This window comes from Apteryx mantelli, chromosome 7 (assembly GCF_036417845.1).
Source record: "Apteryx mantelli isolate bAptMan1 chromosome 7, bAptMan1.hap1, whole genome shotgun sequence".
Taxonomy (NCBI): Eukaryota; Metazoa; Chordata; class Aves; order Apterygiformes; family Apterygidae; genus Apteryx; species Apteryx mantelli.
Genome location: NC_089984.1, coordinates 39783135 through 39905030, shown reverse-complemented (window position 1 = coordinate 39905030; position 121896 = coordinate 39783135). Strand labels below are relative to the sequence as shown.

Genomic DNA, 121896 nt, shown 5'->3' with positions numbered 1-121896 from the left:
CAGATCACCTGACAAGAAGATGACAAAGGAAAAGAAGGCAGCTCCTGCCTCTATTCCCATCTTTACTCCCTTTGCCTTTGTTTAGTCTTTTGCTCACAACATAGTCAGAAAAAAGTCAGGAAAAGCAGCTTGCCTGTTCTCACTATAGGTAAGATGGATCTTTTAGCCCACTTGGCTGAATGTGGCGGTTGAAGTAAGACAGTCAAACAATAGGGTTTACTTTGCTTCAATGAGGGCAATCCTTAACTATTTTATGTACAACTAGAAAAGCTGTGATCCTTTTAGGAAAAAACATGCCACTTCAGTATAGGGCTGTCTTAACCATAAATCCCCAAAGCAAGTGTCACTGGAACAGGAAACCCACAATAAATCATAGAAATAATATGAAAGTAGAGCATGTTTTCAATGACATGGTAGTTTTGAAAAATTCTCCTTTGGAATGGCTCATTTCAGACATGAAAGAAATTATTTCTTTTAATAACAGGTTTGTAATTACAGGCCTATAAAAATGTAATGAAAACATATCCAAATCAGCACAAGATGTGAAAAAATGATTGCTGTAGTAGGATAAAACCTATCACAGAACCACATAGGCTTAAATTAACTGTTCTCATGTTGTTGGCAATCGTGTAAAAGATGGCAATTGGAAGAGACAGCTATAAATAAAAGTGAAATCCTACAGATTGTCTGGGTATACAAAAATTATTAGCAAATTAAAGTACAATGTCCAAGTAACTGCCACATTGTTATGCAAAACACTGTGGTCAGAGCTCTACAAAGCACTAATTAGCTATTTTTGCAAAAATCTGTCATTGTTCTGCATTTGCTTTTAATTCCTTTTTTTTCCTCCATTAGAAATGTATTGGATGGACCACCGAGGCAGCAGTTGTCTGGCTAGTCTCTGCACTCTGATGCATCACTGATGTATGTATATTCTTCCTGCTCCTTCTTGAAAAAATGTTTTTGTACCTTCCTAGAATATATTGCTGTTTGATTCTAGGGGAAAAGTTGCAGGTTTTGAGTATTTTGGTCTCTGCCAGCATGACTCCTGCATGTTGTCTTAGCAACTTTGTGTCAGTCTTCCAATTAATAAAACCTTCCAAATAATTTAAAAAAGAACTCCTGGTGCCAATGAGGGTTTGATCCTGCCAATGACTTTTTACCGTTCCTGAGCTCCTGACATCCCACAAGACTGGGCCCCAGCTTTTTTTCAGAGTTCTATTAATAATTGTTCTTTCATCTTCTTTGGAAAATACCTTCTTAGATTGGCATAATATATACTGTGATTTGATGGGCTGTAACTTAATCCACTGTGCTGAAGTGTATCTAGAGCCAGATTTTTGATTCCCACAGAATTAACTGTAAATATGGAATGAAATGCTTCTGTAAGAAACAAGTATATAAACTTACACTTCTACATTGCTAAAAACAGCTTTTTAAAGTTAGCTGCACTCATTTAAAAAAATCCTCTCATCTGTGTTTGCTTGCAGAGCTGGCAGCTGAATGGCAAATATCTCAAACTTTTTTATTTCTGATGTTTTCAATTAGTCTAGGCCCCGTTTCAGATTACCAGGATTATCGTTATGTGAGCAACAGCTATCATTGGGATGGCTCTTGGTTGCAGTTTTCTTAGGTAATGAGTTTCTTGCTTTATCCCCTTGTAGCATTTATTTTGGAGTATACAAGGGAAATGCAAAAAGTGTATAACATTAAAACCATATGCAACATTCTGGGCAGTGACTAAACTGTCTCATTTCAAAATCTTTGTTCCCATTAAGATTTAGGAATAGCTGCAAGCAGATTGGGGCTCTCCAAACCAGGAGACTCATCTTTCAGAACTGGACAAGTGATTAAATATTTTGCTAAATCTAATGGTGGTAGATCTGCAATTTATTGGCTCTACATGAACCAGCATGCTGGGCAGCTCCCAAGCTACCTGACATGCAGAGTCAACACCACTGGTAATTTACTTGTTAGCACTGTAAAAATATATATATATATTTCTCTGTATTTGATGATGATGGAAATTGCCTGTTCTTGCTGAAATAGAGAATCCACTTAAGCTGCTGTGTATCACGGGTTATACAAAGTATGCAGCCCTAAGAATTAGAATTCTGAGGAAGATCTTGTGTTAAATGCCAGAAAATTTGTGTGCATTTCTGCAATCTGAGAGGAGAAGGAGGAGGAGAGAACAGTGAAGTCTCTACACAGTGAATCTTTGAGAATAAATCTGAAACTATTTTATGTTTATTTATTTTAAGATTTCCCTATGTGAGTCTTTTCATTTCAATGTGAATAAGCTTTTGCATGTTTGCATATAAGAGGACTGCATAGACGTCAGACAAAGTAATAGTCTTGGTGAGAAAAAACAATTTGAAAAGCTTATAATCAACTGAGCACGGACCATTTTCTTAGGGTACTGTTTACATTGGTGATGAATTGGCATATATAGACAGTAATAGGAAAGTAAAGATCTGATCATCTGGACAAGCATAACTTTAGAAATAAAAGTGCAGGGAAAAGTCTGGCAGTATTGCAAAACACAGAGCTCACAATATGTACAGTCAGGTGATGTTAAAAAAATATAACTCATACATACTCGCATTTGTTAAGCCTATCTTAAAATCCTGACGTCTGGACTCAGTGGCGGGAGAAAGTGCACATATGCTAAGTGCATATATGTTAGTTTCTTAATAATATTCCCCCATATTTCCCCTTTTTCTGAAGCTGTGTATTATGAGTCAGGTCACAGAAGACAGTGGCATTATTTTGGAAGTTGAGGTCTAGGACATAAGAAGTGATATCACATATGTGTTATAAATTAATTCTAAGATAAATAATGTAATTCTTAAATAGAGCTAGTGGCAAAGGAGGGAGAATCTGCTGGTTGCATGATGCTGCTTCTGGTTTCCAGCTGTTAAACTGTATTTGAAAATCAGCTTAATATACACTCTGCTCATGTTTTCTTAACAAAATAATTGCCAGTGGGATGCCATATGACTGTGACATTTAGTTAGGCACATATACCTTTGTAGATCTAATGCAGCAGAAAATATGTGCCTAACTAAATGTTGGATAATCTGTGCTGGCACAATAGCTCTGGGTCACCCTCCAGTCATGAGACAACGCACTGAGGTTTGTACTGGCTGACACTTCTACCTCTGATACTCTGTTCTCTTGCAAAAATGTGCAGTTTTTATACCTTTACAGTTTCTCCAGGTGACCCAAGAGGAGCTGATGCTTGGTTATTCTGTTTGAAACTGCCAGTCCATTCTCTGCAATGAGAACGTGGAATAGGAATTAGGAGTCCTGACAGTATCCACCTTCTGTCTCACAAGTACTTGCCTAACCAAAGAACAGGGTATAAGCTATGATAGATTGGTCTACATGGAGAACAGCAGTAGGCTTTTCTTCCCATTCCTACCACTCCCAAGCAACATGTATAGCTTCAGTGAAAGAGTTTTTTATGATAAAACGGAATACTGAATTCAATTAAACTCCACTGATCCTGAGGGGGGTAGTCTTATTTTACATAACACAAGTTGCTGTAGGAATCTTACAGTAATTGTTGAAATCCTTTACAGTACACAATATTCTTGTTAAAAGTGATTTTATGTACTGCCCAGTATTTGTTTTACCATTATGCTTTTTAGTGTTTAATTTTTGGTCAATGTGGGTTGCCACTTTAAGAACACTTTTTGCCACTTTATTGTACAGTACGCATGAGACAAAGAGCAGTCTGTGGGAGATTTTGCTCTTGTGCTCAATGAGTAAAAGGCGTGGCTTGTCTAAGCACCAAGAAAGGTCAAATATGACTTAATAAGCACAGACCTCAAGAAAGGAAGCATCATTTTCAGAAACTGGATATAACAGGATTTTCTCAGTGAGCTAATGAACCTTTCACCTGTAGATCACTACTTTGCCTCCCACCCAGCTCAGCATTTTGCATTTTGCACTATATGACAAAGGCTTTGGAATAGAGAATATTTCTTACTATGTGTCTGTGTATTGCATTGCACAATGAGCCCCAGTCTTGTCTGGATGCTCTCTTGAGACTTTTTGTGTTAAACCAAAAGTGTATTACTCATAAACAATTTGCAACACAAATTCAACAGCACTCTATTAGTCACAGGGAGTATAAGAATCAAAACCTGTACAATAGCCCAAGCCATAATTCAGTCTTTTTTGTACTGAAAAGTAAAATATTTTAATCATATATTTTTGGAGGATGGTTCATGCATATTTTTGAACTTTGCAGTCTTCAGCAGAAGTACTGCTCTGGGGAAGACAAGGTGGATCCATGCCATTGTATATTGAAATAGAATCTGATCTATGAATATGTCTTAGAATGCATGCTAAAAATACTCAAGTTCTCAATAGAACCCAGTACACCTCTGGATTAATGCCCAACTAAGTTATGAATGCATAAGAAAATGCTGAGTTGACTAACATGCGCTATCAAGATAAGAAGATTGTAATCTGGGACTTTAGCAGGATGAAAATCATTGCTTTTATATGTGTTCTTAAAAAAAAAAGGATTCATCAATATAATTAAGAATACATTTTTGTTTTTGTTTTTAATGAGCTGCCCTCTTAATAAAATGACTTTTATTTTCTTTTAAAATTATAGAATACTCAATCCCAATGCCTCTTATGAAATATAAGGTGTATTTCATCCTGTTTCAGGAACATGAAAAATTCCCAAATTTGAAAATCTCTTATAATGCTAGTGTTCTTTTTAGCCACAATGCCTTCTTTTTCTAACTGGTCTTAAGAACATTGGTACTGAAAGGAGAGTCAGTCAGAAGATGTAGTCTTACAATGAGAATCCTGTGTAATAGAGTTTGTTTCAGAACCAATACAAAAAAGGACTTAAATTTGAATAACAAAAAAGCCGCTTCTTTTTGTCTCTCCAGGTGCTTGACCAGACGATTTCTAGCATACTGAAGCCCTCAAGAAGTCACTGTAAAACATATCATAAACAAAAGCTACACTAATGGAGAAAAAGACAGGTTTTAAACAGGATTCTCCCCTGTACTCCTTCTACAAGGATAGTTAATAACTTTCAAAACCCAATGACATAATTATGACAGCAGGTGTAGGAACAAAACTGAAATGTAAAATTATGTGTATGTGAACTACTATCACAGGTAGTACATACCAGACCTGTAACATGCATTTATCCAGGGTGTATGCCAAATATCCCCTGCCCAAACAGGCTAAAGCTGTTCTTCTGAACTCTGTCTCCTGTTTCACAGTTTACTGAGACTGTAAAAATTTTTAGGCAAGCCTGTCCCTATGCTTGAACAATACCTAGTACAGTGAAGCAGAGACCATATGCATTACTGTAACATTATGAACTCAATTAAGGGGAGTTACATGCTGCAATTAGGAAAGCAGCGATTAAGCCTGTAGCACATATGGCTGTTTTTAATTTCTTCCAGATTATAGCAACTTGACATTATCACATATTTTTTTAATTCTCTTTGCACTGTAGATTCATCAGAATCTTGTGCAAACTCTATACTCACAATTGAAAAAGATTGCTAACAACATTTATCTAATTGGAGTAATTGCATGAGCAAGTCTGGTTCAAGGAACTCTGAAATAGGATCTTCATGACATCAGAAGTAATCATTCAGCACACTTCCTGAACAACTGATATTTATACAGCAGTTCTACTAGCTATGACAAAGAAAGGGCAATTAGGGATGTTATTTGGCCCACTGTTTCAAGTTAGAAGCCAGATTCACTGTTACACTTGACTGCTGTCATAGAGCACCCCCAAAACTCAACTCTAATGATACTGGGCAAAGAGTAGAAAGAGAAACTATATATTACTATATATAGTTTCTATATACTATATATATACAAACTATATATATTGGAGAAACTATATATTAAAAATACTTTTTAGTCTGTATCATAAAAACCTCACCATTAAATGACAATTTTAATATAGCTGAATTTTCCAGACTTGTAATGTCTGGCTATGCATAACTTATAAATGAAGACCTGTAAGTTAACAACATATATTCCCACCACTTAACTCTGCTTTAACATCGTTGTCTTTTGTATAAACAATGCCACCACATTAACTAATTTAGGAGTCTGTTCCACTTCCAAGCACACATTTGTTACTTTATTTGTCAGAGCACAATCCCTATTTAATGATTAATCTGCACATATTATATGGAAACATATGTATTAAATATGCTCAGTCAAGTATATACTTCATCTGTCTAACTTTCACCTCATCTGTTCCTCAGATGTTACAGAGAAGCTTAAAAGTAGCCAAAAGATTTGTTACCATCATGTTTATCATTAAATAAATTTCCGTTCCTTAAAAAAGGTGAAGGTTCTAAGTAATTTGTTTTACTTACAATACAGATAAAAACAGACAACTTGGCTAATCCAAGATGCAAGAAGTTGCTAATATTTAATGCTAAATATTTCTGCAGAAGTGGTTTTATTTACAGAGCCTTTTACCTTTTTAGCAATTATAAAATATCTTTCAATGAAAACAGAGTTCTCATTTTCCAAACTGTAATGTGCTGTGTACCTGTACGTGCACTGCCCTCTCCTGGATAAAGTACTGGATCTTTGTTGTTCCTTTTTGTGATGGTGGAGTTCTGTCAGTGTTACCACAGTCCTAAGTAACGTGTTCTCCTGGCTATTAGCAGGCACCTCCTTTCCTAGGGGCTGTACCTTTAAAATAAAACGGGCCTGCTGCTCGGGAGCTGTAGCGTGCAATAAAGGAGGCCTCCCTAGCTAGGCTAGCTCTGCTCGGGTTTTCTTGGATGGGAGGTTTATGTAAATTCTGTGTAAAACTCTAAAGATTCAGTGGCTGCACAGATAAGCAGTACCAGAGCACAGCAGTTTGTAAGATCTCTTCACCCCCTCTGCGTGTGTGACAAAATATCTCCTTTGGAAGGGCTCTGTGTCTTTCTTTAAACAGATCCGCTGTTTATATTGAGAAAAACAAAAGTTGAAGTATCCCTTCTATGGAGACATCTACGAAGCTCCTGTTTTAGGGAAAATGGTACTGCCTCATACATGACAGCCTGCACTGCCAGACATTCAGAAAATGTTTCACACGTAAGGGCATTTCCAGCAGGCTCACATTTCCATCTGCAGTTTGGATTCATGTGAGCTGACTCTGCAACAGATAACTGACCTCTGAAGAATATATTCAAAATAATGAAGGTAGGTACAATTTCTTTAGGAACAAATGAAGGAAAGCTACCTTGGAAGTTCAGCTACAGGTAGGAGCTTAGGACAGGCAAAGGATGTAATGGGCCAGGCTGCTGTATCGCTGCCTGGCATCCCTCCCAGACTGCTGTTGTTTTACGGGGCCCGGTGACGCGGGGAGCCAGCGCCGGCCTCGGGGCGGCCGCTCCCCACAGCCGCCTCACGCATCCGCGCGCCCAGCCGCCGCGGCCGCGCCGGGAAATGGCGCCGCCGCGGCCGCGCGCGCCCCCGGGACGCCAGCCGGGTGGGCACCCCGCTAGCGGCGGGCTCGCGTGCCGCACACCGCAGGCGGCTCTCGGGCTCCTCTCTGCGGGCCCGGCCTGCCTCCGGGCTCTGCACTGCCCTGCGGCGACGGCGATACGGGGAGACGCCCCAGCCGAGCTCCCTGCCACCCCCACCATCACCCGCAGCGGAGCCGGCAGCATCCCCCCCCCGCCCCCGCCGCTAGGCGGATCGCGGCAGCCTTGGCCCGGCACCGCCCCCCCCAAGCGGCTCCGCGCTTTGGCCCTCTCGGGCCGCCGTGGGGCTGTGTAACGGCGTCTCGCAGCGCCGTTGGCGTCTTCTGCGGCGGCAGGGCCGGGCGCTCGCGGGCGGCGGCCGGGGACGGGCGAGCCGCGTCCCTTCCCTGCGGCGGCTCGTGAGGCCCGGGGCGCCGCGCAGCCATGTCTGAGGCGGGCGGGAGCGGTGACTTCTCCTCCCCGCGGAGCTCGGGCTCGGACTGCAGCCGCTTCTCGCTGCCGTCCACCTCTCGCAACGGCGCGGTGTCCGAGCACAAGCAGCACCGGCTCTCGGGCGGCCTCGGCCGCCCGCGCCCGCCGGCCTCCGAGGAGGAGGAGGAGGAGGAAGAGGAGCCGGAGATGGTGTGGGGGAGGCCCAGGCGGCCGGAGAGCGCCGAGGCCACCGGCGGCGGCGACGAACGCAGCAGGAGGATGATCCGCAACCAGTATCGGGAGCTCATCTACAGCGTGCAGCGTAAGCCTGGGGTGCGGGGCCCGGGGGGCTCCCGCCGCCGGCCCAGCCCGTGCCGCGGCCCCGGGCGGACGCGGGTTTCCTCCGACGGGGATGTCTCTGTCTCCTGGAAGAAATGAGGCCTGCAGGCGGGTGCTAGGGCTGGCGTTTCGGTGCCGCTCTGGGAGCTTGTCTTGGTCTTTTGAAGTACCTTTTCTGGGAGCTTGAAGTGCTTCGAACTGCTGAAATCTTGGCCTCGTAGTTAGCTGAGAATTTGTCTCCCTGAAAGCGTGGGGATGCAGAAGGACAGAGAGCTTACAGAGGGGTTTACCCGCACGTAACGTGCGTTCGAGTGCATTGATGCAGAGAGTGAACGTTTCTTAAGCTGGAGAAATAGTCAGCTGTTATTTGTGTTTGTTGTGCTTGAGAATGAGTCCTAATTTGCAACCGCAAATACCAGGATCTGCCGATGCCAGCAAGTTATCCGTGGGCTTTTTGGAAACTGTCATGAAGTTTTTAATAGCTTTCTATACAGAGATCTATTTTTTTTTCTTTTTTACTTCTTCCATCCATATTTAGAGTGTGCTGTTTTTCTCATTGCTATATTTTTGAGGCATGACAATGCTTGTTTGAGTAAGCACTACTAACTTCAGCTGCTCCTGCTGTTGGTTGTCTTCTGCATACTTGCTGAATTTACTGGGTTTTTTTTGTTTTCATTTTATTTTGTTTTTAAGAGATTGCAACACAGTTTATGGATGATCCAGTTCCTGTTTATGTAATCTGATGCTTTCCAAGAAATGCAACAGTGTTATGCCTGTGCATTGAGTATGCTGTACATTCTTAAAACACTTAGGGGTGGTGAGTAGCTGTCTAGAATTGGACATCTGAAAGTCTTTAAATGATACATACACAGGTGCATATAAGTAACTGTTTGACATGATGATTATCAGAAATCATCAAGCATTTTTTTTTCCTGAAAATCCATAGTAGTTTAAATAAGTGAGACAAGCAACATGCAGTAAACTACAGGATCTGGTAACTGCTTTGACACATATAAAATAACTGGAGCTATGAGGAATCTGACACTACTAAGCTTGGAGCTTTTTAGTAAAATATATTTTGGAGTGATGACATTGGATGTGCATAATTCACACAACTACAGTAAGTGATATGGTTCTACATTAATTTCAACCATATGAATCTCGTTCCATTGAAGTAAATGCAAAGTTATTACTGAGCATATGAGTGAGCATTGATAAGAATCAGGCCTATGCATTCTCACAATGAAAGTATTGTAGAGTCTTGTACATTTTGAGTATGCTGGGGTATGAACCAGCCACTTTAGTTTAAGTTTCAAGTATGTATTTCTTGGTGCCTTTATATTTATATAATTTGGAGTTTCATTTGTAGTTTTCCTTTCTCTCTTTCTCTCTCTGTCCCCCCCCAATCCAGAAAATCGTGAGGATATGCTGAATTCAAAAAGCAATAAACTGACAGAAGCTTTGGAAGAAGCCAATAAACTGTTTAGTGGAGGTAAAAACAAATTCTGTAGTCCTTGTTAGAGATGATTGCTTGACAGTTGGCCAAGTGTGAAGAGATGATGCTTTAACTTAAAAAACAAACAAAAAATGGTATGAGATTCAGTTTAGATCCAAGTACTTTATCAAAAATATGAAAGTATAACTTGAAATAAATAACTTCAGCTGAAGAGGATTTGCTTGAATAAGGTGTTATCAGAATATAAATATCATTAGTGTCTGTTTATACTTAGAAATGTTTTTTGCTTTATCTTTATAGTACAATATACATAAATAGTGCACAAATTAGAGGCATTTCTCTTTACTTAGAGGAGAAAAGCATGTTAATGAAAAATGCATTTTCTTCTTCAAAATGATGTGTTAGACCTTCAAGCTTGCCTTTGGCTGTGTCATACTCTCCCTTTCTTCTTTTTGTGGAAATAGCAAGTATTATGTTATTTGGTATGTTAGAGGTCACTGCAGTAACCTTTACAAAGCTCTAAACCTAGGATATTCTGTATGCTAAACTTTACTATTACATTTTTGACAATTAGGCATTATTAACATACAATCTTTTTTTTTCTTCTGTAACAGTTTCATGTGCACGAGAGGCTGCACTGGATGCCCAGTTTCTTGTCTTAGCATCAAATCTAGGAAAGGAGAAAGCCAATGAGTTGCACTCTGAGATGACAGCATTTGATTCACCAGCATTTGCAGAAGACTTAGTAAGTTCCAAACTCAGAATTTGCCAAGAACTTTGCTAGAAGTTTGCCCTTTTTGTTGTAGAATCATAAAAGTAAAGCCTTAGATAGGCAGAACCTGACTGTTCTGATAGAACTTAACACACTTCCTATGACTTTCTTTGATTAACTTTCTAGTTAGTATTGTTAGTTTTTTTAAACTATGTATTTAGCATTTTCAATTTACAGAGGGGGAAAAAGTAACTTACAAATGTAGTCCCCACATATGGAATAATTGTACTTTTGCTGCTCTATCACAGTTTAATTAGTTCGTGCTCTTAAAGCAGAGGGGGTTTTGTGCCTTTTTGGTTTTCGGTGTTTTTTTGTTGTAGTTTTGTAGTTTCATGGTAGCAGAGTAATTTCTTTATCCTGTTCACTGCTTTGTGTGTTTTTGGATGGGTTTTTCAAGGTCCTAGGTGACTGATGTGAAATGGGACTTTGGATTACTTGGATGCTTTTAGACATCTCATGCTTCTCTCTTATACTGTGGCTGGTTGGAAGAAACAGTTCACAATAGCATTGGAGCAGACTTTTTTTTTCGAGACAATTTTTGTAATATGTTACGATAGATGTATAAAGAGTCCGAGTCTTTGGTCAAGACTCTACAACATAAGAAAATCAAGTTTCATTCCTTTATTAAAGTTCTCCTGAAGAAGGATGGATTGGTGAGCACGGGGTTGGGCCAAAGAAGTTGTTTTATTGTATCTGAAAAGCTAGGCTTCCTGGAACTGTGTGGTGTTCAGAAATTGTGAGATACTTTCGCTTTATAGTGCAATTTAAGTAATGATTTGCTACTTCATAGGTCACTGAAATTCTGTTGGAGTACAGACAGTTCTACTTGCGCGTAGCTCTCTTTTTCTTTGCTGATCCTGCTTAGTGATTATTGCAAACATGCAAAAAGCTCCATGCAAGTAGAAAGCTCTCGCATTGATTCCTTACTGAAGACAGTGAGTCTCTGATCAGTGCAGCCAATGAAATGGTGGGACCTGTAATCATTATTGGATTAACATTTGAGCTTAAGCTTATGATTAGTGTTATTGCACTGGGGTGATGGCAGTTACCAAATTTTATTCTTGAATTCACTGACAGGAGACTCCATAAGAAGCCCTATCCTTTAATTTTCTTCCACTTTTTCATAATTCAGAGGATGGAAAATCAGGTGACCTTTACAGTTATCTAGGAGTGATGATGATATTCTAAATAATTAAGAACAAAGAAGGCTGCTTATATTCTGTAGTGTTTATGTTATCATCTATGATGTAAGAAAGAGGTTTGTTGAGGAAAGAAATACCTTCTTATTGGACCTAATGAAATCTTTGGGAAGATAAGACTGACTCATATCTGAAAGCATGCTTAAGATCTCTTGAAATGAGATTTAACCCTAGTCTCCATTTTCTTGCAGTCCATGCATTCTCTGACACTGAAGTTTCTATGTTCACTGATGACTTGCTTTTTTGATAAGAGCTACAAGCCATTCACTTATAAGAATTACTCATTGCTAAATACTAATACTGGATTTTGTCATCTAATTTAATTTGGATAAAACTGTATCCTAATAGGGAGTTTTAATATTGCACACAGCATGGCTGTTGTCTGTATACTGTGTAAGTCTATATGTGTGTGTTTTCCTGTTTTCACTGCAGCTTTGGGAAAATTGAGGTTCTTTTGTTACGCAATGATATTAAATATTAATCTAGCAGAACAAACACCATAACACAGTATTTCACCATTAATGCATCTACTGATCTTTCTCCAAGTGAATTTCCTTTGCAATTTTTTTTCTTTTGTAGCTAACATTCATGGGTCTAAATCGCATAGAAGTAGAAGAAAATAGTGATAATGAGGGCATTTCTGGTGGATATCTACCTAGTAATGCCTGGCATAAACTGGGAGCAGAAACAGAGAAGTATTTCAGAAGAGCACCTTCTTTTCACTACATGTAAGTTTATTTAAGGAAAGTTGTATATACTGTAGCTAATGGCCTTAATTGACATTAATTCTAAAAAAGAATTTTGTACTGATCTTTAGTGCCCTGGGCTTGAGTGAAGAGTTTAGTTTCAGGTTGCAGGGTGCCCACAAGGACTTCTACATAGCATCTGTTCTGAAAGGGAACTCCTTGTCTCCTAAATATCTCCTAATATTTTTCTCTTTGAGTCCGACTTGTCTTGGATACAAAATAATACCTTTTGTATATTCTAGGGATAGCAAGATATTCTTGATTTACCTCTTTCAGGCCTAAACCAGTAGACTTTAATCATCCTCTTTCCTTTCAGAGCTGACTCGTCACTTTCCTTTCTCTCCCCATAGAAGCTGCAGCTAATAGCATTAATAGAGGTTCATTCATTTCTTAACTAGGGTTTTATTAGACCCTGAAAGATGAAACTCATGTATCTTTTACCTGATGATTGTATCATGAGGCTTCTTCAAAATAGAAGCCAACAGTCCTTTTCATGCATCTATGTTAATGGACTGTCTCTTAGTAGCTTTCTTTTCAGCTCTGTCTTTGGAAGAAATCACCTGATTACTGGCAAGTGTCCTTGTGTGGAATCAGTGTCTTCTCTCTTTTTATGAGTAGGCAATACATTTAGTACGGACCTTTTTAGCTGCTATAAAATGACCCTTAGTCACCTGGCTTATAGACAGTACTCCAGTTTAAATCTCAGCCCGCAATATTAGTATTTAGTACCATCGAATTATGGTGATAGAGCTGATAAAACATTTCAAATCCATACTTGCACTTTCAAGGTGAAAGCTCTAAATGATAATATTGTCCTAAGAAAATCATAAAAACTGCAAAAAAGACTATTTTGGGTTTGTTTGTTTGTTTTTCTCCTCTGTGTAGTTAAGTTTTGAGATCTTAAGTAATGGTGGGATTCTTGTGATGAAAGATGTGAATATTAGCAAATATTAGAAAAGTGTTTGTTTTAAATAAAAGTAGAGTCCTTCTTGTAGGAAAAGAACTACTTAATTCTGACTCCATCTACTATTATCTGAGGTCCAAATTCTTTTTCCATGGTCAGCCCCTTGATTTTTGAAATGGAGCAGTGGGAAATTGCCCAACATAGGGAAGAGTATATGCTACTAAATTTCTGGATACTTGCTGAACTGACTTGAATTGACTCTCAGTTCACACTCTCTTCTTTAGGCATTTAACTTGGAGATTTAAGGCAGCCAAAGTTAGAGCCTAAATTGCTGATACAGTCAACGGGGAGAGGAGGGCGCTCACAAAAGTGCCTAAAGCTAGCGGATATATTACATTCTCATTATTTAATGAGAAACTTTGGATCTCTTTTCAATGTACTGAATGTTCTATTGATTGACTGTGTAGTATCAGGTTTTTTTTTAAGACACTTCTTACTGCAAACCTGAACTTACGGACACTGAACAGTGGATGAAAATGAGATGAATGTTATATGGAGGCAGTTTGCATACAGAGAAGTCTGCAATAAAAACAAATAGAGATTTTAGAGGATATGAACTTTGTTTCAGTTTAAAAGTTACTCTAGTTTTAAGAAAAGTAGACTTACTAAATTTTCAGTAAAGAAGAAAAGTTGGAATAATTAAATTAGTTTAAAACATCTTATTGATAGCTTTATTGTGAAGCAATCAACATGTATTGGGAATAACTACTGGGGATGGTTGTTTGTAGTAGCCTCTGAATGTGATAAGAGGCTTTGTTTAGATTTCAGTCATTATTTTGCACTTTTATCAGGAAATCAACTGCTCTGTATTGATTTCTTAACAAACTCTGAAAAAAATTTTCTCTATATATATTCTTTTTATTTGGTTTAGGTTGGGATCTTTCAAGTCTGATCCTCCGGTACCAAGGCAACGGATTGAGAGGCAGAAAAAGACTACAGGAAGAGAAGAAAAAAGGGCAATGCCTGCTCAGGTTTGTGAAGTACTGATTTTTTTAATGATTTATTATAGAATAGTTATTGCAAGTGATTTTTAAATCATTCTGTTGTTTATGCCGTTTCCAGGTTTGTAGTTCTGCACTGTGTAGTACTAAAGGATTCAGATTTAAATCTTAGGCCTCTTGCTTTGTTTTGTGCAGACTGTGGTATTTCACTAATTGAATGGGATGAAATAGGATTGACAGACTGATTTTTACTAGCTTCTAATATTTCTGCTGACAGTGGTTCACTACCAGGACTTGCCTTTCAAACAGAGGTGTATAAATATAAAAAGTACGTCCACAATGGATGACTGGCAGACCTTCCAAAATAATAAAAAGACCTGGGGAGCTTGTATGTCATTACTATTTATTGAGAGATCATACCCATAGAACTGTAACAAAATATAGTGGAGAATCTTGCTTTTAAGCATATTATCAATTTTAGGAAAGGAAAATGATATGAAGGAATTTTTCATTCTGTCATGAAGAATGAAAAATTGCCAGCTTACTGAAGTCTTGCAACACTGTGATAATATTTTTATAGAATTTCTTTTGTTTGTCAGCAAAGATGTTGATACTCTTGAAAGAGGAAAGAATTTAGATTGATAAGTGATGAAGAAGAAAATGATAAATAGTATTCTCTTTGCCTACCTATGCTTCAGTAGTTGGCCAAGTTCTAGTATGAAATGTCTGGAACAGTAATTATCATCACAAGAGAGCAGGACAAGTTCACAATAGCTTCTTTGCTCACTGTTCTGAAAGGAAAAACAGAAAAGAAATTTAAGTTAATGTGTTCTCAAGTTTTTTTTATATAACTGTCTGTGGCATTCATATAGGAATTTGGTTCATTAGCAGTAACAAACTAATGAGGTCACTTTAGTATTTTCCTTACTTTCTGTTTCCCTATTCCTTCTGTCTTCCTGTGTCAAAATGGCAAATGTTTGAGAAAACTTAGATTCAGAGGGACTTTTTTGAGAGTTTGAAAAAGTAAACCACGTTGTTACTGGGTACATATGGCTGATAATGACAGTTCAGAGAGAGGCAAAACATTGTGATGGCTTTTAAATATTGCTTGTTTCATAATAATCCAAATAGTGACAGAAATTGTGACATAGTGAATCGTGAATAGTGACAGAAATAGGGGCAGTTAGGTTTGTACTGGGAAGGAGAGGAGCTGGAGGGCTGGGAGAGTTGCTACCAAAAGTACGTAATCGCTTTTCATGCTCATGTAGGTAAACACTCAACAGTGTATGTTTTAATGTGTGTTAGATATATGGTTGTGTGTAAAGGTTTCTGTTGCTACCATTATTGCAAGGTGGTCAACAGAAAAGTGTTGGTTAACAGAAACAACAAATACTTTATTGAAAAGCATACCCCAGTGAATTTGGTACTCTGCAGATTATAGTACTTGAAAGATAATTTGATGTACCCTTCTTTACAGATAATGAACAAATCTAAAATTGGAGTAATATACCCTTTGAGATTTCAGGCTTGACCCCATGACTTTTCTTACAGGGGTAAACTTGGGTACCTTTTCTGAATACATGTTCAAGATCTTAATAAACAAGCTACTTCAATTTCTTCAATAAATTCACAGATTAAGTACCACCAAGGTTGTCCCAGTTCGTCAGAGTTAGGGGAAAGTAAAAGAGTACACCTGTAAATAGGCTTAAAACATATAAACAGTGACTCTTTCAGTTTGGCATTGTGCAATGGCAATTTATTCCTAAAGCATTTTGCGAGTTGTCTTATTTTCGCATAAGTGTCTGTAACTGTGCTCATGTGGCATGGGAAGAAAACCATATCATTTACATAATATGTTTGTGGAGGGCCTTTTAGTACTTACCACTGTGAGGTTTTTTATAATTCAGATCTTATATTTCTGCTAACATATCAGCTTTCTGGAAAAATACTTTTCAAAACTTAGAACACGTTTATCTTACAACAGTAGGTATGTGCATTGGAAATACAATTCTTGATATAGCAACTTTTTTCCAGTTAAAAAAGATGGAGGAGTCTCATCAGGAAGCTACAGAAAAAGAAGTAGAGAGGATCTTGGGATTACTGCAGACTCATTTTAAAAATGATCGTAAGTATGACTTCAGTTTAGCTTTTAAGGCATTAATTTGAGAAAATGAATACTCTTAGTTTTCTACAGTTAGAGAGGCTTTGGAGTTTGTAAGTAGAAATTCTTGTGCTGAAGGTTGTATGTTGACTAGATGTGTTTTAATGAACACTAAATACCCACTGGGGTTTGATAACCATCCAAAGTCAAAGCTTTCCCTCTTAGTAGAATGTATTTTTGGAGAAGGAAATTGAACAGTGACTTAGTTTCATACTTTACATAAAATTTTATATATGTATATGTGTGTGTGTGTGTGTATATATATCTGTATATATATATAAAAAATAAATTGTCAACTCCTTTATTTCCTTTCCCACGTATAGAGTAGCAGGGGAGGCAAAATGTGGAAGAAAATAAGTTAATCTAGGAACTTTACACTGCATATAATTGGGAATTCAGCATTACAACTAAATTGACATAAACATTTAGTTAGCTTTTAAAATGAGTACTGAATTTCTTAAGTCTGTATTTACATATCTGTTAGCTTCATGTATACCACCTGTTTTTAACAACTAACACATTTTTGCATCTCTAGCTGATATACCTATTTCCTTCTTTGATCTTGTGATTGATCCAAACTCTTTTGCACGCACTGTGGAAAACATTTTTCACGTGTCCTTCATTATAAGGGTAAGACATGATATGTTCTTGAAATCTTATTTTAGATACTGAAATTATAGAGAAATATAGAAGCAACAGTGAAACTTTCACTGTCGATACATTTACTTTTCAAAAAGTACTCTGGCTCACCTATGTTAATATCTTTATAGAAGTGTATGTCACCTTTACATACTTACGTTATTCAATTAAAAATGTCTCAGTTTGATCTTCAGGAGTAAGCAATGTCTAAGAGCTTATTACTAGGCTGCATAATAATGTTTAAGCAGTGAAAAGTCAGGGGGTATAGCTATATGTCTAAAAAAGCCCTTAAGCCTCCCTGATGTTGACTATTGAAATAGTATGGGGGAATAATACTATTGAGAAGGTTTTCTATTCCTTTTAGTGCTAGGTCTCATGAAACGGTAGAGTTCTGGATAAGGTCACAGAAAGGTCTGTTCAAGACCACTTTTAGAAGGTTTAACTATTCATGAATGAAGTTTTGGAGATTTAAAGTCAGTTTAAAGGTTTGGTCAGTTTAAAAAGAAACTACTGTCATATTTTATAATATTGTAAAGTCTTGTTTTTATACTTGTTTGTTCCAGTGTTGTAACTTTTTTTCAGTGATCCACTTTCAATCTTACTCTCACATCTTCATGGGTTTATAAATTCATTTCAAGTGTGTCTCTTCAAGTAAAAGTTATAGTGTTCTATTCTCTGCATAAGGTAGCACAGAAGGTTCTTTTGTAATGTTTTATATTCTTTTGGAGTCTGTAGATTGTGCTTCAAGCTATCTTAATTTGACATGACTAATTAATAAAATGTGTTTGCTGAACTTCGGAAAAGAGAAAAATCTACAAATATATCTTGACTAAATGTTGTAGCTTATTATATACTTTGGTTAGCCTTTCATAATCATATCACAATATATTTAATGAATGATTATGACTTCTAAAATCAATTTTTATAGTTTAATGTTAATGAACTGCCCTGTAGAAACTGAGTCCTCCTTTATGAATAACTACTATATAGTAATTGTCATACACTGATAAGAATCTTTATTCATATTTGGTATGTACATGCTCATGATTACATAATACAGTATTGGTGGATAACTGTGACAGCTCAGTGCCTTATCTCATTTGGATAGTTCTAATGTCTGAAATTTTACATCTTATTGTCTTTTAGGATGGTTTTGCACGATTAAAACTGGATGAGGATAAATTGCCAATAATAGGTAAAATACATTTAACTTCAAAAGCCTGAACGCTTTTGTTATAACATTAGAAAGTAGCTACATCTTGTGTATCACAAAACATTAAGTACATAGTTAGCTGCAAGAGTAGAGATTTGGGGATAAGCATGGAGTGCAACTGATGGCATGGAAACTTAGGAATTGAAAAAGTTCTGACCATTTAAATATTGAAATACAGAAAAAGTTGTCTATTATAATGATTTATACAACTTCTCTTCATAGAATTAAAAGGTTATTCCTTTTCATTGTAAGTGGTATTTTGGCTAATGAGTATATGAACATTGTTATGTTTTGCTGAGAAAGTATATTTCATATGCAAGAAATCTCATCTTTTACCTAGTTGAGCTGTGAAGTGCTGCAACTTTAAAACAGTTGAAAGGAAATGCCATCCTACGTACTGAGTCTTCAGCTTTCATTCCCAGAGGATATCAATGAGCTTAAGACTTTGGGTTTTCATGAAGCATTAAACACTTACCTCCTTCTGAGACTTTAAAAAATGTTAGTTTCTAGGGTTCTGTGAGGTAAGACTAAAGAAATTTCTCATGAAGCATAGGGTACCAACTATTGATTGAGACAAGTTTAGTGTTTTACTGATGTTTTACTGAGTCAATTTTTGTGACAGTTATGTTCCTGAAGGAAAATGACTTTAAGAACTTTGCAACTATAAAGATTATGAAAATATAATATTTTGAACAGAGCCTGCAAAAGATGATGAGGGAAAAGAGGATGACTGTAGTGCTCAAACACGGAACCAAGCTGTCATATCTCTGAGCCATCAAGAATGGAAGGTATAATCAATAGCACTTAGTGGTGTTTTTTTTTTTTTTATTTTAAGTGTAAGAAGTCTTGTGAGAGCTGTGCTGTTACGTACTCAGGGTAGGACTTGCTGTATATGTTAATATCGCTGCACTTAATTTTATGGATTTCAGAACAATCATAAGTCTAATGTTTTAACTGAAAGAAAACTAAAGAGAAGTGGGATGGAAACTTGATCTTTGATCCTTGAAGCCTAGTCGATTTAGGTGCTTCTAACTTAAAACTGTGCAATAATTTGCCTTTACTGTTTTATGAGAACCAAGTAAGTATGGAGTCTTTTTTTCTTGCTCTTATATAACATCTGCTTTCAGATGGGATATTCTGAAGTCTAAACAGAAGGTGATACACAAGAGCAGTAGTTTTGCATGTATTGATGAGGTTAGCTACCACCTGAAGCTTTGATGAACTGCTCTGCTTTATTCTCTCCATTCAGAACTGCTCTTTCTAAATGCTGTCAAATACGTATATCCGCTTAGCCCTAAGCGGCAAGAGTACAACTTTGGACTTGGATTAGAATTCAAGCTGTCAATAATGCTCCATACATTTCCTCAGTGTATGCTATTTTGAATAAATCCTCAGCAAAAAGTGTTTCTTAGCACAAGCAACTTGTCTCCTTTGTCCCTCACTCAAAATGTGTAGAATAGACTTAGTCATTTGCAATAGTGCTTTAGAAAGAGAAACCTCTTAGTTTCCCTTGCAGTAACTGCAATTATATTGAAATAGTTCAGCTCATGTAACTTAAGATGCTTTTAAAATTTTGTTATCTCTAAACAGGAAATTGTAGAAACATTTGAAATAACAGAACCCATGATCAGTCCTCCTTGTAACAACAATGAAGATGAAATGGAGATAGCTTAATTCTTCAAGCAAGTTCTTTTCATAAATCAAACTGAATAAATAAGGATACAATGTGCGAGTTCCTTATGGATATAGAAAACCTGCAGAGAAGCTACCTGTGATTACACATGTAGAAACACTTTAAGGAAGATAATTGTATAACATCTGAGAATTTCTTCATTCATGATCTCTTCACAGATCAAAACTTTTCCTTGTTTAATCTTCTTTGCAGTAATGAACTGAAAAGACTTTACTCTTACATTTGATGGCCAGTTAAGTGGTATACTTTAGTTCATTTTTGAGACTTTATACTTCAAATGCAATGTTGTGAAGAATCATAGCTTAGTTTTTTGTACTTTTTTTAAAACTTACTGACAGCTGATGTTAACAGACTAGTCTGAAGAAGGGCTTAGGGGAACAGGAAGGGAAGACAGGTTCCTCCCAGAATCTTTTAAATAATAGAACTGAATTATTTTATTATCATAAATGTTTGGTAAGTTCTAGAAGTTAATTGCATATTGTCTTAATGTCTTCTCTTTTTTTTCCCCTTAGGTGCCTTAAAGAAAAATATTTTAAAATGTTTCCTTCAAATAAGGTTTTATGTGTATATATTGTACAATTAAATTTATTTTTATTAGAACCATTTGACACTTTATATTAGCTGTCTTGTCTGTATGTCAGAGGTAGAAGTTATCATATACTTCCATTTTATTATGGCTTTATTTACTACTTTATAGAAAGTTTACTGATGGTTTTAAAGGCTTGCATAAGAAAGGAAATGCTATTCCTGTTGTTTCATCCTTGTCTTTCACCAGCAGCTGCCTGGAAATGGAGTTTATGTGGTTAACCATCTCTGCTTATTATCTATCTTGTTTTTTGTTATCTTAATAATCTTGGGCATTACAGGAAAAAATGATATCGTTCTCCTGTTCTTACTCTTCTTGAAATCAAGGTTTGACATTTGGGAATTTGATTTCAGATCTGCAGATAGGGGTGAAAAAAGAAGAGGAATTGCTAAGTTTATCATGTGTTGCTCGCTTTGTAAGGTAGGCAGGAGAGCTATATTAGGACAAGGCATTTTCCTCAACAGAAATAAAACTTAGCTCCATCCTCAGAAAATGCTGTTCTGAAGAACACTGTTTCTGGTGGTTTTTAAGATTCTTTCTCCCTTTTCCTTTTGCTTTAGACAAGTGTTTCTGCTAAAAAAGCTGAGGTCATACTTACTAAGTGGATATTGAGGCTCTATTATTAGTTTTCTCAAACACTATATTGCATTCAGCCAGGTGTTTACAAAAAAAATGAATAATTTAAATATTCTCTTTTGCATTTCAGAGAAATAGTATTCTGCTTGAAATTCCCCTTCACCAGTAGGTGTCTGAAGAATGCAGTATGGATTCATCTGCTGTCCTGTTACTAGCAGAATGTCTCTAGGTGATGATAAAATGTGATCAGGTTATGAGGATATTTGAAAACAGACATAGCTTGATCATCTTTGGTCATCTGCAATAAAGCTGAGAGCTGTATTTCTTCAGCCTTCCAGGCCAGCTCCTGGTTTATTCTGAAGTTGACAGGGTATTTACTGCTGAAGACTAGGATGAAAAAGCATCAAACTGCTCTGTGAAATCTGGCTCAGGAGTACCTTTGAACTGATCAAGCTAGCATCAGATCAGGCATATTTGTGTTGTCTGGCAATGCTGTTAATGTCTTGTCTGCTTGTTTGATGCTAATTGCATCGTATTGGCAAGCGTTGTGAGTCTCCTTTATGCATGGCAGATCAAGGGTAGAGCTATGTGTTTTTCTCCGGAAGACAGGGTGAACTCACCCACAGGATTGGCCTCTTGAGAATGTTCAGGAAAGGTAAAACAAATCAGTGAAGCCAGTGTACATATTCTACTTCACTCTGGAAATTTAATTAGCACTTATTGCCTGTGCTATGGCATTTGCATGCTATGTTTGGTGTAATTACGCACAACTAGTTAACAGTGGCTTGAAGTAGGAAAGGCAGTATTCTTAATTTCAACGGTAACTTCACTTGGTTAAATTATTGCGCCGTTCAGTAGTTCTGTAGTTTGTCAACAGAGCCTTGCCGCGCTGCAGTGGAGAAGGCTTAACGGGGAGAATTTAGGCTTGATAGTTCTTACGCAAATCCAGGGAGCTGGGGAAGGCGCCAGGCGGCTTGCTGCGAGCACGTAGCAGGAAGGCGATCTCCGAGCAGCCGCGTCCTGGCCGCACCCGCGCCGCTGCCGCTGCCCCCGCCCGGTGGCCCCGCGGCCGACGGCGGCGCTGCGGGGCAGGCGGCGCCGCGCCGCCGGGCGCGCAGGGCCAGCGGAGCACGATGCGGTGCGCCGTCGTGGAGTACAAGGGCTGGAAGGAGGGGTACCGCTGCGGCTACTGCGCCTCGGCGCAGGGGAAGGTCTCGGCGGGTGAGTGCGGGGAGGCGGCGGCGCAGGGCTGCCGCCGGGCCCGGCCGCCCCGCGCCGGGAGCCGCGCTCCGAGCGCGCCCTCACTAAAGATGGGAGCCGGCGCTTCACTCGCCCGTAGCGAATATGGTGGGGCCCGTGGGGCGGCTGCTTCCTGTGGGGCGCCGCCTGCGGCCTGCCCGTAGCAAAGATGGCGGCGGCTTCCGGGCGTTCCGGGGTGTTCGGTGGGGCGACGGGCAGGGCGCTGTCCTGAGCGGAGCGACGTGGCGCGGCCGGGCCGCCGCGGACGATGGCGGCGGCCGAGAGCTCTCTTAGTATCGTCGAGTACTTCCGGGGAGAGGATGGCTACCGCTGCGGCTACTGCAAGAACGAGACCGGCAACCTCTCCCATGGTGCGGGCTGAGCAGAGCGGCGCGGCGGGGGGGGCCGGGCAGGGCCGCGCCGCGTCGCAGGGGCGCCGCGAGTGGGGCCGATGCCGGCAGGGCCGCGAGGTGCGTCTAAGAGCAGCGCTTTGGGAGCTGCCGCCCTGCAGCCGCGTCCCGTCCTCTGCCCTGTGCCCTGCTGCCGGGCCTGGGCGCCGTAAGAGCCGCCAGCGAGCCCGGGGGCCGGCGCAGTTTCATTTCTCAGGTGCGGCGCGGCGGCTGACCTACCTGCTTCTCCTCGCTCGGCGGCAGCTCGGGCGCCCCTCAGCACGCTGCATGGAGTGTGCGGTTAGGTCTCCCGCAGCCGCCGGCGGCGTTCAAGCTGGGCGGCAGCGGTTTAACAGCGCAGGTGTGACTGTGGAAGCACGTTTGACTGTGGCCATATGGTATTCATATGGTAAAAGGGTATTGTAGTGGTATTGCTTTTTTTGAAAACTTTAAGCTATTGTAGGAAAAAGATTTGAATTTGTCTGTTTTCGGGTATACTAGTAGTTGCTATAACTGATTAATTTTATTTTGCAGAGTTGTAAGATAAAGACTGCATTATTAGAATGATATAAAAGTTTTAATTATCTGTTTAAAGATGAAGTTAGCACAACAGAGGAAAAATGCAAAGGATAGGAATAATCAATGAACCGTAATATCTAAAACTTAAAATGTTACTGTTGGAAAGAGGGAGGTGAAAGGCCTGTGTTTTTTGAGGGCTCACTCTTTTCAGCTGTGCCCTTTGGAGGAAGTGTGTTTTCCACTAATAATACTTAACTTATAATTAAATATTTATTAAATATTTAATAATATATGATTACTAATAAAACAAAATCTACTGAAAAGATATTTGCATGACGTCAGGTTATCTAGTGAAGGTGTTTACCCTTTATTCCTTTAGTTATCAACCTCTTTTATCGGGTGGGAGATCCACCCTTGAAACGCCATGCTTGCTGTAGGTAGTGAGATAAGCACGGAAGACTTTTTTTTCCCCCAGGATAGAAATACATACGTGTAAAGTGTATAACTTAAAACTTTTACATGATGATAAGAGTGCTCTAATTTAGGATGTTTTTATTGTATTCCTTGCTCTGTTTAATCCCTACGCGTGTGACATGATGCTCTTTCCTCCTTTGGTGGTAGATAGGCACATGTAAAAGTTACAAGCCTGCTGTATTTTTTGAGTAACGGACCTGAGCTTTCTTACTTCAGCTAGGTTATATTTTAAGAAGGCTGAGAGCTGACAATTGTGAAGTGGTTTCATTTTTTTTCCTCAGAGGCAGCCTAGAGGGACTGAGAGCCTACCTGCACGAAAGGGTTCAGCAGGCTTAAAGCTGTGGCTAGGCAAGCTCTCCTTCAGCCAGCTCTGCAGGACGGGGCACAGTCAGAGGTTACAGTTCCCGCGCATCTGCCCTGTCTGTAGCTGCGCGTGGAATTGCTCCCGAAGTGGTCCCTGGAAGTGATCACAGTTAGCTTCAGCATCTTTCATAAGAGTTTTTCTGACCCAGATCAGTTTGACAGAGGAACAGTTGTATGTGTCATTTTGTTGGTGTATCTTGGGGAAAGGTGACAGGTGGGATGGTAATCTTTTAGCATCAATAGTCAGAATGATGTGTTTGATTGTAGCCCAAGATTTATGTAGCTGCTTTTTTTTTTTTCCACGTTGAACTGTTGTTTTTACATTCATTTGAGATTTATGAATATGCCAAATCCTTGAAGGATATTTATTCAAAAGTCACGATTAGCTTGTTAGTTTTTTAATAGTATTTCTATGGAACTTGTCATATTTTAATGTTTTAAAGGGTCTAACTGTGGTCAGTTAAGTGTATGACTATTTATTGCAGGTATGTGGGCACATTCGATGACGGTTCAAGATTACCAGGATCTCATAGATAGAGGATGGCGAAGGTAAACTTAAAACAAAAATTAATCTACAGAGGCATGTTGTCAGTTTAGTTCAGTTAGAATCCGGATATAAATTATAGGCTTGTAAAATGATTAAGTAGCTTACATAAAAGATGGCAGTAGGGAGCATTTTCTAGAAATGTCACACTAAGTGTAATGAAAAATAAGTGAAAAAAATTGAACAAATATTTATCTATACTCTGAGACTTTTTGTTACACTGTAGAATGGGGGCGGGGAGGATTCTCCTTGTTCTGCCTAATATAAAAATGATGATCATAATCAAGATTATGTGGGAATTAAAACTTTCATCAATATGGGGTAAATATATTTGCATAGCATACTGTATTTAAATTGACAATATTCCTTCAAAATATTCTCTAATTTATTAAAGCAAATATTGAATATAATGCACCATTTCTTTTCAGTGGTGTTTGGAGCTCTACATTACTTCTGTTCTTGGAGTTATGCTTTAAAAATGCATGCTAAAGTCAGTCTGCCAACTTTGTATCTCATGTCTTAAAACGGACAAAAGGATAGATTTCGTGCACTAGCTGTTCAGTGTTTTTAAGTTCAACCATTGTTGAGCTAACTTCATATGGATAGAGTGATGTAAATATGGATATGGATGCCTAGGTATTTTGAAAGTCTTGAATGTTCTAGAACACTTTGAGGCACTATGTGCGCCTCAAATACAAGTTATTTTCAGAAGCAGTAAATACAAGAACTGAACAACTCAAAAAATCTCTTTTATAGTGTCCTGTTCCCTTCTACACAGTCTAGCAACTCCTGCACACGGAAACAAATGTCTAGTCTAACAAGGACAATTTGGTGACTTTAGAAATGTTTTTAAACGCATCTGTTCTTTTAGACATGCTGCATTAAACAAATTGCAGCAAGGCAAGATGATCTTTAAAGGTCCCTTCCAAACCTCAACTGTGCTGTGACTCTGTGAAGGCAGGCAAACAGAGCTATCAATTTAAAGCAGTGCTGGGGTGACAGGTATCTCTTGGCCATCTTCTGCAGCCCTGAGGGTTGTTCACCAGATGCAAATTTGAAAAAGACCTTTACCTCGTCCTTCTTTTTAATGCTGGGATTCCTGGAAATATTACTGCTGAATATGTTTGGGAACTTTTATTTCAGACTCTGTCCAGTGTGGATCTGATAAATTTTGAAACTCATATTTTTGGGTCAAAATCTTTTTTTTTGTCTCCATCTGCTCTCCTGCTCTGAGTCTTTTGACTGCAGGAGCTGCCACTTTTCTTACTAAGCCTCTGTTTTTGGCAGGTGATGGTGGGTATTTTGTCCTGGGTATTAGAGCTTATCCCTGCAGCTGTTCCCAGCTCTGCCAAGGAGCAGACAAAAGTGTGTGACAGGGATTCTTGTCAGATGCCTTGCAGTTAGATTCTGAACAAGAATCTGGACTTCTAGGCAGGAATTTTGCTGGAGAATCCAGAATATCTTTTGGATACAAAAAAAAATGCCAGACATAACATGCTTTCTTAGTTGTGTTTTCTGATTAAATTCTGTTAAGTAATATTTGGTTATTTTAAGTTTGGAAGGATAGTATTTTAGTATAGTAGCAAAAAACTGAAGAACTTGCTTCTTGACTTTTGTTATTCTTCATGTAAGATACTGATATTTTAAAGAAAAGTGTTTTTTTTTTCATTTATTTTGTAGTCCGTGTTTCTTTAACTTTTAATTATTATTTTTAGAAGTGGAAAATACGTCTACAAACCCATCATGAATAAAACGTGTTGTCCTCAATATACGATAAGGTAAGAGACCCTGAATGTTATTGCTGTAATTGATTTGACTGCTTCAAATGTGTGCAACCATGAATTTTCTTTGTTTCTTTAAGTACATAAGCCTTGAAAGATTAATTTACTTTTAATGATACTTTAAATACTAAATATATACTACTAGGTTCGTGCACAGGCACATCAGAGGGTCCGTAATGTTTTCCTGTAAGCAGCCTACTATGTGTGTGCCCTTGCCTTTTGCTTCTGGATTGCAATCCAAGGCAGGAGCCCTGTGATTGCTTTCTTGTTCACTGATTGCAGGCAAGGCAGTGTGTCACTGTTCCCCAAACACTGCTTTTAGTAGCCTGAATAAGAGAGGCTATTAGCTGAATTGGTATGAATAATTTTTCTAGATACACTTCTATGGCATTAGTAGTTGTCTATCAATGCTGTATCTATTAGATGTGAAAAATTCTAGTATATCAGGCTTCTAGGAAAGCTGTTTGTTTGTTTTCTACAGCAATTAAGGCCATCCTGATGTATTTTAGCGATTTTAGAATGTTTTGTGTGTATGTCACTATAAAAATAAATATTATGCAGTACAAGGCAGCAGAATTTTACTAACTCAAGAGCATTGATAAAATATGTCACTGCTTAATATAAGGAAATGTATTTTCTGGTTATTTCTCATGTATTTGCATTTTTCTTATTTTACATGTACAACGCAATTTTTGAAGTGGTTCCATACATTTTTCTGAAATAATCCTTCTCAAAAGAAATAGATGTATAAAATATTTCTTTTTTATTTTTAAGGTGCCAGGCTTTGCATTTTCAGACCTCCAAATCTCACAAGAAAGTTCTGAAAAAAATGTTGAAATTTATTTCTAAAGGAGATGTTTCAAAAGTGATGGGTGGAGGTAAGAAATTCTTGGTGTTTGAAAATCAAGACTAATGTTTGAAATGAGGATCAAGTTCCTGTGTTGACTGAGTGGTTAATACACTTTTACATTTGTATACAGACCCCTTTGAGTTGGCTAGGTTGTATCTTTACAGTCTGTTTTGAATCAAGGGTAGGCACCATGTAGCCCAGAGAACAAACTGTGGTAGCTGACCTCCTCCTGTTTTCTACCTCTATTGAGGAGTTAGTTGCCTTGCTCTTTGCACAGACCAGCTTATGTTCTTTTACATCTGTGGCCATACTCATATTTTCTAGCTGGATGCCTCAGAGAAACAGTCTGTCATTTTGCCTCTGGTATGTAAGAGTGATAATCTGGACAGGACTGAGCAGGAGAGTGGGTGACAAAGAAAAGGAGGAGCAAGCAGGGAGAGGAGGGTTTTTTTTTCCAGGTGACTGGACAGTTGCATTCCTCCACTAAAACCAAGACTGGATAGTCTGGGTTCTCTGGGTTGCAGTGGTACTTGTGTTCCTTCTGCAACATTATACTTTGACTTTTTATTTATTTATTTATTTATATTTTTTATTTATGGCACAAGATTAGTGGAGACCATCCTGGTTTAGTGGAGTGAATAAAACTCTTCTTATTTATGGATTGGTATTAGTAATTCAGTGACATAAAGGAAGCTTTCAGTTTTTAGACTGGGAGGATATTGCAAACAATCACTATTGAAAAACAGTTGTAAAATTAGAAAGAATTCAATATTAACATTCGTTGTGCAAAGCGTGAGCTGTCATTATGCAGAGAGAAATTCACTCATACAGTTTTTGCCCTTATTACTTACAGAAGAGCCTATGGATTCCCATATAGAGGATGTAGTCGCATGCAATTATGAATACAGAAATGAATCTCATGTCAGTCAGGCTGAATTGAAGCTCTTGAGTGTGGATCACACAGAGAGAGCAGAGACTGAAGACAAGGACAAAGAACAAATGAAAGAAGAGGTGAATGTGAAGAAGGTGGAATCAAGTTCTCTTCAGATCCACATGGCTAAAGGCACACCAGTCCCTGGAGAACCATCACATTCGACTAAAATTGTTCATGCATTGCCCAAGCCAGGTATTCAAATTTCCTACAGTAATTGGAATATTTTATCATTGTTTCATATATTAAGTCCTTCCTTTATCTTGTCTGGTAAATCAAGAATTATTCCTTTTTATTCCGCATATTCTTGACAATTTATGGAATGACAGTGTATAAATTGAGAAGTACTGCATGTTACTTGGCTTGTTAGTTCTTCCCAAAAGTGTCATTATATTCATTTTATTCAATTAATAGTTTAGTTATTGAGAACATATGTTTACAGTTCGTAGTCTTCTGTAACTCTGTAAAATATTTAGGTTTTAGTCACAGAGGTCAAGGCTGTCAAACCTCATCAGACCATTTTCAGTTTTGGGTACCTCCATGTATAGAATAGGGTGTATTTTCAGTTCTTCCCTTTATTCTGGGTGGATGTGCTGACTTGGGCTTTACGTACTTTGAGATGTGTTTGTGCCAGACAGTAAGTTGGGTTGTTAGGTCAGCATACATTGACTGACCAGTTGTTTCCCGCTTCTGGAGCAGTGAAGGAGATGTGCCTCTTGGGGACTGCATGCAGCTATGGCCAGTGCTGGCTATTGAGTTAGGTTAATGCTTAACCTTGTCTCTTGTGTAGCATTAGGAAACCAAATTAAGGTCTAAAAAGAAGGTCTTAAGTATTGTTTTCATATTATTTTATTTCTACAGGTTGTCTTATTCTACAAATTGCTGTTTATCTTATTTATATACCTCTGTAAATTATTTATGTAAGGCTATATTTTATTATGCTGTCATATACTTATGCCACAGACCTATCTGGCATTGGAAATTTGCTCAGTATATTACTGTGCTTTCAATTTTTATACTTAGAGGAAATTGTATAGCTTTCTGTTGATATAAAAAAAAAATTAGATACTTCTGCTCTTCTATTAAGAATGACTTTTCCTAATTGAGCTTTTTCATCTGTTTAGGAGATTGTTTGCAGTATCACTAAAACATGTGAAATTTTGAAAAACTATGATAATTTCTAATGTGTTTTTACCTGGGAATTTAATACCGCATTTCTGTAAGGAAAAAAAAATAAGGCGATCTAACTCATTTTACTTTCTGATGCATTTGTACGAAGATACGACTCTTTAATGTGCCAAAAAGTGAAAATAAGGGTTTACAATTTCAAGAGTTTTGTTTGAAATTAAATGGAATACTGGAGGTATTTTTAGCATTTTAATAGTGTGGTAAATTACTATTTTTTTTACTACAGAAATTATCTTTCAGTCAGACTTTTGCATCATATTTGCAAAGGTTTCCAAAGTGCTTCTCTCTCTGGGCTGAGTTTGCACATGAAATCCTTACCCTAAAAAAGGATTGTCTCATCATCAGTCATCTGATTATAACCTTTTTTTCGTGTGTGATAGCTGATATGATACCCTTTATTGTGGCACGAGAGCCTGGAATCTACATCTGATGGCAGTTGTGTTAAGCTTTTCACATAGCTTGTTGTGACATGGAGGACCGTGTGTCACAGCTGTTGGGTAGTCCTCTTTGTGGTGTGACCATATCTGTTGCACATGCAGAAGAGTCCTTGGGAGTCCGTGGGGAAAAAAGAGGTGCTGGCAACTGCTGCTGCCAGGATGCTCGTGCAGAATGCTGCCGGTTGCCTCTTTCCTTATGGCCGCGTAGTTCTTCTCTTGCGTATTAACTGGGTTCTTGTGGGACAGGAGCACTTTCTGGAAGGAAGAAGGTAAAGGTCTAGATAGGCATTGCCAGAATAATGCATTTGACCAGCAGCCTATACTGGAAAAGGAAGTGGATAAATTACTCTGACAGGCTTATGGCCCAAGGGCTGCAGAGTAGGCCACCTTCTTTTACGGATAGTGTTTTCAGTTATGCATAGCATCCACAATGGGCTTTTCAGAAAAAATAGAGGGTATTTCCTGAACTGCAGTTAGCCAATATGTGGTAAATAATGTTAGCTAAAATCCTTGTGAAGATTGAGTACTTCAGAGTTTCTGCATATGTTGGCAGGTAATACTAATTCCTAATTTCACTCAGCTATTACATGTTAAAAATGCCTTTGTCTTCACAAGGATTTTGTCTCCTCTCTCCTATAGTTTGGCTAATTCTAAGTAAAAGAATGTTTGTTTTTTTTCATTAGGAACACTGATCCTATTTGAATCAGAATTTCACCAATTTAACAAGCAATTATGCACCTAAACAAAAAGGAAAGGTTTCAGAAATGGTCAGTCAGAAAACCAGCGGTAGTGCTGGTTGGAAGCAGTACTGTGTTCCTGGAAAATTTGTTCAAAATTGTTAAAGACTGTATTTTAAATCTTTATTTTTAAAATGCAGTTGATTTATGCTAGAACTTTTATGTACCTGTTGTAGAAATTTTCAAAATCCTCTTCTTTTTAAAATAATTAATAGCAAAACTTTGGGTTATGTAGACTTCCTTTTGGAAACAAAGTGAAAATTGACAGCAAGTGGCAGTCTTGAGTAAAGAGTATTAGTGTAAACCTGCCATTGTTTTGAAAAATGCAAGGTTTGGTCTTCAATTATGTTAAGAATAACATTGTGTAAAAAATTAAACACTGGGAAAGCAGGTAAAGGAAGTTTGAAACATTGTTTGCATTTATTTTTTTTTAAAAAAAGGGGGAAAGAGGGGAACTATTCATTATTGTGCTTTTTGTTTTCTGCAGATTTTAAAGGAAATATGAAAGTGAATAATAAATGCATTAGAAATCTTATTTAGTTTATCCTTTTTTTTTTTTTTTTTTAAGAGTAGGTGGTGTCACAGGTCAAACTTAGTTCAAAATTTTCCAGATAGAAAGATGTTTAGTTTTCATCTTGGAGAATGTAGACATATTCCATAATAAGATTGTTTAATTGCATTTTTATTCCTACATAAACAAAACAGGTCATTGTCCTATAGGAATAATGGGCTGTTTCTGCACAGCTTCAGATAGAGAAGAAAGTTTGCTTATGTCTGTATGCACACTCATTGTTTTAAGCTTTCCTTGCTAACTTCTATAGCTTATAGAAGACACAAGACATGAAACAGATCCTGAGCCAGATGAAGTACTCAACCATTCTTCAAATGCATCATGAGTGTTTTAAATAAACTCTTCACTGACTTGTTTGCCCATGGACCGGTCACATAAAGTCTGTAATATCCTCATAATACTTCTCCTGGTGAATACTTTTAGCTGTGTGGATGAAACAAATACTCAAAAACCTTAGCTGAGGGGCAAGGATATTCGATCGTAAAATCTGCTCGTGCAGTTGTAGGAAGTGTGAAGAATGTAGGAGTGGTATTAGCTCCTTTTCCAAGTCCCTGAGATGCTCTCAGCATTTCAGCTGTCATGGAGCCTGCTTGGAGCAACCAGACTGGGCCTTTGCCGGGTGAAGACCTCGCTGCTGACTTGCCTCAGGAGTGCGCTTGTCTGTTTCTGGAGAGTTTTCCGTGGCTCACATACTGAAAGTCCTTGACTGAGCAACAGCAAACACTGGTAAAAATATATGCCACAGTTTGGGGAAAGTGCTTATGCATACACTTATTTTCTTTGTTATATTTCAGATCTGTGGCTCTTATTTTTCTCTTATCATGGTATCTCCGTCTCCAAAAGGAGATCTTGATGTTTCTGTGCAGTTGTGGCAGCACCACTGTGGAAAGCTTACTTATGCTCTGAGTTCTGTGCAGTTGATACCACACTTTGGATAATGGTACCTACATGTTCTGAGACCAGAATCCCTTTGCTGAGGCTCCTTTTGGGCTTCCCAAATCACTGATTCTTGATTCACTGACCTGTGGGCATGACACAGCTGAGTTTAGCATACTTTTTCCTAAGAAGTAATTGCAGGATGCTAAGAATTAATTTTCAGTGGTTTATATCAGATCTTGTAAGGTTGCAAGTAAAACCTGCTTCCCTTCCTCCAATTGCCACTACTGTAATTTTATTCTTGTAAAAATACCTGGGTTTTATATTTTTCTGTAGCTAGAGCCTGTGGTTGGGACTTGATTAAAAGAATTCTGTTCATGTTCATTTTGGGAAAACTGATGACTACTCTACAGCCATCATCTTAAAGTGATAGCAACAATAAAAAGTGATAAATTAGTATTTTGCCCTTTAAATAAGATACTTTTTTTCAGTTTATTGTACTGTATTGATCATAGTATGAAAGCTCTTAAAACAGAACATGACCAAAAAAAAAAAAAACCCACCAGACAAAGGCCAAACTAAAAAAAACCCACCACTTGCCAATATGGCCTGGGAGTTTTTCCTGACAAGTGTCCAGGGTGAGTTAAGCCATCACATTCTGCCTGGCGTGTGCATTAAAAAGAATAGTTTCTAGCCTTACTGATGTTTGAAAATTGATTTCAATATAAACTAAAGTATTTTGACGGTGTCTACAATGCATCTATTTTACACAAAGATGCAGGCAGCAGCTCTGAAGGCTTCATTCTTTGCAAGCAAAGTGAATCCAAAACCAACAATGAGCATTTAAAATATTGACACTCTCACCATTTCCAGTTTGCAGAAGTATACCAGTGTTCCCTTTGTCAGTGGAGAAGGTTTGAAATGGGCAGAGGATGAGATAGATGCCACTTTGGGCTAATAAGTTACTAGTGAGAGGAGGGAGGAGGAAAGAAAGCTCTGATTACATTTTCACAGAAGTTCTGTGAAAAATAATTATCATGTAATTTTCAGGCCTCAAAGAGAGTAAAGTGAGATAAGCCATAGTTAAGTCTGGGTTTGGATTATCCTTTATTTCTTATAAATTTAATAGAGCTGAAATGTGTCTTCTTCCTAGTGCTTAAAATGAAAGCACTTCACCTTCCCGGGTACGTACTTTCCCATTTAAAAAGGTTAATCTTTCAAAAGTTGCCAGTGGGAGTCTCTTGCAAATACACAGATTTCAGGAGAACACTAACGGCGTAGACTTCTTCAGCAGTTTGTCGTAATATTTGTTACAATGTCTTTGTTCTGTACAAGATGTGTGACTCCATATTTCCGTATGTGGAAGTAGTCTTTTTCCACTGTCTTCCTGTCCTTTCTAAATCCTTAATATTATGGTGCTCTTCTGGCCTGCAACTCATCTACCACTGCCTCTGTGGGGGAAGGGTGGGTGGAAAAAGCAGAATTCGAGTTACTTTGTATTACATTAGCTGGTTTGTGCTGAGGGCATCTCTCCCTGTGTTGAATGTAGCTTTCCAGAGTATCTGCGAGACTTTGCCTGGTACTCCTTGGAAATTGGTTATTTCTTCCGCCACTGTTTCCAGCGGTGCAGCAGAGAGGTTCATACAGCTTTTACTCGACTTCTAGAGTGACGTATGATGTTCAGCTACTTGTGTGTGCTACTTAGAATAGTTAATAATGGTGTGCAAAGCTGAAGGAAAGATGAAAGGTGGACCTGAGAGCATTAGCAAAATGTTTCATGTCGTTTGTGATTTTTTTTTTTTTAACAAGTTTGATACTGATTGTAAATCCATAAATTCATTTATTAAAATCACCATGTGTAGGGAAATTGCTGCTTGTAAAAAGGTGATTTACTTGGATGGTTATCCTTTTGGTGCACTTAGAGGACGGTGTGGGGACCAGCCATCTTTTTCCTACTGAAGAAAATTTTGTATTAATTTTTATAGTACACATAGTCCCATATCTTGGTTTGGGTGTTTTTTTGTTTTGTTTTTGTTAATTTTATATTACTGTCCTATGTGTAAAATTAACCTGACTCCTTTGTTAAGGAATTTGGACCACTCTGCATTTATATTTGTACATGCTGTTTGGATTTCTATTCCTGTAAAACTAAGTTCCTGTGATGCTAATTGCTCTTTTCCGTGTTGGTCCTCTTGTTTTCTAGGTATGACTTTTGTTTTAAATAAACAACATTTCACAAATAGAACTTTATGAACAGTTTATCTGTTACAGATACTGGAATATAGATTGGTAAAATTAAAGCTATTAGTGAAAACAGATGAACTGAATGTTCTTTTAGGCAAAGAGATAAGATTGTGGCCTTTTACTCTTCTCTTACATGACATCAGTGGTGTTGGCAGTATCTCCGTACACTGCGCAAGGCTTCCAGGAGACACAAAATAAATCCTTTCTGCTTTGAGTCCTCTACAGGAGTATAGTATATTGTGTAGCTGTCTGGGTTTCTAATGCAGTGTAATAAATCTCAGTTGGCTGTGACTTTTTTTGTTCTTTCAGTATTTCACAGTGATTCTGCAGCTATTTGGATAGAGAGCATCTTCACACTGTACAGTAAACAGGAGCTTTTCTGTGCTTGCACGAGAAGGATGTGGTATAATGATGTAAGAACAAAGTCGAAGGAAGATTTTTTTTTTTTTAAATTTATTTATTTTGTAATAAATTCTTGGCTCTGATATGGGATCATGGTCGATGTGTTTCCATATTAATTCAGAAACTGACACTTCCAGATTAATTAAAATGAAGGTGCTGTTTCTAGTTTGCTGCGTTAGACAGCTGTAGAGGAAAAATCATTGCAACAGCTTAGCTTGGCATTGGGCCGCTAAGCAGTTGTAAATGTGAAAGATCATACTATTTTCAGACTGTGCTCTTCAATTAATGATAATTTAATTCAGTCATCGTGTAAGAACTACTTGTTTGTTGCAAAATGTGGTGTTCATTTCTTTGTTTGTATCCTTTTAGGCAAAGGGGCTGATCTGAACAAGCCACCCTGTCGAAAAGCAAAGGACATACGTAAAGAAAGAAAATTGCAAAAACTCCTTCAGAACCAGATGTGCACATGTGAAGGCTCTCCACTTCAAGCAGGGGATCAAGTTTTACTCTTGCAAAACTCTAAATCAAAACCAAATCAGCCTAAAACCGTTGAAGACTTCATTTTTGCCTCTTTACCTGATGATGCAGCACACAAATTAGAGGTAATGACACTTACATTGTTGTTGAAGGTAAAATAAGGAAAAGTCTACTTAAGGCATTTTTTCTAAACGCTCCAAAGGCTTAGATATTTAGTACCTGTGGCTTTATTGAAAGGTTATAGTTTAAATCTTAAAATCAAAGGTAAAAATGTGTGGTACAACTGAATTCTGTGTGACCGCGTGAGGGCACTCTTGCACTTACAGTCAGTCTTAGCAGAGACCGGTACAGTTAACGAAATACTTGTAAATTGATTTCATACACTGTGACTTGAAAACTAAAAACTTTGAATTAATTGAGTGTTTAATGATGAGAGAGAGTCAATATTTAGTTTTGACGTGTATAAATGCTTAAATTATCTATGTTAATGAATTTTGACAGGAAAGCAGTAACTGTTCATAAAACTAAGCCAATAAGAAGATAGCTCTTCTTTATAAATGTCATTGGTATGTGTTGATGACTGTGAAAGCCATTAAAATTAAGGCATAAGATTTTGCTTACTTAAATACAGTGGTTGCCAATTAAGTCTATTAGTAATATAAAGATAGTAATCTAGAAAACTTTTGGACTTCCTAGCACTTATTAATCATGACACCAATTTTTTCTGGAAATTGAAAAACTTATCAGAATGTAAATATTTTCCTATACCTATTGATCAATGATAGTGTGGGAAATTACATTTTAAATACTCTTTTGGTAATTATTTAAAAATATAGTGGTGGTGACTTAAAAGATTTACCCTAAATAATTGACAATAAGCTATGGAATTGATTTATTTCACTAATTCTTTCAAATTTTCTGATAAGTTTTATAACAGAAGAATAATGACTTTGTTTGAACATTTTAATTAAGAAGATGCAAGGAGAATTAAAAAGAGGATGGTTCCAGCAATCTTTTCACAGATTATCTTTGCCTCTTACTGTGGATGTCAGCAAGTTTGTTTTTTATAGGTCAGAGACGATATTTGTGAAAATGGAACCATATTAAAGATTTGCATGGTTTTGAAATGAACACATCCTTAAATATTCTTGAAGAGGAATGCACTGTTGCTCATGTGATAGCATTCCTTTGGTCAGAGAGCAATCATTTTTACTAAGAACCATGGTGTGGTGTGTGTGTGTGGCGGGGGGGGTTGTTGGTCTTTTTTGGTGTGTGTGTGTTTTTGGTTGTTTTTTTTTGGTAAGGGTGATTGTGGGGATAACAAATAATTTACTCTTACAATTCAGTGGTAACTGAATATGGGAGTGTTGTTTCCTCTTCTCCTTTTGGTTTGAAAAATATCTAGTAGTCCCCTTGGGATTATTGCAATACAAAAATGGTCTTTAGCCAAAGAGTGTAGAGGTGAGTCTTCCAAATGCATGAATCTTTCTAGTATTTTTCAGTATGCTACAATAAGAACAGATTTTAAAAAGTATAGAAAAATTTTTTTAAATGTTGTTCTGCGTATCATTTATTGCTGTTATTTATTGACAACTATTTGTGTATTTCTTCTATAGGTATTTTAGTTATCATAATTCATAATTTCAGAGTCTCATATATCATTCAATATAAAATCCTTCAGTAGTCGAAATCGAGCTGAAGAGTTGGAAATCTACTGTCTAATGTATTAATTCAATTTTTAGGGCTCTCCTCTTTTGCTGGAAGTCAGAATTTCTCTCTGTTGTGATGTTTGTATATATTGTTATCGCACCACTGTAATAATAAATGTCTTTAACTTCTGAAGGTGAGGCTGGTGAGATCATCTCCACCAAGTTCACAGTTCGAAGCCACATTTCAGGAGTCTTACCAGGTCTATAAACGTTACCAGATGGTTATTCACAAGGACCCACCTGATAAACCAACTATAAATCAGGTCAGAAGGCCAAATGAATTTTATGCAAACTTCAGCTGCCCCTCCATTTCATGTGTCTTGCATAGGGTCGAGGAGAAATATCCTTTTATACTCTGAACCATGTAAAATATCATATCAGATAAGACCAACATCCTGAAAGTGCAAACTCTTTTGTATCATTTTGTGGGTGCCACAAATATTTGATCTTAATTGCAGACTGAAAAGTTAAGAAAGCTGTATGGTGATGCTATTGGGTAAGAGATGGAGGGGATGAGACTTTTGGAGATAAATATTTTGTGGGCCTTACAAATACAGATCTCCAAAGAATTCAAACTAGATGGATTTATAATCAGTCTCATTGGCCTTGGTTTGAATGCTTGCCTAAGGAGGACAAGCGTGATCAGGGCCGTCATGCGAGTGCAGAAATTCACACATGCAAATTGTTGGCTTAAGGTTCACAGAAGTTATATAAAGCTCTTCACTTTCAATTTAAACCCTTAAAAAAGGAATCAGTGTACTCTGTCTAAATTGCACATCGTTGCTGCTACTACTTAATGTAGTGACCAGGCACTGTGTAGTAGTTATCCGTTGGGCACATTACCCCTCTGAGACTAAAGACAAGAAATTGAAGTTTGGAGTAAAAGCATAGGTAGAAGGAATATGTAATTGCTAAACTGGAGGCGATTAGTAATGTGCCATTAAAATTAATATATTTGCACAGTCCTTGAAATTGTACAATAAAAATAAAATTTGTGATTGATTTATTAGATACTTCCTCAAAAAATAGATTGAATAAACTAGTATTTTGGAGTGTTCTAGCATTATAAATTTTTTTCTTTAATGAAATTATCAACAGTCAGTTTAAGCTTATTAAGTTGCAGTATTAATAGACATCCCGTGTATGGGATTTGTTACTCTGTATAAAGTAGAACACTGACTTCAGAGGCTTTGAAATGGATAGGAGGAGATCTTACACTAGCCTTACCTTCAGAAGCATATAATCTGTTTATATGCACTCAAAATAGTATGCTTGTATTTTCCTTGCTCTGAAGGTGAGGTTAGTACCTGTTTCCTTTGAGGACCCACAGTTCAAATCATCCTTCAGCCAATCAGCCGCTTTATTTGCCAAGTATCAGATGGCTATACACAAGGATGCACCTTCTGACTGTGACGAAAATGAGGTACAGTTCACTGCATGCACCTTTATCAATTATTTTTATAATGTTCAGGTAAACGATAGGAGGTGGTGTCTCTTAGAATGGTTCTAAATAATACAATATTGTAGTTTCCATTTGGGAGGGAAAGCATCATGTTTTTTAGTAAGCCCAGGGAAGACTGAGCTGAAGAGAGAGCTATCATAGCCAAAAAAAAAAAAAAAAAAAGTTAGTAATGAATTAGGGGTTTGGTACTGAAATATCCACTGGAAATAAGCTAATGGTGTGGAAATGCTTTTTTTGTTTTTTTTGATGCCAAAAAATTTTTCCATTCTAAAGGTATTTGGTACCTGTTTCCCCATTTCTCCTTGTTTTGACATTGTCTTGCTTGATTTAACAGGTTAAGGTTTTAAAATTTTCAGTTTTATTCATATTTCATTGCTAAAGATCTCTTAAATCTACACTTCACAGTAGAAATAGTGTAGAAATATTACCACAGCCTGACTCAACAAGAATGCACTGTGTATGAGTAAATCTGCTTTTAAAAATAGAAAAAAGTGTTTCCATGATGCTAATCCTAATCTAATAAGTAGAAAAAGAAAGTGAAGTGGGCTTTTAAACAAACAGCACACATCTGGTTTGCTGGCAGGTGGCACAGCATTCGCATTAGCAGAATTCACGAAACTGGTATCTTAGATCTGTCATTTCTGTCTGCTGCAAATGCAAGATGCCAATATTGATCAATTGTCTAGTCATAAACTCTTCTGTTCTGGAGAGTGAGACTCACTGAAGTGACACCCAGCAAACTGAGGCTGCTTTCCATGTAGAATAATAAAACCACATAATCATTTTCTGGCTTTAGTTCAAAAGAAAGGGTAGCTTTTTTGAAACGTCTGTGAAATGCTACTGTGGAAAGCCATAAAATTTCTTCACTTTGTTTTGTAAAATAAAAGGACTCATAACAACAATAAGAAGTAGTCACTGCCCTTTTTAAAATTTCTGACATAACTGAGGTTAATTTGGAAACACATAAAGACAGTTTGAGCTATTTACTAGATTCGTAACAGGCATTAGCCGGTCTGACTAGTGACTTGACTTGTCTGATACAATGGATGTATTAATGTAGCCTTAATGTTTATATATGATTGATACTCCTCCAAGTTTTTGAGCTCCAAAAAACTTGATGTGAAGAGAGGGTGACAATACATTTAAAAAAAATCCCCAAAACAAAAACAACCCCCCCACTTTTTTGTCTAAATTTTTTAACTGAGGGAATATAGAGGATGAAAGCATATGGGGTTGAGTTAAGGACAGTTCACATTTCCACTATTGTAAGGTGTGAAGTCTGTCACATGTTATGTATTTTTAAATAGGAAGGAGATGAATTTCTGTTCATACTGTTACTAGTTTAAGGATTTGATTTCTTAGGACCTTTTTATACTCGTCTTTTTCCTTGTTACTTACTACAGGTGTTTCCCTGCTGTACCTTTGTCTTTTCTCTCTGATATGAGGTTTATGCAGGCTCAGTATAATCTTAGGGGAGGAGAGGAGAAGACTTACTACTGTCTCTGAAACTTCTTGTGGGAAGTGTGAAAACTCAGACTGATGCTGATGGGGTTTAAGTTAGTTTAAGACAGTTCTGGAACACTAGTAAATCATGTTAAGTACAGTTCAAGTGAATACTTGGTTAAGATGATCTCTCTAGTCACAATTATTGGGCTCTGAAGCTCAGTCAAACGCGTTCTCTGCAGGAAATAAACTGCAGAATTATATTACACAAAATGTATTTTTGTGCAAGTTAGAAGCCTTAACATTTTGTACTGAAACAATCTGGGAGAAGAATTGTCTGAGTCACTTACAACAACAGAAGATACCAAGTAGGGTAAAAGTGGTCCAAGTTATTGAATGGGAGGATAGAAATTGCTATCTGAAAGACCTCAAATTTTTTCTTTCTTTTACAGACTTTTTGATACATCATTCAGACATTATGGAGCCAAGCAGTCTTTTAAGTAAAATTAGAATGAAATTCTGTCCTATACATAGGGCTTTTTATCAGGGTAATAACAAGTGTGCTTTGGACTTTAAATTGGCAAACATCCAGGAAGCTTTGGATATAAAAAAAACTTCCTGTGCAAGCTATTGTACCATATCTGTGCATGGTGGATGAACCTTCTTTTCAGGGAGAGTTCTGTATGCTTTTGTATTTGGAAAGTGTCCCATTTGTGAAAAACATTTAACTTTACATTTAGCTGAACACTTCACATTCAGAAACCTGCCTTTATGTAAATTCAGAATCCAACAAAAAATATTGTGGGACATATTAATAAGTCTTTTGGAATATATTCTTAGATTGTTGGCATTGCAATATACTGTCTTCCCATATCAGCTGCTAGGCTGTTTTAATATTAACCTTATTACATTAAAAGGCAATTTTAGGAATAGATTTATAATTTTGGTGATTATTTAAAAATAACACTAATGAGGAAAGTTATAAAACAGTTCACAATATTAACAAAAGGTATGTGGACCATGAAGCTGACTATTGCTCAGTGAATGTGAAAGAAGGCCCTCCTTTTGCATCTATACAATGAATGTATAACTTGTCGGGAAGATTTTGTGTGAGAAGGGGGAATAGATAAGTTCCAGGACAGGAAATTCACAGAATACTTAACAGGTCAAAATAATCTTTGGTGTTACGTACTGTCTGGTTAGTGCCATTCTGAGACCAGTGATAACTGATGTTTGTGCCCTTTTGGAATTTTGCCTCTTTGCTTCTTTACTTTGTCCTTTTCTCCTCCTTCTGAGCCTCTGATGAAAACTGCAGTAACACTAATAAGCTCATGGGTTCCTTGTTACACCTTTTTTACTCTTCTACCTCAGTAGTTCCTAAACTGATTTTAGGCTTTTTGGTCTGAAATACTTTATCATAATGGTCAGCGTGAGATATATCCAAAATACCTTGATGGCTTCTGGAATCCATGCCCTTCAATCATGGGATTGTGCTTTCTTCGATTTTCATCTTGGCAAGCTTGATTTCTTTTAATCTTCATTAGAACTATAGTTTGATCAGTTCCAAACTAGAGTTTGGTTCAAGTACTGTTTTTTCGCTGTTATAGCAGCAACATGCCCATACTGGCATGTTCTTTGTTTGTGTTTGGGTCTCTCTTGTAGTGGTGGACAGTATTCTTCCAATGTAGCTTGTATGCTGTCATGAAGATGCCATAAGTCTTCCTTTTTTTTTCTTTCATTATTGCCTTTCATAATCAGATTTTCGTTGTCTTTTATATCCTCCTTTTCACCTGGGCTCATCCTTAAAACTTTAGTTACAACTGCTATTGTTGTGGTCAAGAAGGATATTCAGTCATAACAGCACCTAGAGCCTATACAAATTTCCTTAAATTGATATGTATTTGCTTGTTTTAGGGCACTGCACCCATGCCTATAAAATAGCCTCAGAGTTTCTTTCAGTATTGATCTTCTGGGCTTGAGATTTTACTTTTGATGCTACTAGCAATGGACTTCATTATCTAAAAGCAAATAGTCCATTAGAAGACTATATAAGATTTTAAGAGTAAAGATGCTCATTAGGCATTTAGTTAGAAGTGATGGCTTTATGTACTAAAAGATTAGTACACGTGGGATTAGAATGATAGTGGTACACATCTGAAGGTTTTTCTGGGTATGTGGGGGAAATGATCTCTGGGTCTTATCTTCTGTCCCAGCTCTTCAGAGCAGCCTGTATCACTAAACCATTGCTGAATTGGGTAGGATTATTTGGTCAAAGCAAATAATTGGTCCTTTCCATTTTCTTTTACAACATATGTAGTGTCTCCATCATTTCCCACATACCTGCATTACTTTTGCTAATTCTAAGGAATTTGTTGTACATCTGGTTCTATATAGTTGATATTTCATGAATGAATTGAGGGCACTGTGGAGCTAAAGCAGGCATTATGGCCAACTGAACTGAATGGCACAGTTGTTAAACCACAGAACCTTTCTGATTTTGTACTTGATAAAAGCTGTAGGATTTTTTTTGTTTGTAATCTTAGAAATATACTGTGAATGTCATTACTGTATGTTTTAAAATATACTTGTACAATGGTAGAGACTTTTTTCTTCAAAATCTAAATATTTGGGAAGCGACAACACTCTCTCATGAGTTTGTTTTCTTGAAGTTCCACTGTCAACAAACCCTCTTCATCCTTCATTTTAATTTAATTTGTGGTCTCTTTTCAAAACCACAGCTTGGTGTGCTTTTACATTCCTTGAGCCTGCATGTGTGTGAGAGAGAATAAGTGATGGTATTCTGCTTAGGAAGGTAGAGTAGTTTGTTAACTGCTAAAAGAAATATTAGAAAATAAACCTTTTTTTCCAATTTAGGAGACAAGCTTTGCCTTCCTAATAAACAATTTCTTCAGTGGCCCATAAACTGACCTTTTACCTCCTGCTCTGTGAAATGATATCAGAACCACAAAACTAACGCTTTTATTTATTAAGAACATAGGTTTGTCCAGTCAAGTTCAGTGACCATTTAATAGTCAAAATGTAATAGGAAAAAGCTCTGTGTAACTTTTTAGTTCATCTGGTAGTCAAGACCTTCTCTCCTTTAAAAAAAAAAAAAAAAAAAAAAAAAAAAGGAATTACTTCTGAGAATGCGAGACTATTTGCTCTGGTTCCAAAATTTATGATTTATGTAAATTCATAGATAAAGAAGTTGTAAGATTGAATTTCACTTGTGACTCCAGGCTTGTAGCTTATGTTTCTTAATCATACTGCTATTAAAAGCTAGTCAGTTTTAGATACCAGTTTACCTTGGTAATTTTTTAAAACAAACATGCAAACAAACAAGCAAAAAGCCCTCCCTGCAAACTACAGCTTTAAATCTACAATTTTTAATAATACTTCAAAATGTTTTAAAGAAATTCAGTTATTCTATTACAATGTCTGATGAATGTTTCCACAGTCTTTTCCATTGCTTTCCATCATTAAAATGTGTCCCCCTCAAAAATATATTGCTTTTTCTCCCCTTTATTCCTCCTTTACTCAGATGCTGACTAAAATGTTTTGCTTCTATTTTCTCATTCTTCAGTGGTGTTTTGAAGATGGTGGTTTCTTTCAGTTTTTAGCAGTGTTTCTTAGCACTGTAGTGTGGTACAATGCTTTTTACCTCTGAAGCTGCCATTCTTGTAATTTAATCTTCACACTTCATTTGTTGTGTGAAAACTGAACTATAATATCTTAGTAACTCCTTGCATACTATCTTTCTTTAACTTTGTTTAGTCATACCCCACTGAATAATTTGGCTGTCAAACAGTATATTGTTCCTTGTGTTAATTTAGGCCTTACTTCCAAAACCACTTTCATTGAGTTATGCTACTCTGATAATCTAATTTAAGTCATTCAATAGCTCATGGTAGCCAGGATTCTGTATTTTAAATGCTTTGGTAGAAGCTTTATTATTTAATCTAATTATTTAATCTATATCTTTATTATTTAATCTAATCTTAATTATTTAATCTAATTATTTAATCTAAATTTTTATCTTGAACCATGTTTATTCTAAGGTGGTCTTTGGGTGCTGTCCTGGCATAATATAAGTATTTGATAATGATTTTTAAAGCATCAGTTTTAAAATGAGGAGATGGGAGATAAAAGCTGAGAAAATGTTCTGCGCTTATTGGTCTGGATTTGACCAGTATGCTCAAGTTGCGTGAAGTGGCTTGGTAAGAGTGGGTTGACTGGATAAACAGCATCCATTTAACTTGCTTTCAAGTAGTGTATATTATGCATGAGGTCATCAACAAGGAATTAGTCAAATTAGTCATAATTATTACACACTGCCATGCCATATTTGCTACCCTCTCAATAAGGTTAAGATTACCTCACATCATGAGTGTTACTACTAACCTGTACAATCACTATTCATACAATTTTCTATGAGAAAATAGTTGGACTTAAGTTGCGTGTATATGCAATATGTATAGTTTGCTGCATTCAGATTAGATATCACTGTTTTAGTATATCGGAAGAAGGGTGTGTGTGTGAATGTGCATACCTATGTGTGCGTCCGCATGTAAAAAAATTAGTTTCAGATTTTGCTGGAGAGTCCTGTGATACATGATGGTGCAGTACTGATTTCTGATTGATGCAGTGGCTTCTGTCCTAATAAAAGATAGGGTAGAAGTTTGGTAGTGGAAGTAAACTTTTCCAAGTCCCAGAGTTAGTGCTGCCCCAGAGGTGAAGAAGTTTGCCTTTTCTATGAAAGCATTGTCAAGATCTTTATTGCTTCTCTGATGGGTGAGCAAAGACTATGGTAAGGCTGAAGTATATCTTTTATCTGCCAAACAATTTAGCATTCTAGGAACAGTTTTGAACCTCCAGTTGCTCCTGGAATCAAAAATAATTTATCTTGCAAGTGAAAACTTTTAAAGTATGCTTTTACCATGGCATAAAAGCTACAACTATTTTCTCTGTAGGCTTTTTATCTATTGATTATCCCCTTTTCTCTTAGTTCGTTTACTACACATTGACCTTCCCTTGGAAAACTTCTCAGTACCCCCCGAAAAGCTTTAGTTGGTTGCTGGAGGATTTCGGCTTCAAAACTGACCTGGTTGTCTCTGTGCTCCCTAGTGCAGTCAGGTGTTGATGTTGCATAAAGTTGAAGGCATCTAAGAATATTTATTCAGCATGCTTTAATTGAATTGGATTGGTGTTCTGAGGAAAAATACAGCAAATGGTTCTCTAATTAAAGACTGCTTAATAATAGTTGCTCTTGAAAACTGCTGTGGAAGAACTAAATTTTCAGTTTTTCCTCTGTGAGAACATAAGATCTTACTATGTTATTATGCAAATGCATAGTCATCCACTTTTTGAATAATATATATACCATATCTTAAAAAGAATTGTTAGGGAAAAAACAGAATTGGGGAATGCCCAAAAATTATGTGAGGAAAATATAAATAGCTTCTAAAAGAGTTAAGATACAATCATGGAATACAGGTGTATCACTGCCTATTAAACATGGTGATCCAAGGCTACTCTTGGATTAGCAAAATCCCTGAACTGCTCATTTTTTGGAAACTGGAAAAATGTACAAGGGAAGAATCTGTTCTAGTGTTTGCCACACTATTTATGCATTTCTTCTGGCCTTTTATGGAGATAGAATATTAGTGTATAAAGATCTTTTTCTCAGATCCAAGACACTAGTCCTCATGTATTATTCCCTGTGTAGTAGAGCAGTTACCGCATTAGTGTTTAACTTTTTTCTTGCTAAAGTAGTGGAAGACAATAGTCAGACATCTTTAGTGTGTGGATCAGTGTATATAATACATACAAAAAGCCACTAATGAAATCAGTTGCAAGGATTTATTTACATACTTACAAATGTTACTTATTTGGGTTCTGCTTGGATGGTGGTGATGTGTTTTGTGAAGTGAGTCAAGCAATAAAGAAAAATTGAGATTACAAAAGCTGGGAGAAATTGAACAAAGGAGACCTGTAATGAACAGTGAGGAAGTACTGTAGTGCTCTGTTCGCTGAACAAGAGAGTTCCTGTGCAAGATACAATTTGGAGAACATTATCGTAGATCATGCAGTGTAATAGATTCTGTGCATCCTTCCATTAAACAGGCATTAAGTCTTTCTCTATGTTATCAGTGAAAGATCAATTGAAACACAAATTATATATGTGATCAGCAGATCAACAGTACCATAATTACGCAAACAAATTGTATGAATGAAATTTGTCTAGTTTTTTTTCTTGCTTATTTGTCACAATAAATCTAATAACAAATCATAATAAAGCTTTGCCATAATAAATCATGCTCAGAGAAATGTCAAGTATGGTTTTTGAACCTGTATTTCTTGGAAGGGGGAGCTTGACTAATTTACATCTTAACGTTTGATTATCTCTGGGGGAATATAATAAAGTATGTTCAGTATCGGTCAGTTTAGGAGGAGTAGTCTTCTTCTGCAGTAGTTTTTTATAAGAGTTATTGCATGCAAGACTGCATATTGCAGTTGATTTACATTAAAATGTCTACAATTAATGACAAAGGCACTTCAGTTGTTATGTGTTGTTGTACTTTAGAAATCAACTTTGGTTCATGCAAGTTTGACCTCTGATAAATACATGTAAACTAAATGCTATTGCCTCCTTGTTTTTTTGCTTTTTTGTTTCTGAATCTCAGGTGTTTTGTTTTGTATTTATTGAATATGAAATAGTACAGAGAAGAAAAAATCTGTTATGCTATTGTAATATTTATTATCAGATTCTACTTTATTATTAGCTATTTTTTCTTATAATGATTCTTGATTTATACTTGCATCAGATCTTATAAACTCTGGCAGCTTATATTTTCCTTACGTCTTGCTTCTGCAAATAATCAATTCTCAATCACCATCCCCAAATAAAACACGACTGAAGATACATTTTTCTTTCCAACTGCATATAACATAATTATTTGTGCTTGCAGGTTTGTTATTGTCTTAATTTTCTGTGGAATAACTGTTCAGTACACACTATACAATTTTCATTGTTCAGCATAGTTTTAACACCAGCACAAAGCATTGTGATTGACAGTAAGTGCAATATCTGTTACAGCCAGCACAGGGAGTTAAGTCAGGTCTAGTTATTCTTGTGCTTGCACAGTTGCTACGTAGAGGGAGTGTGAGAGGCTGTCTTCAAACAGGTTTGGAAAGTGAGTGCCTTTGGAAATTTAAAAGAATCAGAAGAGTTAAGAGGTGGTCATGATATTGATTGGAATCTCTGGATTTAACTTATGTATGTGTCACTTAAATGTTGCGTTTGCCAATTTTATAGGTGAAGGAAAACCAAGTCTTTTTTTTTTTTCTTTCTCCTGTAGAGATTTAGTCATAAATTGTTCATATGGTCCATATACTTTCTGCTGACACAGAAAATCATGCAGCTGGTATGCTTGAATAGTGATGGTGAAATTCATGTGGTCATGGGTATTCATCATTGTTAAGTGTAATCTAAGTTAACAAATTAGTAGTTATACAGTACTTGTAACACACGTAAGAGAAAAATGCATTTTATATGTTTCCACATGATTAGCATAGAAAATATGTATACAAGTATGATCCTTCATTTCATTTTCAAATTATTTAATTGGCTGTTTGCAGATTTGAATGGATGGTTTTCCAAACAGGTTTTTGGTCCAAATTCTTTGTTAATGTTATAGATATAGCTCTATAACCCATTATGTTTGGTGGTTGAATAATTTGAAGTGTTGCACTTGGCACTTTGTAGTGCTATGCTATTTTATTGCTACCTGCTTTTTGACCACTTTAACAAAATGTATAGGTTAATGGATAGAATAATGATCTGAGAACAAGACAGAAGAGTGAACTATATGCTTGTTTTGTACAGTCACAGATATACTTTGATAATTGAATCAAGTGCTAATGCTAGTTGAAAGTTTGCTCTACTGATGTATCACACTGTTATTGTGAGTTTACCTCAAGAAACAGAAGATACCAGAGAAATGAGGTAGTATTTCATGCTTTCACTTTGTAAAATTACAGTACAGAAATTTGAAAACAAGATAGATAAAGTAGCTAGGTCTAAGGGCATAGACTGGCTCTTCAGATGAGAACATTGGATTTAAGGGAACTTAGTAATAGATCTGGCTTGTCTTCTGTTTTGCTGAGAGGAATCCATATTTGCAAAAGGTTTAACTCTTCCTTGCCAGCACAAATGCCTGTGCTTCTGTGTAAGGAATTTAGGGAAGGCTGATAGCCTTCTATGATGGAATGACTGGCTGGGTAGATGAGGGGAGAGCAGTGGATGTTGTCTACCTAGACTTCAGCAAGGCTTTTGACACTGTCTCCCATAGCATCCTCATAGACAAGCTCAGGAAGTGTGGGTTAGATGAGTGGACAGTGAGGTGGCTTGAGAACTGGCTGAATGGCAGAGTTCAGAGAGTTGTGATCAGCGGCACAGAGTCTAGTTGGAGGCCTGTAGCTAGCAGTGTCCCCCAGGGGTCAGTCCTGGGTCCAGTCTTATTCAACTTCTTCATCAATGACCTGGATGAAGGCACAGAGTGCACCCTCAGCAAGTTTGCTGACGATACAAAACTGGGAGGAGTGGCCGATACCCCAGAGGGCTGTGCTGCCATTCAGAGAGACCTGGACAGGCTGGAGAGGTGGGCGGAGAGGAACCTCCTGAAGTTCAACAAAGGCAAGTGCAGGGTCCTGCACCTGGGGAGGAATAACCCCATGCACCAGTACAGGTTGGGGGTTGACCTGCTGGAAAGCAGCTCTGCGGAGAAGGACCTGGGAGTGCTGGTGGACACCAAGTTAAGCATGAGGCAGCAATGTGCCCTTGTGGCCAAGAAGGCCAATGGTATCCTGGGGTGCATGAGGAAGAGTGTTGCCAGCAGGTCGAGGGAGGTGATTCTCCCCCTCTACTCAGCCCTGGTGAGGCCCCATCTGGAGTACTGCGTCCAGTTCTGGGCTCCCCAGTACAAGAGGGATGTGGCACTACTGGAGCAAGTCCAGCGAAGGGCCACAAAGATGATTAGGGGACTGGAGCATCTCTCTTATGAGGAAAGGCTGAGAGAGCTGGGCCTGTTCAGCCTGGAGAAGAGGAGGCTGAGAGGAGATCTTATCAACGTGTACAAGTATCTGAAGGGAGGGTGTCGAGAGGATGGGACCAGACTCTTTTCAGTGGTGCCGAGCGACAGGACACGAGGAAATGGGCACAAACTGAAACACAGACACTTCCATCTGAACATGAGGAAAAACTTTTTCACTGTGAGAGTGACAGAGCCCTGGAACAGGTTGCCCAGAGAGGTGGTGGAGTCTCCTTCTCTGGAGCTATTCAAAACGCGCCTGGATGCAATCCTGTGCAATGTGCTCTAGGTGACCCTGCTTGAGCAGGGCGGTTGGACTAGATGATCTCCAGAGGTCCCTTCCAACCTCAACCACTCTGTGATTCTGTGATTCTGTGATTCTGTGATTCTGTGATTCTGTGATTCTGTGATTCTGTGATTCTGTGATTCTGTGATTCTGTGATTCTGTGATTCTGTGATTCTGTGATTCTTTGCAGAATATAAGTCACCCAGAAATTTTGTGATCCATCTCTAACCCAGCTTCAGCACAATTAAAAAAAATATGTAAAATTATATGTATGTTAGAACATTTTGCTGCCTACATGTCTTTTGTGTTTTACATGAAGTGTTAAACATACATTTCATGTTATTTAAATGATAGATACAGATGTGGACCTGTGTAGCTTAGAAACTAAGACGATAAACAAAATATAATGAAAAGATGACTTCTCATTTCTTTTGTGCCAAAATGGAAAACTTCTGATCCCAGTGATGATTACATCATTAGCTAATTTGGACAGAATAGTGACTATCCCCGGTAGTTCTTTTTAAAGAAGAAATGTCTCACTAGGGACATTACATTTCTGACCCAACATTGTCCTTAAAGTACTTCTTGAAGTCAACTGTAGAAGCTGTCAGCGTAGTATTATATTAGCTGTCAACTAATTTAGTTCTTTAATGGTAATCTGTTCTTGTGCTAAAAAAAACTGGTGCCTATCATTCTGAACTGAGTTTTATATAAAAAATATTATGTGAAAATTTGAAGTTAAGTGGGGGTTTTTTGCCTCTTTTCCAGTGAATTCGGTGGTTGATATACCTAGTTTAAAACACTGATACATTGCATCTAGTTCATTAATGTGATTTTTAGGCTTTAAGTCTTTTTATAGTAGTCTTTGTCTTTAAGAAACACAGCTGCAGTGTAACTGAAACAAGCTATGTGGCAGCTACACAAGTTAGAAAACATTTCCATAAATGATCTTAAAAATTCTACAGTTTCTAGAAAGAGCCAGAGTGAATAGTTTATTGCTGTTTAGACCTACTGAAGCAAGCATTTTATTTAACTTTTCAGGGGTGTTTTATAATAGCAAGCTTGTAGAAAAATAGTATGCGTCTCAGTTCCCACTGCAAAGCTAGCTGGACACTCTTTACTTTGTGCTTAGCTAAATATTTGTCTTGGAAGAAAAGAATTTAACAACATACAAAAGATGCACTGTTCGAAAAGGTGCAAAGAATTACTGAAATAGTCTTTTTCTTTTCCAGTTTTTTTTTAAATTGCCTCCCAAAAATGCACTTGAACTAATACAGAAAACTGAGTAAGAAGTCTAGGAAATGCCAAGGAGCACATTCTGATCAATTCGAAAGTTGATATTAGCAATAAAATAAAAATAATAAAAATAATAAAAAAATTAAAAATAATAGCTGTTGTGGCTATTTTTAAATTTCTTAGCCTGTCTAGGCAGCCATGCATCTTAGTGCTTTTGAATTTTATTAGACAGCCATGCATCTTACAGTGCTCTTGAATTATTTTATCCTTTCAGTTGATGACAGAGCTAATGTGATGATTGGCTCTTCATGGCTGGCTGCTGCTTCAGAGAAATCTGCCTCACTTTGATAATCTAGCATTTCAGATCTCTGATAATGTTAATTTAAAAACTGAGAACCAGTACTTGTTTATCAGGCTGATTCTTTCTATTTACTTGTGTGGCCTTTGTAACTGTACTGCCTTGGATTCATGGATTTTATCCTTGAAATGGCTATGAGAGCCAAAGAATTTAGGCATCCAGTAGATTAAGCAACTTGTCCACAGTTGTATTGATTCAGTTCAGGTTGCATTTTTTACTTCCCAGTTTATATTGTTTTTCCCAATTTTGATACTGAGTTTTCTTATGCAAGTCCATGTAGAATTAAAAGATCTTTATTGTAAGACGGTCAGATTTTCTTCTGAGAAGACAAAGCCGCAGTAACTTTTCTTGCTCCATAATGGATTTGAAACTTTAATTCTGAAATGCAAGTTCTGTCCTTCAGCAATTATTTCTATTTCCCTAGTCTAATTCTCATTCTGAAAACTGCATTTGAGTCATACGCTGGAACTTTAAACCCCCTCTTTCCTTACATAGTATGTTTTGAAAATGTGCCTTTCAACATTTGGTCCATGGATATCTCTGAAACTGTGTTCTGTTAGCATTCGTATGTTTTTGTGAGTCACTGTTGAAAATGCTAAATAGGTGCAGTCCAGAAATAAGTTTTGCACCATCTGTTGTTATAAACCTGCTACACTTTGTCCTGTTTTCTATTTATGACCATATTTTTAATAATTATTTAAATGTTACAGAATTTGGTTCATTTTTCAGGTTAATTTCAGTCTAGTTTCATAATACTTTCTAGCCTTATTGTCTAGCCTTATTGGAAGTTTGACCTAAGTTTTTATTTTTTTAAATTGCTTATTTTTTACTCTTGCCACTCTACAACATTATAGTTAAAACTGATTATAATGATGACTGTTTTTGATAGAGGACATAATTTCAATTAAAATATATCAGTCCACACTAATGCTCAAAACAAACCCTAACATATCTCATAGGACAAAGTGTGTTTGTGACTGTATAAACCAAGTTCTTCAAAAACAAAGTGCCCTAGAAATAGTTTCTGTGATGAACCAGGAGGAGTTACTGTACCGAGAGCAAAAGACAGCGTGTTCTGAACTTGTAAGAAGTGAGAATGCCATGAAAGCAATACTATTGAAATGGGGAAAATTACTCCTTGACAGTGGTGGGATGTCCTACACGCTCATGCAGGATTTACATTAAGCAAAGAAGAGGCTGATAAAACAGGAGAAGATTTCTGCCGGGAAGGGCGAGTCTAAAGAGGTGAAACCCAAGAAACCTCTGTCCTGTTTAAAAGGATTCTAGCTTTTGTTTCCCTGTATATCTAAAACAACTAAAGATTTCCCTAGTTGAGGAAGAAAAACTCCTGCCAAAATAAATCTATTAGGAAGCTGCTAGGAACCCTCTGGAAAGAATGCTGCCTCCTTGGCCTCTATCGCTCATCACTCGTTCCTGCTGGTGGCTACATTGAGATTCGTTTGGCCACTTGAGCTTCCAGAATGGGGCGACAGTCGGTGTTTTTTGAGATTTTGCAAACGGGAGGGAAAAGAGAGTAGACCTGCTTGATGCACACAGAGGTGAAACCCTGGGACTGTAGGGTACGTGGTCTGTCTTGTCAATGAAAACTCCTAACATTAATTTTCAGTATTGTGAGCCTGGCACTTTTATTAAAAACAAAAACCCGACCAAACCCCCTCATGCATTTCAGTCCCACTCAGTGATTAAATTAAAAAAGGCCTCAAACCTTTATCCTTTTCTCATCCTTGCTTCACCCAATATTAAATTTTCCTTTGCAATGAATTGCAAATAAGAACAAACCCTAATGCTGTCCCCCCCAAAAATTAAATAAATAAATTGATGCCTTTCTGTGATGTCTTCTCACTGAATATTGCAACTAATTTTAGTTATTGGTGATGAAAGCTCAAAGCTGGTTTTTCCTAAGAAGGTTATGATGTCATTGTGTTTTACTGGCAACTTCTGCTTTCAAAAAGTTAACATCTTAAGAGATGAAGCCCATTCTGGTTTAACACCCGAAGCATCTGAATATCTTCCCCCGCTTGTAAAATGAAGTAGATGTTAATATTCTAATTTTATTACAGTTTTTAGAAGTATGCATTTGCCCTTACTCTAGCAGTTATCTTTGGGTTGAAACCAAACCTTCCTTTTATTTTTCTGCAGTTTTACCTGTTGTTTTAACTCTTAGTGATGTGTTCGTCACTTAGTTTTACTAGGTATGTTTTAATTTATTTTCCCTTGTTCAGTTAGCAGTCATGGATTCTTTATGGCAATTGTAATTAGTTTGCACCAATGTAAAAATGTTGTTGATTTCATATATATTATAGTTTATAAAAAGCTAAAAATTTATGTAAATTCAGTTTTGAATTAAGAGTAGAAAATTATGATTGCCAAAGGAATTTCAATTATGCTTGTGTGATAGTGATTTCTTTTACATACAACACTAGCCTTTGGCAGTATTTCTTTCAGGGTTTGTAGCAGAAGTATTGTAGAAGTATCTTCACAATAATCTTGCAGAATTAAAATGAACATTTTAATTTAGAAACTGAATCCTACATTTACCTAAATTTTAAATAAATGTGGCTATTCCTGGGTTATGATGAAAAGTTATTGTGGTTTTTTTTTTTTCCTTTTGTTTTTTTTGGAGTGGGGAGGGTGGTAAGAGATTGTTACAGTAAAGGTCAGTAAATCTAAAATATTTATTAAACCAACCTGCCCTGTCTGTCAATTAAATTATTCCTTTAAAAAGCAAACAAACAAACAAATTCTCCTAACTGAGTTCTAGAAAACTTCAGAAGATACACAATCTATCCTGAGAACTTTAGCAAGTATAAACAGATAAGGGAAATAATACGTAGTAAGACTTACAATGGTGTATTCCCCATAAGATTGTGATATAACTTCAAGTGCAGTTAAGAAAACTTTTCTAGCTAACAGTATAGATAGTTGCAACAGTATATGCTCCCTAGAAAGTAGAAGTTTTAGGTACACTTAGGGAAAAAAATCCCTCCCCCCCCCCCCAAAAAAAAAAAAAAAAAAAGGAATGGTACAGCATGGCCTGGAGACTTGATAAAACTGTTTGAAAAGTGCTGTTGGCTCCGTTTTCTCACCCATAGGGTTTAACTTGCACTATAAAGCTACAGTTACAGATTAAGAACTATTGGGGGTCTTCTGACATCAAAATTAATAACACATGGTTTATTTTTTCTGGGGCCTGCACATTCTAAAATTATTGGCTGTAATGACTGATACACTAGCAGTGTAGGAATTTATAAATCTCTGTTCTTTTTTTATGGGAATGTAATAATTCAAAATTTGAATTACTTTTTTTCTCAAGTACCACCCCCCCCCCTTACCCTCTGTCCCCATCCCTCAAATCAATAAAGATTCTAGAATTGAATTAGGATATTGCAGCCATTCATTTTTCCTGGCCTCTAATAAAACTCCGGGTATCCAGTACTGTGGTTGTGAGTAAATCAGAAACGGCTAATCTCAGGTACTACAGAGTATCGTTGTCTGTGGTAGCAGCTTACAGAAATTCGGTATTCATCCCTAAAGCACGTGTCCAAGTATTTACCATTCATTTGTAGATCAACTAGCTAGCTACTTCTATGTGTTTGAGAGAGGACTTGAATAAAATTAGTGTTGTGTAAAAATCTGAAATTTGACATCTGCAAAGTCTTGATTCTTCAGCATCTACTGTGTAATACTTTTCAGTGCCTCTTAACAGATAGTTATGGTTCAGTACTCAATTTGTACTATATTGACAATAATCCAGTTAATGTTTGCAAATCCATACATCTACTAGAGGCTGCATTTTTATTTCTAAAATCTGTTTTAAAGCTCTTTTATTCAAATGTGCGTTTTCTGTAGAAAAGAAAAAGCTTTAATTACTTATACTCTACATAAAACTTAGTCCTAAATCAGCAGTTTACAATATTGGCACTCCTTATCGTCACCTTCTTTCCACTTCTCCCCTTCCCTGAGGAAAAGAAGAGATGATCGGCAAGTAGTCACCTGCCATTTTATGTATGCCCCTTCAAATAGAAAGCTGTTCTTTATTGCATCTCAGAAATTTATAAAATACTTGACAGTAAAAATCTTGTTAACTGTCACTTTTTTTGTTGGTGTCCATGTGTTCTTTTCATCAAACTTTCAATTGAAAGCTCCAACGTATTCTGGTTTTGCAGCTTAGGAACCACTGATTTATTTTAAATCATTCAGTTTATTAGATGAGGGGGAAATAAACTGTGTAAAACAAAGTAACTGTTTAAAATAGAATACATAGTTTTAACAATGGAATGTTTTGAGATTAAATGCATATCAGAAATTTATAATATCCTTAGCATGTTTTATGTGGAATCCATCAATAAGGAAGTATTCCTATCAAATAGGTAAATGATGGTAAATAAATAACTATTATATTTTACTAATATCACAATCTTGATCAAGCTCCAAATCATTTAAACTTTGCCTTTTCTTTGATCTGTGGCACATTGTTTTGTGTTGAGTAAGGGGTCTAGTGATGAAAACACTTGCACTTTCAGGAAGTTGGTTTCTTTTTTTCCCCTTCTGCCTTCTATAGACTTGTACAGGCTTGCTTGTGATTTTGAATGTAAATACAACTTAATTTCTGTTAAGACATTTGAGGACCCTAAAAGCCTTGCTTTAGTGATTGGGATAGTACCAGTGGAACTGTGGGAAAAGACTCCCTGTTGCAGGCAGTTGCAGAGAATGAAGAAGCAAATGTGTAAGAATTAATTTAGAGTAAAAGAAACCAGAAACACACCTGTGTTACAAAGTGATAATTCTCTCATCTCCGAGAAATGTTTTTAAAAATCTTTTTCTATTTCATATAAATGAGTTTGAAGTATTTTGCATGATTTATTATTTCATCTGTTGGTACTGGTTAGCAAGATGGAAAGTGGCAATTTATGTCAGCCTATTTGAGCTCTTAAAATATTTTGGTATCTTTCAAATATATAGTTTTGAAAAAATATGCTTGTCTATTAATGTATCCTAAAGTATTGTTGCTAATATACTCTTGTTTTTCTGTTTTACTTTTGTGGACTGTCTTCTTGGGAATAATTCTGAAAATTTCCATGTTTCTGATGAATCTGATGCAGTTCACACGATTCCTCTGTGATTCTCCACTTGAGGTATGTATGAATTCTAGAACTAAGTTATGAAATAAATACTTTTTTTTTTCCCCTCTCCAATTTCCCTGGACAGTAAACCGTATGGGTATAGTTTGTATATTATGATATTTGTATCCTCACCAGCTGGTAAGGAAGGTAGTATGGAGTTATCAAAGGAGTCTGAGGAGTTGGATAATGAGCTACCACTGACTTTCATATCACTGCATTAAGAAACAGTAGCAGAAATCAAGTGGTAAATTTTTTCTGTTTTACTTTTTCTGTGAAAGAAAAGAATATATTACTAAATAATTTTTTGAACTTGTATTTTACCACAATTTGAGTTAAGAGTTTAGGAGAGTTGATATTGCTTCATTTCCAGTAAACAAACTGTAGGAGATTTGTGGCACTGTTTTTATTGTTAGACTTAAAGAGTTAACTACTGCATGACTCTAATGAAATTGTCAGGTTATAGTAATTACACTAGTAATTTGATATGTTGCAGTTCGAATGAAGCCATGTGTGGAGAGTCTGTTGCTTTTCTCTGCTGAGTCCACTTGCCTTTACATTCCTGAAAGCTGAAGAGTAATAGAGCTCATTAGACTTTATAGGAAAAGGGCTTTTATCACCTCGTCAACTCTAGCAGCAGATTTCCATTATATTCTTAATTTTGTATAGCTTCATAGATGTTGATGCACACTTCCCTGCCAGGTTTATACCAGTATTGTTTCTTACAGACACTTTTTATTGACATTTTGGAGCTTGAATTAAATTTTGTGTGGCACCACTACAGATGTCTTCAATTAGAGGAAGTTAAATAAAAGGGTTATATATCAGAGGCCAAGGAATTCTTGAAATTCTTTATCCTAAAACAGTTGCCCCAAGCAAAACTAGTAGTGTGTTGTCTGTTTACTCTTTTGAACAAAAATAATTTCAAATATTTTCAAATCAAATTTAAAGCTTACATAATTTCAATTTACATTTAATTTTTTTTTAATATTACTACCCAGACTCTTTCCTTTCTTCCCTTCCCCCCCCTTTTTCTAATTACTCATTTTAGTCTCAGTTTTGGCTATTGGCTCTGTAACAAAAAAATGAATAGTTCTAAGAAATGATACAATATGTAGTAGCAGAAAACTAGGCAGTTTTCTAGCAGTAAACAGGATACTGTAGAGAACTGTTTGCTTGGTTTTTGTTTTCTCTCCCTCTCCTCTTAGATGCTATGTTTAAACATTTGCCATTTTATCACCATTACATACCTAAATACTACCTTGTTTGGAAAGATAGGATTATAATGGCTCAATATAGGAGAATGGCTTGCATGAGTCTACCGAAGAGACAGTGTGGTCCGGTACCGTGGCGCTACCTAAGCTGGAATGTCTGTAGAGGGAGGATAAGGCACAGGGAAAATTTGGACTGATCAGAATGGATTCTTAGTTTTTTGATAATCAGTGGGTTAAGGATGCTCTGTGCCAGTGGTGGTACCAGCATCATTAATAGTCATCTCCGCACTTGTCCTTCCTGAATTGTTCTGTGGTGTCTTAAACTCATTTTATATTTTAAACCCAGAAAATTTATTGGTATAAGATGTTCTGAACTTAATGCTTGAGAACAGAAATGAATATCAATTGATATTATAGGATTTATCACTACCTTCCCATAATGAATTAAATCTGTATCGTTTCCTTTCAGCTGTCTGTTTCCTAAGCTGAAGAGCCATGGCTTCTTCAGACTGTGTGGAAGTTGTTCTTATTTTTGATCATCCTTTCAACATTTTAATGCACTTTTTTTCTGCTTCTACAGTATCATTTCTGAGATGTGATGATTGGAACTAGCCTCAATATTTAGATGCATGATGGAATTGCACTGTAGAATGATGACTTTTTTTTCCAAATCCTTCCCTAATTGCTCTTCAGTCTTCTTGCATGTTGACTGATGCTTAGCATTAAATTGATATTTTCATAAAACTGCTGTCATTATCTCAAAAAGATCTTTTTTTAAGTGTGAAAGGCTAATTTATACCCATTGTTTTGAATGTGTATTTATCAATGTTTTTCCCATGCACTTTAAATTGGATTTATGAACATTTGATGTTTCTTCTGCCTCTTTAATCACTCAGTATCATGGGTTCTTTCTGCAGTTCTTTGCAATCCATTCTTGTTTGACTGTCCTGAATACTTTTAAATCATCAGCACAATTTGTTGGAACACTATTGAGTCATCTTTGGTGGATCACCCACAAGTATGGAGAACAGAATAGGTTCTGTGTGTAACTCAGTGAGCTTCTTTTCATAATGTAAATGATCATTTGTTCTTACTTTGGTTCTTATCCTTATTGAGATGCTCGTTGAAACTTAAAGAACTGAAAGACATTTGTGAATCTTCATCTCCTCTTTTCAAAAGCACATTGACTTCTGCTCAAATTTATTATGGTTATTAATGTGTGTGTTAATTCTTAGGAGATCTAATAGCAGATATTTATCTGTTATGGTTACAGAACTGTAATTCTCTGGATTACCTCCTAAACAACGTCACATTTCAGTCATATTCTATGCCCTTCTAGGGACAAAATCAAATGTAATTTATTTCCTTTTGAGATCCTGATAAATTGCTTTGATATTTCATGGGTGTTTTTCTTGTCTTTGTGGCAATAACCAGTCTCTTGCTATTAAAGTCCCTTGTGCCTTCACAGCTTCCCTAATCCTTTTAGCATTTTAAATTTACTATCACTATTCTGGTTAAATAGTTGACAGTATAGCTCTAATAGTATAATACTATTTCTTATTAAGGTGCGGAAGTTAGCTCTGTAGAGCGAGTGTATTGCATTTTGATGTAGTTAATTTATTTACTTTGTTTCAAAACTGTACACTTTTTCTTTTTAACAATGTGAACTGCCACCTCTCTGCTGACACAGCTTATACTTGTAAGCTCATTTTCTAGCATCCCCACTAATCTGTAATGAAAGGAGGACATAGAGAAAAAGAAATATGTTGGTAACCAAAAGAGATAGAAATCTACCATATGGTAGGTTTTGTGTGTGTGTGTGTGCCTTTGGGAAATGACCTGCTGGAATTAATCACTTCATTTCTTTGGCAAATAATTTCCACTAGAGTGTAGAAGTGAAAGGTTTCCTGTTTTTCTCTGTAAGGAATAGCATGAATTTCATATCCTTCTCCCTTCGTCCACAGCAGAGAGCAAAATGGAACTGTTCAAAGTAGAAAATTTAAATGATGTTGTCACGAAACCTTCCAGTAAAAAAAATAATCATGCAGTTGTCAGGGTCAGGAACCATTTTCGGTAGGTGATTGTGCAGAGCCTTCTGCAATCACATGCTAGTCTGGCATTGCACTTAATAAGCGCAATTTCCATACAGTAAAACTTTCTTAAAAGTAACAAGAAAGACTAATGTGCTTTGAAGCAAATCGAGCATTCTCCACATCACTGAAGCTTCATTTTAAGCAGTAACATTGAGGTATACTAATTGGCAATATGCAATGCAAGTTGATACTAAATATTTAAATGTTAATATTACATTATAAAATATGAGAAATCAAATGTATTGATAGAATCACTAGCTAGCAGAGTACAAATACAGGTAGAATTAATTTCTAATGGAATATATTGTATTTTTCTCTGCAGTATAGTCTAAACTTTGGGAAGGAAATAATCTGCTTTCAAATTTTTGTCTTGGATTTAGTTCTTATGATGTTGAAACAATCAAAAAATCTGATTAGGTAATTCATCATATTGAAGATTGAGTATAAATTGTTAGTTTTAAACAAGTTGGCCCCTCTGCATTTTTTTTTTTTTTTTTTAATACAAATTTGGAGATGTTACGTGTTTATTTGGCAGTACCATCTAGCCTAGAACTAGGCAACAGGACTATCTATATCTATATCCCTATCTGCTGATGAGGGCTCAATCAAACCCTTTACTTTTAGAACCCTTTATGTAAATTGAAGAAAATAAATAACTCTTAGACCTTATTAGAAAAAAACGTGAGGCAGAAATAGCTATGAAAACTGCAGGTTTTTAGTAGTCCCTAGTCACAACACGTTTATTTGTGCTTTGACTGTCTTAGTTTTAGTCTTTGCTTTAGTGTTTACTCCTTTAACTTCTTTAATAAATATATATATTAAAAAAAAGATTAACTTTTGAATTTCCCATTTCTTTTTTTACATGTGTCCTGTAGAATCCTTGAGGATTTTTTTTTATTTATTAAAAAAAACCTGGAAGCACTTCACTGGTTAGGGGAGTAGGAGAATATTATTTTTAATCTCACTTGGTTTCCACATTAATAATGCCTCTGATATTATGTTTGTTGACTCATTAATCGTAGAAATTGTGACATTTAGTAGCCAGAATAGCTCATGTTTTTGTAGTACAAGGGCTAAGGTGTATTATTTCTGGTTGATAAGGTGAGCCCTCTCTGGTGGGGCTTGCTCAACTGGCGTCACTTTTTGTATATTTTACATTGCCTTTGACAAACATGGTCCCAGGAGGATGCGTCAGTAGTGTGAAATGATATACATAACCCGTTTCAAGAAAACACTTTATATTCTAGACCTATTACATGTCAAATTGCTGGGATGATACCTAAGAAATCACGTTAATGGAGCCAAGTATTCACTGAGATATTGGAGAAAACATAATACCTACACACATTACAAAGGATCACATTGTATGAAAACTTTTTGATGGGGAGGAAAATGTTACCTTTTTTTTAATGTGATTTATTTAATGTAATGGAGAACCCAGAACATTTTGCCTGAAATCAGTCCTGTGCATATGTTCATTATAAAACATAGCCTCTTTTATGTATATAATATTTCATCATAATTGAATTAGTGAAATAATGATGTAGTTTATGTCTTGCTAAAAGTTCTTACCTGATGGTAACATTTCGGTTTGCAGATGTCTGCTGACTGAATCCATACTATGCCCATTCTAAGGTATGGGGTTCCCCCCAGTCACAGACGGACACATTCTTTTAGCTTTAGAAGACTTTGCTGTGGCTTGTGTTCTTTTTTTTTTTTTTTTTTCCTGTTTTGTTATAGACAATTTTCTTTTAATACTCATTAAATTCTATACAGTGAATTTTTGACTCTACCAAACTATTTAACTAATGGAATATGTAGTTTTATTGGATGTGCATAACATAGCTTCATTGCCTTGTGTTTCAGAAAAGTTGGAACCAATTCAGTTTATAAGAAATCCAAGTATTGCTTTTGAAATTGTGTGATACAGAAGTGTGATACAGCTTTGTTTGCTAAATTTAGTGTACTGAATTGAAATACTCTAAAGGGTATGAACAGAGGCTTCTGTCTGTGACTTTGCTGGTCAATGAACTTGAAATATTACGGAGTTCATTGATGTCACTCTGAATGCATTTCAACAGCTGTCCCCTTTTTAAGGGTAATAGCAGTAGACATTGGGGTGCTTGGAAGGAGCAGGAGGAGATGCTGTCTGGGCCCAAGTCTTTGGCATGCCAAAGTTGACAGAAAGTTGTAGCTGATACAAACTAGAGTATTTGCCCTGTTTTAATTCATGCTTGAGGTTGGTGTGCATTTAGAGTGGTAGAAAGCCATTGATGGTGTCTCCCTGTCCCTTTCTTGAGCGCTAACAGCAACTTTGGTTCCTTGAAGGAACTCCTGTATGTGTCTTGTGCCCTTTTGTTTTTCTAAATGCTAAAATAAATCACCATTGAAAAGCCAATCAGTTAATCTTACTTAGAAATCATAGGAATGTGATTAAGTATTAGACCTGTGTAGGTCTTTGAATATGCATGAAGCAAATTATTTATACAAGGAGAAATAAAATCTCTTTTACCTGATACTTGTTTAAACAAGTCTGCATTATATTGCAAATTGCATTTCCCATTGATTTACATGGGATGTCTATACCGTTTTTACTGTCACTTTGGCAGTTGAGAAGTGAACTTAACCTGCGTTGAGAAATCCGTAGAGAAAAATTACTTTTCTCAAACTTTGACCAAGTCACTGCTTGACTGTCTCCCTGCTTGAAAATTTTTATACTGACCCCATATTGACTCCTTGGCCTCTACTGAAAAGCTGTGGATGTTATGTGAAAATTTAACTACTAAATAAATAAACTTCTCATAAATGAGCAGAAACACAGCTTAATATACTAATATCCTAGTCTAATATCCTCATATGCTGCAGAATTCAGCTCTTGGATATTTGATCATTTCATTTTTACAGTATCTGTAGCTACATATCTAATTTTATACTATAAAATTGTGTATAAAAAGGCAAATGTTTTATTATATGGCCTTTACTTTGGGACTTACTGGTTGGGTAGGTCAGTTGAAATGATTTTTGTTCATGTGATTGGTATCTTTTGACACATGTGGTAACAATTAGAATAACATCTACTGACCATCTTCTCGTCAGTCTATGCTGCTGTATCAACATACTTGATTAAACCCACCTTCTGTTGTTGTAATGCAAAACAGTTGGTAGTAGTAGGTAATATTGTCAGATTTATTGAGTGAGAAGCAGCTTTCTGAAGATCTGGCAATACAGTGAAGAACACGACTAGATGGATAATTAAGTTGAGCACTGTGGAATTCAGGATTAAAGTAAACTTGACATTAGAGAAAATGGCATGCCAAAATTGGTTGTGTAATACAGTTTAAATTAGGAGATCATTTTCTTCTTAATTTGAAGCTTCAGTTTCTGGCTTGAGACACTTGTACCGAGTACGGATGTGTACTTCACTACTTGTTCAAATGTGGAATAGGCACCAAGAGTAAGTTCCTTGATGTTTTTGCAGAAGATACTCTGTTGTGGGCTGACAGAAAAGAAGCTGTGCAGATTCCTTTGCAACAGAGAGTTTGAGATTCTTGAATGAAAGTTATTGAGTTGGTCCAAATAAACATAAACAATAAGCCTTTCAATTCTGTGTATAAATGCTGTTCTCAAACAGTTTTAATGGACAAACCGAACTGAGAAAGAATTTCTGGGGCCGAAGTGATTCACTTGCAGTGCTTGGGGGAGGAGGATGGGGACGGGAGGCAATTTTAACGCCTGACTCAGAAAATTGTGGGGTGAGGTAAGTCAGGCATGTCTGGCTTTTCCCTGAACATAATCATCTTTCCCCCACCTGCTGGCCCTCTCCCTCCTGACATTGGTGGCCACTGGCAGCATGGAGAAAAGCAGAGTAGTGTCATTAAGTGTGACAGGATGTGTTGGACTGGACAGTTGCAGCCAGCTTTGAGGAAACACTGACAGAGTAATGTAATGCCTGCGCTTTACTTTTTGTAGCCTTTGCACTTTGCCTTGTTAAAGAGTTAGTAGGTCAAGATTAAAGGCCAAACTGTGAAAAAATATCTGCAGAATTTCTGTATGCATAATCATGCATTGAAAACTTGATGAATCACACTGCTGTTTTACCATTCCAGTAGTATAAGTGCTAGATGGCAGGGGCTATTTTCAGATTCGTATTTGTGGTGTGTGATATGTAGAGTTTACTGATCATGAATACAGTAAAAATCACAAATGATAGCAAACTTGCACCATCTTCTCTGCTACTCAGATTTTTTTTCCTTTCTCTATATACTCTGCGTATCGGAGTATATCATATTTCTCACAGTATTTACTTTTGTCTTAAAAATACTCCCTAAAATCTTTTTTTTTATGCTGCAAGTCTACCTGTTGAATTACTGATCCCTTTTTTGTTTTGTTTTACTTAGGCAGAGAATCTTCCAAATGGACCAGATTGTGGCTATGGTTCTTTTCACCAGCAGTATTGGCTAGATGGGAAGATAATTGCTGTAGGTGTAATCGACATCCTTCCCTACTGCGTGTCCTCTGTGTACCTGTACTATGATCCAGACTATTCTTTCTTATCTTTGGGAGTCTACTCAGCATTACGGTAAGAAGACATTCTTGTTCTTCAGTCAGACATTATAGTAATAATTGATACTTTTTCCTATATTTGAGCTTTTGATTTTATTTCCATTACTGGAAACACTAGCAAAGGATTTATTTTTTTTTATATTCTCTACAGGTGGTTGCATTCCAAATATATTTTTAATGGTCATCTTTAATTAGGCTATATAGAAGATTTAGAATATTTTAGTATTTTAGAGATTTTAGTATTTAAAGACTAAGAACACACAGAAATGAAGTACGTATTTTTTATTCACCCAGAAGATAATTTTGTATTGTTTAGTTTCAGCAAGAAAACACCTTTTTTTGTTGGAATAGGAGTAATTTTCCCTTTGACTCTTTTCTTAGCTCTGTCTGAATGAAATTAATCATTTTTATCGCTGTGTGCACACTGAGATCATAAATAACAAAGTCTCTAAAAATAGTTGTGTTCTGAATTAATAGTTTCCCACTGTAGTAGCGTTAAATATATTTTCAGGTGTAATACTCTCATTATCTTCAGAAAACTTGATGGAATAATCAATATAGGCTTTAAAATTCATAGGATTATCAGCCTAGTTTGGTGTCTGCAGACCAGTGGGAGCAGTGAATAATGCGTTCCTCTGAGAATTGCAAGCTACTGTTTTTCCCCCTATGAGCACTTTTGATTCCATTATTATTATAAATAAATAAACTAAATGAGTGGAAATATTTGTGCATCTCCATTGTTTGTTAGCTTTTTTTGCTTCTTCTTTGCTGACATGAAATAAGCTGGTCACAGACATGTCAGAGAGTTCCCCAGAGAGATCCTGGTGAAGTGGCTGGCTTTGAACTACATGTCAGACCTGCCTATTTTCAAGTTTCTGTAGGTCTGAGAAGTCCTAACAAAAATCTTTGACTTTTCAGACTTGTACTACACTCTGGTACCACTATATGTGATAGAATTCTGAGGTCTAGCTTTCCTCTTTCTCCAAGGCATCCTGTCTGATCATACCTTCTCTGCAGATGGAAGCTTCCTAGCTACCCCAGTGCATAGTTTTACCCACCAGAAATACATAACTTTTGAAAAAAAGAAAAACTTTTTTTTTAAGAAGTCTCCTCCAATCGCAGTTACTTCATATACTTATGTAACAGCTAATGAACTGTATGCAATTCCATCTTTCAGAAGCCTAACCACTCTTTATTTTTTAGATTTCGATTAGTATCTTTTGATTTCGTAAGAACCTTTTTTGAATTCTGCTTGTTGAGTGTATTTTTCTCTTCAAAATGGTGAATTTTGTGACTTCTGAACGAACTTTCCATGGATTGTTCAAATGCGTATGTCAAAGGGTTTCCCCCACAATGTTTGCTGTTGACATTGCTGACATCAGTCTAAGGTGTATGGTTGGTGAAATGAGGTCCTGCAACTGTGCTCCTCTCTATCTCTGGAATGTGCTGGGCTTCTAGCAACCATATGCTTAGCCAGTTTAGTTCAGTTTACTGATCAGAACACTGTTTGCTTTAGCAACCTGATTAGTGAGCTGAATTGGCTCAGTGAAGAGCATGTTAACACCAGAGTTGGTGCAAGAACTGTGGTGGGACCATGCAGCTGGGAATGGGTGTCATAAGCATTAACGTAATTGATGGTGTAGCACTTCCACTGATCTAAGTCTAGAAGAGTCTGAATTGGTCATTTTATAATGCGATCAGTGATGCTGGCATTTTCATAAAATTAATTAGAGTTCACAAATGTGTTTTTAAAAAAAAAAAAGTTTGAACTCCCACGACTTACAAATGACCTTTTTTATATCTGGAATTTATCAAGTTATCTGAATACTAAAAATTTGTCTTTTAAAAATTTTTTTTTTTAAAGGAAAGGTGATCATTTACAATAAAATACTAAATCTTCCTGAGAGCTGTTTTCTGGTGTTTGTATGTATCACATTACTTTGTGGAATAAAAGACTGACACAATCCATGCTTCTGAATTCTTGAAATGATTTTAAATTTTCTGCATAATAAATTTTGAACTTTATGTCAATGCAACACACTTGCACGGCTCAACTAGTGAAAAAGCAGCTTATAAATTCTGCTGCATTTAAGGCAATAAAAATGCATTCCCAACAGTCTTAGAGGGAGCCAACCTTGTTCTTCTTTCAAAAAGGGAGGGAAAAAAATCTTAGGGAGGATTTAGGGAGTTGCAAAGGAATCCGATACCTTAAAAACTGTTGCCAGTTTTACTCTGAGGAGATTAAACTGCATTGCAGTCCTGTCACTTCCAGTTCATGCTATTTTGAGAATTTTTGATGCTGAGGTCGTAGAAAGGATGGGATATGATGATAATTTGAAATATATAGGAATGTAAGTAAAAAATGAGGGGAGAAGAAGCTGCTTGTGAAATACCAGTCTTACCAAAGGAAAAAAGCTGACCAAGAAATACTGACTGAGTTTCATTCTTAGTTGCAGGGTAGGAAGGGTTTAACAAACCTTCCCCTACTACCTGAAATCATTAATAGTAAACAGTCATAGCATTTATAATCTCTTTTGTAAGAGGACAAATACTTGCATTTCTTTTGAAACTGGGTTACATAGCGTTGAAGTACTAAGTCTGAATTTTGTATTACTGAAATGAACATATGTATATAGTAATATATTGCTTACTAGTTAACCACTCTTGCCAGGTGTTAATAGCCATTATAATTCTTCAAATATGTATCATAACTGAAAGCTTTTCCGAAAGAGTGACTTCAAATCTGTCCTCTCTTTTCCATAGGAATGATTTAGGCAGAAAGAATGCAGGTACATGTTAGTTATGTGATGCTGTCAGATCTCTTGGCTGCACCCAATGGTGTAGTAGGAGCATTCTCTTGTGTTGGATCACAGTGTGGGCTTGGAGCCCTGTGGGGAGAAGCACGCACTCCCTAAATCCTGTTCAACATTGCTCTTTCTCACCTGCTTTTGGGAAGCCTTAGGCTTACATATGGTCAGCTGTTCAGTGTGGTAGTGAGCTTCAGATCATGCCAGGAAGCTGGAAGAAGCCACGGCTCTGTCATGAGACTGCACAAAATTCTGGCGCTTCAACAGGGCAAGTGAGGGTTAGGGGAAAAGAGAAGGATCTTCTCTCGTTCCTCCAGTAAAGCTGTGTCTGGAGTGGGTTGGCTGAACAGGTAAATGAAAGATAAAGCAAGAACTTGTGTTAAGAGGGTGTCTTATCTAGAGTATATCACTGGACACTGTAGTACATGTGAGGACACCTGCAGTTGTTCTAAGCAGCCTGGCTTTGTTATCATGTGGACTAATTCAGTTTAGCCCTTAGCAAGCTTGGACAAAGCTTTGTTGCCCGTAGTTAGACTGCTCCTGCAGCCCAAGTTACCTCATTACACTATGGTCTACTTACTTGACTTTATGTTCAAGTCTTTTATCTTATTAAATCGGACAGTGTAGTCCAATTGCAAACAATATTTAAGCATATTTGAAATGTAAAGATAATTTTTTTTCTTGTAGTATTTCAGCTTTTTTTACATGAACTGCACAAAGGTTTTGTTTAATTAGGTCCAGGATAATCTGCATGATTAAGGTTGTTAAGGTTGTTTAACTTTGTGCTGTAATTGCCTTAAAGATTATATATATGTGAAGTACATGTTTGTATATTTTTGGTAGTACATAAATCTCACTTTCATCATCAGATATGGAGTAACTTATTTCTAGCATTTCTTTTTGAAAAGGATGTGTATAGATACATAATTATAGTAAATTCGTGATGGATTCAGCAAAGTACATGCAACCAAAAACAAATAAATGTTAGGTTTTTAGTACCTTTGAGCATCCTCATTACTAACTTAATTTTGAAGTGATTAAAAAAAGTGTTTGTACATGCTTCCTATATGCACATTCTCGTGTCCTCTTAAATATTGAAAGTAATAATTTAACATCCCTGTTCTGTCAAATTTGATGAAAATTGTAATTGCCAAGATTCAAATGCTGTAAAGACAAGCGTTGTAGTGGAAACGCTGGCAGAATATTTGTAACAACAATGCTTGCCTAGTGCCAGTAAAATAAAAAGAGAACTTATTGTGGAATACATTGATGCTTCTCTTTCAAAATAAATGAGAAGATCATACAAACAATCATGAGATAGGTGAAAAGTAGCTTTTGTTGCAGGAGGATGGATGTTTTTACACGTAAATTGCTAGAATGCAAACAACAGAACAAACAAGAGGCTTATCCTTGAAGCTTGTTGATTTTTAAAAGTCCTGTGATGTTTTCCTGCGCTGTGTTAGCCTGTCTGTGTACACTAGCGAGGCCAGATTTCTGTGGAATTCCAGGGTGCATGAATATTAACAAGAGACCTGTTAAACAGAGGCTTTTAATCACTTGCTGTTTGAATTTCAGGTCGGTCACTTGGCAGGGCAAAATGCATAAATGGAGGTTTTTTAGCTTGTGATTTTGTTTGCTTGTTTTTAGCTTTTTTTTTTGAGTTTATAGTCGTCTTTGTTTACTTGATCAAAGTCTAGTCCTTTCAATGGTTCAAGAGCCAGGTAAATGTAAAATATTTCCTCTATGAAGAGGTAAAATAAATATAAGAACTGTATTCATAAGTAATTAATGTTTTTTCTTTACTTTCATAGGGAAATTGCTTTTACTAGGCAACTCCATGAAAAAGCTCCTGATCTCTGTTTTTATTATATGGGTTTCTACATTCATTCATGCCCCAAAATGAGATACAAGGTAAAGTGTGTTTTTACTTATTTCCTTAGTGTACTATTATTCAAAGTATTTGACAGTGTTCCTAGTAATATAATATTTTGTAATTGTCATTTTGCATTTTAATGTAGACTTCATATGGTTAAATTTGAATGTTGGTTATTATTTAACTTGGCTTAGTGTTTTTGTTTTTTCAATTTAGCTGCATGTGGTATTTATTACAAGTTGGCTTACAAGCAGTTCACATGAAGAGGTTTTCCAGGCTGTCAGATAATAGTTTGTCATTTGGTTACCTGGGTATCTCATATTTACAATATATCTGGCAATAGTCTAAAATTCTCCCTTTTTTAGGTTTGATTGAATATTTGGGGAAATGTTGCTTAGTGACTACAGGCAATGATAACATGCCGCCTTGGTCTTGGCTGTACTTGTTTTTTTTTCCTTTGTTTTTTTGTTAGAGATATGGGACTTACTCTACAGATCAAACCTGTGAGAAGCAATGGTTAGTAGCTATTTTGAGTAGAGCCCAGTAGCAGATTTTTGAAGACAGGGTCAGGAGATTCCACAGAAAGTTTGGAATAACCAGTTTGTCACCAAACCTCCTTTGTAACTCATGTTAGCCACAAATTTGCTTACACCTAGGTGCCTGAGAGTTTCTCTCTTCCGTGTTTTTTAGACCTTGTGAAAGTGGTATGTTTTCTCTGTAATGTGTGATTGCCTTTTGAATATCAGTATACTATTTCACTATACTGAACAGAAATTTGCCAAACATTTGCATGTAACCAAATATATCTGTTAATAATGCATAGTTTTATTTTCTAAAAATATTTCTAATATGGAAATATAGCTCATAAAATAGGATTTGTATGGTTTTTGTTTTGTTTGCAAGTATGCTAAAAACCTTGCAGGTTTTTTTTTAATAGCCATAAAATTGGGAGGGTTCGTAGAAGTGATGGTTGTGAAGAAAGACCCATTTCAGCTTTATTGTGGCCTATGCTACAGGTGACCATAATGATTCATTTTTCCGAAAATAACAAATTCCACCCTCCCTCCCCATTTTTTTAAAAGATGTTTGTGACTTTTTCCTTTGCCGACATGAATTTATCATCAACATTTGCCAGCCAAAGCAAAGAGAATGTTAACTTTGAGACAAACCAATTGGTGAATTGGAAAATACTACCTCTGTAATCTAAATCTTTGTAAAGAATATCACATCACCATCTTGAATCATGGGTTCTGATTACTTACTCTACTCCTTGCTAAATATTAAAAGGTTTGGGATGATTCATTCATGTTGAGATACTACAGAGTAATATCCCTTGTCTATTCTACAAGCTACATAGTTCAAGACTTGTAATGAGAATGCATTCAGTTTACTAGGGCTCTTCAGTAAGAAAAGAAACTAATCTGACTATAATGACAAAAAATATCCCACTTCTTTAAGGTATCATTGCTAAGAAACTTTTGGTTCAGCCATTTGCTTTAATAAAGCATGGACTTTGTATCCTTGAACTAAATAAAGCTCATACATGAGTCAATGTATTAAAGTAGCTAGCAAGCTATTAAAATGTGGAGATTAAATGCTATGGAACTTAACTTCAGTAGCCATTATACATTTGTATTACTTACAACAATGTGGAATCTCTTCTATTGAGACTATGCTGTTATTTGAAAATGATTGTGTCATGAATATGATCTTCTAGAGAGGCTTCTAGTTTTCAGACTCTAATACTGGAAATTGAACGAGGTGTAGATAATCTAAATTTTTTTTGCACATTCTAATTCCTTAAACTTATTCTTCCTTGCTTACACCTGATGCTGCTCTGACATCACCGTGATTGGTAGAATATACATTTTAGCCTTTTGGAAACCTATCCATGTCAATGTTCTTAGATCAGTGTGGCCCAGTATGGAAATCATTCTACCAGGGGTAGGGGGAAAGGGAGAGGAAAAAAAATGACATATTTATTCAGAACACACAAAATAGCAGGTAAGGGAATGCTCTCTGTGGGGAGAATAATTTTATTAAATGAGTTGCAATGGTCCCCCCTTCTACTTTTTTTAACATTGGCCAAATGTAATACCATTGAAAATCCAGTTGATATTAATTCTGTAGCCTTCACCCTCACTGAAACAAATTTTAAAACTAAGCTTTGAAATGCTTCTGGATAATGCTACTACTCTTGTGAAGTGATTAGTAGTGGTAAAGTAGTGACTTTGCAGATTAAGTAATTTAATTATGTCTGCTTGACTGACTTACATTATATGTTGAAGACTTTGCATGGTTCCAGTTTAATAGAGATATTAGAGGTTCCCTTCCCTTAACGACATTAGTCTGGAAAAATGAAAGGAAATGGGTGGACATTGTTAAACAGATGTCGTGGTAAGCAAATTAAACGATGAAGAAAGGAAAAGGAAGGGGCTGAAGAACTAACTACTGTTTCTTATCCTCTGCTTGTAATGTACTTTGCAAGTTACGTGTCCTAGGATGTTTGGAAATGGAGGCTAGGCGCAGCGTTATCTGTTTACATTAGTAGTGACTTATGAAGAACATTTGCATGCTATACTTGTTTACTACAAAGTCACAGGATTTTGGAAAGGGTTGTACTGGGGGCTAACTCTTTCCTTCTGGTCTCTGATTGTGCTCAATAGAAATGCCTAAGCTAACATTTGCACTTGATTTTTGCAGTAAACACTGTACTGGAACTTTTCCAGCAAAAACACCTGAGCTTTGACTACTGGTTTGCTTTGTGCTGTCTGCTAGAGCCCACATTTGTTAGTCTGGGTGCTCTTTGCAGCTGACATTCTCCCTGCTGATTGTTGAGGGATAGCTGATGAATCAGGATGCAGAAGGAGTAGTGACTTTATGATGTTGATTTAAGGAGTTTGACAGTGTTTCACTTTGCATGAAGTAAAAGTCAGTCTTATGTGCAGGACTTTGTTGAAATAATTGGGGATCTGTGCAATGAACTGTTTTGCTCACTTATATTGTAATCCAGGACTGATGCTTTAGTATTGTCCACAGAAGAATGTGGAGGAATGTTTAAATTTTAAATACACGTGAGTCTTGGTTTAGATGTGCAAATACCCAACTGTAAGCATTGAAGTCTTGTTCTGCATGGGTACTTTTTTGGAATGAAAAGTCTAGACATCTCTTTTGGATTCTCCTTTTGCTGTGGATGTAAAGTAATGATCGAATATCAATTTTTAAAAACCGATTATAGGTGTTCATTATGACTGAGCCATATATAATAATAGCGTTTCCCTTCTGCAACAGACCATCTTGGTACATTTATGTTCTCTAATGAGGTCCAAGGAACAGGCAGAATATTTTGCTGAAGTACTGTTTTCTCTTAGTAAGGATGCTATTCCTGTGGCACAGTAATACAATTTAAGATTTCTGAATTTTCAGGGAGGAAGTGAGATAGAGTATCTTCCAGCCCATGGATCAGACATGTAACTACAGAAGTTCTTAAAAGGGACCTGTATTTGACTCTCTGCTCCCTTTTCTTCCTTCTCTTTACCTTCACTCCCAAATAGCTTGCATTTGACTGCAGTGGGATTTAAAATAATGGAGTACCAGGTAAATTACGTAAGATGGGGGAAGAGAATGTATAGTAATATTAGACTATTTTTTAGTTCCCAGCTCTTCTTTATTCCTGTTTATGAGTTTAATATTTATGACTGGTAAAATAAAATATACATTAAATTGAGACAAAGGGATTTCTGTAGTCCTGTTAACTATATTAATATGGAAAAATATTATAAAAACATTAAGCAATGGCTTTATTCCACTTTTTCGGGGTAGGTTAGGGTAATGCAAGATTAAAATGGTTCTCTGAAGAAATTCATGACCTTGTGGTAAAACTTTTCAGGCTCTGTTAGATGTGGTAGTTCTTACGTTGGAAAAATAGTCTTGTGGAAAATTTTCCAGGACTCGGAGGAGTCAGAGTCTTTTTCTTAATGCATTTTGAAGTCTATGATAAAATTTTAAATACAAAAAAAATTTTATTTTAGAGTGTTGTTGGTCTTAAACTTGTTTCTTGTTTTTTTAAATACTGTATCTGTAATCATTAATGCTTTTCAGTTAATGACATGTTTATAGAATTACAGAGATAAAAGAACCGACTTTAGTCAACAGTCATTTTGAAGAGATAGTTGAGAGGATCTTGGATTTTTTTGCTGTACTGAACCTCTGTCTGTGGTATCCCACATCTTTCAAATTCGAGAATTATACTTCATGGCTCTGTGTTATTAAATTCCATTCTTCCAGTCACTACTGAACTCTGAGGTTCTAAGCTACCCCCTTCTATTCTTTCTTCTGCAGTTCTCTGATATTGATTTTGAATCTTGTGGTGGCTGATACTAAATAGATTTTGATTTCGTGCTTCTGGTCTAAATAATTAGTGTGCTTGCTGCCCTGCTTTTATCATTAAGGTCTGTGACCTTAAATCATGTTTTCTTCTAAGTTCTTATATTGGGAAGGGGCTGCTAGTGAAGTTCTCTATGCGAGTTTCCTGACTTCTGGGCTTTCCAAAGCTTTTTCAATGTCAATATTTTCATGCAAATATTGCAATTTGAGCACACATTGTTACTTATTTTGGCCAATGTTCTGCTTTCCCTGAAACCATTCCATTAAGTTTGTAAATAAAAATTAATGTACTTTGAAGTGTGTAACAGCTCTAATATCTCCTTGCTGTGTTATCTCTGTGTACCATTTTAAGACCATTCTGTGATTTGAAGAAGTGTTTTGACTGAAATCTTTATCCAGACTTGTCTGCAGGCCAAAGTAAATGGAATTATTTCAAACAGTCTACTTTGGTATCAAGACGTGGCCAGACTTCAGATAGATGGAACACTAGAAAGGGTTCTGAAATGTCAAAAAAGAAACAAAAGGCTGATTCATCTGTGATTAATCATTCTTAAAATAAATGCTTCAGACTGACTGTGGTCATAAGCGGTGCCCCTGGTATTTTATAGAACTCTAGAGCCAATTTCTTTGGCTGATTTTAGGAATTTCAGCATCATTCCTTCAGCAGCAGTGAAATATATACAGTAGTAGCCTGCAATTCCACATGCACAAAATCCAGTATTGTGTGTTTCATTCTCAGGAGCCCTGACTCTTTCACAGTTCCCTGACCACGGAGTTTAGTTAACCTTTTCAATAAGCCTGGACTTGCTGTGTAAGCTGAAATGAATGAGGGAGAGAGACTCAAAGCAGAATGTGATCCTCTATGATTTTTTGTTATAAGCATATGCTGTTATGATTCTGCCACTGAAGTGCTGATGGGTTTGCAAAATATGTCACTAGTTCCACCCAGAAAAGAGCTGGCATTTTTGTACCTCCATGATGGATCTTTTTGTTCAGCATGTACTTAAGTTGCTACCAGCTGTCAGCCTGCTTTTCTAAGTGGTGCTACGGTTTACCTTGACAACGGGAAAAGATGATAAGCTGAAAGAAATTAGGAGGACTGGGGCTTGGTCTGCTCAAGTTTGTCTGCACTTGTACTCGTGACTTTTCCAGGATTAATTTTGCTGGTGTATAGTACTAAATATGTACTCACATTAGTACAAAGCATACGAACTTTTGTATAAGCATGTCATAAATAGTCAAATAATTATTCTAAAAAGTCAATGCTTGTTACAAAGGCATGCATTACCAACTGTTAATAAAGAACCATAATATGTAGGTTGAAAAGCCATTGCCTTCTCTTAAAGAGCAATGCAAGTTCTGGCAACACAGGGGTATTGATTTTTGACAAATCTGTTTAAAAACAAACAAAAATCCTCAAACGCCAGCAAACATACCCCCCCCCAAAAAAAAAAAATGACAAGAACTGCAAAGTGGGGGAAAAAAATCCCTGTCTTGTTTTTCAGTGGCATTTCTCTGTATGGCTTGTTAACAGTTACTCTTAACTCCCTTCCTTGTCCATTCCTTTGTTTTCTTCACTGGACTTCCTCAATGGTCAGGATATTACTCTGCATTAGTATCAGCAGCTAAGCTTGGACATTCATTTCTCTGAAGCTGTGAACTTATTCTGAGTGTTCATTGTAATGGTTTGGGTTAGTGACTGAGAGAAAAGACTACTGTTATATTTTGACTTTTGGCATTAAAATCAAAGTGATTTTGAAAAAGTCTCTTAAAATGGCTGGCCTAGACTTTCAAAAGTATTTTGGAGGATTGGCTTAGCTGTAAGGGAAACACTTTAAGGGACTTTATTTTTCAGTATATGTGTTAAATGCTTCTGAAAATCAAGTGGCTTTAATATTCCTCAGGTTGTAACTAGCACAAAAACCCCTTTTGTGTCTGCATGTTTTATCAAATGTGTTTTGACTAGGAGGTTGGCTGTCTGTTTTTTTGATCTGATAAGTCATTCATTCTGTTACATTCAGGTTTGCAGAGTAACTTGTAACTTGCTGTTACTTTTTTTTTTTTTCCTGCTTTCTTCCATAAAAGCTTTCTCCTTTCACCTTTCCTCCTCTGGAAGACTCATACTAACCACTAACTACTTATAGCACAAACTGACTAAATGGAACATTTTGGAATAAATAGCTATGAGTATGTAAAACAGGATTAAAAAATAGCATAGGAAAAAAAAATTACTTCTTGCTGTAGTACTAGTGATAAATATTTTAAAGTATTTGCTATTTACTTTGGACAGTATCTTGCAAAGTGTTCGAGGCCACTTTCTCAGTTGCTTCATTTTTAGATATTTCTGTCTAGGTGTGAGCACTACACCACGATATGAACATCAGAAAGTGTGAATAAGCAGATGCTCTGTTCTGGATAGCAATAGCCATTACTGAATGCTGACAATTTCAACTTCAAATGATCTCACTTAAAAGCAGAATATCAGTTTCCATTTTATTTTTATAGTCAGTAGTTTGTTCCTTCCTCCTTTTTTATTTTTTAATTAACCACTCTGTTTTAAGCTGAGTGTAATTGGTAGATTATTATGTTTTTCATTGGTGTATGTGCTGAAGCTGTGCTGAGTGTCATGCAGCATTTGCAGGGTTAAAACCAGTTGGAATCCCATACGACTACTAGAAACAAATACAGCTCACAGCCATGTCTTCTTTTTTAATTTTATTTTTCCTTTCTAAGTATTTATAATCAAGATGTATTTTTTGTCATTTGGAAAAAAAAATGCAAAAATATCCTTCTGGCTGTATACTTCTGATTTCGGAAGTGTGGATTTCTTTTCAGTTACTTCAAGTTTAAGAAAATTGAAATGTAAGAGAACTGAGATGAAAACAATATGTATATTTATGACTGTTTTGTTTGTTGACTTCTTTCAGGGCAGAATGTCTGCTGTATAGGTTTCAGGAGATGTCTCAGGTGAACACATCTTTCTCATTACTGTACTGTCCCTTGAGAAAATAACCAAAAAAAAGTCATGTGTTAAAAACAGACTTTAGGGTGCAAGCACTTTGTATAAGCTTTGAACGTATTGTAGCTGAAACTGCTTTTGTGGGATAAAGCTGTAATTGCAGGATGTGGCCTTGCTACTGTTTCAGTTGTATACCTGTAACTCCTTACTTGGTAGGGCTCCGTTTCTAATACAAATTTCTTCAAGCTTAGTAATCCTTTTTCTCAGCACTAGAGTTATAAGTCCCTATACTGGAGAAAAGAACATTATTAATTAGGTGCAGGCCTTAAGACAATCCATTTTCCATTTGTTACCTTCTGTGGGTTGTTATGTTTGTTTTTGTTTGTTTGTTTGTTTGTTTTAAGAAGTTCTCCACTAGGCTATTTTAGAGAAATATTCGAAATCATATACTATGTCTTTTAAGTGATTCCAAAGATGAGGTGATTTAAATATCAGGCAAACGTGAAGTGTCTTTGTTCCACGCATAATGGGTGTATGCTTGTACATAACAATATATGTAGTAAGGATTCACAATTCAGATGTTCTAAAGAATAAACATTAAAAAGTGATAGAGATAGTATTAACTACTTACATATGCGTATCAATAGGAATAAGTTCTACACATTTTACTTATTACAGGAATTCTGTTAACCTGTGACAACTTTCTATCACATTTATTTGATACATGTAATTTTGTTAATATGTGAGACTGGAGTAAAACAAAATGTAATGTGGCTGTCGCAAAAGCGCAAGAATAAGAGGTACAGTTTGAATTGTAGGCCAGTTCTGTGCCAGTTGATGTTTTCAGAGTTATCGTAGGTAACTTGACTGCCTCTGTCAAAAGTGGCTGCTAAAAAGGTTTATTCAAGATCAGGATGAGAAACCTGAGGCAAACGGTCTGAATGCAGATAGCTGGGAGAAATCTGTCATGTCCATTTCACAAGGCTACGTGGTCATAAATTCCCTGCTTATACCTGGCTTGCACTAAATGTTGTTTGCTGACTTATTTGTGGACTCCATGGCAACTATTAGCAATTAAAGTGCAAACCATAAACTGTGCAATTTATACACAAAAGAGGTGTGGATTTTGGTTTTGTTTTTGTTTGTTTTTTTGGGGGGGGGAATAACGTACTTCACAATTCACGTCATTAATTTTTCCTATTGATCAGAGGAATGAGATTGCAGCTCATGTTTCAGAATTTTCCAATTATAGTTCTATAAATCTATTAATGATTACTAGTAAGTGTAAGAATGCATAGAATTGAATTTATTTGTAAAGTTTCTAACAAGCAAATGAGTTAATATAGTGCTGTTTAGTCAGCTTCATTTCATTTTTTTTGTTATTGATTTGATCTTTTTTTTTTATGATACTGGAACACTGGTTATTCTTCTGAGTTTTCTGTCTGCCTGTCTCTTTGGGTATTTCTCTTGAAAAAGTGAGGGAATTTAAATATGCAATACAGATATCTTACTATGCCATGATGCAAAAGGTTAAAACGTATTTATGAAGGCAATGATCTCCATTCTTCCAAACAGTGATAGTCTCTGTGTGAAGCTGTTCATAGCCATGCTAGTCTTCAAGTGTCAGGCAAAATACCAAAGGTCTTGTGTTCTGCGGAAAAAAACAGCCCTTTAAATCTGTCACTGAGCTATAAGTCATTGAAACACTGATCAGTTATATCTACACACCAGATTTATTGAATCTGGGAACACTTGGGATATCACATCTCTCATTTAACTTAAAATCCTGTAGCTCTTATTGTATTCTTTTTTATTTTTGCTATTTTGCTGATTATATTAGCTTTCATTAGGCAGTATTGTCAAGTGGAATTTATTTGATTTGAAAGCCAGGAACTCCTGCTTTTTCTGGCTCTGCCATATTTCACCTTGTGGTCTTTACAGTAGGAGCTGGCTGACAAGTCAGTTAATCTACACAGAGATGTGTTTTCTCCAATTTTCCAGGAAAGATTTAATAGTAGATACTTTAATGAGGTCTGGTTTTACTAAGACCTCATTAATTTTACAAAGATATCACAGTACACTTCTCTGAAGTGTTACATTTAATCTAGATGATGGTGAATCAACAATTCATTATTTTGAATGGGGTTTTTTTTTTGTATGAATTTGTTCAGCTGCTAATTGTTCTGAGTCTACAAATAAATGTATATTAATGAGGTTCTGTTATTTATCCCTAATCCTAATATTAAACACAATGCTTCTAAGAGTCTGGCTTACAAAAAGTTTTCTGTTTTATGATGGTGATTACTAGGCACTAGTACAGCAGTGCTGTTTGAATAAGAACTAGAATCCCAAATTTCTAAAAAGGGGAATGATTTGGAAACCAATAAGGAGTAATGGAATCATAGAAAGGTAGAGGGGTCAGAGACCTTGAGGGATTATGTAGTCCATCTTCTTATTCTGAGGCAGGTGAAACTATACTTGTATTAACTTTAAGATCCATCGGACGTATATCTGCCAAAGATCTCCTCTGACAAACTTACACATGTTGCCATGTATTGGAGATTATATCCTTATATATTCAAGTGCTTTTCTGGTTTTCCCATTAATTTTTTTTCCTTATGTCCGAACTGAATTTTTCTTCCTAAACTATATTACATTTTGTCCTATCTACTGTGCATAGAAAGAACATGTTATTCCCTTGTATTTTGCAACACTTTTTCTAAACTTGATGGCTACCATCATGTCTCTTCTTGGGCGCCTTGTATTTTTGCTAAAACAAGCAAACAAAGCCCCTCCATTTCTTTAATGTTTTCTCCAAGTCAGACTTTCTGAGGTTCCTGTCATTCTTTTTGCTGTCTGTGGACATTCTACAAGTGACCTCCTTCTGTCCTAGAGAATGATGTCCAAAATTGATCCTTCTATCTAATGCGTTCCAATGCAGAGTGCAGCTTCTATAGGTTATTTATAAAATGTGAGTTATTAATTGGACTGTATAAAAGAAGATATTAAACATTGGAGGCAAGGAGAAAGGGTGGAAACAAGAAAAATGCGATTTGTGGGATTACAGAGTTTTCAGGATGGGCTAAACTGAAACTTGGTCTAAGTTATTTTTAGTATCAACACTTGTGAATAAATGAATATGAAAATGCCATGGGTATATGGTCTTGAATCTCTCTTCTATTCATTTTGCTGTAGTTAAGTAACTGTTAAAAGTTGCTTTTTTTCTTTTTTTCAGGAGAGAATATTGCCTTAGATGAGGCACCAAAACTTCCAGGGTTTTGTGCTTGTTCCTTACCGTAGCTAGTAGGAAGTGGCTGTTCAAAGAAAGTAACAAATTAAGAATAAACAAAATCCAGAGCAAATATGCTTTAGTACAGAAATTACAGATGATAGTAATTATCATTTCACAACATCAGTAAACTGCTAGTAGGGGAGGAGCTTATTCTATGTTATCCTGTGGTAGCCACCAGCATTATTTAGGTGTGTATGACTTAAACAAATCCGTAGCCTCTTTATATTAGAGGCACCACATTCCTATTCTAAGTTTATGGAGCCTGGCAGGCTCCTGGATGATACCATGTTTTCACTAATAGTATCAGGAGGGCAAGAGAGATCTGAGAGATTGTACAGAGCAGGGCACCAAGCAGAAGAGTCAGTGGAGAAGCTAAGTATTTTTGCTACAACTTCATTAAAGATGTTGATTAATAAAATCAGTGCACAAAGGCTTTCAGAGATTACTGTATTGGGGAGGCCTAGAAAGATTTGGGAGCTTGGCAAACCGTAGTCTTTTGACTATGAGACCAAGACCCAAAAAACTTGCTATTTATGGACACTAATTTGGGCTTTCAGTTTATTGTATAGGGGACTTGACCACCGTTGCAAACTTTTTGTTCGGTTATTTTCAGCTGAATGACTGAACTGTACTAAAAGGAACGGTTAAACTTCTTTCGGTACTGAAACCTATTAAGAGTAGTTATTTGCCATGTTATATATGAAGGGTAGTTTTGAGATGCTTGTTAAGTTGTTTCCAAACGATTAGATGATTTTTTTTAATAGAATATTATACAGTTTGCTCCCCCCCATTTCTCACCCCTAATAAAAATGGTGATTTGAAAATGTTCGCACAAGTAAAACTGAGATAGAGTGACAAAGGAAAGGGTATAAAACTGATTCCATTGTTAACGAATTGAAGAAGAATGGGTTCATGGAGCAAAAAGTACACAGGAACCAAGTTCTTTGTTCCTCCCAACACAAATGCACTATTGTTTTATGGATGGTTAGAAGACAAGATGAGCTTTTTATTCCACTGATCTATTGATTTTTTTGTTTGTTTGTTTGTTTTACATTAAGGCTAGTGTTCTGGAGGGCTACTTAGTGCTAATATGTTCAGTAAAGTTAATCCCCGATTTCTATTATGAATATGTTTTTATATTCTTTCCATTGTACTCTTTACCAGCTGGCATGGTGTGGCTTGCTATTATTTGTTTTAAATTATCTTCCTTTGAAGGGGAAGAAGGGGAGCAATTGGCAGATATTTTTGTGTTTCAGTATAAAGTGGTCACTAAGAATGTTGAAGGACTTGCTGCTCTTTGCCTCCTCCATTTATGCCTTAAAATGCCGGTCAAGGGCAGAAGGACATTGAGTAAAATGGAGTAGCTCAGGGCTGTGGTGAAGGCTGATGTGGGGAGCTAGAGAGCCAGTTCGGAGTTCTCCCCCTGCTTCTTGGTTTGGGCAGTCTGAGGATGCGGCTCCTTAGGGAGAGGCTTTGTGGCTGCTTCTCCACAATTCCTGCTCAAATGTGGCATTGAGAAAGGATCCAAAGGGTAACAGCCATACAGCTTTAATTATTGCAAGATGGTAGTCTGTGTTTCTTGTAAATCATTGTGTAGTTTTGATGGAGCCCTTTCCAGAAGAGCTTACAGAAACTTAATTTTAGAAGATAAATTTCTTTCTCAGAAGATTATTTGTTTCACTGTTTGCTGCTGATGAATTAATGGATTTATAAACATAAAATGATTCCCAATCAGTGGGGGGTGATAAATTCTATACTTGAAATTTCTTCTTGATCACATTGATGACTGAATTGTTAGTCCTCAAACACCTTTATTGATAGCCCCACCTTTTGACGAAATTTTAAGTGTTAATACATTTAGTTTTATTATTTGTGAAGTGGAAAGAAATTAATGCGATGATCCAAGAGAAAGATGATATTTTTCAAGCCAATAACCACTGAGTTGGAAAAGTTGAAAACTGCCACGAAAGTATCTGAAATCTTCAGTACATTATAAGCTAAACTCTCTAGATGCCTTTTCTTTAATACCCTGTCTCTGTGGTGATTACATGTCTTTAGAGCAACAACAAAACAATGAGTGTGAACTTTCTCCCGACAGTCTCTTAAAACTGCAAACATTGTTCCTTCCCTGAGATTTATGAACCCTTTCTAGGTGTAGGGCCAAATCCTTGGAGCCCCATTTCTGACTGCATTATGTTGCTTGGACAATGCAACACCGAGAGAAAGCCCCCCTAAAGGGCCAGAGGGAGGGAGACTTCCTGAAAGGACTGGAGGGGCTGGCAGAGATGGAGTACACCAGGCTGCTGCCAGTCCGCCTCGGTGTAGTAGCCTCAAAGGGCCCACTGCGAGCTGCTCTAAATTAAAACAGCTTTAGGTGCCACCAAGACTAAATAGGAGGCAGAGAAGTGTTTGAGCCGGTTTTGGCCACTTTCCTTTAGACGTGCAAATCTGGGTTAAACTCTTGTGTCACTTTTAATTTGCATATGATAATAAGCATTCGAGTATTTATTATATTGTGTTGCTCTGTAATTCAGAAATGTGCTGAAAATGCATGGAAGTGCATGAAACTGCTTGCATGTTTCAAGATACACCTGCGCTTGAATACAGTGTGGAGTTTTATTGATTTTAAAATAAAGTGGGATGATTGCGTGGGCAGTTTTACTCTCTTTATTTTAACTCTGAAAAAAAAGGAATTATAAACTGATAGAATGATAACAAAATACTAGTGCAGTTCTACTTCTAATATGCACCTAATTCTGTATTTGAATGTACGTTCAATGTACCCTTGAATGACCGGATTTTGGTATGATAGGACATATATAGTGTATGGTATAGTTAGTGATTCCAGCCCATTTGTCTTCAAACTTGTATTCTTCTGTTAACTATTTTCTCTATAATCATCTTACCAAACATCTGGTATTAAAAGTGTTCATGTTTCAGCCCAAAGACTTTTGGGATACATTAGTGTTAAAGAGACTGCTTTCCTAAACATGTAAGTAGACTTTTATGTACCCTTTAATGGTAATAATTCAGCTTAAAGCATAATAGCGGATTTGTTCTAACCACTTATGAAAATGGTGTTGAACTTGGTCAGTTTTATAGAGCCACAAGTGTGCACATGTGCATTTCCGCTGCTAGCAGATGCAAAATGTTCACGCAAAATTACCGCTACAGAACTTGCTGTTGTATTTTAATTTGTTCAACTTTGTATACTTAATAAATGAACTTCTTTGACAGTATTAGGAGTTAAATATTTTGTTTATAGTAAAGGAGACAATTCATTAAAATGAGAAGGAGTTTGAAAACAAGTCAGCATAAGAAAAAACACAATGAGAGGATATGATTATATTTTTAATAGACTATGTCCTCAGGCAGTCAGAATACACTGAAAAATAGCTTAACAAAAATTCAGGAAATTTATCTACTCATTTACTGTAGGTTATATTTTCTCTGTGTTATTCCTATATTTGTTTGCTATTCTTGTATTTGGATTCCTTCCCCGCTTCTTATGTTTAGCATAGTCCCAAGAGAGACTCAGATGCATTGAAGTGCAGAAATTCTGGGACTCTCATGGTTCAGCATTTCTTCTCGCAACTAATAGCTACGGTCGTCTTAGTTTCAAGTGTGAGTTTGAGAAGATGGACAGAAGTTTGTACTGACTGTGATGTCAGTTCATATTCTGTTTTCTGCAGCGTTGGGGTTTTTTGGCTTTTACAGTAGGTGCATTTGTGCACAGTAGGGAAGGTATGATGCCTCTCTACTTTTGATATTTTCATTTTTAGAAACCACATGCCATCTCCTCTGTGATGAAAAAACTTGCACTTTTTCACAGTATAGATTTTTGTCTCGTTGAGGCTGTTACAGTGTGATCAATAATAGCTTCAATTCAGATGTTGGTTTTGTGAATTCTGAAATTGGAACTTGGTGAAATAGAATGGTCTCATACCCAAGAACTGACTACTCGGGGAACAAATAGTGAGAGGGGAAGAGAGTTGGATAAACCAATACTTAACAAACAAAATGGACCTAAAATTAGAGTGCTTATTTTATGAATGAAAAAAAAAAACATTTTTATGGGCTATAGAAGAAAGTTCTTTTAAATTGCATTTCTATGATGCTTCTGGATTTTTGTATAAGTATTTTTATTTGTTGTTTTACTTGCTGTTAAGATTTAATTTCTAACTCCTGGTTGGAATGCTATGATAAAGTGATATTTTTTTCTAATCTGCTAACGTAGGAGAGGCAAACAGATTTAGAATTTTACTATTTTTGTTATTGTTCCTGATAACATGAATTGTGGACGCTTGAATACAATTTTTTTTTTTATTCTGAGATTTATCGTTGTCTTGCTTTTTCTCCTTCAGATTTTTAATGTGTGTATTAAGGATGTGTTAACTTGAATTTTGCAATATTTAGTCTAGGTCTTACAGAAACAAAAGATTTACTGAAGGTTTTATTAATAAGCTGTCTTGTGCTATTTCTTTTTCCTTGTCCTTCTACTACTACACTCTTTTCTACTGTCCTAAGATTAATGTTAACACCTGTATGTACCACTGCTACCTGTTAAAGTTTTTTTCTGCTACACAGCTTCTTCGGTGTTAGTATGTATCTCTCTTAATGAACCAGAGCTCTGCCTTTTATTTTGACACACAGTATTTGTAACTCAGCGCTTCTCCCACCCAGTCGCCCAGACAGTTGTAGATTTTACTTCTATCAGAAGCTTGTGAGTTCCTGCAGGCCTGCAGGTAGCTTAGCCAAAATGTACTCTAGAGTTATTGAAGGTCCAGATTGAAATGCTTCCTTTGCACATACAGAGCATTATGCCAAGCAAGTCGTTATATTCAAAACAATATTCAGTTGGGATAGCAAGTTACATGAAGTACTACCAGAATTTTTCAGTTGGAAGAATAGGATAAAACTATACATCTGTGTAGTAATATATATTGTTTGAACAGGTGTATCATTTTTTTCAAATTATTCATTATTTGAATGATCTTGATGAGTATACAGACATTTATTATGTATCTACATGCTTGAGATTTCAGAAAGTGTTGAAAAGTAGATAGATTTATATATTTATGCAAGCAAATGCATTGAATATTGTGTATATTTGTGCTGAATGATTAAAGGTAAATTACTTGACTTTTAGGCTTTTGATTTGTTGTTGGATTTTCAGAAACATGTCAAGTACACCATATTTTGATATAAAGTCTAAAACCTATCTTTTGCAGTTCTGCATTAACAACTCAGTAGTACTTGTTCCTAGATATATCTAAGTGAATAGAAATTTTAAAAAGATAGAATGGCAATTTTTAAAGTGATATGGTCTTTCAACATGATTTAGTTGCACAAGCAGCACCAATGCTTTTGAAAATCCCACTTTATGTGCGTAGCATAGCTTAATCTAATGCCAACATCTCCCAACTGAGTTCTTAATTAGTTGTATAGTTCAACTCAAAGGAATATCAGTATTTCACTGAGAGAAATGATAAACAACTTGAAAAGCTGTGAATTAGTCTAATATTTATTATGTCTTCAAATATTCTACAGACTGGACATGAAGGTGAAGCATGCACTTACATATTCAGTATATGGCTGCCATCAGCCCAGACTTTCCTGGGTATGTTGTCATTGTCTTGCCCCCAGAATCTTGTTTGGGTAGACTTTTGACAAGTTCTATTAGAGGCAGAAGCAGGACTTTGGGGAAGGAGGGTAGTATTTTTGGTGGTGATGTGGGCTTGGCCAGTCGCAAAAATCAAAGGTAAGGCAGTGGTGTGTACAAATGGTAATGCAAAGATAGATCTGATGTGAACAGCAGGCCAGAGCAGAACAGGAGGCACTGAGTAGCAAGCGCTAGCCTGTGCTCTGAGGAGCTTGGGACTCTGGGGTTGTTGAGTGAGGTGAAAGGCTGAATTTTGGGGCTGGGAGAGGAGAAGGTGTGCGGTTTGTGGGGAAATGGTTTGAGGAGAGTGATTGGGAAGAGGTGGGGAAAGGTGGAGAGGACTCAGAAGCTGATGCGTGGTGCTTGCAGGGGCTTTATGCTGTAGTGGAAGTGGTGAAGCTAGATTAGTGCAGGGATAATGAAGATCAGTATGGAGAGCTTTTGGACTAGCAATTAATACTCTGATGCTGGTGGTTTAGTTCTGGTAAATTTTCTCTTTCCCTGTGCAGCTGTACAGAAATTCTATCAATTTAATTTTATGTTTGGATATTTTTATTTTTCAATTGAATAAACATTGTCTGTAGTGTTTTTGCTTTGATAACTACATAGTAGAAGCATCTTTGACAGATCATTAATTAGCTTTCCCGTGGAGTGTGTCTGTAAGCTACTTAGATGAATGCTTTCCTTTCAGATACGATGCCAGCTAATGAGGTATTAAAGAATGTTTAAAGCTACTTGATGCCAATCTGACAATTTTGCGTGTATTTGTTGTATATGTATGTGTGGAGCATTGGTGTGATATACTGGGGTGTGCATGTTTTTCTGTGGTTATCTCACTTTGTGTTAAATATAAGAAAATAAACTTTAATACTTTATTTCATACATTCTGTTCAATGAACACATAAAAGTATTGTCAGCTTATGGCAACTCTTCAAGAGAGAGACATGGGCTCCACATGATTGAAACGTCACTTTTTTACTACTTGCAGCTGCCAAAATAAACTCCTTTTGAGATAGACATAAGTCAACATTGTTAATGTGTGTCTGTACTGAAGCATTCCTCTTGAGGCCCCTGCTTGGGTTTTATCATTTTGTCACAGTTGCACAGTTTTATCTCCCTTTCTGAGTTTAATGCTAGAGCCCCTTTAAGAATTTTTGCAGTAGAAGATTTAAAGTAAACATGTTCCATACCAGTAACAATATGATTTCTCTTCCCCAAGACCTGTATTTTTAAAAGCAAAAAGACAGTTTACATATTCTCTCTTATTGGTTGTTTTGCGCTCAGACTTTCTCAGTGTGCTACTTCTCTCCCCTTGAATCCTTGAGTAGCCCTGCTAAGGGCAAGAGGGTACTAGCTTCCAGCTTCAGAAGTGTGGCTGTGTGCTACCATCCTTAGTTAACCTGTTCCCAATTAGCTATTTAATGGAAATTTCCAGTAAACAAATTAACCAGTTTTACATATTTTGTTTAAAATCACAGGATCATTCTTCCCTTTTCCTATAAGATATTTGAATATATGGCTGTTTCAAGTTCACGGTAAATCTCGCCATCTGTAAATGTGTACAAATGCACCTTAAATTAGAAATATTCTTTGAAATTTCAGTCTTGTGTTGATGTCAGTATTCTGTCAGTTCAGTATCATTGACATTGCCTGAATATTAACAAACAAGAGAGAGATAAAATGGCGATATTTGAAGGTCCACAATATTTGCTGCTGGTGGCAGTCTGTACAATTCCAGTCAGGAATTTACAGAATGTTTTTCCTATACATACCATCTCATATCACTGTCTCATCTTCTTTATATGTCAAATACAAATTTTATGTATAACACTGAAAGTTAAACTTAGTTTCAATAGTTTATTTTAAGAAAATGCCATTTAGCACAGATTGACAGATACAGCCTTTTCTGTGCAAACACCTAATAAATATACAAAACACAATCCCCCCAAAATTAATCCAAAAACTTCAAAAACCTTGGGAAATACAGAAAGGTAAAATAGATGCACCAGTAGTTTGATGATATAAAAATACTTTAGGAAAGTTGCTTAAAAAGTTATCCCTGATTTTATGTAAGCTCTTTTGAGTGGCTGCATACCTCTGATATTTATCTTTGCTTCTCAGTTTGAAGAGTTGTCTTCATATCTGTCTGTCATTTGGATATTATTATTTCAGCTTTGGATAAACAGCCAGCTTAAGTCAGTTCAGAATCCATAAACTTGCTGTTTCTGTCATCAAAAGTCTGGAACCAAGGTACAATAGCTGTTGTAGACTAAATAATGTTATTTATTGGTCTTAAAGGGGACTTTATAATCTTTTGTAGTATTGTCTTTGTAGAGTGTGAAATACTATATACATTGCTTTGAGTAGCTGTATACAGTACTTCACATTTTTGTGCTCTGATTTATAGAGTTATCAGATGACATCTCCAAAATGAAAGCATGGTGTTGAATTGCTTATGTGATTTTCCCAAATTACACTTACCAGAAAAATCATAAAACAGAGTTTCTGAATGTTTCTGTTGTACAAGCTAGTAACTGACTAAGTACACATTGTGTTGAAGAAACGGTGGAAATTAGGCAGTCAGAAGTGGCTGAAGAGCATAGGTAGAGAGGAATCCATAAAAGATGGAGTTAGCATTTGAGTTTAGAATGGCTTTTCCCATCTCTCTGCTGTCACAAAGGGCAAAAAGTTGTGATTGTTTTTCAGATGGTAACTTGTAGAAATGCACACATAAATTCAGCCTAATATAATTCATTGTTTAGATTAAGCTTAGTGAAGACTAAGAATAGTAAATGCTGAATTTGTATGCATGTATTAATGACTGAACACATTTTTCATTTTTCTGAGTGTCTACAAGGTTAAATCTAAGGAGTTAAATTTACAGAGGAGTCAGTGTGGTTATGAAGATGTGTACTCATGGATTCTTTTGCACAATCGATGTCTTAATTTTCAGTTATCCCACTAAATCTTGAGGTGTGGTTTCTAATTAAACTGCAATGTCTGTCTCCCTCTTCCTATTATATACATCTACATCCATCCATCTGCCTGTCTATCTATCTTCCTTAACCAGGAAAAAAATGAGTTAGCACATGTATCAGATAGGAATAGGCGGAGATGTTTACCTGCTTTTGTTTGGACTCAGGAATGTTTTTGTACACACCCATTGGCTTGAGTAAATCTCGAAATGCAAAGAATATGAACAATGCAAGACTGACAACCTCCTCCCCACCCCAAGAATAGTTAATGTCCCTTAAAAAAAGGGGGGAGAGGAGGTTCTTGCAGGATTATGAGTTATAGTAAGGTGATTGCTTGCAAGCAAAGAAAATATATTTAAGGGAAGACCAGCCCTGAATAGAAGAAAAAAAAAAAAAAAAAAAAAGCTGTTTTATTGACACTTAAGATTGACAAGTTTTCATTTGAAAGGAAAGTCTTTGCATATATAAGAAACAATCTAGCTGGGTGTTAATACAGGACAGTGCTTACAGACTAGTCATTTCTATTTTTTCATATAAACCATGCTCTTGATTTGTTCTTCCCTGTTGAAATAAACAGTAGTTCTGTTGAACTGCAGGTTAATGTCTAGAAAAGAATCTTTCTCGTTTGCATACTTTCTTTATTTCCACTTCCAATAGCAACTCAAGAAGTCTAAATCTGATTTTCACACTTGGAAGCTGAGATATTGAGGATCTGACTTCAGAGAGAGAGAGATGTGTTCAGAAATGCCAGTTCCATTGACCTACATTTATTTCCCTAACCAATTTGATATTTGCATATGGAATTGCACGATTTTAGAGATATAAATCTCTGCTTACAGATCAAAATATCTCTATTGAAAATACTTCTGAATAGTCCAACATCCAGAATACCTGAAAATTGTTAATTCTTCTAAATATTTAAATCTGCCTTGTTGCTGGATCTTGCAGGCACTCCAAAAGTTCTCAGCACTTTAGAGAATCCTCTTGTGTTGTGTCATTTCCTCAAGAAAACAAATTGTATCTATTGATCGGCCTCTGCTTTATTTTATAAAATTGCTTCTCTTTAAAGGCCAAACTATTTTGCATATGTTTGGGGAGAAATAGTAGAAAGGTATTCATAATTTAACTACTATTTGTTTGATGTAACTCTCTTTCCTAATTTAATACTTAAAGTGATAGTTCAGTTCATTTAAGTGCTTTGACTGATGTGGATTTCTTGAATTCCTTGTCCTGTTTATACAAATGTTAGCCTGTTTGGTTAATATTTATATAATTTTCATGTAGTAAAAAAACAAGCAAGGCAAAAACCCGCCTCAACTAAATAAATAAGGAAAAACTTTTGTAATCAAGATCAAGTATAAATCAAGAGAGCTATTTAGTAAATCCATTCATGTCTTTAATATATGTCTGCCCAGCCTTCATAAGATGTTTGAAGTGTAGTTTTTATGAAATAATTCCTGAACATGTAGGGTGTTTTTTTTTTTCTCTTATGTGTAAGCCTGATCACTGCTACTATTTCAGATATAGTGGCTTTAATTGCTTAGAACAAGGAATCCAAAACTCTCATTTACTGATTTTTTTATAAATGAAAAAGAACAAACTATTGGAAAGAAGTCTTGGAGAAGAGAGTAACGCTTGAAAATGGTTGTCAGAATATGCACAGAACTGTAGGTTATATTTACTTCTAGCTGATAACGGTATGTTACCAGCTTACCAGATGCTGATAAAATAGCAGGTAATAAATGCACGTCTTGCACCTGACACTAGTGCAACAGCCATTTGTAATAGTGAAGCAATTGTCTCTTGAACATACTAATAACTGTTCACTTTTAAACTTAAAACCAGAATTATCTCATTGAGTAATAGGGTGATGTCAGTGAGGATCATGGGATCTGTTTAATATTTGAGTATGGCCATAGATACATGTTATCTAAAGCAGCACTTCTGCTGGCTACTTCAGTCTTTCTGATGCTGCCGTTGTATATTAATGTGCAGCAGTTCACAGCTTGGGCTGTGTCACATAAACATCAACCTCCCTTAGCCCGCTTTATTCGGTGACTGGGAGGAATGACACTATTAGTATGGAAATGGAAGAAGAGCTGGACAGAGACTAAAAGGGGAGGGGGAGTTTGTTTCCATCACAAACTTTCATCTTTTTCCTCAGTGTAAGGCAGTTCTTTCTGTAGCAGTCCATGAACCTTTTCAGCTACCTTTTGGCTGTTTTCCAATATCAAAAACAGACTAGAAAGTGTCTAATATTTCAGAATACTTTTATGAGAGAGGACAAGATGAAAGTAGCTATTTAGACTGTACACTGAGTTAGGAAGATGGGAGGATCCAAACAATTCAGGGTATCACTAGAAAAGCATGCATTGGGAAGACAAAGACATAATAATACTTCCTTAAAATACCTGGGAGGTTGGGCAGGGAAGGGTATTTCTTTGTCAGTGCTCTGTGCAGACCAGTGACATAGGCAAGTAAAGTGATGAGATTTACCTTAAATCTGAGTGAAATTGAAGATAAATTTAATTTGATGCCATTTTTGTAGTGGATTAAGAGGATGCGGACAGTTAGTGGCCAAACAATAGCATGATAGTTGTGGTTAATTTATCACAAGTCTAAGCTCTCTTCCTTTTTGCCTAAAACAAAAATGGCTTTTGCCATTATCTTAGCTGTTTTATGTTTACCCTACTGAGATATTTTATTTACTTGAGGGATGTAATCAAAACCATTTGAAACACTAAAAAATTTTATATTGAATGAAGAACAGCTAAACCTGAATATATAGTCAACTAGTTGTAGGAAACCATTTCTTTCCTACCATTTGTAGGAAATACAGGAAACAAATGCCGTAACTATTTTATCTTTGTAACCAACCAGTTTATGATTAATTATTTTATTTAATACTTTATATGGAATTTGGAAATGAACAGAAAATAGGTGAAAGTTGGCAAATGATACCGTTGCTTTGGTCATTCACTTTAAAGACTGGGACGCATATAAACAAAATAGCAAGAAAGTAATGTTGTAAATTAAGTAGTTGTTGGTATGACTATGATTAAAAATATTATGAATAATTATAAATTATAGTTCAGCTGGTCAGTAACAATACAAAACTGCAATAGTCTTGCATGCAGAGCTACAGAATGATTATGAACTTCTACACTTCTATCTGAAATACAACTTTAAATGATATATACGTTTCATTTGTACACAGGAAACTGAACAGTACAGGGGAAGGTGAGCATTTTGTCTCTGAGTTTCTCTGTATGAGATGCAGTAGGAACTGCGTTATACCTCTCTGTCTGGCCTATAAATTTTCCATTACATAGATTTTGTGCCTAAGAATTGTAACTAAAAGAATGAAAATCAGCACATCTTTTTGAATAGGAAGGGATATTTCCCATACACTTCATATACTTCTCATAAGTAGTTTGAGTTTTATGAAGTACAAAATGAATTTTGGTTATTATGAATAAAACCCTGTGAGGATTACCATGCATTAGGCACAGCTGCATTTCTCTAATCCCTTTGCAGTATTCTTTAATAACCAAAAGGTAGCTAAGCTCTCAAGAATGTAGCACTTGTGTCCTAAAAAATGTTGGTTACATAATTAGTAATTTTGCCATTTGGATAAAACCAGCTCGTGTTGTACTATTATTGAAGTATCAGGCAGTCTGTTTGCTTGTGCAACAGTGCGGATTCCACAGTGAAATCCAGATTGTTATTACTCATTCATTTGGATATCCACAAAATATACATTTGCTGATTTAGCTCCTTTTTAGTATATCCTTTCTTTCTGATGAATACTTTTGTTGACATTGATAAATAAAGCTTTGTGTTTATTCTGTATCTACTCACCTTTGGGGTTTTTTTTGTTTATTTATAGAGGTTAAAAACAATTGGTGTCTATGAGATGGCAGTGAATTTGTCTAGTGTTCAAAAAAATTTTTTTTAAGTCTTCCAGGCCTGGCTATCCACACATGGAACACACACGAGTGCCTGCCGACCGTCGGAAGCACAAATGGATTCAGATGTTCAGCTCTGTCTCTGCTGGTTCTGGCTCACCTCGCTGGCTCAGGGTGGCATAGTCCAAACAGAGTTTGTGAAAACAGAGCAGTTAGAGTTACTTGCAAAGGACTCTCCTGGGGTTTCCATAAAGTCTATTTCTGTTTATGTAATGAAATCAGGGAGCAAGGGTCTGCGTAGTACTTTGCTGATGGGATTCCACTGGTGTTGTCTTTCAGTGAAAAGACTGAATTTAATAAACCTTTAGTCTGACACTCTCTTTCTCATGTTCTGCTGCCCAGCTCTAATGGATTGCTGTTGGTAATTTTGGGGGTTATTTTGTTTGCATAGTCTGAGAGCTTCTTTTTAAGCAGCTGGCTGGAAACTGAGATGAAGGAAATCTTAATTCACTTTTATTAAAAGATCAATGGGTTTATTGTGAAAAATAGAATGCAGATGTAAACTGTACCTGATAAAAGAATTAAATGTGTGTTTAACCTTCCTTTTTTGTTTGTTCAGTGCTACTGGTACTTGACCTTTTTTGTTTTTGAGACTATTCTCTTTCTTGGTACTTTTACGTTTTAAATTTTACTTAGATTACAAAAACAAACTTTGCTGATGTTTTTCATCTCAAATGCTTACCAAATCCCTCAGATTTTACAAAATACTTAACAAGTAATCTCCAGACTAAATCCTCATTAAAAACTTTGCCCTTGCTTTGGGACAAAAGTTCAGAGAAGTTCTGATTGATTTTTATTTGGAAATTGTGAAAGAAAAAATATCATAGTGTGAAGTATTAATTTAGGCTTGGCAACCTCACTGTAAAACTTATCTTCAAAAGTTTCCAATTAAAATGCAGCACATCTAACAGTATGAGTGAAAGCACCTTAAATATTTTTTCCTATTTATATTATGTCAGAGGAAAAATGCCCCAAACATTAGTGAAAATAAAAATCTTAGAGGTTTTTTTTTTTTCTTGAAGTCATGCTTGTATCGCAGTGAGGTGACTTAGTAGAAGAAACCACACAATTAGGTTTTTCTTAGCTATTTTAATTTTCAGTATTTCTATTAAGCTAGTTGATGGATTATTTAGAGATACTTATCAAAATGCTATTTTTTCTTTTAGTTTATTTTTTAATTAGAGATACCTCCTGTGTATGTAGGTTTTTAGAAAGAGTGAAGTGCTAGTGTAACTACTAGAATTTTGAGACTATCATAAAAATTTTGTGGTCCAGAACATTGGAGAAGGCTCTCATCTTATTAATCAGTGTAGATAAATGTAAATTGATGCACCTTAAATTTACTTATGAACAATCATTTCTGAATGGAACGTTACCCTTCAAGAATGATATGTTAGGATAACTTTAGATAGTTCCTTGAAAGTATCAGCTCAGTTCTAAGTAGCGGTCAAACAGTAAATCAGATATTGAGAATTACTAAGGAAAGAATAGTGAATAAAAAGGCATCATTATGCCACTATGTGAATCCTGTGTGCTCTTCTGCATCTCGAACGATGTAGTTTTAATGTTTTCCCCCTTTGGTCATTCCTGCAATTTCAAAGGAGATAAAGCAAAGTTGGAAAAAAGACAGGATGACTAGGATGATAAAAAGTATGGAATGATTTCCAAAGAAGGACAAGTAAAGAATTTAGGTCACTTTAGGCTGAGGGAGGACATGAAAAAGGTCTGTAAAATAACATGAAGAAGGTGATGTGGGAATGACTGCTCACTGCATTTCCCTAACAAAAGAAATAAAGGCAGCAAATGGAACTACAGGTTGCAGGTCTGAAGTAAAGAAAAACCATCATTTTTGACCCAAGTCATTAAACTCTAGAACTCCTTGCGTCAGAAATTCATGAATATTTTAAGTTTTCATGTGTTTAAAAAGTGACTTGACCAATTCCTGGAAGAAAAAATTCATTTAGGATTATTAAATGGCTGGTGAAGTGCATTATTATTGAAGTTGTTATGTGATTGTGGAAGTATCTGTATTATAGCTTGTTCGAGGTCAAGAGAGTATTGATCGAATAACAATATATGCTTGTACCATTCTAATAATCTTCACTGAGTATTTTCTATTGACCACTGTCAGGGATAGGGTATTTGGCTGTATCAAAGACATCTGGTGTGACCTGCAGTGGCTGTTCTCATGTTATAACAGCTCAAAAAGTGTTGGTCTTCTGTCTCAAGAAGGGTATTTCTGGATGTCCCTGAATTTTAGGCAGATAGCGTCAACAATAATGAAATTTTAGGTAGGTATATTTTTAATATCCCAAAACATTTTGAAATAGCACATCGTATATCCTGCTGAGCATTTCTCTACTAAGTGTGTTGCAGAAACACTGAGAGAAATATGTGCAGTTCTTGTATATTGACATAGCTTGTTTCATCAGCAGGTGGCATTGGATTTAAGAAGCTGAAACATAAGACAAGCAGTCAGGGTTGATCTGTAAGATGATACTTTTTGTTGAAAGTCTTGTAGTTAATTACTTCGAAGATGGTCTGTACAGTATAATCAGTGCTACTGTGCAAGAACTCTTATATTGTGAGATAAAGGAAAGCAAAATGTTTTCAGCTGTGGTTTTTACTGTAGACCGAATTATTTCTGAAATGTCTTTAATTTAATCTGAAGCTGAAGAGAAATAATTTTCAAAAATAATATTGCAAATCTGAATTTCTCCTACTGTGATAATTACATCTGAGGTTAGCTCTGCAGTAGTTTTCTTTTAGAGATCCCCTTTCTCTTTTGTATTTATGTTGGGTTTATTCTCAATATTACTGGTTTGCAGCATATGGATAGTACACTTAGAGGCAATTATTTTAGAGGACATAATCATTTTAGAGGGCATAATGAAATTTGAATGTGTGCCTTTTTCTTAAAGTACAAGCACTCCTGTATGTGAGGCATAATCTGTCTGGATTCTATGAGAAGCGCAATTTTTTCCTCAGCCCAGGAATAAGGGAAGAGGAAGAAAAGAGGAATTCATGGTTGTTTTCATATTGAGTTGTTACCATTTTTAAGCAAGAAAGAGCAAGTCCTTTAAATAAAAAAAATTCCCCTTTTGGATTTGCCATTTTAGTTATATCACTATAAATACAGCACCAACACCATTCATTGGGAAACTCAAATATGTGTGTGTCCGTATTCCTCCTTCCTCCACTGAACAGTGCATGGGATTTGGGTTTAACCAGTAGAGCAAATAGCATGCCTTCCAAGGCAGAAAAAAGTTACCTTTAGTATATTTGTGAATACTTTTAAAAATGAAGTGGGGATATTGAAAAGCATCAATGGCTTGTTTAATTTTTGCTTCTAATATTTTATATCACAGCTCAGTGATACCTCTTTCATATACATCATCACCTCAGTTCACACATCTGCAGTGAAGTTTATTAATAAGATTCTAAATCTCAGGGGAAGAAGAAATCTAAAGAAAATCACCTTAGAACTATTTCCTCTTTTCTTCCATCTAAACATGGAAATTTAATGTGGTATAGTAGAGACTATTCTGTGAGCATTAGATGAATCTCATAGTATTGTGAGAATAAAATTTTTCATACGGCAACAAAAGAATATAGGATCATGTAATTCCTGTTCATATGAAGCAATTATATGCCTTCAGTAGTAGGAATCTAAATAAATTTCTTCTGATCTCAAAAACTTCAACCAGTTATTCCAGAAAAAGAATAAGGAGCTTTAACATATGATAGACTAAAAAATTCTATCGCCTGTATACTTTCATGGGATTCATGGAAATGTGTTTTGACTGTCATGCCTTTGGATATACATGGAAATTTCACTTCAAAGAGGGATTGTAACTCTTCGAGTAAAAATGTTTTGTCTTCATTGATGTGTGTTAGCTGGTACAATATAAATGTGAAGCTGAATTAGGTCTTTAGTCATAAAATATTTGAAATTAGAAGGTTTAATGAGCTCTAAAACTCATATCTCAGTCAACTTCAAAAATTTCAAATACATGTAATGAACTGGCTTTGAATGGATATCACTGAAATCTTATCAACCACTAGAATGTTTTCCTATTATGACTTTGAAAAAATACAAAATCTGTGATAGTCCAATACTAGATTGTGCTTTATAGTGAATATAGCAAAATGATATCTGTGATGAAGTTGTAAGAATTGGCCAGAGTTGCTGTTATTTTTATGGTTTACTATCATAATTAACTAGCCTAAGACCCCCAAAGTAGGCACTGGATCTGCTGTGATGGATTGGATAATCATTTTTTCCCATTACCACTTTGCTCTGTACTAAAGAATACGGTTTTTATTATGATCTATCGATGCTGGGATGCCGTTAATTTTATACATTACATTTTATGACAGAATACAACATTATAGAAGTAATTGGGAAATTTAAAATAGGGCTGCATAGTGATAGGATTTTCAGGTGTAGGATTCACAAATGTGATGTGTTTTAAGATCTAGGGGCAGTACCATCTAGTAAAACTGTAGGTGACTGAACAATCTTTTAGTTATGAGTAAAACCTTGTTACTAGGCATGTGGCTAAACTGCCACCTTATACTTTTTGTATCTAAGCAACAGCTTTGAAAGATGTTTACTTGGCTCTTTCTACCTTCTTGACCAGTTGAGAAAAATAGATTAAATTCACAAGTAATTACATTTTCATACTTTTTTTGTCTGACTGAAAAGGCATATTATTTCCCAAACCCTTAAATTGTTTCGTCTGAGTAATGGTGACTTAAATTGTTCTTTAAGCATTACGTTCGCATACCTTTCAGCTATTTCTGTTTAGAAGGCATAACGTTTCAAAGTGGTTTATTTAATAAAGCCATTTCCATTCTCTGTCTTGAGAGAATTTTCTAAAGCCTTGTGATGTAAGCTTATGCATGGAGTTAGAGGAATATTGTTTTAATTTAATATAGAAATTTGCATTAAAAAAACCCCAACAGTAGTTACAGGTTGATCCTGAATGTTTTTCAAAGGAGAAAATCAGAGTCATATAGTGAGCCTGTTCTTCCACTGTGCAGTGACTATTTGCAGAAAGCCCTCCTAAATGAAAAATAAATGCAAATAGTCATCATAATCTAGCAATAAGCATTCATTGTTAAAGCTATCTTTTAAAAAGATACACAGTAAAATGGTGGGTGACTGGAGAGAGGAGAGTTACTTGTGGATTAGAATTGGCCATAGTTCAATGCTGAAAAAGGGAAACTCAATGGAGTATCTGAACTGTGAGCATGACTGGCTAGACAGGCATTTCTGAAATATGCATCAGGCATCTGATAAGGTTTGTCATGAACCGGTTAGGCCATCTGATTTTTTTTCCTCATTATTAAACCTTAATCTTACCCATCTTATGAAAGTCTTTTGTTTAGTATTTCATATGGATAGTTGTGATTTACTTTTTATTGGATATAATTTATAGATTTCTGACTCAGATGTTAAACTTGGTAGGAAATACATAATAAATAATTCTTTTACTGTAAACATTGTACAAAACTGAACAATAAGTTAATAAAAAGGATTTGGAATATCTCTCAAAATTCAGAAAATGATTCTTCTGATCCTCCAAGATCATATGCATTGCTGCATAAAGCGGTGTGTATAAATGAAGAATAGCAGAGCTTGTGAATGTGACTTTTAAAAAGATATTTTTGTCACCATACCATAGTCACAGTACTTGTAAGATTCTTCTCAAGCATCAGTCAGCTTCATTCTCACTGTATGGCTATGGAGGTTGAGAGGGTATGGATTAAATGAATAATGGCTCAAAGGTGTGTTTTTGACAGAAGTTATAGGCCAATGAATAATCTTATTTTAAATAACTGAAGATCTGATTAGAGGAGGTCATTATCCCTGAGCTAGTTATTCTCTCTGTAGTTCATGGGAGAGTAAATATTGCTATTTAGTTTCTGTGAATGTCTGCAAAGATTATCTTTTTAATAAATCAACAAAAAAATGTAAAATTTCACTAATCATATTTACAAGCTATTCTAGGATAACTCCATGAATTGAAAAGAAAATATTACTATTTAAGGGGCAATGAACAAAATGCTCCTTCACTAGTGCAGTAAAAATAGTATCCTGCTTATTGTTGTGGGTTTTTTTCCCTGTTGGAAAGATTTTTTTGTCTCCATTATTTGCTAGAATGAATAACACTTGAGACAAGCTGCTTTCTGAAGTGCTGAGTTTTTTAGTGTCAGCACACTCGGTAGAATTCTAGACGGTAACTTAAGTGTAGAATTTCAGTAAGCAAAGCCAAAACTTCTCTAGTTCATCTTGGACACTATAAAATGTGTTATTTTGATTTTACATGTTTTTTTAAGTTAAGGTTCAGTTTGTATCCCTGATATGATGCAGAAATTACTAAAGGACAAATCCTGTGTTTATAGTGAAGCTGTTTCTGACTCGTTTTGTTTAGTCTTGATTAAAACCATTCTTTGTCTATAGGAAAATCTGGAAACTTGTAACCAGTGTGTTCTTGTGCAACTGATACGACTATTCTTTTTTCTTTTCTTCCCTCCCTCCCCCCCCTTTCCCCTTTCTAGGGTCAGTATAGGCCCTCTGACTTGTTGTGTCCTGAGACATATGTCTGGATACCTATTGAACAGTGTCTACCCCTACTTGAGCATTCAAAATATTGCCGTTTCAACCAGGATGTAAAAGCAGGTAAGTTTATAAGTAATGACGGGCATCTAAACTGTATGTCTTGTTTTCACAATATATTAGTATCAGCTGCTGCTAAAACATTATGAAAATCTAATCTATTAAGAAAAGTCTAAAATTCAGAACACCTCCAGCAAACATTAACAAATACGGTCCTGTTTTTTTAACAAAAAATAAGCAATAAGAATTTTAAATACATTCCATTTTACGGTTTATCTGTAGTTCAGAGTTAACATATCTTGGTGTCTTCACATGAATATATATGTTATTCGCTGCATGAATAAAAACAATCAAATCATTATTCCTCCCTTAGATTCTAGTCTGATGAATGCATAAAGAAAGCAAGTTAGCATCAATATAGCAAAATGAAAGAGCTCAAAGCTTAAAGGCATCAAATGTTAAGAAACAAATTGCCAGATTTAGAGTCAGAATCTGTCTGAGAATTTGAAGAATATAACAAATGGTAAAAACACCTTAAACATCTTGAATTAGGTTGGACATAGGTTTTTTTTTTACATTCTGTAAAGAATTTACTTTGTGATTTGCCAGCATGGAGTGGTCTAAATTACTACTGATCTGAATATAATACAGTGTTAATATTACAAAATGATGTAATCAAATGAAAAAATTACATATACTTGCTATGGTTACTACCTCTATGGGCTGATTCCAGGCTCCAAGAAAGTTCTGTCAAATAGAGAATACTTGGTGTGATGCTTGGATGGAAAGCAAAAATCTTCTTAACTTCTTTATTAATTACAAATTGCTGACTGTTCTCTTCTTCATTTTGTTTTTTTTTGTTTCCCTACTGAATAACAGTTGAAGAAAGTTGTGATATTATTCAGAGATGTCAATCATTAAGCTCAAGAGCACATAACACCATGATCTGTTTCTAGCTATCAAAAATACGGGTTTACTTTACTGTGAGATTGAGTTGTCTTGAAATCAGTTTCCTTTTTATTTTCCATGGCTTTATTTTAACATTTTCATTCACTGGTTAGGTGACTGTTGGAGAGGTAGGATGTAAATATATGAATGGAATTTGAAAATAGATGACAATTTAAGTGCAATTGTGAACTTCTGGAAACACTGTTTCAGTTCCTTGATTTTCCTCATACTGTGCATGTTATGACTTGGTTGCTCAACTGTAACACTAAAATATTATTATTTCCCAATGTAAATATGCTGAAAGGATAGTATCTGAACACAGAATATTACAATAGTCAGGTCAAATATACTTCTAGATATAGATACTGACTTATATGTTTTTATTAGAAGAATTATGCTAAACGCTCTATAAAAATAGTGTTCTTTAGAGAAGGTATCCATGAGATATAGCAGGAAATGGACTAGGGAACATACTTGGATGCTCTTTGAAGAGGTTCTGTCCCACCATGGAAAAAGCTCAGTTGGTAAGGGTTTTAAATGGACAGCCCATCTTGATCAACTGGAATCATCACTAGATTGGTGAGAGGAAATATATGAAAAAAACAAACCCAAAATTACAAAGTTAAGAAGAAGGGAAGTTGTTTTAGAGGCCAGTGTTGTTCAAGATATTCTTGTCATTCAGAAAGAAAAATAGCACATTCATTTAAAAAAAAAATGAAGCCCAAGAAGTATGACAGCTAAACTACTGCCTTTTGAAGGTGTTAACCCCATACCAGCAAAAGGGCATCATCTTTTCGGTTCTGAGAAGTTCCTGTGGGATATCAAGCATTTGGAGACTATAGGACATAAAACTTTGCATGTTTATCAGCGCACAATATCTCTCTCCCTCTCTCCAGACACTACTGGAAATGTGACTTATGTCCTGTGGTTTAAGGAAATTACAACATAGCTATAGGTTGAAATGAACTAGACCTGCTGTGAGCTTATATTCTTTTGAGGTTTAAATAGTTGCTAGCTGTTAGGAAGCTGTTTCTCAACAGTAAAACCAGTTTCTTCCTTATTTCTTTATTTTTTTACAATAGTCAGTAATATGAGTTTAAGTAAGTTACACTGAATTAAAGAGAAAGCAATAGAAATGATGGTTAGCTGTATTCTTCATGAATCTGCTTTCTCTAATACTGCCCATAATTATGTCAGTTAAAGAGGTCTTAACTTATCAGGAGTGGGACTTCCTGATTAGAAACCAAGGCTAGTAACCAGATCCAGTAAACAACTGGAAGAAAGACTGCAACTTGCTTTGTTACTTGGGGCAGTAAAACAGGCACTGGAAATGGGCGTCCTTTAGATATATTCTCTGAAAAATCAGAAAAGTTCTGAAATGTTACCTCAAACTAGTTTGCTGATCATGTTTGGTAATTTTCTAACCCCCTTTCCCTTCCTTAGGAAAAGGGGTGAGGGACAGGCAAAAACATTTTCTGCTAAATTTACCAGTTGCAGGTGACCAAAGTGTGGTATGGAGCAGCAGTGAATGCTGCTTCAGCAGGGGGTGCTACACATGCTGACCTTCCAAGTCCCTGCACTGCCAAAAGGATTTCTGAGCGTTCGTGCACATTGCCTCACAGAGCGCTCTCGTATAATCAGATTTCTTTTTTCTTTTCTGAAAAGATGAAATTCACAAAAAGTAGCAAAAAATTATGCTAATGTATTAAAAAGTATTCACTGGTATTTGCAGAGGATTCTGCCTGTTTTTTATTATGTGGTTGTCCTGGTTTTGAGCATATTCGAATGGCTTTCATGTGCATTGTTTTCCATCCCCTTCTCTCCTGACTTCTAATGTTATTGTTAGCATTTGGAGAATCAAGAAGAGAGGAGAGAAAATCTAAACAGTTATTAACTCTTTCTGCCACAGAGATAAGTCTAAAAATGTGTCCAACAGTTAATAACTAAAAAAAGCAATCATAGGCACTAGGATAAATTCCTTTTTGATTATTTAGAATGGCAAATGATGGGTGCCTGGTGGTTGAAATAGGTCAAACTCTTGCTTCTTTACTTCTGGCCAACATTGTGAGGTTCAACCTTACTTAACCTCAAAACACTCCAGTCATATAGAAAAAAAGCTCAGGTCAGCAAAGTCTCAAATTTGATGTTTAAATAAACTATGCAGGTTGCCTGTTCATGTATCATTCCTAGCACATATTGAAAAACATCAGTTACTTTAGGAGAAAAAAAATTGCATAACACTTTTTTTAGGCAATAATGGATACTCAAACCTCAATCATAGATAAAAAGTCATGTTTGTCAAGTACTCTTGCTTTTTTAAATCATGCCTTACATAGTAGATTTTTTTATTGTAGTCTGTTCAGTTTGAAAAGCTCAGAAGACCTGGCATCATCTTATAAATGAAAGATGTTTATTAGGATTTTACTGTATTTATTAGTATGCAGTAACCAGTCACTTCCTTACAAATACAGAAGCAGGTAGTGAAGTAAGGTAGTAATTAAAAGAGGGTTTGGATAATGATGAGTTCAGAAAGCTGAGACTCTGCTAAACTGCATTTTATTGAAGTGATATGCAGGCAATTAGCCTTCACTTTGTAAAGGTGAGCTATATATGAAATGAAGCTGTGAGTCCAGATGGGGGTATGTTATGTTAAAAAAAAAAAAAAAAAAAAAAATTAATAGTAGTGTTCTGCAGATAAGTACTTGCCAGTGACTGTGCATACATATTGAAACTGATTACCAAAATTCAGTCAAATGATAGCATGCTGCTAAAATACTCTTGTGCGTTATCTGTCTTTTGCACCAGTCAACTTCCTGCTAGCAAAACTAGTCTTTAGAGTTTTACTTTGGTGCTTTCACTAACAATTATGCCCATGGAGCAAACACAGTATAAGGAGGATTATAAATAATTTACTTGTTATCCTGGCGATACATTTATCCTGCCACTTTCCATTTTTCGAAGACTAACTCACAGGCGTATCTTTTTCTAACATCTGTTGAGCATTTCTGTTTGTTGCTTGTGAGACAAGCCTGTGAAAAATGTCCTTGTGAAGTAAGATCTTTATGATAATCTGCTTTTGGGGTTGTAATTAAATTAGTGGAAAACTTCAGATCTTTCTTCCCATCGGCACTGGACTGTCAACACCTTTAAGAAGCAATATCAGATAAGGGCAGATACAGTCTCAATCTAAACTGGTGGCTTCAAAGCCGTCATATTTTTATAGCCTCCTGACTGTGTTTAAATACCCTTATGTGACCATACAGTGGGGTGTACCAGCCACTGCTATTAGGGCTTTCTTACCCACGTAAAAAGCTATGCTTGATTTGAGATGCTAGACATGGCCTGCTGCAATCTCAGTTGTGTAGGATATTTCCCACCTTCTTGTGTCCACTGGTTTGAGCAGAAGCTTTGAGAAGTGCAGGTAAAAAAGTGCTCTTTTTATTAACTGATTTGTTTGCTGAAGTTAATAAATTGGCTAAGCTAATATGCATCTGTTCAACTTTCTGTATTTCTTATTATGAAATTGAAATGCAAACAGAATACATTAAGTAAAATTAAAACACTTTCTGCAGTGTAGACACAAACATGTGACAAAGGCATAGTCTCCTCTGTGGTTGGCTTTGTGTATTCGCAGAGAGAAGACCCTCTTTGCTTCAGAGAATATAGTCTAAGACAAAACATGATAGATGCAAAAAGGACAGCATAAAGAAAAAAAGAGGCACCTCTGGGCAGTGTGGCAAATTATAGTCATAGCACATCAACAGACTAAACTAAATGAATATTTTGTAAAAATCACAGTGAAGGAGAGTTTCAAGGAGGGATCTAAGGAGGTATATTAGTTATCTTTTGGAGTTTATGGAAAACTCTTTCCCAGCAGGAGAGCTGTGGGAGAAATGATCAAGTAGGTATGGGGACACACAAAAGTGCCTCAAAAACGGATATGCATTCTGATTATTTCACGTCAAGTTCAACTCCATTTTTAGTATGTTAAGTGGAAAACAAAGGTAGCATTTAGATTAAATTGAAAAGACTGGCATGGCATTTTGCTCTAATGTGCAAGAATATGCTTAAACACTCCAGTGCTTCTGTAATAAAAAGATAATGTTAATAACATCTTTAATTTTACTGAGCTGTTCAAATGGCAGTGAAAAACTTTCAAATATGCAATTTATAGAAACATAACAAAACATAATCCATATAAAAAGTAAATCTGAAAAGCTGTTGTAATTTTATATGCTAATGTTGAGTTGGAATGTGTTTGTCAAAATTTAAATTGTGAAAGTCTATTAGGAGTTACAAAGGTGATGGCTACAGCCATATACACACACACACACACACACACACACACACACACACGCATATATATATATGTATTTTTTCTTCTTAATGCGTATATATTTCCCTTGAAAATTTGTTCTCATAAGAAATGGTATAATTAGAGATGAATCTAGATATCAATGTAACTTAAGTCCAGGTTTAAGAATTTTATTTTATGCTATTTCTTTGTCCACATCTACATGCTTTTTGCTTATCATATATATATATATGTGTACTAAATTTCAGTATTTCTGACCATTTTAAATACCCTTATTTGGATAATTCTTATGCATTTCGTGCTTGTTATACTAAGAATTTTTTTTTATAATTATAAACTGCTAAATATTGTATTTTACCTAAAAATTATTTCAGAGGCTCCTTTTTTTGTATTTTTGTGTGTTTAATTTAAGAGTGAGTCCTAAACAATTGGCACCATAGCTTTGAAAATATTTTGGGAATATTTTTTTGAAGTTACTATGAGCCATCAGCTCTGAAACAAAGTATCACAAAAAAATCAATTGGAAAGAAAGAAAGGAAGGTCTTTAAAATGTTGTGATTTGAAGTATGGCCACAATATGAATTCCATTTTGCATTAAGTTTTGGAAATCTTTGCTAAATATTTGAGCTTTAAAGGTTCATATTGTTTGATACTCCGAATACATCTGTCTTGGACGTACTACATGTAGCAGAGTAAATCAATACACCTCAAGCTCCATCTTCTGATTTCTGGTGGAATCCATGAAACATTTGACTTGGACTGAAAATTCCTCAAGAATAATTTTTAATCCAAAATTACCTTTGTTGAGACTGTATAAAGAACAGATATATTTTGAAATTGCATATTTTTTGAGGAATTCGCTTGAAAAATAAGGATATACTGGCATAGTTTAGTTCTACATCACATTGAAAAGATTAATTTGGGGGGGCCATGCGCTCAAAATATTCCATGCCAGTACGCTTTCACTGCTTTAGTGTTGTAGCATTTGATTCTCTAGAATTAAATTTGGCTCTTTTTTGTTACTGGGACAAATGGAAAGCCTTGTGTGACGAGTGCTGAATTCATTAGTTACTGCAGATACGGGGGAATGTGAGGAAGGGCCGAGACTGCTAAATCTTATAGGAATCATTTTCCATGCTCAAAGGTGTTAGAAACACAGAAGCGGAAATTAAAAATCAGATAGTGTGGAATAAATAGACATCATACAGATTTGTTTCATGCAGAGGATAACTGGCATATGAGATTAGTTTCAAAAGATGATGAAAGTTAAAAGCTGTAGTTAGGGGCAGATACTGAGCAGCAGCGGAAGTGATGCCAGGCACATATGCTGGGCCTTCCTCCTGCCCGGAGGACCAGCAAGGCTTCGAGGGCTGCTGGGACTCAGCCACATGCTACCGGCTACTGCAGCGAACTTTTTCCAGGGTCAGAGCTTTTATAACGATCCTCAGTGCTGTAGAACATGCTTATTCTGGGCTGCAATGACATCATCCAGTCTTTTCATGTGGAGCTTTTTGGAACGTAATTGATTCCATGTTTTAATTATTTTAGCCAGTAAATTGATTGCTGTAATGTGATTTATTTAGCTGATAAGCTACTGCCAATTGCATCAGTTTTGCCTATTTCATGGAAACACCTTCATTTGTAATTCTCAGCTTGACTTTTATTTGTTTGTTTTTTTTTCTCGTTCTCATATATCACCTTAATGAGGATTTTTCTTTGCCCTTCTTTTCTAAAGATCTTCTTACTGCTTTCTGCCATTTTCATTTACATACAGCTCAAATATTGTTTTAATTAATAGTAGTTAACTCTCTTTAGCCCCTTCAGAATTTTTTCTTTCTGCATTCCAGTGTTTTGAGCAGTCTCTCTATAAAGCATAATCCTGTAACTCTTTGCACTGTCCTTTGCACTGTCTTCTATTCCATTGTTTTAGTGTCATTGCAAACCTGGGGATCAGTACTGCGTTTTTGCTGTGGGCCTTGAAGTATCATTAAAACCTGTGTTTAAAACTCTCTGGAAAAGTATGTGTGCTGTTTTAAGTCCTTATTAGCTAGCAACTTAGAGAGCTGCTTTCACTTGCTGTATCTAAGGACTGGATTTATTAGACCATTGTTTTTAGTTTTGTCTCTAAAGAGAAACGAGAAGCTCAAAATACTGGACTTCTCTGTTCTTCTGAATAACTGGGATACTTTGAGAAACCAGAAAGCTCAGCTAATAAAAGTTCTGAGGGGCACTGGGAAGATGCATCTGATGTGGAATAAGGCTTGGTTGGTCTCGTCAGTGCTGACCCAGAGCAAAGAAACCTTCCCAGAACCCAAGGGATCAGGAGCGTGCCTTAGAAACGCCCAGAGTCCTGCAGAAATGAGTTGAGGCATTAATGAGCTTGTAAGCTTGACATAGCATTAGCTAGTTGGGGTATGCAGAACTCCCTTGCGCGGTCTGCCTGGTCAGAGGTCTGCGTTCGCAGGACGTAGCTCAGGGAGGCAGTCAGCAGGGCCGTATGCAGAACCGGCGTCTCACAGCGTTCGTTAGCTCAGGCTCCGGTCATGCAATGGCGACAGCAATGCTTCCTGGTTTGAAGTGGTGCTGGATTACGGTGCTTACAGTCTGGCTGTTCCTGCTGTAGGTCTGCTTCTTGTCGTTGTATGCAGGGTGTAGGTAAACTGTATACGCATAACTGAAAGTTGCCTGGATGACAAAAGGAGGTGTGGGTTTTTTGTTGTTGTTTTGTTTTTTAAAGACATATGCAGTTAGTATTCTTCATTGTCAGTTCAAATTCTCATTTCTCATATCTGAAATTATCAAGAATAATGTCATGTCCAGCAATGTAACTTCAAAAGACTTAATTAGTTCATTTTGTCTTCTGGAGGAGCATCTAAAAATGTAGTAGTTACCTTTATCTACAGATCACCTACTAGATTATATTCCATTTTGCTGAGCCTTAAGGACTTGACTTCGGAGACAAACCAGATACTGTTTTTAGATAGGAAATTGTTCGGTCTTATTTAACCAACGTTTTCCCAGGGTATTGCTAATTTTTTTTAGTATATCCGTGGAAAGCAATTCTTCATTGGAGAAATATCAATATCATTTAAATCTAGCTCTTCGGTGCTCTTTCACCAAGTTAGAATGACTAAATGTATTAAAAGATAGTCCCTCATAAATATACCTGGAATTTTATACTTATCATTTTATGTGCATTCTAACAGTCAAATTTCTTTCAAATACTTCCAGAACAGTGGGCCATACCTGGATTCCCTTTAGCATTGATAATATAGGCAATATATTCAAAAGAATGTATTTGCAGATAAGCAGAAGCCTTTTTCAGGTTGCTGTGAATAACAGTTGAAAACTAGAAGTACTGTTATGAAATTTTGTATTACACAGGAAATATTTTCCATTGGCCCCAATTCGTGTTTACTACTACTACTAGAATAATAAGAGTCAAAACAAAATGAGCTATTGTTTCCGCATGGCACAGCAGTGTTAGCAGATTAGTGGTTAGTCTGCTTGCTTCTAAAAAGTGAATTGCAAATCATAAACCAGTTGTATGATTTCAGGCTCAGAGCCCAAGCATTTTCATTTGTAAGATGTGTTTAAAATTTATCCACATTGTAGCTGCCTTTCTTTACCCATTTTAAGGTTCACTATAAGTTATACTTGTAACACTATAATTCTTCTGTCTTCACTTTTTAAAGAATCTTTGATAATATTTTGATAAGATTTTTCCCCTTAGAAACATTTTCTCTTTGAACGGTGATTTCAAAAATTGTGAGGTTTTTTGTTTTTTTTTTTTTCCTGTTAGAGTAACTGAACTGCAGAGTTAACTGAGAATATTCTGAACATTTTACTGTACTTCCTTTGTGACTTGTGCTTGCTGGTTTTAATTAAAAGCTCTTTTCACTGATTCTTTTTCTTAGTTAATGTTTCATTTTAACTGTACTCTTATTTTGGTCTGAGGTAGTATTTTTATACCCTGAGGGATAATGATCTTAATATTTCTTAATGTATGAATGTGGTATGAAAGAAGCAATATGAGAAAAACATTTCAACTTACTGTTTAAATAAATACTACTATTAGTGAGTATGGCTTATATCACTGTATATTGTCTATTTCAGTTTTGCAGAGATTTCCTATGCTGCTCAAGCAAAAGAAAATATGCTTTAAAATCAATAAGAAACAAGCTTAAATTCAAAGGTCAGATACGTTAGACTTTAGCTTGTGGTGGAAACATTTCTATTTTCAGTAATTGATATCTCCTATGTAAATCTCAGTTGTAAAATTTGTAAAGTTACCTTGTTTCTTCCTTTTAAAGCTTCTTTGTCCTAAAATTATTGATCATTAAACCGTGACAGTCATGTAAACCAGATGTAGCATTTCTTAAAAAAAATTCTGCAAGTCCATAGTGTTTCTGCATTGCCATAGGATAACCAGTAAGAGATGAGTATTTCTTTTGATCGTTTTTTACACCTGGTTTGAAAGCTGATGTATCATAAAACCTTTTAACTCCTTGGAGATTGAATTTTAAACCTTTTACAGTATTTTTTCATGATTTGGCAAATTTGAATACCATATTAATCTTAAAAATGATACAAGGCCTTACTGCTTCAAAATGGAAAATTAAAAACCAAAACCAGAAATCCATCTTAAGCATACAGTTTTGGCTGTCTGTCTGAAAATATGGCACTTATCAATTGCTGATCATTGTCCTTTTCTTCTGGATTTAATCTTTAGTAGTAAAAATAGATTTTGGAGATTTCATTATTAAGCAAAATGGAGACGAATTTATGGTAGTAGATATTTACATGATAGTATCCTTCTAAGACTGCTTTTCAGGTGACTCGCAGGATGCAGTTAATGGCACCATTTTAAATTGGGAATGGTACTTTGCATGTTTCCATTCTTTCTTGAGCTGTTTCACCCTGTTGTGGAAAAACTCAAATCTGCATTTTCTGCATATTGTAGGTGCAGAAGCCCAAGCAGCACAAAGTGAATACAACACACAACTTGAAGGTTCTCACTGCCTAGGAGAATCTTTGAGCATCTCAAAGTGCCTTTAACACTACTCCTAGTTTTCACCACACAGCCCTGAAATTTTTTAAAAACACAGCCCTGAAACTGTTTCTAGCCAGGATTTTACAAGTGATTTCTACCTTGTACAGTGTTTCATATCAGAAGAAACAGTCCTTTGCGGAGAGGGTGAACTGTAGGCAGCAGGCAAAGATTAAAGCACATCTGAAAACAAAGGTTAGGTTGTGAATAAAAATTTAATATCTTCTTCATGTGCGTTTTTTTCAGATCATTCTCTCTGCCATGCTATTCCCTTGGGATATGTCAAGTAAGGAGATGTTTTGTCTCCAAAATAAGGCTTTTTATTGCTACTTTATTTCAGTTTTGCACATTTTTCAGGGTTCTCTGAGTTAGCTTTGCCTGCATTGCAGAAGCACTAAATTTTGGTATTTCTAGACCATAAGATCTAAACCATAACTCATGAGATACGAACAATGAGTTTCTTGTTTCAAAGTTGATGAAAAAACCTTTGCTAAATAGTGAGCATTTCCAAATTGCTTTACCTCTTAAATTTATGATCTATCCCAGAGAGATTTATTTATTTATTTTCCTGCAGACAAAACTGGTACATTTAGTTCCTGGGTTAAGTGTCCTTCTCTGAAACACTACTCTGTGCAATGAAGGATAGGTCTGTTTGTATGGTATCCTCCTGTAGCATTAACCCATCTCTCCAACCAGATGACTACAGTAAAAGGAATATAAGCAATATTGTTGAAAAAATTATTTTGATGATCAAATACTTGTTTCAAGGATTTTAAGTGACATTTAAAGAAACTGAAAGTTATGATCAGAGACAGTGTCATTTCAGAGTTTAGCAGGAGTATCACGTTTCTTTTTTGAATCAGAAGTACCAGACTTCAATAAAGTTTCATACTAATTCTGGGTACATTCTGTATACAGAAAATACAAGAAATATTTTCTCATAATTAGTGTTTTTTTTAAAAAATTGGCAGTTGTCCTACTTTTTTCCTATTTAAAAAATTAAAAAGTCAATAAATATCTCTCTTTTTTTTTTTTTACACTATTTCTTCACTTATTTTCCTGTGAATGGAAAAATGTACTTTAAAAGACACTTAGCTTGCTCTCATTTCTAGATTACACTACTGGCAAATTAAAAATTTCACATTTGTGAGGAGTATATTCAAGGGAATGAGGAAACTGGTAACAATGAATAGGCACGCATCATATCTGGCCCTAAAGAAGTTATCACTGTAGAACATTGCCAATATCCCTCAGTTCTGCTTTGATATGTATTCAGCCCTCTTAGATCAGGAAATATCATCATTGTAGTTTGTGATTTGGACAGAAGAGTTGTCTGATTTTCTAAGGCACATTTAGAAAATAGTTTCAGGATTATCAAAAATCCAGATTTTGTGTTTAGAAATAATTGAATGCAGCAGTTCTTTCTTACTGAACACCAGTTTTAGATATCTATCTTACCTTCTTTCTACTGCTTCCAGTAGACATGGAAAAAGAATGGTTTAGGACCTGAATTATGACTGTCTTTTTTAATCAATATTGATCAAAAGCAGCTTGAACCAAATCAGCCACCACTGAAAAACTGATTTAGTAATAGTTTGCTACAAAAGCTTTGATCCGTAACATTTTTCATTGTGATGTTGGCTTCAAGCCTGCTTAGAATTGCGGCAGTCTGTTGTAGAGCTCTCTCTCCATTCTCTTGATTCGCAGTTTTACATGTGCTTACTAAAGAAGAATGTTGGGTTTTTTGATCAGATGTAGCTGTTTTTCACTCAACTTATATTAGGTAGTAAAAATAAAGGTTAATGTACTTGGAGAATAAAGATAAAACATTACGTAGAGGGTCTTAAATCCAAACCTACTTTTTGCTTTGCTTTTTCTGATTCTTAGAAAAGTATCTGATATGCTTCATTTTTCAGGAAAGAAACCCTCGATTTATTTCACATTTAAATAGTCATGTCAGACATATGTAATAATTTTCCCCACTAAAAGTTCTTTGTGACTTTTTGGCTTGCAAAAAGGCCATTTTTATCTCAGACTTTTCTGAGTGTATTGTTGCTAAGCTAGTCCAACTACTGCTGATCTTCTGACTATGTACTATGTGTGAGTTACCATGCCCCCAGTGGCACTTTTGCTGTTTCCCTTTGCATGGAGGTCGCAGTTTCAGTGAAGTGAAATCCTAAAGCTCAGGGAGAAATCCGAAAGCATAGACAGAGGGAGGCTTGGATTGTATCCTTCCCCAGCATCTCAACCCATTCATACATGCTGAATGAAGACATAAAGTATGCAGAATACATGTATGAATAGTGTTTAATAGTGATGTAAGGTGAAAAAAAATTTTAACATCTATTTTCATCTATTAGAAGTATCACATGAGGACACTTTCACTTTCATACCTTGACTTTCTTGGTTATTAAGTAGTTAAATAATGTCTATGTTTTCCATTTTGACAGGTGTTCTTTTCCATCGTGGTGGAAAGATATGTAATTGTGGATAAAAGCCATGCTAGGAATGTGATAATTATTTCAGGGGTGAGCATTCTGGGAAAGCAAGATAAAATTTAGCTCTTCAAACATGCTGAGATATGAAAAATGACAGCAGAAGCACTTAACAGTCTTAACTATGCCCTGTGATGCCAAAGGACAAAAATTGAATCAGATTTACCTGTAAGTGTTGTCTTTTGTGGATTTCTTTAAACCATTTATGTGCTGATGTTTTTTTTTTTTTCGTGGCATCACAGTGGCAAGGTTGAATTATATATGAATTCTGTATTCAAATTTTTATAGATGAATGCTATATAAATAACTTACTGTTTTAAAATTATAGGGGAAGAGAGAAAGAAGTGACAGTTAATTTATTCAACAAAAGTTCAGATGTATTTTTAGCTTTGAGACTACAAATTTAAGTACTGTACTCTGTGCTGTAGTCTGATGTAAATCTACTTAAAATTGTTGCAAATCAGTGTGAAGACAAAGCACTAGATAAAAATTCTGCTAGAGTTTTCAAACATGAGGTAGAAGCATAAGACAGTTTTGGTATCTTTAAATAGCACTATAATATGGATAGCCAGAGCTTTACATTGTGCTCTACTGAGATGCCTGAATCTCTTGTACTCGGCTCTAGGTATTTGCTTTGCTGTTGGAGGTGGGATACTTGACTAAGTGGACTTTGGCCTGGACAAATATAGCTGTCTTAAGCTCACCTTGGCACTGTTAGTTGCTTGGTTCCTTAAAACAACAGGAAATCTCAATCAACAGAATTGATTTTCTGAAGTTAAGCTTTTTTTATGTAAGAGGTATCTGGCATCCAGACCATATTGATACATGTGGACTTAGGGGAGAGAGCAAAATTCTTAAGACACTTAGAAACTGAGCAGTGTGGCACAGTCTTCTAAAACTTGGAGAAGTTCTGTAAATTATGTTGAACTGGAGTGGGGAGATGGGTGAGGAAGCAAACCTTAAAAAACAAACTAGCTATAAATTACATCTTGAATCTAGAGGAAGATCCAGAAATTATGTAAATGCAAAAGCCCCTTTGTCTTCAAACCCATAATTTTATCTGTTTTGGGGTTTATAGAGATTAATGTATGGACTACTGGTGAGGAGAGGCAGAGGTTAGTGGGAGACTCAGGAACTACAAAATGAGAAAATGAGAGGAGGGAAGAAAAATATGCTTTTTAAGCTTTTTCAGTGCTAACAATGTCATGTTCAATAATTATAATAATGAGTAAAGTTGGTGTAACATTGTTCCACCCCAGTCAGTCTGGGTCCCTCAGGAAACAGAAATCACTAACTGAAATTGTTTTAATAAAGCACAAAATAATACAGATAGAGATTTTTCTTATTTTCAAAACGTAGTTTTATTTAATACACTATAGGATATTATTTTGAATTGAGATTGCTTCTCTATCCCAGCTTCAGTCACACAGAGGAGGGGTTTTAGAGGTCAGTTGCTGCCTGCTTACATATAAAACAAACTTTATCATGTACTGCTTAGCAGGAACAGATTTTTTTTTCCTGTTTGTTGGGTCATTTCTTTTTTAAACAATGCTGGAGCCCAGTCTTTTTTTATTTTCCATTAAATTCTCTTAGGGGTTTAAATGAATAAAGAGAGTACTTTCCTGCACTCATATGGTGTTGGCACCAGAACAGTAGCACTTGAAAGCTGACTAAATTTTAACTTATGGATTTGGTATTGTGGTGACAGAACTTCCTTTTCACTGTCTCTAAAAGCTTAACTATGTACCTGAGATTAGTTTAGTGGTGACTTAAAGTTGCAGTAGAAGGATTCTTTTTCAGATGAAGTTAAAATTATATATATTTTAAGTACTTTTACAGAAGGTTGTTTTTATCATGTAAGTTTTTAGTTTTAGGGGAGTTGGTGAACAATATTCACTAGAACAGATAATCTTTGTGAAGAAATTGTGGAAGTTGTGAGGACCATTATTTTTCTGCCTTTCAAATCTTATTTAAAGAATTTGGAATCAACCTTAGTGTGTAGAACAAGTATAAATACAACCAATCAAACATAAGTTCATAAGACCAAACATACTTGGTTTTAAACTCTTCCTGATGATAAACTTTACTTATTACCAAGTCTATAAGTGTATACTGTATGCATATAACTCGCTGTCTGTGTTTAGCTTAAAACATGTCTGAGGTATTCATATTACAATGATTTTCAAGATATTTGAGAATATTAGACTTTCTTGATTACCCTGGGAGAGCATTCACCTGCCTAAGGGCTCTGTTAGAAAGCTGTGCTAGAATCCAAGTAAGGATTGGTCTACAGCATAGTTTGGCAAGCCTTACTTCTCCCCCAGAAAATACTTGGCTGCAGTATTTAACAGATTTGCTAGAACCCTGGTAGTAATGACTACGTTTAATATAGCTATAGAGGTAGAGCTAGCATGATTCTGATTCCAAGGAGGATAATGTACCAACTGTGCTTGATGTAATGAGTAAAAGTCAACTAAGCCTATAAAAACACATGCTGAACAACAAAAACAAAGTTCAACTGCACCAGTGGAGGCTGTAGGGAAATTGAAGGTACAGTAGCTTTAGTTACTATGAGAAATTGAATCTGGGGCCAGGAATACTACAAGCCAAAGGATGAACTCATCCAGTGTATCAGGCTTCAGTGTAATTGAAGAGCAATGAGTGTCAACAGTCAGTAGTGGACAGCTTTGAAGGTGCTTTTGGGATGAGATATTTAAAGAAGGCTAGACTTCGCATAAATCCATTTCAGGACACCAACTAATAGCCTAGAGGTGCAGTAAATATAAACTTTCCCATTTACGGAGTTAAAATAACTACAGTTGTCACTGTGTCAAGCTAAGCTTGCAGTTTTTTCCTCAGTCAACTTTCAGAACAGAGAATGTAATAGAAAAGTAGGTAGGATGGGTAGAAAAACAACCCATTAGAGTATCAGAAGGGTATTGGCCACGCATCAAAAGCCTAATGGACTTCAAAGAGTTGGAGAAAGCCAAAACAAAGTGTTTTTTACTTTGGTGTTTATGTAAAGCAAGTGCCAGCAATAATTAGTGGAGAATGCAATCTTAGCATGTACTACTCAGTTTTTCTTCCTTCAAACCACTTTTTCCTTCTTAAGTTTTAAGAAATACATTGTACTTTCATGTTAGGAATCAAAACATAGATAAAAGTAATGAAGTCATTTTAAACTTTGTAAAGCAGGCTTTGTTAGGTTTCACATACTAAATTCAGGCATTCAGCAGAAAAATGTTCATAAGACATTTCTCTGTGTGAATAGAGGGAGATTCTTAAAAGTGCCTTATGAAGAAAAGCATTTAATGACCAACTTTGTCATTATAATGCATAAAGAAAGCCAAAAAGTGAGTTTTAAGTTCTTCCATAGCAAGGGCTGCATTTGAGTAGAGATTTATCTAACAAACTTCCTCATATTCTTCCAGACATGGGCTCTCTCATCCTTTTGTTCTTGATTACTTAAGTAATCTGTGGCAAGTCCAAAGATTACTTACACAGGAGAAATAGATGAACTAATTTTTTCAGTCTTTAGTACATTTCAGGTATGTAAAACAAGGCAAGACTGAACTTTGTGACCAATTCACCTGCCAGAGCTGATCACACATCATCTGTACTTAGGATCTAATGCCATTTGCAAAGCTTGATGGAAAAGTTCTATATCTTTTACCCTCTTATAGTTAAAAACTATTTTTGGCCATGATGTAGCTATTAAGATTATTTGGCTTTCCACAGCAGTTGGTTTGATTTTGAGTCAACTGATGAATCAGCAGAAGACTTCGTTGCAGGTGTTAAGTGGGAAAAGGTGTAGAATGGATACCATTCAGATTCAGTTGAGAGAGCCTGAAATATTATAACTTAAATGAAACAAGCACATGAATATATATTTTAATTTAGGGTAGAGATTGATACAGTGCATAAAGCTGAACATTTATACTTACCCATACTGTCTTTCCGGTCAGAATAGTCTCCTCATGCAAAAAAAACGCTTGAGCTTATGTCCCAGATGCTGGCATTCTAGTAAGCATCTCTTCTCTCTCTTATAATTTGAATGTATATACTTCAACTTTCAAAGTCCTATTTCAACCTCTGTGTTTAAGGTGGCTCTTACATTGTTGGCTATTAAAATCTGAAGTTCAGAAAAGTCCAAAACTTTTTACCAGTATTTTGTAATAATTTTATTAATTTTTCCTGCAACTGCCTCAGGCACGTGGCTTGCTCACTCACTTTCTTCAGAGAGTTTTCTAGGACTCTAGAGCCAATTTTTCTGACACGCAGCAGCTATATAAAATTAATATTCTGCAATAGCAGCATCAATTGGATTTGTACAAATAAGGGAAGTTTTAACTTGTTCAACAGTGTTCTTATGTATATAATTCTAGTTTTAAGTCACAAGGCTTCTGTAGGTTAGGTTAATAAGATTCAGCTATGGTGTGTATATCTTTGACAGCTTAAGGTATTGTGTCTGGCCCACCCAGCTGGTGCTTGCCCTACAAACTCTAATCATTGGTTTGCAGGGCTAGAGGATCAAACGTGGAATAAGTAAGGGCATGTGTTTAGCCTCATTCTACTACAGAAACTGAGAAACAAGTATAAGAGGAGAAAAGGTTGGGGGCTGGGGAACGGGGGGGGGCTTAAATCTGAGACGATAGTTTATTGGCTTATGCTTACCTAAGGCAAAAAGTGGGGAGGCTTCTTGCTGTATTTTAGATACTTTTCACAATCAGGGAAGGGGGGCGTTCTGTGCTGATAGTTTTGCAAATGGCATAGTAATTAAATGCAATGGGGCAACTATAGGAAGTCTTTCCTAGACAGTTGTATTTGAAAATATTTCCCAGATACAGTTTCATTTCTGGTATGGGACTCTGAGCCTTAAATGAACACAAATTTTAAAATATAACAGTAGAGGTACTTTCAGAAACACTATATATCACCATTAGAAATGGGTGACGTATGATTTCCCTCCACCACATCACGCATACTTTGCAATCTAGGATTTATTTCCAACCATAATTCAAGTAAAGGAATCTGCTTATCAGCTCTGCTTTATCACAATATTCATCTGTAGATTAGCTTTATTACTTCATGTAGTTTTCAGTATGCATATTGAACTTAGTTGCATAAATTAAGATCACAGTGACAATATATATAACTAATTTTTGTGTTCTCTAATTCTTTTTGCAGTTGATGATGGTCGTATTAAGGAACTGGGCAGAGTCAGAGTACTTCACAAGGGAACCATAATGCCTTACAGCGTGTATAAGAAAAGAAGGAAGGGGCCAAGTGATGAAGCCAGCGTTCACCAATATGCAAGTTTGGTCGGACAGACCTGTTCAGAAAGAATGTTGTTGTTTAGAAGTTGAAAAATCATTAAATGGCACTTCAGTGACACCACAGTTTATTGCACTGCCACTGGATGATATGTAATATAGTTGTGTGTTAGTATGCCTATTAAAATAGCAGCATAAAATACAGGTATATATCTAGGCTTGTGTGAATACATGGTGCTTTATTTAAAGGCAAACTCCATTAAAATTTCTGACAATACAATAAGGCTTTAGCAATATAAGCTTAGATAAACATGCTTGCAATATATTTTAATTACGTAGTTCTAGCCTTTCTTTGCATTTTGAATAATTCTAAGCATCTAAGCAAAATGAAAAACAGGTGTCTTTTTTATAGAGACAAAGGTTAACTATATCTAGACTAACAATACTTTAATTACAAATGTTTTCAAGTAGCACCTTGGATATCAATTATTAAAAATTGCCATGAAATCTATGCTCCGATTTGTATGCTTCTGAACTATTGCAAGAGAATTGAAATGTGCAGTTACTTTCTAACGTGAAATTTGGCATTGTTTAATTCTGCTTCAATAGTATATTTAAAAATAGGTAGAAATATTACTTTACACTGCATGTTCTTCATTTGTTTGAAATAGTAGGTTAGTATCTGAGATCCTAGGAATTCATAGTAGATTCTCAGTGGTGGGGGATGCAGTGCTTTGGAAAACTTTCCCCTTTAGAGATGAAACAGAATAGTTGCACTATTAATCTATTAATTTACCAAAGATACACAGCCAAGTGGCACAAGTTTTCTTTTTTTTTTTTTTCTTTTTTTTGGGGGGGCGGATAAGCCTTATCCTTTGCCTGAAAACAATGGATATTTTAATGCACATCATTAATGTGAAACAGGTTTGGGGAGGTTTATCCTGTAGCTCTTTAGTGCACATTTCAGAACTCTGCTCCAAAATCACATGATTTTATGTTGCATTTTTTTCTGCAGCATTGTATGGGGAAACTTGCATATCATATATCTGGGTTTTTAGTGACTTTTTCATTTATGTTGCAGCACTCACAGGTTAACAACTTTAATAATATTTTACTAAGTATTTCTATCGTTGGAAACACAGAAAGTTGTGATGCTTTGTCAAAGCACTTTATCTGATATTTGAATGTTATCATTAGTAGTTTTTGTGTCAGCATCAAGTCATACAAGTTTTAGGAATTTGGGGAAATATACTCTTGTATGTTTCAGTTATACATTACAATATCATAACAACCCCATTGCATTTATAATTTGCTTACTTCTTGGATAACATGGACTTGTATTTACCCTATACCAACTAGAATTTTCCCATTAGTCTTTGAAGAAAATGATTCCTATTAGAGAATGTGTAAAGGTGGGGTTTTTTTTCCTCTCTAGAAAGAAATCAAATTTGACTTTAATCTTTGAGGTTTACTTCTCCTGCACTTTGAGGGCTTGATTTCATTTTAAACACTTAGTTAGTATTTTTATTATTGATCATTGATTTTTATGTGGAATGGGAGTAAGAATTTGAGACTCAAGTGCATTGCAGATCTAACTTTTTTTTTCATATCTGCTTGATCATTATAATATTGGTATTGAACACAGGTTCAACAGTAATTTAAAAAAGTTATTTTGTGTTAATTGGGATTTGTTGCATTAATTTACTCCTCTGCAACAAAATTGATTATTTTTGTCAGCATTATATCTAGTATGTGTTGATCAGTTATCTGGAACTGTAATACCTAGTTTGTCCGTGTTTTATCTCAATCTACAGCCACAGGAGAACCACCAGATATTATTTATGAACATTTTTATAAAGAGTCAGATATTATTTATGAACATTTTTATAAAGAGTTCCTATTGGGGGTGGGGAGGAAAGGGAGAGAAATACCCTCTCCATTCAATGAAATGTCAAAAAGTATAACATTTTCTGCCTATGCACTGTGTCGAAAGGCAATGATGCCCATATAGCTTAAAAACAAAACACATGAGGGAACCTTCTAATATGATATAAAGTTAAAGAGCACAGAAGAATTCCACTATGACTTTCAAAATCTTGAAGATTATCGAAACTGTTTAATGATGGCCTCACGGTGTTCCTGTTGAAATTAATAGATAAAATTTGTGTTAAATTCGAAGGGAGCAGACTTGGGCTGACACGGAGAGTTCTGAAGAGTTCCATGCTTTGTGCCAAGTGTTTCCTACTGATATGCCCTCCACATACTCATTAGGCTCTTTCTGATGTTCTGTTTCTCTTCTTGGGGAACTTGCAAGGCCTACAGTTAAAGTGAGATGTGTATAAAAGTGAAAATTGAATACAGCTTGAAGTTGTCATTAGTGTGACAACTAAATGGTAGATGACCATTTCCTGTGAATTCTGAAATGATGCTTTCGCTCTTGGACCTACACTGAAACTGCCGTACTGCCACAGAGTGGGCTCTTGATTCTTGTTGAACTCAAATTTAAAATACTGAATCAAATCTCAGCCTCCTAAATTGAATGAACAAATCAGCTAGATTTGTTCATCTGATCTAATATGCTGAGATCTGACTCTCTTTTTTAGTGTTATTTTAGAAGGAAATTAGTAATCGGCTCTGAAAAAATACTGCACTATATTCTTATTTTAAAAATGGAATAGAGTCCTGAGGATGAAGTTCTGTAAGTTTTGCCTTTTCCTTTGGTCAATTCACCACTATTTTTGTCTATCAAGTCTATTAATTATTTCAGTCAAATTCACCACTATTTTTATTTTATTTAATAAGGTGCTGTCATTGAGAATTACTAAGTTAGAGATATTTAATTTAGTACAAAATATTTTATGAAGGAGTGAGAGTTTTTTTAGTTTAATTTGTTTGTGAGAATTACTCCCCCAAAATAAGGTTGCCTTATTCTATTACTTGTTGCTAAATGAGCATAAAAAGGTGGTAAGAAAATGCAGAGCTGTTACCTTTGCTAAAAAATACCATGCTTTGTTTTAATTGGAAATAAATGGGGAGCTTGTTCATTTCCAGCATCAACAAATTTCAGTAAATGCAAAAGAACTCGCATGTAGAGTTTGTAATTGCTTTTCAGCAGGCCTCTTTGACATGTAAGTATAGAAAATAAAGTTATTTCCAGTCTCTGTGAATTATTATAAATAATTAATAGCTCTGAGTATAGTAGCTTCTGTCTTATTTTTGCTAAACTACCAGGCTAATTGATTTGTACCGTGTCCAGTGAACAGCAAAACCAGAGAAGTCAAAGAACAGCAGTAATTAGAAGGTATACTTATGAATTCAAAAATGTATGCCCATATTTTAAAATTAAATTTCAGTTATGGCTAGCCAGATTAACAAATAGTTTACCTGTATGCTTTGACACAAGTTATAATTCTTTTGTGAATAGAATAAAATAGTGAATAGAATAAAACAGAGGTAGGTTTTTCAGAAATGGAGAGGAGGTAAGGCTAACTATTTGTTGTAATTAGGCTGTACCATTTCCAGTTAGCTGAAATTTTGCTTTCTCTGAAATAAGCAGTCCAACAAGCAACACACAGGTCTGGATTATATTTTCTTCTCCACAAAGCAAACCAAACACTGATTTGTTTTCCTACTGAATGGGGCAGAATTCCAGCTGATTCTAGATTCCTGAATGGGAATTCTGTCAAATGCCAGTGCCACAGTGGCTCACAGCTTTGTGAACCAAGGCTTACAGTGATCCAGTACACAGTAGTTACAAGGCTTCTTTCAGATCAGATTTCCTGAGGGCATTTATTTTTTTCTGTTCCATTGTTCCTTCAGGGAGCCTACTGGCAACACTTTCTGAAATTTTGTTGTAATGTTTGCCAGGTGATTTTTCGGAAGTTATCAGCCTGATTATGCACTCCTTTAGCCATGTATTTCCAAATTCACTGTCATTCTGGTCATCCTAGATAATCCTTCAATCGTGTATTATATACTCTCCCCATCAGTCTTTCCCTCTCTTCCTCTCCGCCCCCCATCCCCCCAACAAAAGCTATGCACTTGAAAGGGTGTAAACAATACTTCAGACAGAGATCTTCACTCCACCACGTTTCAGGGAAGTCTTTAGTGCTTCCCAAAGCATCGTAGACACATATCGTACCCAATGTGTTTATAAAGCTGCATCTTCAGAGCCTCTTGCTTATAATGTCACATACTGAGCATAGAAAGCCAGATTATTTGGCAAGTGGAAACATAACCTGACTTTCTCAAATCAGCTGAAGTGATGGAGATTTTCCAAGCCCTGATATTGGTTATCCTTAGGAGGTTAGAGTGATTAGCTGTGTTCCACAATCAAACTTGAGAAGCTATGGAGAGGTTGCTAGAGAGAAGACACAAATCTGGCAAAGAGAAGAACTGAAGGTGGCTGCTGTCCCAAGAAGAATTAACAGGTAAGGAGCCATGTGATTTGCTTTTAGTAATGGGACAGGTTTTACTCTTACCAGGTAAATAAAATGCACTGTAGAAAACAAATAGTATAAATAAGGCCATCTAATTACAGTGGTAGCAGCTGCTAACCAGATGATTTAGTTATAATAAGCTACCCATTCTATGTAATTATTTTTTTTTAAAGCAGGGTGAATAAGTGCCCAAGTACACAAACACTTATTAAGCTGAAGATGTCATGAGTAGAACTGCGTAAGCATTATGCTAATGCATAAGAGGGTGTTAATGTATGATGTAGAGGCCAAAATACATTGTTTACAGGATGCAGACAGTAATAACTTGTGCTGTTGCTAAACATAGTATCCAGGTTGTATTTGTGATCCATAGATTCCTAAATAAATATTCTCTATCTTAATCCACTATATGTATTTTATAGCATATTTAAAGGTCATCTTGCAAGTTTTGTTTCCTAAGAATATGGAATAAGCATATATATGAAAGTAAATATGTGAAATTATCATATAAAAATTATAAACACGCTGTCTAATATAAATTTAACATTATATTAAACAATATTTATAATTAATATTTAATATTAACATATTGCTATAATTGCTATTATGTTAATATTTAATATATTGATATATTAAAATTAATATTAATGTGAAACAGTCTCAACTCTGAAACCAGTAGCTCTTACTAATCTCCTTAGATAAATTGAGTAATGAACATTGACTTAATAGCTCAAGAGCTTTCTGTCTTTTTTACTGTTTTGATGCTTAAGTTTATAACAGAACTTGTTATAACTGTTCTCATCAGATATTAGTGCTTCCCATCAATTATTTCCACTTCACTTTTAACACATAATACACGTCTGTTGAAAGTCATGTCAAGAGATTGGTATCAGGGCAAAAGAAAGTGTTAGAAAGTCTGTTTAGTGAGAAGAGAGGAGAGTTCACAGGGATAGTCAGTTTGCAACATCTGTGCTTCAGAAAAGGCAGGTTTTAGTTTTTATAGTCTGTTAGACTTCAAAATAAGTGC

At 36.0% G+C, this 121896-nt stretch overlaps 2 protein-coding genes and 1 long non-coding RNA gene across 13 annotated transcripts; 2 read left to right on the top strand and 1 right to left on the bottom strand.

The window, feature by feature from the left end:
• The first annotated feature begins 7730 nt into the window (after positions 1-7730).
• NSMCE4A (NSE4 homolog A, SMC5-SMC6 complex component) lies at positions 7731-22247 on the top strand. Of its 4 annotated transcripts, none has more exons than XM_067300339.1 (10): positions 7731-8223; positions 9652-9732; positions 10311-10441; positions 12247-12395; positions 14249-14348; positions 16353-16443; positions 17015-17109; positions 18265-18313; positions 19028-19119; positions 21317-22247. In XM_067300339.1, exons 1-10 carry the CDS (start codon positions 7914-7916, stop codon positions 21353-21355), a joined length of 1137 nt encoding a protein of 378 aa, XP_067156440.1. In that variant the 5' UTR covers positions 7731-7913; the 3' UTR covers positions 21356-22247. The 4 variants fall into 4 exon arrangements, with proteins under 4 accessions (XP_067156440.1, XP_067156441.1, XP_067156442.1 ...); XM_067300340.1 differs by lacking the exon at positions 21317-22247 and adding an exon at positions 19459-20010 and having other exon boundaries at positions 7732-8223; XM_067300341.1 differs by lacking the exon at positions 21317-22247 and adding an exon at positions 20537-20900 and having other exon boundaries at positions 7733-8223.
• Positions 9733-23578, bottom strand: LOC106499023 (uncharacterized). Of its 2 annotated transcripts, none has more exons than XR_010884762.1 (3): positions 23055-23578; positions 15006-15109; positions 9733-9808 (listed from the first exon to the last, which is right to left on the bottom strand). It is a non-coding gene; the product is annotated as an uncharacterized lncRNA (long non-coding RNA). The 2 variants fall into 2 exon arrangements; XR_001295095.1 differs by lacking the exon at positions 23055-23578 and adding an exon at positions 21209-21301.
• Positions 22249-119597, top strand: ATE1 (arginyltransferase 1). Of its 7 annotated transcripts, none has more exons than XM_067300331.1 (13): positions 22249-22407; positions 24656-24719; positions 26430-26492; positions 27270-27373; positions 28199-28471; positions 35101-35333; positions 37052-37180; positions 38212-38340; positions 55915-55947; positions 63637-63818; positions 68421-68520; positions 98292-98412; positions 116345-119597. In XM_067300331.1, exons 1-13 carry the CDS (start codon positions 22320-22322, stop codon positions 116521-116523), a joined length of 1698 nt encoding a protein of 565 aa, XP_067156432.1. In that variant the 5' UTR covers positions 22249-22319; the 3' UTR covers positions 116524-119597. The 7 variants fall into 7 exon arrangements, with proteins under 7 accessions (XP_067156432.1, XP_067156438.1, XP_067156431.1 ...); XM_067300330.1 differs by lacking the exon at positions 22249-22407 and adding an exon at positions 22540-22796; XM_067300332.1 differs by lacking the exon at positions 22249-22407 and adding an exon at positions 22817-22895.
• Positions 119598-121896: the final 2299 nt, after the last annotated feature.

What these genes read in the sequence shown, in the direction of transcription:
- NSMCE4A (XM_067300338.1), top strand. Translation starts at nt 7,914, where the DNA reads ATGTCTGAGGCGGGCGGGAGCGGTGACTTCTCCTCCCCGCGGAGCTCG. An exon ending in CAATAAACTGTTTAGTGGAG is followed by an intron (nt 9,733 to 10,310) that starts GTAAAAACAAAT and finishes CTTCTGTAACAG; the next exon opens with TTTCATGTGCACGAGAGGCT. An exon ending in AAAGGGCAATGCCTGCTCAG is followed by an intron (nt 14,349 to 16,352) that starts GTTTGTGAAGTA and finishes ACTTTTTTCCAG; the next exon opens with TTAAAAAAGATGGAGGAGTC.
- ATE1 (XM_067300330.1), top strand. Translation starts at nt 22,694, where the DNA reads ATGGCGGCGGCCGAGAGCTCTCTTAGTATCGTCGAGTACTTCCGGGGA. An exon ending in GACCGGCAACCTCTCCCATG is followed by an intron (nt 22,797 to 24,655) that starts GTGCGGGCTGAG and finishes TATTTATTGCAG; the next exon opens with GTATGTGGGCACATTCGATG. An exon ending in GCCCCAAAATGAGATACAAG is followed by an intron (nt 68,521 to 98,291) that starts GTAAAGTGTGTT and finishes TCCCCTTTCTAG; the next exon opens with GGTCAGTATAGGCCCTCTGA.